The 144,179-nt window shown below is 50.6% G+C and overlaps 1 protein-coding gene across 2 annotated transcripts; it reads right to left on the minus strand.

The window, feature by feature from the left end:
• Nucleotides 1–15,873: 15,873 nt before the first annotated feature.
• cyp27a3 (cytochrome P450 family 27 subfamily A member 3) lies at nt 15,874–117,778 on the minus strand. Of its 2 annotated transcripts, none has more exons than XM_072469654.1 (9): nt 117,405–117,777; nt 82,928–83,118; nt 73,868–74,067; nt 56,192–56,389; nt 54,849–55,012; nt 43,097–43,263; nt 41,388–41,469; nt 35,940–36,143; nt 15,874–19,113 (listed from the first exon to the last, which is right to left on the minus strand). In XM_072469654.1, exons 1-9 carry the CDS (start codon nt 117,612–117,614, stop codon nt 18,997–18,999), a joined length of 1,533 nt encoding a protein of 510 aa, XP_072325755.1. In that variant the 5' UTR covers nt 117,615–117,777; the 3' UTR covers nt 15,874–18,996. The 2 variants fall into 2 exon arrangements, with proteins under 2 accessions (XP_072325755.1, XP_072325765.1); XM_072469664.1 differs by lacking the exon at nt 15,874–19,113 and adding an exon at nt 19,324–19,473 and having other exon boundaries at nt 117,405–117,778.
• Nucleotides 117,779–144,179: the final 26,401 nt, after the last annotated feature.

Here is a 144,179-nt window from a genome sequence, read left to right on the forward strand (position 1 = left end):
AGTCTGCACCAGCTCTTGGAAAGAGCACCCTACCCAAACTCAACACCTCCACCCAACACCAAGGGCAATTTGGACATTAAGGGCAATTTATCATTGGCCAATTCACCTAACCCGCACATCTTTGGACTGTGGGAGGAAACCGGAGCACCCGGAGGAAACCCACGCAGACACGGGGAGGACGTGCAGACTCCGCACAGACAATGACCCAAGCCGGAATCGAACCTGGGACCATGGATCTGTGAAGCAATTGTGCTATCCACAATGCTACCGTGCTGCCCTTAAGAACAAATAAATCTACACTATATCATTTTCCCGTAATCCATGTACCTATCCAACAGCTGCTTGAAGGTCCCTAATGTTTCCGACTCAACTACTTCCACAGGCAGTGCATTCCATGCCCCCACTACTCTCTGGGTAAAGAACCTACCTCTGATATCCCTCCTATATCTTCCACCTTTCACCTTAAATTTATGTCCCCTTGTAATGGTGTGTTCCACCTGGGGAAAAAGTCTCTGACTGTCTATTCTATCTATTCCCCTGATCATCTTATAAACCTCTATCAAGTCGCCCCTCATCCTTCTCCGCTCTAATGAGAAAAGGCCTAGCACCCTCAACCTTTCCTCGTAAGACCTACTCTCCATTCCAGGCAACATCCTGGTAAATCTTCTTTGCACCTTTTCCAGAGCTTCCACATCCTTCCTAAAATGAGGCGACCAGAACTGTACACAGTACTCCAAATGTGGCCTTACCAAAGTTTTGTACAGCTGCATCATCACCTCACGGCTCTTAAATTCAATCCCTCAAGATATGTGTCGTGAACACGTTCGATTGAGTCCGACAACGTTGAGGTTTTTGAAGCAACTTGTGCGAACAGTGGCATGCAGTGTGGAAAGACGACAGAGCTTTTTATTCAACTCGATTTTAGGCCCATGCGCAGAGCAGAGATCGTTCCCCTTCACATTGACGCCAAAGGTCATCGTCTGGTAAAATGCCTTGTTGGAGAATTCTTTCTGTTACCATTCGGGAGATTGTAAGACCTTGTCACTCCACAAACGCTACCTCCGTGACATTTACTCCCACCCACCAACAGTTTCTCACCTCCCCCACCATCCTCCGATTCTCTCCTCGCCACCTCCCCCGCTCCTCCGCCTGCCCTGGATGTCCATACTGACAATGTTCCCTCAATGCCGCATGAGACACAACCGTGCAGGGGACAAACCTGCCACGCACCAGTAGTGGTCCCTTTAAGGTGGGCAGCTCCGCGGAAATCTTAAAAGGGCTGCGTCTTGCAAGAAACAGACCACACACAACGAAGGAGATATGGACGGAGAATTGCCTCTGGGTGCTGGAGGGGCTTTTATATTGAGGTCACCTCATTATGTGAGATTGTACTTTGCAACCATCTCCAATTTGTGCGGGGAGGGCCCTCAATTAAAAGACCCAGTAATGAGTACCCCATCGTCTTGCTAATCAGGAGACAAGCTGTTGAAAATCCAGGAATTTGGTTAAAAAAATCATGAGCTGCTCATCATAAAACATAAACTAATATTTAGAATAACAGCTGGTTTATAAACATCAGTGGTTCATTTAATCGGCAACTGGTCGTATGAAGCTACACTTTAGTCCCACAGTTTATCTAAAAGTAGACTCTGTGAGATGTCAGGTCCGCTTTGTGGATGTGAAAGGTAGTTGTGAATATGCATAAGAAGTGTATAAACTCATTGGAGCTTTCAAGGGAACTGTCAAGCTGTTGAGGCATTCAAACTTGGCCTTAAATGTTTGAAAAAACTGCAGTGTTTTTTAAAAAATCAGTACTTGCTATTTCACTGTTTCTTGATGTCACCCAGAGGGCTCTCATTACAGGCTGTGTGCTGAATGACTGATTTCACAAACTATCATTATCACAGCGTGGTGCCTGTCAGTTCACAGCCTGACAGCTCCAAGTGCTCATACGTCTTTGAAGTGGTGCTGTGAATACTAATGCTTGTTTTACAAGGGATTAAGTAGTTGAACAAAGTTAAATATAGTGATTCTATTTCTTATCATTGTGAATGTTTTTTTAAAATACTGAACACAATCTTTTTTAAAGTATTTTTACTCAACAAATTTTCAACAGTTTTAGAATTCACAAAACCCCCACTCCCTCTCCCCCCTCAACAGTCAACTGTTACCAGCTCCCAGAAATGCATGATAAACAAACCCCAACAATTGTAGGACCATCACTCGCCCCTTAGTGCAAATTTCACCCTCTGCAGGGCTAAAATCTCTAGGAGGTCTCCCCGCCACACTGGCACTGGTTGGAGAAACTGACCTCCACCCCAACAAGACCAACCTACAAGCAATCAGCGAGGTGATGGCTGAAAAATCTGCCTCGCTCCGGCCGGTCCAACACCCCGAATATGGCTTCTAGGGGCCGGCCTCCACCTCCACATGTAAGACCCCCAAAATGGTGCTGAACACCGTCCTCTAAAACCTTTCCAGCTTCGGGCAGAACCAAAACATATGATTTGCCGGGGGCCTTCCACGCCACTCACAGATATCCTCAACCCCTTTGACCAACTGGCTCGTCTTAGACATTCTGAGGTGCGCCCTGTACACCACCTTCAGCTGTATCAGCCCCAGCCTTTTGCACAAAGTCGAGGCATTTAACCTCGCACCACAGACCCTTCTCCAGTGCCACCCCCAACTCTTCCGCCCACTTTGCCTTAAGCTCCTCCATGGACATCCCATCCTCCTCCAAAATCCACCTGGAAATCTCCGTGACGACCCTCTCTCTCCAACCCCCCCCCCCCCCCCCATTGACAGCACTGCCTCCAGCGACGAGGAGGCAGGCATTATCGGGAAGGTCAGGTAGACCTTCCTCGCAAAATCCCGCACCTACATATACCAGAGGCGTCGCCCCCACGCCAGCCCAAACTTCTCGCCCAACTCCTCCAAACTCGCCTTCCCAGAAACAAACCCTTCATTTCCGGGCAGCACGGTAGCACAGTGGTTAGCACTATGGCGTCACAGCAGCAGGGACCCAGGTTCGATTCCCGGCTTGGGTCACTGTCTGTGCGGAGTCTGCACGTTCTCCCCGTGTCTGCGTGGGTTCCCTCCGGGTACTCCGGTTTCCTCACAAGTCCATAAAGACGTGGGGCTGGAATGTGGCGACTAGGGGATTTTCACAGTAACGTCATGGCAGTGTTAATGTAAGCCTACTTGTGACAATAAAGATTATTATTATTAATCCCCCCTCTCTTCCCATCCCCAGAAACTTGCGTTCATCCTCCCTGGCTCAAAATCATGATTCCCCCGAATCGGCAATGCCCCTCGCCCCCCGCCCGACCCAGCTCCCAACCTAACATGCCGCCTACGCTGCCTCCAGATCTTCAACGTGGCCACCACCACCAGACCTGCCGAATACTTGTCTGGGGCCATCGGGAGCGGGGCTGTTGCCAGCGCCCGCAACCCTGACCCCCTGCAAGAGCCCAACTCCATCCTCCACCCACAAGCCCCCCCCCCCTCCCGCTCCCTGCTCCATCTCCGAATCTTTTCTGCATTTGGCGCCCAATAAGGGGCTGGTTTAGCACAGGGCTAAATAGCTGGCTTTGAAAGCAGAACAAGGCAGGCCAGCAGCATGGTTCAATTCCCGTACCAGCCTCCCCGAACAGGGCCAGAATGTGGCGACTAGGGGCTTTTCACTAACTTAATTGAAGCCTACTTGTGACAATAAGCGATTTTCATTTCATTTTTCATTTCATTCCATAGTAATACACCAAATTTGGAAGGCGTAACCCCTCCCACCTGCCACCTCCTCTGCAGTATCACCTTCCTAATCCTAGCCAACCCACCCCCCCCTAAAAAACACCTTGGGCAAAAGACCGGCAGGCATTGAAACAAGAACAAGAATTGTGGCAAGAGATTTACTGCCTGCACCCGGCCCGCACTCGACAGAGGGAGTTTGTCCCTCCGTCAGCGCTTCAGCCTTCTCCCTCCCCACCAAGCTAGTGAAATTAAACTTCCGAAGATCTGCCCAATCCCGGGTCACTTGCACCCCTAGATACCTAAAATGCCACGTCGCCAGAGGAAATGGCAGCCCCCCCCATTTCACACTCCTAGCGGGAGACCACGTTGGGCTAAATCGCTGGCTTTTAAAGCAGACCAAGCAGGCCAGCAGCACGGGTCAATTCCCGTACCAGCCTCCCCGAACAGGCGGCGGAATGTGGCGACTAGGGGCTTTTCACAGTAACTTCATTGAAGCCTACTTGTGACAATAAGCGATTTTCATTCATTTCATTTTCAATATTCACTTTTCCCCAAATTCAATTTGCACCCTGAAAACATCCCAAAGCAACCCCATTATACTCCCCACCGAAAAGCTCGGCTCCGAAATACACAGCAACATAGGACATAAGACCATAAGACATAGGAGCAGAATTAGGCCACTCGACCCATCGAGTCTGCTCCGCCATTCAATCATGGCTGATATTTTCTCATCCCCATTCTCCTGCCTTCTCCCCATAATCCCTGATCCCCTTATTAATCACGAACCTATCTATCTCTGTCTTAAAGACACTCAGTGATTTGGCCTCCACAGCCTTCTGCAGCAAAGAGTTCCACAGATTCACCACCCTCTGGCTGAAGACATTCCTCCTCATCTCTGTTTTAAACGATCATCCCTTTAGTCTGAGATTGTGCCCTCTGGTTCTAGTTTCTCCTACAAGTGGAAACATCCTCTCCACGTCCAGTCCATCCAGGCCTCGCAGTATCCTGTAAGTTTCAATAAGTTCCCCCCCCATCCTTCTAAGCTCCAAAAGTACAGACCCAAAGTCCTCAAACGTTCCTCATGCAACAAGCTCTTCATTCCATGGATCATTCTTGTGAACCCCCTTTGGATCCTTTCCAAGGCCAGCACATCCTTCCTTAGATACGGGGCCCAAAACTACTCACCCTATTCCAAATGGGTCTGACCAGAGCCTTATACAGCCTCAGAAGTACATCCCTGGTCTTGTATTATAGCCCTCTCGACATGAATGTTAACATTGCATTTGCCTTCCTAACTGCCGACTGAACCTGCACGTTAACCTTAAGAGAATCTTGAACTAGGCCTCCTAAGTCCTTCTGATATCCGAAGCATCTCCCCTTTTAGAAAAAAGTCCATGCCTCCATTCCTCCTTCCAAAGTGCATAATCTTACACTTTTCCACATTGTATTACATCTGCCACTTCTTTGGCCACTCTCCTAGCTTGTCCAAGTCCTTCTGCAGCCTCCCTGCTTTCTCAATACTACCTGTCCCTCTACAGATCTTTGTATCATCTGCAAACTTAGCAACAGTGCCTTCAGTTCCTTCCTCCAGATCATTAATGTATATTGTGAAAAGGTGTGGTCCCAGCACAGACCCCTGAGGCACACCACTAGTCACCGGCTGCCATCCTGAAAAAGACCCCTTTATCCCCACTCTCTGCCTTCTGCTAGTCAGCCAATCCTCTATCCATGCCAGGATCTTACCCTTAACACCATGGGCTCTTAACTTATTTAACAGCCTCCTATACGTCACCTTGTCAAAGCCCTTCTGGAAATGAATCACGTCCACTGTTTCTCCTTTGTCTAACTTCCTTGTTACCGTCTCAAAGTACCCTGAATTCATACTATTTATGCGCATGCTCACCATCGGCTCCTTACATAGCAACTGCACCTACGCCACAAACTTCAGCCCAATCCCAAATTTCTCCAGCACCACCATCAGATAACTCCACCCGATCAAACGCCTTCTCTGCATCCAACGCCACCACGACCTCCGTCTCCCTTCCCTCTGACGGAGAAAGCACCACATTCAACAGCCTCCTCACATTTGAGAACTGTCTTCCCTTTATGAACCCCCACTGGTCCTCCCAATCACCTTCGGAAGGCACCCCTCCAACCTCAACGGCAACACCTTTGCCAATATCTTGTCGTCTACATTCAGCAGAGATATGGGCATATACGACCCACAGTCCATCAGACCCTAGTCCTTCATAAACAACGACGAGATGGAGGCCTGCCCCATCGTCTGCAGCAAGTCACCCCTCAAACACTCGTCAAATGTTCCCACCATCAACGGCGCCAGCCTATCCTTAAATATTTTATAAAAGTCGAGCGGGAACCAGTCAGGCCCCATCGCCTTCCCTGTCTGCATCCTTCAAATCACCACCTTCACCTCCGCCACCCCAACCGGCTCCTCTAACCCTGCCCTCTCTTCCTCCCCCAACCTTGGGCCCTCTAACCTACCCCAAAACTCCCTCATCTCCCGCTCCTCCTCCAGTGGCTCTGACATATGTAGGTCCCCATCAAACTCTTTGAGCACCTCATTAATCTGTTCTGGAGCCGCCAATAACTCCCTCGCCTTGTCTCACACCCGAACTATCGCCCTCGCCATGGCCCCCCTACGGAGTTGACCGGCCAACCCGTCCTGATTTCTCCCCATACTCGTAGACAGCTCCCCCCCGCCCTTCGCAACTGACGCTCCGCTTTCCCCGGGAACAATAGGTCGAACCTCACCTGCAACTCCTTTCTCTTTACCAGGAGACCCAGGTCTGGGTCCCCCACATACCTCACATCCACCTCCAGAATCTCTTCTCTCAGTTGTTGGCACTTCTCCCTCTCCACCCTATCCACCCTAGCCTTAAACAAGATCATCTCCCCCCTCACCACTGCCTTCAGAGCCTCCCACCAATCATGAAACCTTCCCCCGTGCACTTCAACCCCACATACTCGTCAATCACCTTGCTTACCTTGTCACAGAAGCTCCGATCCGCCAATACCCCACATGTATTCTCCACCTCGGCCTCTGGTCTTCCTCCCTCTCCAATGCTACATCCATCCAATGCGGGATCCGAGATCACAATTGCTGAGTACTCCTACCTCTTAACTCCGGCCAACAGCGCCTTTCCCGCCAGAAAAAAGTCAATCCTCGAAAACACCTTGTGCACTGGGGAGAAAAATGAATGCTCTTGATTCCTTGGATGTAAAAGTCTCCTCGGGTCCACTCACTCCATCTCCCTGATAAGTCCTGTCAACGCATTCCCCCCCCCCGTTCATCGATTGGGTCAGCGAGCGTGGCTGGAACATGTCCAACCACGGCTCCAGCACTATGTTCAATCCACCCAACTATCAACTCATGGGTATCCAGATCCGGGATGGCACCCAGCGCCCTCTTCATGAACCTCGAATCGTCCCAATTGGGGCCATATACGTTTACCAACGGCCTCCTCTCCAATGCACCCGTCACTATCACATACCTGCACCCATGGTCAGCCACCACCTTCTCCATCTGAAACAGTGGCACGGTAGCACAGTGGGTAGCACTGTTGCTTCACAGCTCCAGCATCCCTGGTTCGATTCCCAGCTGGGTCACTGTCTGTGCGGCGTCTGCACATCCTCCCCGTGTCCGCGTGGGTTTCCTCCGGGTGCTCCAGTTTCCTCCCACAGTCCAAAGATGTGCAACTTAGGTGGATTGGCCATGATAAAATGCCCCCTAGTGTCCAAAAAGGTTAGGTGGGGTTACAGGGTTAGGGTGGAGGTGTAGGGTGCTCTTTCCAAGGGCCAGTGCAGACTTGATGGGCCGAATGGCCTCCTACTGCACTGTGAATTCTATGAAATCTATTCTATGAAATCTATGAAACCTCGCCCACTTGCCCACCAATACCGCTATCCCCAGAGCCCTATTATCAAACCCCGAATTAAGCTTCACCTGCAAATGGGTCTCCTGCAGCATTGCCACACCAGCTTTTAAAGTCTTCAAGTGCGCAAAAACTCACGCTCTTTTCACCAGTCTCCTAATCCCCTCACGTTCCATGTCACCATTCTGACCGAGTATGTCCGCCCCCCCTTCCCCTCCAATCCGCCATCAGCATTACCCTGGGCCCTACTCATCCGGCCAGGCCTCCCACTCCGGCAGCATGGGAGCACAGTGGTTAGCACTGTTGCTTCACAGCACCGGGGTCCCAGGTTCAATTCGGGCCTCGGTAGACTGTGCGGGATCTGCATGTTCTCCCCGTGTCTGCGTGGGTTTCCTCCGGGTGCTCCGGTTTCTTCCCACAGTCCAAAGATGTGCGCGTTAGGTGAATTGGCCGTGATAAATTGCCCCTTAGTGTCCAAAACAAAAGGTTAGATGGGGTTACGGGGAAGGGTGAAGGTGTGGGCTTAAGTAGGGTGCTCTTTCCAAGGGCTGGTGCAGACTCGATGGGCCGAGTGGCCTCCTTATGCATTGCAAATTCCATGGTTCTATGGTTTTTAACAGTAAAATGTCTTCCAAAAACACACTGGTGGAATTTTCTCACTCCCTACACGACAGTGGGCTTGGGTGGGGTGCTCTTCCCGAGGGCCAGTGCAGACTAGATGGGCCGAGTGGCCTCCTTCTGGACTGTAAATTCTTTGATTCTATCTTCTCCAACCCACCTCCCTCAAACCAAGAGACAATACTGAACTACACCCACAAGGAACAAAGAAAGCCAAAACCCAGAATGAAATGAAAATCGCTTATTGTCACGAGTAGGCTTCAATGAAGTTACTGTGAAAAGCCCCTTGTCGCCACATTCCGGCGCCTGTTCGGGGAGGCCGGTACGGGAATTGAACCGTGCTGCTGACCTGCCTTGGTCTGCTTTAAAAGCCAGCGATTTAGCCCAGTGTGCTAAACCAGCCCCTAACACTGGTAAACAAGCCCCCCACCCCCATTCAAGGGGCTGAAAACAAAACCCCAACAAATACAAAACCCTCCATCAGGAAAAAAACAGCCCCGTCCCCACCAACCAAGTCCAATCCCAACTCTCGTTTCAGTCCCAGTCCTTCAGCGTTAACAAACACCTCCACCGCCTCAAAATAAAAATCCCTCGAGTTGTCACTCTCAATTTCGCGGGGTGAGGCCACTCTGAACCTCACTCTGTTGCCGTGCAATGCCGCCTTCACCCGTCAAAGGCCACCCGCCTTCCCACCAGCTCTGCCATCGGATCTTGGTATATTCCCACTTCACCTATCGTCTCTGCTTCACCCAACTCAGGACCTTTTCCTTCACATGGCAGCTGTGGAATCAGACTATAACCACCCTTGGTGGCTCATTCGCTTTAGGCTCCGGCCTGAACGGCCAATGTGCCCTGTCCAACACGTAGCGGGTTCTTCCCCCTCCCCAGAAACTCTGCAAACATCTTCGAAAGTACTACACGGGCCCCGGGCTCTCCACCCCCTCAGGCAAGCCCACAATTCTTATATTTTCTCTCCTCGACCTGTTCTCCAGATCCTCCAACTTAGCTGTGAGCCCTTTTTTAAAATTCATTTACGGGATGTAGGTGTCGCTGGTTAGGCCAGCATTTGTTGCCCATCCCTAGTTGCCCTTCAGAAGATGGTGGTGAGTTGACTTCTTAAACCGCTGAAGTCCTTCAGGTGTAGGTACACCCACTGTGCTGTTAGGGAGGGAGTTCCAGGATATTGCCCCAGCGACAGTGAAGGAGCGGCGATGTATTTCCAAGTCAGGGTGGTGAGTGACTTGGTGGGGAACCTCCAGGTGGTGGGGTTCCCAGGCATCTGCTGCTCTTGTCCCTCTATACGGTAGTGGTCGTGGGTTTGGAAGGTGTTGTCTAAGGAACTTTGGTGAGTTACTGCAGTGCATCTTGTAGATGGTAATAATAATCTTTATTATTGTTACAAGTAGGTTTACATTAACATCTGGCGCCTGTTCGTGTACACAGAGAGAGAATTCAGAATGTCCAATTTAACCGACAAGCACGTCTTTCAGGACCTGTGGGAGGAAACCAGAGCACCCGGAGGAAACCCACGCAGACACGGGGAGAAAGTGCAGACTCCGCACAGACAGTCACCCAGCGGGGGAATCGAACCTGGGACTCTGGCGCTGTGAAGCAGCAGTGCTAGCCACTGTGTTACCATGCCTCCCTACTGCTGAATCTGATTGGATGTATTGCTGAATCACATGACCTTTCACTTCCAAAAAGCCTTTCTGGTCCTCCCATCTCCAATTTGTTTGGATTAATTAAAGTTTTCAACATCGGAGAACAAAAAAGAAATCCACAAGTTTTCGGCTTCTGGTTTTCTTCACCTCCTGGGTTCTCCCTCCAGCAGTGGCTGGGAAATTAACCTTGAGTTTCTGGTCTCTCTCTCGAGCAAGATTGGAGGCTTGGTAATTTACTGGAAGTTTATTGAGCCAGAGCCAGGCAGAGTTCTGCTAAACTACCCTCTGCTAGTCTGACGAAGACCGGTCTCCTCACTTGGGGCGTATACAAAGAACAAAGAACAAAGAAATGTACAGCACAGGAACAGGCCCTTCGGCCCTCCAAGCCCGTGCCGACCATACTGCCCGACTAAACTACAATCTTCTACACTTCCTGGGTCCGTATCCTTCTATTCCCATCCTATTCATATATTTGTCAAGATGCCCCTTAAATGTCCCTATCGTCCCTGCTTCCACTACCTCCTCCGGTAGTGAGTTCCAGGTACCCACTACCCTCTGCGTAAAAAACTTGCCTCGTACATCTACTCTAAACCTTGCCCCTCTCACCTTAAACCTATGCCCCCTAGTAATTGACCCCTCTACCCTGGGGAAAAGCCTCTGACTATCCACTCTGTCTATGCCCCTCATAATTTTGTATACCTCTATCAGGTCTCCCCTCAACCTCCTTCGTTCCAGTGAGAACAAACCGAGTTTATTCAATCGCTCCTCATAGCTTATGCCCTCCATACGAGGCAACATTCTGGTAAATCTCTTCTGCACCCTCTCTAAAGCCTCCACATCCTTCTGGTAGTGTGGCGACCAGAATTGAACACTATACTCCAAGTGTGGCCTAACTAAGGTTCTATACAGCTGCAACATGACTTGCCAATTCTTATACTCAATGCCCCGGCCAATGAAGGCAAGCATGCCGTATGCCTTCTTGACTACCTTCTCCACCTGTGTTGCCCCTTTCAATGACCTGTGGACCTGTACTCCTAGATCTCTTTGACTTTCAATACTCTTGAGGGTTCTACCATTCACTGTATATTCCCTACCTGCATTAGCCCTTCCAAAATGCATTACCTCACATTTGTCCGGATTAAACTCCATCTGCCATCTCTCCGCCCAAGTCTCCAGACAATCTAAATCCTGCTGTATCCTCCGACAGTCCTCATCGCTATCCGCAATTCCACCAACCTTTGTGTCGTCTGCAAACTTACTAATCAGACCAGTTACATTTTCCTCCAAATCATTTATATATACTACAAAGAGCAAAGGTCCCAGCACTGATCCCTGTGGAACACCACTGGTCACAGCCCTCCAATTAGAAAAGCATCCCTCCATTGCTACCCTCTGCCTTCTATGGCCTAGCCAGTTCTGTATCCACCTTGCCAGTTCACCCCTGATCCCGTGTGACTTCACCTTTTGTACTAGTCTACCATGAGGGACCTTGTCAAAGGCCTTACTGAAGTCCATATAGACAACATCTACTGCCCTACCTGCATCAATCATCTTAGTGGCCTCCTCGAAAAACTCTATCAAGTTAGTGAGACACGACCTCCCCTTGTATAGGTTGACAAATTACCTGGAGCTGAGCAGGAACATTTCTACCACCACCAACGACGGACCCCCTTCCTTCCTCCCTGAGCCTCAGACCCTTCATCCTGACCCACAATAAACTGGATGGATTGGTTCGGATTTTGTTTGTTGTCATGTGTGCCGAGGTACAGTGGAAAGTATTTTTCTGCGAGCGGCTCAACAGATGATTAAGAACATGAAAAGAAAAGGAAATAAAAGAAAATACATAATAGGGCAACACAAGGTACACAATGTACAACACCGGCATCGGGTGAAGCATACAGGGGTGCAGTGTTAATGAGGTCAGTCCATAAGAGGGTCATTTAGGAGTCTGGTAACAGTGGGGAAGAAGCTGTTTTTGCGTCTGTTCGTGCATGTTCTCAGACTTTTGTATCTCCTGAGCAAAGAACAAAGAAAAGTACAGCACAGGAACAGGCCCTTCGGCCCTCCAAGCCTGCGCCAACCATGCTGCCCGTCTAAACTAAAATCTTCAACGCTTCCGGGGTCCGTATCCCTCTTCCCATCCTATTCATGTATTTGTCAAGACGCCCCTTAAACGTCACCATCGTCCCTGCTTCCACCACCTCCTCCGGCAGCGAGTTCCAGGCACCCACTACCCTCTGCGTAAAAAACTTGCCTCGGACATCTCCTCTAAACCTTGCCCCTCGCACCTTAAACCTATGCCTCCTAGTAATTGACTCCTCTACCCTGGGAAAAAGTCTCTGGCTGTCCACTCTGTCTATGCCCCTCATAATTTTGTCGACCTCTATCAGGTCACCCCTCAACCTCCTTTGTTCCGTGAGAACAAACTTTATTCAACCTCTCCTCATAGCTAATGCCCTCCATACCAGGCAACATCCTGGTAATTCTCTTCTGCACCCTCTCTAAAGCCTCCACATCCTTCTGGTAGTGTGGCGACCAGAATTGAACACTATACTCCAAGTGTGGCCTAACTAAGGTTCTATACAGCTGCAACATGACTTGCCAATTCTTATACTCAATGCCCCAGCCAATGAAGGCAAGCATACCGTATGCCTTCTTGACTACCTTCTCCACCTGTGTTGCCCATTTCATTGACCTGTGGACCTGTACACCTAGATCTCTCTGACTGTCAATACTCTTTAGGGTTCTACCATTCACTGTATATTCCCTACCTGTACTAGACCTTCCAAAATGCATTACCTCATATTTGTCCGGATTAAACTCCATCTGCCATCTCTCCGCCCAAGCCTCCAAACAATCTAAATCCTGCTGTATCCTTTGACAGTCCGCATCACTATCCGCAATTCCACCAAACTTTGTGTCATCCATAAACTTACTAATCAGACCAGTTACATTTTCCTCCAAATCATTTATATATACTACGAACAGCAAAGGTTCTGAACACTGCAGATCACCACTAGTCACAGCCCTCCAATCAGAAAAGCACCCTTCCATTGCTACTCTCTGCCTTCTAATACCTAACCAGTTCTGTATCCATCTGCCAGCTCACCTCTGATCCCATGTGACTTCATCTTTTGGACCAGACTGCAATGAGGGACCTTGTCAAAGGCCTTACTGAAGTCCATATAGACAACATCCACTGCCCTACCTGCATCAATCATCTTTGTGACCTCCTCGAAAAACCTATCAAGCTCGTGAGACCTCCAGTAATTTCCCTACCACTGACGTGAGGCTCACTGGCCTGTAGTTCCTTGGATTATTCTTGCTACCCTTCTTAAATAAAGGAACAACATTGGCTATTTTCCAGTCTTCCGGGACATCACCTGAAGACAGAGATGGCCCAACGATTTCTGTCAAGGCCTCAGCAATTTTCTCTCTTGCCCCTTTCAGTATTCTGGGGTAGATCCACCTTAATATTTTTAAAGACGCCCAACACCTAGGGGCGAAATTCTCCATTATCGGCGCAAAGTCCGCCGATCGGCGCAAAAAACGGTGCAAATCCGACTTGCGTCACGCTGGAAAAATGGGTCAAAAGTCTCCGGCCCGAAATGTGCTAGCAGCGACGTGACGGGATCCGCGCTTGCGCACGTGGTTCACGCCGTGCAACGTCATACACGCCGCACGGCGTGACGGCTCATAAGGCTGCGCTGCTCCCCCCCACCCAACCGGAACACCCGACTGGATGGCTGGCCGCCGCTCAGCCCCGAGGTTCGAGTCACGGGATGTGGAGGCGCTCCTGGACGCGGTGGAGCAGAGGAGGGACGGCCTGTATCCCGGGCACGGCCGCAGAGCTGCCCCACGCCACAGCCGGCATCTGTGGAGGGAAGTGGCAGAGGCCGTCACCGCTGTGGCCCTGACACCACGGACAGGCACCCAGTGCCACAAGAAGGTGAACGACCTCGTCAGAGCAGGCAGGGTGAGCCTCCCCCATATCCCCCCTCCCCCATATCCCCCCTCCCCCATATCCCCCTCCCCATATCCACCCCTCCCCATATCCCCCCCTTCCCCATATCCCTCCTCCCCCCTCCCCCATATGCCCCCTCCCCATATGCCCCCTCCCCATATCCTCCCCTCCCCATATCCCCCTCTGCCATATCCCCCTCCCCCATATCCCCCCTCCCCATATCCCCCCTCCCCATATCCCCCCTCCCCCATATCCCCCCTCCCCATATCCACACTCCCCCATATACCGCCCTCCCCCATATCCCCCTCCCCCATATCCCCCCTCCCCATATCCCCCCCTCCCCCATATGCCCCCTCCCCCATATCCCCCCTCCCCCATATCCCCCCTCCCCATATCCCCCTCCCCATATCCCCCCTCCCCCATATCCCCCCCTCCCCCATATCCCCCCTCCCCCATATCCTCCCTCTCCCATATCCCCATATCCCCCCTCCCCCATATCCCCCCTCCCCCATATCCCCAAGTGAATCCAGCCCTAACCTTAACCTTAGCCCAGCCCACTCTAACCACCCCCCTGCCGCACACACACACACACAACCCGAGACACACCTCTCCCCACACATTCAGACTGCGGCCACGCCATCACCTGCCCAGAGCCAACCCCCCAGGCCGTCACTCACCCATCCTCCTCCCCGGCACGGACCCCCCCCCATACCCCTCCCCGGCACGGACCCCCATCCCCTTCCCCGGCACGGACCCCCATCCTCCTCCCCAGCACGGACCCCCCCATCCCTCTCCCCGGCACGGACCCCCCCATCCCTCTCCCCGGCACGGACCCCCCATCCCCCTCCCCGGCACGGACCCCCCCATCCCTCTCCCCGACACGGACCCCCCATCCCCCTCCCCGGCACGGACCCCCCATCCTCCTCCCCGGCACGGACCCCCCATCCTCCTCCCCGGCACGGACCCCCCCCCCACCTCGGCACGGACCCCCCATCCTCCTCCCCGGCACGGACCCCCCCCCACCCCCCTCCCCGGCACGGACCCCCCATCCTCCTCCCCGGCACGGACCCCAACCTCCTCCCCGGCACGGACCCCCCCCCCCCCCATCCTCCTCCCCGGCACGGACCCCCCCCCCCCAACCCCCTCCCCGGCACGGACCCCAACCTCCTCCCCGGCACGGACCCCCCTCCCGGCACTCCCCCGGAGCCCCGCCGCACACACACACACACAACCCGAGACACACCTCTCCCCACACATTCAGACTGCGGCCACGCCATCGCCTGCCCAGCGGCCAACCCCCCAGGCCGTCACTCACCTCCACGCTGGTCGGCGTGAACCTGGAGCACAGCTTCACGCCGATGAAAAGGAGGTTTGATTTACGTCGACGTGAACGGTCATCTCGTCGACGGGACTTCGGCCCATCCGGAAGGGAGAATATCGGCAGGCCGAAAATCGGCTGCCTTGCGCAGACCCGTGCCATTCTCCAACGTCAGCGGCGCCATTAACGCATTGTGGGAGTATGGAGGTGATGCGCTTCATGAACAACCTCTCAAAGCACTTCATTACGACTGGAGTCAGGGCCACCGGACGGTCGTCAATGAGGCACATTGCCTGGTTCTCCTTTGGCACCGGTATGATGGCAATATAATGAGCAAGCTAGGAACCAATCACAGGACATCTGACCGAAAATTGTTTCATTTTCAACATCTCCAGTCGCTGGTTAATCGCATGATCGAGCCAATTTGACCCCAAAGAGAGGCCACCTCTCGCTTACCTTCTCTCCTTGTTTCCACCTGCCTTGCCCCACCCACGAGGACAGCTGCCATTCTTTGACCCTGTGTCAAGGTGTCCCAGGCCCCCCCCCCCCCCCCCCCCGTGCATTTAGATTGTAACTGCAGCCGGTCGTGCTTTACCATTTTGAGCTACAGGCGAAGGGGCCGAATGGCCTCTGTTACGATCGCTTTGTTCTATTTCATGAAAGACAACAGTACAAAGGCAGCGTGTGTTTTTATTGAGTCAGAATAGCGTGTTAGCTCTGATATCTGCAATAAAATAGCAACCTCCAGATGGCAGCAGAGCTGTGGACACCCTTCAAATAAAATGCCACAAAAGAGGGAAGAAAGTGTACAGTAAATCTTGGGCTACATATACAAAACCTGGAGCAAATATTGAACTCATTCCATCATTTAAATCGGCAGAAACAAAATTGCATATTCAATGCCTTCTAATCACATGGTAAATAAGCCCTCCTGGTTTCGATCACTTAGCTGGAGCGGCATGGGTTCAATTCCTATATTGGCCGAGATTATTGCCCCTGGTGATCCCCAGGTTAAATCACCACCAATCAGCTCTCCCCCTCAAAGGAGAGAGCAGCCTATGGTCACCTGGGATTCTGGCGGCTTAACTTACTTGAAATCTCTGTGACGGTCCCACGGAATAACTCCCACCTCCACCTCAGATGGTTGTGAGGTCACAGCCTCACTTCAGCGACTCGAACGTCAGATCGAGGCTGACACTCCCCGTGCCAGCACTGAGAGGCTGCTGCAGTGCCTGAGGTACAAATGAAATTTAAGCCCAGGCTCTTTTCACGCTCTTGGGTGAGACATAAAATAATGCCAGGGCACTGTTTTGAAGAGCAAGGAGTTAATTCCCTTATCTGCTCTGAACAGTATTTATTCTTCAATCCAATACCTCTTAAAAAAAAACCAATTGTCTTGTCATTATTGTATTGATGTGGAATGTTGTTGTGTGGAAACCATCTGCTCAGTTCTCATTTGCCTCATGTCATTGGCTGTGAAGCGCTTTGGAATGTCTTAAAGTTACGAAAGGGTTCTACAAACAATGCAAATTCGCTCTTTCTCGGGTCAACAGCATTGCAGCCCAGTCCTGTGTTCTCCCTCACCCCCTAACCCAGTGCTTTTCAAACTTCTTTCCGACGACCCACTTTTACAAAATGGCCGACTCGCGACCCACGCCACGTTCATTGTTGGCACTTCCGTATTGTTGAGTGGAAAAAATAATTGTAAATAAAAATATATTTTCTGTTTTTTGTTGTTACTCAGAGAACCAACCAACAAGAAGAAATAACAGCAGAAATTCAGCCAACACTGACAACATCAATAGTAATATAAATTCAAGGTTCACTGACAAGGGTAACAGTGGCAGACATTAAACATGCATCCGATGCGGAACGTTAACCCTGAGGCCGGGCTCTTTGTGCGATCATCTCCATCTTCCTGCGAACTGTACTTGAACAGATGCATTCCCCCCCCCCACCGACTGCCGAATAGCTGCTGTAGAAACCGGAGTCGATGCCAGGGAGGCAAGAAAGTCCACGGCACCGGACTCTACAGCAGCCTCATGTGGCCACACACTGCACTGCAGCGAGAATTTACCCAGGGCGGAAATGGGAACCAGGACAGGTTGGTAGGATTCACCATCTGGCCTGCGAAATCCTACCAACTGTCCTGGCTTGATGCAATTCACACCTCTTTAACCTGGGGTTACCCCATCTCTGGATCTGTAAAGATTTAATCACCTGCTAATGGTCGCATTCCTAGCATTGTTTGGCATCTTTGAATTTGTCTATATATGTGTTTCTGGAACATACCTCTGCATTCACCCGAGGAAGGAGCAGCGCTCCGAAAGCTAGTGACATCGAAACAAACCTGTTAGACTTTAAACTGGTGTTGTAAGACTTCTTACGGTATTTAAAGAGAAAGAGAATAGCTAAAGTAAATGTTGGCTTTTTAAAGGCCGATACTGGTGAGGTAACAATGGGGAACACAGAGATGACGGAGGTACTGAACCAATATTATGCCTCTATCTTCACGGTAGAAGATAGTAAAAATTTTCCTCACGGCGTTGAGGTCCCAGGTTCGATCCCGGTCCCGGGTCACTGTGATAATAATAATCTCTTATTGTAACAAGTAGGCTTCAATGAAGTTACTGTGAAAAGCCCCTAGTCGCCACATTCTGCCACCTGTTCGGGGAGGCCGGTACTGGAATTGAACGTGTGGAGTTTGGACATTCTCCCCGTGTCTGCGTGGATCTCACCCCCACAACCCAAAGATGTGCAGGGTAGGTGGATTGGCCACGCTAAATTGCCCCTTAATTGGAAAAAAAAAGAATTGGGCACTCTAAATTTAAGAAAATAATTTCCAAAAACTACAGTTAATGCAGAGGAACTTGGTGCAATAATCATCACTAGGGACACGGTATTGAATAAATGAATGGGATTGGCGGCATGATGGCGCAGTAGTTAGCACTACTGCCTCACAGCGCCAGGTACCCAGGTTTAATTCCCATCTCGGGTGACTGTCTGTGTGGAGTTTGCACTTTCTCGCCGTGTCTGCGTTTCCTCCGGTTTCCTCCCACAGTCCAAAGATGTGCAGTTTAGGTGGATTGGACATGTTAAATTGCCCCTCAGGGTGCGATTACAAGGCGGTGGATAGGGCCTACATAGGGTGGCCTTTCAAAGGGTCGGTGCAGACTGGATGGGCCGAATAGCCTCTTTCTCCACTGTAGGGTTTCTATGATTCTATAAGTCTCCGGGATCTGGTGGTCTGCACACTAGGGAGGTGGCAGCAGAGACAGTGGATGATTTGGTTATGACATTTCAGAATTACCTGAATTCTGGAAGGGCCCTGGTGGATTGGAAGCACGCTAACGTGACGCCCCTACTCAAAAAGGGAGAGAGGCAAAAGGTAGGAAACCACTGAACGGTTAGCTTGACCTCTGTGGTGGGGAAGTTGCTGGAATCAATCATTGAGAAGGAGATAACTGAACATTTGGAAAGACAAAGCTCAATCCACCATTGTCAGCATGGTTTTATGAAGGGCAAGTCATGCTTGATGAACTTGCTTGAGTTCTTTGAGGATGTAACCCAGCAAAGTGGATAATGGGGAACCTGTGGATGTGGTATATCTAGACTTCCAGAAGGCATTTGACAAGGTGGCGCATAAAAGACTAATCCAGGAGGTGGGATCGCAGGGGATTGGGGAAGAGTACTGGATTGGATTGAGGGTTGGCTGACTGACAGAAAGAAGAGGGTCGGGATAAATGGGTAGTATTACAGGGGAAGGACAGGCCAGGCAGATGGTCGGTCATTTGTTCACTTCCTGTCGATGAACTCCAAGTTGATGGGGCTTGCCGGGCTAAGCAACGTCCTGGTTTTTGACATAACCGTCACTCCGGAAGGGTCTGGCCTGACTTCGAAATGTTTGATTAGCTGAATAGGAGAAAAGAAAAGAGATCGGAAGTAGTGGCACGAGCTTGGTAGAGATTTTTCAAAAGAAATTCAAACTCCCAGTAATTAACTGAAAGAACGACACCACACAATTTTACATTTTAAACAAAAAATGCAAGAGTTAAACAAAGCAAGCAATAATAACATTATATTTGTAAATACTGATACTTTATGTTGAACAATCTCAACAAAACATAAACACTGATACTTTGAATGCCTTTCTTATTTTCTTCCACTGGAGTGTTCCTCTGTACATCACATGACCTTGAGAATTCGTTCATTCCAAATCGAGGTATGCCCCAGCTCTCAGGAATTCACTTTGATTCTTAGTGTTCAACTATGCTGTAAGGTGTATATGATCTTTATTAGTGTCACAAGTAGGTTTACATTAACACTGCAATGAAGTTACTGTGAAAAGCCCCTCTTCACCACACTCCTGCGCCTGTTCAGGAACACAGAGGGAGAATTCAGAATGTTTAATTCACCTAACAAGCACGTCTTTCGGGACTTGTGGGAGGAAACGGGAGCAACCGGAGGAAACCCACGTAGACATGGGGGCAACGTGCAGACTCCGCACAGTGACCCAAGCCAGGAATCGAACTTGGGACCCTGGTGCTGTGAAGCAACAGTGCGAACCACTGCGCTACCGTGCTGCATCCGACAGACCACTCACAAACAGACACACACTTAAAGACACGCTCACACTAAGACACACACATGCTTGCTATATAAACTGGTTGGATTGTTACTCATCCTTCCCTAATCCAGAGACTGGTGATCACTTTTATGCCAGGGAGAATCTAACCATCACCCCTTGACATTCAATGGCATTACCATCACTGAATCCCCACCATCAACATCCTGGGGGTTACCATTGACCAGAAACTGAACTGGAGTAACCATATAAATATTGTGGTTAAAAGAGCAGATCCAAAGCTCCTGCAGCAATAACCCAGCCCCTGACTCCCCAAACCCAGTCTACCGTCTACAAGTAAAGAGTGCAATGGGATACTCTCCACTTGCCTGTGTAATGATATGCAGACATGCAACCAATGGGTAATCAGAACAAGACACAACCAATGGGTAATCAGAACACCCAGTGGTGGCATCACCACAAGAGGGCACTACACGACCACTATAAAAAGACAAGACACACAGGCCCTCTCCCCCTTCCGCCGGCAGAAACCTAGAGAGCAAGATGTGTGTGGTTAGCAGCACCGTCACACCACTACATGTGGTCTACAGCAAGTTCATAGTTAGTAGAGTGTACTGTGTTACTAGAGTCAGATCAGTGGAGTGTAGAACTCATTTAGAAGCTTTGTTAATTGCTCAATAAATACGTTCAACTTACCACGTGGTCTGGAGTATTCTTCAACAGCACCTACACCAAGTAGCGGCTTATGTTACTCAACAACACATGGCTACTGAACCTACCTAGTTAAACTCAGTAAGTTGAGAGACAAACTCAGATAGCTCTTTGGCAACAGAGCCAACGCAAGCATTGCCGCCGGAACAAAGCTACCGAATTCAGGCACGATGGACAAGCCACGGGCTCCTCGTCACCTCAGGACCACCGGTAATCTTAGTGCTAACTGGCGTTCGTTTGAACAAAAATTTAAACTATATGTAGAAGCATCCAGCTTGAACAGCGCGACCGATGCTCGGAAGATAGCTCTCCTACTGACCACTGCGGGTGACCACGTGTAGCGCACAATGACTTATGAGAGAGACGAGAAGTGATGAAGTCGATTCAGGCTTTATTAAGCGAGACTTGTCCCCAGCAGTTCAGCAACAGAATGAAGCGGCGGGGAGAAGCTCGGGTTCTTATACTCCACCTTCAGGGCAGAGCCAGGAGTCAGCAGCCAACCAGGACCCGGGATCTGTCAGCCAATAGCATCATGGCTTCACAGTCCCACATGACCCCTAATACATACCACCACATTCACCCCTTGTTAAAAAGGAACCCGGCGGAGTGGTGGTTCGCATGGTGGTAGGGGTTTACAAGGCTGGCCCTGGAAGGAAAATTTCGGACATGTTACTACAGTTTTAGCCCTACACTGGGCTATGTACAAGTTTGTGAAAACTATTTACAATATAGTATTACAGTACAACAACATTCTTGGTGTCACGCGGATGGTCTGGTCTTCCTCGTCGATAGCCTCAGCCCCGGTGGTGGTGCAGGTGCTTGTTCAGGTGTTGTCGTCTCCGGGAGCGTTTCGGTGTTTGTTCCTGGTTTACTCCTGGGCGGGCACGGGAGGAGGACCGATCCCCCCGGGAAGGGGGCAGTAGCGGGGTGCGCCGGTGGCAGGGAGGGGATGATCGGTGTCGGGGGGGTGTGAGTGTTGCCGGCGGACGCCAGGTCCCGCAGGGAAACCGTGTCCTGTCGGCCGTCGGTGTACGCCACGTAGGCGTACTGCGGGTTCGCGTGGAGAAGGTGAACCCTCTCGACCAACGGGTCCAATTTGTGCGCCCGCACATGTTTCCGGAGCAAGATGGGTCCTCGGGCCGCCAGCCAGGTCGGCAGCGACGTTCCGGAGGAGGACTTCCTGGGGAAGACAAGGAGGCGCTCATGAGGCGTTTGGTTAGTGGTGGTACACAGCAGCGACCGGATGGAGTGGAGAGCATCTGGGAGGACCTTCTGCCACTGGGAACTGGGAGATCCCTGGACCGTAGGGCCAGCAGGACGGTCTTCCAGGCCGTGCCGTTCTCCCTCTCTACTTGCCCGTTCCCCCGGGGGTTGTAGCTGGTCGTCCTGCTCGAGGCTATGCCCTTGCTGAGCAGGAACTGGCGCAGCTCGTCACTCATGAAGGAGGACCCCCTGTCGCTATGGATATACGCGGGGCAACCGAACAGTGTGAATATGGTGCCAAGGGCTTTAATGACTGTGGCCGCTGTCATGTCAGGGCAGGGGATGGCGAAGGGGAAACAAGAGTACTCGTCCACCACGTTCAGGAAGTATGCATTGCGGTCAGTGGAGGGGAGGGGCCCTTTGAAATCCAAACTGAGGCGTTCAAAGGGGCGGGAAGCCTTGATCAGGTGCGCTCTATCCGGCCTGAAAAAATGCGGTTTGCACTCTGCGCAGATGTGGCAGTTCCTGGTGACTGTACGGACCTCCTCCACAGAGTAGGGGAGGTTGCGGGACTTTACGAAAATGATAGAATCGAGTGACCCCCGGGTGGCAGAGGTCCTCGTGGAGGGCTTGGAGGCGGTCTATTTGTGCGTTGGCCCATGTGCCGCGGGATAGGGCATCGGACGGCTCGTTCAGCTTTCCGGGATGGTACAAGATCTCATAGTTGAAGGTGGAGAGCTCGATCCTCCACCTTAAGATCTTGTCATTTTTAATTTTGCCCCGCTGTGCATTATCGAACATGAAGGCTACCGACCGTTGGTCGGTGAGGAGAGTGAATCTCCTGCCGGCCAGGTAATGCCTCCAATGTCGCACAGCTTCCACTATGGCTTGGGCTTCCTTTTCCACTGAGAAGTGGCGGATTTCTGAGGCGTGGAGGGTCCGGGAGAAAAAGGCCACGGGTCTGCCCGCTTGGTTAAGGGTGGCCGCCAGAGCTACGTCGGATGCGTCGCTCTCGACCTGGAAGGGGAGGGACTCGTCGATGGCGCGCATCGTGGCCTTTGCGATATCCGCTTTGATGCGGCTGAAGGCCTGGCGAGCCTCTGTCGACAGGGGGAAGGTAGTGGACTGTATTAGCGGGCGGGCCTTGTCTGCATACTGGGGGACCCACTGGGCGTAATATGAAAAGAAACCCAGGCAACGTTTCAGGGCTTTGGAGCAGTGGGGGAGGGGAAATTCCATAAGGTGGCGCATGCGTTCGGGGTCGGGGCCTATTATCCCATTGCGCACTACGTATCCCAGGATGGCCAACCGGTTTGTGCTAAAAACGCACTTTTTCTCGTTGTATGTGAGGTTCAGGGCGTTAGCGGTCTGGAGGAATTTTTGGAGGTTGGCGTCGTGGTCCTGCTGATCGTGGCCGCAGATGGTTACGTTGTCGAGATACGGGAACGTGGCCTGCAACCCGTGCTGGTCAACCATTCGGTCCATCTCCCGTTGGAAGACCGAGATCCCGTTTGTGACACCAAATGGGACCCTTAGGAAGTGGTATAGACGCCCGTCTGCCTCGAAGGCTGTGTACTTGCGGTCACCTGGGCGGATGGGGAGCTGGTGGTAGGCGGACTTGAGGTCCACGGTGGAGAAAACCTTATACTGGGCAATCCGATTTACCATGTCGGATATGCGGGGGAGAGGGTACGCATCTAGCTGTGTGTACCTGTTGATGGTCTGACTATAGTCTACGACCATCCTTTGCTTCTCCCTGGTCTTTACTACTACCACCTGGGCTCTCCAGGGACTATTGCTGGCCTGGATTATGCCTTCCTTCAGCAACCGCTGGACTTCACTCCGAATAAATATCCGGTCCTGGGCGCTGTACCGTCTGCTCCTAGTGGCGACGGGTTTGCAATCCGGGGTGAGGTTTGCAAACAAGGACGGCGGTTCAACCTTGAGAGTTGCGAGGCCGCAGATAGTGAGTGGGGGTATTGGGCCGCCGAATTGAAATGTTAGGCTCTGCAGGTTACACTGGAAATCTAATCCCAGTAATGTGGGCGCGCAGAGTTGGGGAAGGACGTAGAGCCTGTAGTTCTTAAACTCCATCCCTTGCACCATTAGGTTCGCGATGCAGAACCCTTTGATCTCTACGGAGTGGGATCCTGCAGCTAGGGAAATCTTTTGCGTGCTTGGATGGATGGTCAGAAAACAGCGTCTTACCGTGTCTGGGTGAATAAAACTTTCAGTGCTCCCGGAGTCGATCAGGCATGGTGTCTCGTGTCCGTTGATCAGCACCGTTGTTGTCGTCGTCTGGACCATCCGGGGCCGTGATTGATCCAGTGTCACCGAAGCTAGTCGTGGTAGTAGTGTCACGGCGTCTTCTTCGGACCCCGTGGAGCCGTCGATGCTGGGGTCCTTTGTTGTCAGCCAAGATGGCCGCCTCCATGAATCGCATGCGGCCGGCGGTGGACAAAATGGCCGCCCCCATGGATCGCACGTGGTCGGGGGTGGACAAAATGGCCACCCCCATGAATCGCAGGTGGCTGGGGGGTCACAGGATGGCGGCGCCCATCCTCCCCTCGTGGTGCCCGGGACCCAAAATGGCGGCACCCGCGGCACATGGGGCGCTGGGGGGGTTGGGGAGCGTTTGGGATAAGCTGGGCTCGTTCTTCTCCGGGGATTGCGGCGACCCCCCGGGACCGGCACACTGCCGCGTAATGGCCCTTCTTGCCGCAGCTTTTACAAATAGCTGCGCGGGCCGGGCAGCGCAGACGGGGGTGTTTCGCTTGCCCGCAGAAATAGCAGCGGGCCCCCCCGGGATGGTCTGGTGCTTTAACCGCGCAAGCCTGCGAGGGGGGGGGGGGGTTTGTCGTGACGGGGGTCCACGGAGCCTAAGGGGCTGCCGCGCGGTCGGGGCCATAGGTGTGGGCGTTTTGCGAGGCCACATCTAGGGAAGCTGCAAGGGCCCGTGCCTCTGAGAGTCCTAGCGACTCTCTTTCTAAAAGTCTTTGGCAAATTTGGGGAGAGTTCATACCTGCCACAAATGCATCGCGAATTAGCATGTCCGTGTGTTCGATTGCGTTCACCGGCAGGCAGCTGCAGCCCCGTCCCAAAATTAGCAGCGCGGCGTAGAATTCTTCTCGCGATTCTCCGGGACTTTGCCGTCTCGTCGCGAGTTGGTGGCACGTGTAGACCTGGTTAACGGGCCGAACGTAGATGCCCTTCAGTAATGCGAGCGCCGTCGGGAAATCCTCTGCGTCTTATATGAGAGGGTACATTTCCGGGCTTACCCTCGAATGCAGGACCTGCATTTTCTGGTCTTCTGTGATCCGGCCGGGGGCCGTTCGGAGGTAGCCTTCAAAACATGTTTGCCAGTGTTTGAATACTGCTGCCGAGTTCGCTGCTTGGGGGCTGATCAGCAGGCATTCCGGGGCGATCTGGAGCTCCATAGTCTTTTAAGCTCGCATAATAAATTGTAGCGCACAATGACTTACGAGAGAGACGAGAAGTGATGAAGTCGATGAGGCTTTATTAAGCGAGACTTGTCCCCAGCAGTTCAGCAACAGAATGAAGCGGCGGGGAGAAGCTTGGGTTCTTATACTCTGCCTTCAGGGCGGAGCCAGGAGTCAGCAGCCAACCAGGACCCGGGATCTGTCAGCCAATAGCAACACGGCTTCACAGTCCCACATGACCCCTAATACATACCGCCACACCACGCGATAGAGATCTTCAACTCGTTCCAATACACAGACGGGCAGGACAAAACGAAATACAAAACTATCCTGGAAAAATTCTGCGAGGTTGACACAAACAAAATATTTGAGCGCTAGATCTTTAAACAAAGGATGCAAGGTAAAGATGAATCCTTCAATATTTATCTCACTAACCTTAGACTGCAAGCGCAATCCTGCAACTTCGGTGACATAACTGACTCCATGATCAGAGAAAATTAAACATATGACTTTAAGGATCGCTATCGAAACGTGCACTGTAAATGAACATTCAAAAAATTGCTACTTACAATACAGAAACGCTGAGAGTGAAAAACCAAACCTCCCACGAGGTGGAGAGCGTTCAGGCCACCTCCCGAATGCAGCGCCTCCACACCTCCCATGGCAGGCACCGCGTGTGCTCCTCCTTGGGCCCGGCGCATGCGCAGTACGACCGGAAACAAAAATTGGCCGAGAACCGTACTGCGCATGCGCACTACGAACAAAGGAATTAAACGACCGAGAACCGCACCGCGCATGCGTGACGACGCATGGAACGTCATGACGCCGCGTCATGACGTGTACAAACTGTGGAACCGCCCACTTTAGAAAAAAACGCCCTGCAAAAGACAATCAATATCTCCAATGTGGGAGACTCGACCACTATGCTGCCCAGAGCAGATCTGCACCACAATTCAGGAGTCAGCGACCACAGTTCAAACAGAACCGCACCAGGAGTGTGCAACACCAAACGCATGACTCTGATCAAGGTAGTGCAACAGATCCAGACAATGACTACCTGGATAAAACATTCCGAGTAGGCATCATCACAAAGTGCGAAAACGCCACACCGGGCACCTGGCAAATCCAATCGATCCTTGCCGTTGATTCCGAGGATGAATGGACCGCAGTGATGGATGTCAACCACCGCCCCATCCAGTTCAAACTGGACACAGGTGCCTCCGCCAACCTGATCTCGAAGTTTGACTTCACGAAAATCAAGAAGGCTCCCAAAATCCTTCCAGCTGCTTGCAAACTCCAGGACTACAATGGCGACGCAATCTCGGCACTGGAGTCATGCCATTTGACAGTGTCGTGTCCAACCGACACATCGAGACAAGCCTGAGATTCGAGCTTGTCCAACCAGACAGGGCGACCCTGCTAGATGCGCAAGCCTGCAAGCAACTGACCCTCATCCAAAGGGTCTACACCATGACACCGTCTCATCAGGATCTTCAGGCCAGCATCGATGATGTACTGACCCAATACCCAGATGTCTTCCGCGGAATGGGGACACTTCCATACGAGTCTACTACGGCCTGACGCAAAACCAGTGGTCCACCCACCAAGGAGAGTTCCTGCTCCACTGAGGGATCGACTGAAAGCAGAACTCGCAAGCCTACGGAAGAAAGGCATCATCTCTAAGGTCACTGAACCAACTGACTGGGTCAGCTCGATGGTGTGCGTCAAGAAGCCTTCGGGGGACCTACGAATCTGCATCGACCCCAAGGATCTAAACAAAAACATTATGCGGGAATATTACTCAATCCCAAACAGGGAAGAAATCACAAGCGCAAAGGTACTTCATGAAACTAGATGCATCCCAAGGATTCCGGCAAATCCAACTTGAAGAATCCAGCAGAAAGCTCTGCACCTTCAACACGCCTTTTGGCAGATTCTGCTACAACCGAATGCCATTTGGCATCATCTTGGCATCAGCGATTTTCCACCGCATCATGGAACAGATGATGGAGGGAATAGACGGAGTTCGTGTCTACGTTGACGATGTCATCATCTGGTCTTCAACTCCGGAGGAACATGTGTCGCGATTGAAGAGAGTATTCTGACGCATACATGAGCATGGCCTCAAGCTAAACAAATCCAAGTGTTGCTTTGGGATGTCCACGCTGAAGTTCCTGGGTGATCAGATATTGAAACATGGTGTCCGCCCGGACACGGACAAAATAAAAGCCATTGAGGCAATGAAAGTCCCCGAGGACAAGAAAGCAGTACTGTGCTTCCTTGGAGTGGTAAACTTCCTCAGCAAATTCATCCCGTATTTGGCCACACACAACGTCCCTAAGAAAATTGATAAAGAAATCAACCGCCTTCGAATGGACGATGGAAGACCAGATAGAGTGGTTGGAGCTGAAGGCCAAACTCACCACTGGACCCACCCTCGCGTTCTTTGACCCAGATCGCGAAACTAAAATCTCGACCGATGCGAGTCAGGATGGCATTGGAGCGGTACTGCTACAGAAAGACGACACATCATCATGGGTCCCAGTAGCATACGCATCACGGGCAATGACACCGACGGAGACCAGGTATGCGCAGATTGAAAAGAAGTGTTTAGGTCTTCTCACCGGCATCCTCAAATTCCATGACTACGTCTACGGACTGCCAACATTCACCGTTGAAACAGATCACCGACCTCTGGTCCACATCATCCAAAATAACCTGAACGACATGACGTGCCGATTGCAAAGAATTCTGCTCAAACTCCGGAGGTACGATTTCAATCTTGTGTACACGCCTGGCAAAGAGCTCATCAGTTCAGATGCATCGTCCCGCTTCGTCACCTCACCGAGTGAGCCACTGGAGATCATCCAGCACATTGAATCGCAGGTACAAATGTGCGCAAGCAACCTCCCGGCATTAGACAAAAAACTCATTCTCAACAGAGAAGAGATGGACACAGACCCCCTGCTGCATCGAGTCATCCACATCCTCAACAATGGGTGGCCAAAAGGGCAATGCCATCAATTCTACAACGTCAAAGACGACCTAATGCTGATCAACTGTCCTGCTAAAGATGGACAGAGTAGTGATCCCGCTGCGTCTCAAGCCCATGGTACTGCAGCAAATTCACGAGGGACACCTGGGCACAGAAAAATGCAGACGCAGGGCCCGACAAGTCTCTTGGCCTGGCATCAACCAGGACATCACGGATATGGTCCTGGACTGCGAGACCTGTCAGAAGTTCCAACCAACACAGGGTAAGGAGACGCTCCAACAACGCGATCTGGAAACCTCTCCGTGGTCCAAGGTCGGCACTGACCTATTCCACGCGAATGGTCGCGACTACATCCTACTCACTGACTACTTCTCAAACTATCCTGAGGTGCTGAAGCTGTCCGACCTCACCTCAAAGACCGTCATCAAAGCGTGCAAAGAGACGTTCTCGAGGCATGGCATCCCAAATACTGTCATGAGCGACAATGGACCGTGCTTCCACAGTGGAGAATAGGTCACGTTTGCTAAAGGCTACAACTTCAAGCACGTTACCTCCAGTCCGCACTATCCGCAGTCCAATGGCAAAGTTGAAAAGGGGGTGCACATCATCAAACAACTTATCCACAAAGCCTCAGACTCCGCCTTCGACATACACCTTGCACTACTATCGCACCGGGCGACTCCCTTATCAACTGGCATGTCACCAGCTCAACTGCTGATGAACAGGGACCTCAGAACAATGCTTCCAGCCCTACACCTGCCCAACCCAGATCACCTACCGGTACTAAAAAAAATACAACAGCTTTGTGACAGTCAGAAACAGCACTATGACGCACACGCCACCGATCTGGACGCGCAATCCCCAGCAGACACCGTCAGGATCAGAATACCTGATGGCGGGTGGTCTGCCCCAGCTGTCATCATTCGGCAGGCCGCGCCCAGATCCTACTTGACAAAAACGGCTGACGGCAACATCGTTCGACGAAATCGAAGGGCACTTCGGAAAATCATACGCCCACGACCAACTCCCCCTCCACTGCCGTCTGTTGAAGCGCCGCCTCAAGACACCACGAACCACGATTCCACCAGTCGTGACTCCCACACGGCTATCAAGACACCGGCATCCCCTCCGCCACCTCTCAGAAGGTCATCAAGGATGAGACGGTGACCCAAAAGACTGGACTTATGAACATTTTCCTTCTCATGTTTACTGTATATCCAAGTCATGCATACCATGTTATTATCTTTAGTACTGTCAACCATAGCTACCATCACCACATTAGAAATGCACAAAAAAAAAGGGGGAAGAGGTAATGATATGCAGACATGCAACCAATGGGTAATCAGAACACCCAGCGGTGGCATCACCACAAGAGGGCACCACACGACCACTATAAAAATACAAGACACACAGGCCCTCTCCCCCCTCCGCCGGCAGAAACCTAGAGAGTAAGACGTGTGTGGTTAGCAGCACCGTCACACCACTGCATGTGGCCTAGAGCAAGTTCATATAGTTAGTTGAGTGTACTGTGTTACTAGAGTCACATCAGTAGAGTGTAGAACTCATATAGGAGCTTTGTTAATTGCTCAATAAATACGTTCAACTTACCTCAAAGTCTGGAGTATTCTTCAACAGCGCCTACACCAAGTAGCGGCTTATGTAACATAACAACACAGCCTGCATGAGTGCAGCTTCAACAACACTCAAGAAGCTCGACACCAGCCAGGAAACAGCAGCCCAGTTGATTGCTCCCCCTTCCACTACTTTCAATACTCACTTAACTAGGGCAGCACGGGGGCACAGTGGGTTAGCCCTGCAGCCTCACGGAGCCGAGGTTCCCAGGTTCGATCCCGGCTCTGGATCACTGTCCGTGTGGCGTTTGCGCATCCCCCCCGTGTTTGCGTGGGTTTCGCCCCCACAACCCAAAGATGTGCAGGCTAGGTGGATTGGCCACGCTAAATTGCCCCTTAATTGGAAAAAATGAATTGGGTACTCTAAATTAAAAAAAAAACACTCACTTAACTTACCACCAATTTGCACTGCAGCAACTCACCAAGATTCCTTCAACAGCACCTTTGAACCCCACAACCTTTATCACCTTGAAGGACAAGGGCAGCAGACACATATGAACACTCAAACATACGAGCAGGAGTAGGCCACTCGGCCCCTCGAGCCTGCTCTGCCATTCAGTAAGAGGGTGGTTGATCTGATTGCAACTTCAACCCCGCTGTCCAGCCGACCCCGATAACCCCCTCGTTAATCAAGAATCTATCCAGCTCTGCCTTATAAACATTCAAAGATTCTGCCCACTGCCTTCTGAGGCAGAAAATTCCAGAGACTCACGGCCCTCCGAGAGAACAAAATTTTCCTCATCTCCATCTTAAATGGGTGACCCCTTATTTTTCCATGATGTGGAGATGCCGGCGTTGGGCTGGGGTGGGCAGTTCCTTCATCCTTCATTCACCTGAGGAAGGAGCAGGGCTCCGAAAGCTAGTGATTTGAAACAAACCTGTTGGACTTTAACCTGGTGTTGTAAGATTTCTTACTGTCCTTATTTTTTTTAAATATTTTTATTCGGGTATTTGCAAGTTTTTATAATAATAACAATAACAGCGACAGACACATGGTACAATAAGCATTTCCATCCCCATCCCAATCTTCACACTCCCCAACCATAAAACAACAATCCTCCAAGGCTTTCAAGCTGGGGAAGCTCCCGTCTATAAATAGATCCCCCATCTTCCTAATTCCTGGAAGATTCCTAATCTCCGGAACCCGCCATCCAGCCTACCCGGTACAAACCGATGATGATTATAAATCGGGGTCCAAACCGATGCTCCCTCCACTCTCTTATATGTCTTCCACTGCCCCCAGATTCTCAGAGCCGCCAGCACCACCGGACTTGTGGAGTAACGGGCCGGCGAGAACGGGAGAGGTGCCGTTATCAGTGCTCCCAAACTAGTGTCTTTACATGACGCCGCCTCCATCCGCTCCCACACCAACCCCTCCCCCACTACCCACTTCCTAATCATGGCTATATTCGCCTGCCAGTGGTAATTGCAAAAGTTTGGCAGCGCCAACCCCCCCCACCCCCGACTGCGCTCCAGCAATACTTTCTTCACTCGTGGGGTTTTACTCGCCCACACAAAGCCCAAAATGACCTTATTCACCCGCCTGAAAAAGACTCTCGGGATGAAGATGGGGAGGCACCGAAAGGCAAACAGGAATCTGGGGAGGACAGTCATTTTCACGGTCTGTACCCCCCCCCCCGCCAGTGATAGCGGGAGCATGTCCCATCTCTTAAAGTCCTCTTTCATTTGTTCTATGAGCCGGGATAGGTTTAACTTGTGCAGTGCCTCCCATTCCCGGACCACCTGGATTCCCAGATATCGATAACACCTTCCTACCATTCTAAACGGCTGCTCTCCCAGTCTCTTCTCCTGCCCTCTTGCCTGCATCACAAACATCTCGCTTTTCCCCATGTTCAATTTATACCCCAAAAAATTAGCAAATTCCCCGAGGATCCGCATAACTTGCCCCATCCCCTCCAACGGGTCTGAAATATACAAGAGCAGGTCATCTGCGTAGAGCGAGACCCGGTGCTCCACTCCCCCCCCCGAACCAGCCCTTTCCAGTTCCTAGAGGCTCTTAACGCCATGGTCAGTGCTCTATGGCCAGAGCAAACAGTAGCGGGGAGAGGGGGCACCCTTGCATCGTCCCTCGGTGTAGTTTAAAATACCTCAACCTCAACCGGTTTGTACGCACACTCGCTACTGGTGCCTGATAGAGCAACCGCACCCTGTCAATAAAGCCCTCACCAAACCCAAACCTTCCCAGCCCCTCCCACAGGTAATTCCACTCCACCTGATAAAAAGCCTTCTCCGCATCCATCGCTTCCACCACCTCCGCCTCCTCTCCTTCTGAGGGCATCATAATAACATTTAAAAGCCTTCGAACATTGGTTGTGTTGCCTGCCCTTAACAAATCCCGTCTGGTCTTCCCCTATCACCCTCAGGACACAATCCTCTATCCTTGTGGCCAGTACCTAGCCAGCAGTTTGGCGTCCACATTCAGTAGAGAAATTGGCCTGTATGACCTGCATTGCTCCGGATCCTTCTCCCGTTTCAGAATCAATGAAATCGAGGCCTGCGACATTGTTGGGGGGAGGACTCCCTTCTCTCTTGCTTCATTAAATGTCCTCACCAGCAGTGGGCTCAGTATCTCTGAGAACTTCTTATAGAATTCCACCGGGTAGCCGTCTGGCCCCGGGGCCTTGCCCGACTGCATGCCCTCCAGCTCCTCAATTATTTCCTCAATTTCAATTGGGGCTCCCAGCCGTTCCACCAGATCCTCATCCACCCTTGGAAACCTCAACTGACCCAAAAACTGCCTCATCCCTTCCACCCCAGCTGGGGGTTCCGACTCATATATTTTGCTGTAAAAGTCCTTAAACACCTCATTCACCTCCACTGGGTCCAGGACCGTAATCCCACCTCTACTCTTTACTCTCCCTATCTCCCTGGCCGCCTCCCTTTTCCTGAGCTGGTGTGCTAACATTCTGCTTGCCTTTTCCCCATACTCATAGATCGCCCTCTTGCCTTCCTCCGCTGTTCCACCGCTTTCCCTGTAGTCAACAGCCCGAACTCCACCTGTAACCTCCGCCGCTCCCTCAGTAGCCCCGCGTCCAGGGCCTCCGAGTATCTCCTGTCCACCTGGAGTATCTCCTCAACTAACCTGTCCCTCTCAGCCCGTTCCACCTTTTCTCTGTTGGCCTGTATCGAGATTAGTTTCCCTCTGACCACTGCCTTCAAAGCTTCCCACACCGTCGCTGCAGAGACCTCCCCCGTATCATTTGTTTCCAGGAAGTTTTGGATGGACTTGTTCACCCGGCCACAGACCGCTTCGTCCGCCAGCAACCGCACATCAAGCCTCCATAGCGGGCGATGCCCTCTCTCCACACTAACCCGTAGATCCACCCAGTGCGGGGCATGATCCGACACTGCGATTGCCAAGTACTCAGTATCCACCACCTTCGGTGTTAGAGCCCTGCTCAGAACAAAAAACTCGATGCGTGAGTATACCTTGTGGACATGGGAGAAAAAAGAAAACTCCTCCGCCCTTGGCCGTGCAAACCTCCATGGGTCTACTCTCCCCATCTGTTCCATAAACCCCTTCAATTCCTTTGCCGCGCCTGGCACCCTCCCTGTCCTGGATTTTGACCGGTCCAATTCCGGATCAATGACTGTGTTAAAATCTGCCCCCATGATTAAGTTATGTGACTCTAAGTTTGGGATCTTACCTAACACCCGCCTCATAAATTCCACATCGCCCCAATTTGGAGCATAAACATTCGCGACTACCACCCGCACCCCCTCCAGCTTCCCACTCACCATTATGTACCTGCCCCCCGTGTCTGACATGATTCTCCCTGCCTCTAATGCCACCCGTTTATTGATCAAGATCACCATCCCCCCCGGTCTTTGAGTCCAGCCCTGAGTGGAATACTTGGCCAACCCACCCCTTTCCCAATCTAGTCTGGTCTATAGCCTTTAGGTGTGTCTCTTGTAACATTGCCACGTCTGCCTTCAGCCCCCTCAAGTGCGCAAACACGCGAGCCCATTCAACCCTCTAACATTCCATGTAATCAGCCTGGTAAGGGGGCTTCCTGCCCCCCACCCCCCTGTTGACTAGTCATCACCCATTTTAGGCCAACCTCCAGCTCACATCCCCGGCTTCCTCGAACCCGCCCTCAGCATTCACCGTTCCCGACCTCCCATTTGTCCCCCAGTAACAGTTCCTCCCCTGTCAGCAAAGCAGCTCCCCCCCCCCCCACCACCCCCCCCCAATCCGGCTCCCTCCCCCCATGGTAATAGCACCGGAAATACCAAGCTCAAACTTAACACCTGCTCGCCCCGCCAAGGTGCTTCCGTGAGTCAGCTGACCTAGCTGACTTGATAGCTCCCTCCCATGGCACCAAACAGTCTGTCTCCTCATTGTTCTCTCACCTGTCCCCCCACTTGGACATACATACTCAAAGCATCACATTCCCCAGCAAACAAATATCAGTAAAAACAGTGGAAAAACAACCACAGAAAAAACAACCACAGAAACCACCACCCCCGCCCCCTCCACCCAGATCCCAGTAAGACAAAGTTAACTTCAGTCATCGAAACAGCCCCTTAATGCACATAACATTACTTATTCAAACCAGCACAAAAGTGATTGTCAACAAACCGCCATTGCAATACTCTCCCCAAGGATTCAGTGTCTTTAGTTCACATCTAGTCTTTATTCCCTGATGAAAGTCAATTCATCGTCTGGTGTTTCGAAGTAAAATTCCCGTTCTTCATATGTGACCCACAGACGGGCTGGGTACAACATCCCAAACTTTACCCCCTTCTTAAACCCAGCTCGCCTCTTGGCCTTATCCGCGCCCAGGTCTTGATGAATGCGCAGCTCACAATTCTCCCATTTGCTGCTCCGTTCTTTCTTGGCCCACCGCAGAACATGTTCCTTGTCCAGGAATTGGTGCAAACGTACCACCATTCGCTCATTCGCTCGGGGCTTCTTTGCGGGGGCTCTATCCACTTCCAGGGGCCAAGGGAACCCCTCAGCCCCCCTCAACCTCTCCAGCACGGTCGTCACATAAGCCCTCGCATCCGATCTCTCACTGCTCTCAGGGAGGCCAACGATTCTCAGGTTCTGCCTCCTGGACCTGTTCTCCAGGTCCTCCAGCTTCTCCTGCATTCTTTTTTGGCGGTCGTTCATCGTCTCCAGCTTGGTCTCCAGCACGGTTAAGTATTCCTTGCGCTCGGACACCTTTTTCTCCACCTCCTGGATCGCACGTCTGTGGGTTTCTTGATTCTGCACCACCTGATCAATTGAAGCTTTGATCGGGTCCAGCGTGTCTTTCTTAAGCGTGGCAAAGCAATCTTCAAAAAACCTCACCAGCTGCTCCGTCGACCACTGTGCCGTCTCCCCACGGCCCTGCTTCTCCGCCATGCTTTCCCGCGTTGCCAGCTCTGCTCGCGTCTTTCTTATAGAACTTTGTCTTCTCACACGGGCACTTCTGGTCCAATTCTCCATACACCGAGGGGGATTTCTCTCACTGTCTCACTCTCCACCAATTTATCCAATAAAATCCGGGAAAAACTGGGAGAAAAAGGTCCAAACGTCCGTCACAGGAGCTATCAAATGTACGACCTACTCCTCCATGACAGCCACCGGAAGTCCCTTATTTTTCAACAGTGACCCCTTGTCACTGTTGAACTTCCCGGAAGTGACTTCCCGTACCAGCCTCCCCAAAACAGGCGCCGGAATGTGGCGACGAGCGGCTTTTCACAGTAACTTCATTTGAAGCCTACAGGTGACAATAAGCGATTTTCATTTTCATTTCATTTCATTTCATTGTTCTAGATTATCCCCCAAGAGGAAACATTCTCCCCACGTTCACTCTGTCAACACCCCTCAGGATCTTAAAGGTTTCAATCAAGTTGCCTCTCACTCGTCTAAACTCCAGTGGATACAAACCCAACCTTTCCTCATAAGACAACCCGCCCAGTCCTGGTATTAGTCGAATAAACGTTCTCTGAATTCATAAGGCAAATAACTCACCAGCTACTCACCAAGCAGATCGTTCTGCTGCACAGGTGGAAGAAACAAAGGCTGAAGGGCGAAAAAGATAGAAAAAGAAACGAGTCCCTCCTTCCCCCTTTCATCGAATTCCCTGGCTTACCAGCTCCCAGCTTTCCGCTCAGTTCGAACTGCGCTGCACGCCGCCTGGCGCTGGCTCGCGGCGACTTACCCGTGTGACCACGCTGTACATTTCCAGCTCTGCCACCCTCTTCCCCAGGCAGATGCGGGTGCCAAAGCCAAACGGAATGGAGGCAAAGGGGTGGTGCTTTGTCTTCCCTCCACCGCGGAGCCAGCGGTGCGGCTGGAAGCTTTGGGGTTCAGCAAACTCGCTGTCGTCCTGACTCACGGCGTAGTGGCACAGGTGGAAGAGTGTCTGGAGAGGAGAGAGTTAGAATTAGTGTATTTTACCCAACGCCGAGAGAGAGAGGAGAAGAGAGAAAGAGGGATTAAAGAGCTAGGCATCACATCGCCCTTCACTTGTTACAAATTTATTTTAAAAAGGTTTCGCCTTTAAATAGCCTCAGAGTGTCACACAGCATTTCCCAACCAAGTAAGTACTTTTCAAATGTGGTCACTGGTGCAATGCAGGACACACGGCCGCTGATTTGTGCACAGGGGTTTTCCACATATAGCAAGCACGGGATAATCTATCTTTAAGTAATGCCGCTGAAGCCAGGCCACAGGGAGACCATCCACTGCACGTCTTCAAAACTGGAGCCAAATTAGTTTTTACACCCACCTGGGGGAACAGATGGAGCTCGGATTAACATCTTAACCAAAAGATGTCCCCTCCCACAGTGCAGCATTTCTTCAGTGAAGAGATTACAGTGTACAGATATCTCTGTGAATGAGAGGGATTGAGGGATTACAGTGTACAGATATCTCTGTGAATGAGAGGGATTGAGGGATTACAGTGTACAGATATCTCCCTGAATGAGAGGGATTGAGAGATTACAGTGTACTGATATCACCCTGAATGAGAGGGATTCAGGGATTACAGTGTACTGATATCACCCTGAATGAGAGGGATTCAGGGATTACAGTGTACAGATATGTTTGTGAATGAGAGGGATTGAGAGATTACAGAGTACAGATATCTCCCTGAATGAGAGGGACTGAGGGATTACAGTGTACAGATATCACCCTGAATGAGAGGGATTGAGGGATTACAGTGTACAGATATGTTTGTGAATGAGAGGGACTGAGGGATTACAGTGTACAGATATCTCTGTGAATGAGAGGGATTGAGAGATTACAGTGTACAGATATCTCTGTGAATGAGAGGGATTGAGGGATTACAGAGTCCAGATATCTCCCTGAATGAGAGGGATTGAGAGATTACAGTGTACAGATATCTCCCTGAATGAGAGGGATTGAGAGATTACAGTGTACAGATATCGCTGTGAATGAGAGGGATTGAGGGATTACAGAGTCCAGATATCTCCCTGAATGAGAGGGATTGAGAGGTTACAGTGTACAGATATCGCTGTGAATGAGAGGGGTTGAGGGATTACAGAGTCCAGATATCTCCCTGAATGAGAGGGATTGAGAGGTTACAGTGTACAGATATCGCTGTGAATGAGAGGGGTTGAGGGATTACAGAGTCCAGATATCTCCCTGAATGAGAGGGATTGAGAGGTTACAGTGTACAGATATCGCTGAGAATGAGAGGGATTGAGGGATTACAGAGTCCAGATATCTCCCTAAATGAGAGGGATTGAGGGATTACAGTGTACAGATATCACCCTGAATGAGAGGGATTGACAGATTACAGTGCACAGATATCACTCAGGGTGAGAGGGATTGAGGGATTACAGTGTATAGATATCTCCGTGAATGAGAGGGATTGAGACATTACAGTGTACAGATATCACCCTGCATGAGAGGGATTGAGGGGTTACAGTGTACAGATATCTCCCTGAATGAGGGGGATTGAGGGATTACAGTGTACAGATATCTCCCTGAATGAGAGGGATTGAGAGATTACAGTGTTCAGATATCTCTGTGAATGAGAGGGATTGAGAGATTACAGCGTACAGATATCACCCTGAATGAGAGGGATTGAGAGATTACAGCGTACAGATATCACCCTGAATGAGAGGGATTGAGAGATTACAGTGTACAGATATCTCCCTGAGTGAGGGGGATTGAGGGATTACAGTGTACAGATATCTCCCTGAATGAGAGGGATTGAGAGATTACAGTGTTCAGATATCTCTGTGAATGAGCGGGATTGAGGGATTACAGTGTACAGATATCACCCTGAATGAGAGGGATTGAGAGATTACAGTGTACAGATATCTCCATGAATGAGGGGGATTGAGGGATTACAGTGTACAGATATCTCCCTGAATGAGAGGGATTGAGAGATTACAGTGTTCAGATATCTCTGTGAATGAGCGGGATTGAGGGATTACAGTGTACAGATATCTCCCTGAATGAGAGGGATTGAGAGATTACAGTGTACAGATATCTCTGTGAATGAGAGTGGTTGAGAGATTACAGCGTACAGATATCTCCCTGAATGAGAGGGATTGAGAGTTAACAGTGTACAGATATCTCCCTGAATGAGAGTGATTGAGGGATTACAGTTTACAGATATCACCCTGAATGAGAGGGATTGAGGAATTACAGTGTACAGATATCTCCCTGAATTAGAGTGATTGAGGGATTACAGTGTACAGATATCTCCCTGAATGAGAGGGATTGAGAGATTACAGAGTACAGATATCTCCCTGTATGAGAGGGATTGAGAGATTACAGTGTTCAGATATCTCTGTGAATGAGCGGGATTGAGGGATTACAGTGTACAGATATCACCCTGAATGAGAGGGATTGAGGGATTACAGTGTACAGATATCTCCCTGAGTGAGAGGGATTGACAGATTACAGTGTACAGATATCACTCTGGGTGAGAGGGATTGAGGGATTACAGTGTATAGATATCTCCGTCAATGAGAGGGATTGAGACATTACAGTGTACAGATATCACCCCGAATGAGAGGGATTGAGGGATTACAGTGTACAGATATCTCCATGAATGAGGGGGATTGAGGGATTACAGTGTACAGATATCTCTGTGAATGAGAGGGATTGAGGAATTACAGTTTACAGATATCTCCCTGAATGAGAGGGATTGAGAGATTACAGTGTACAGATATCACCCTGAATGAGAGTGATTGAGAGATTACAGCGTACAGATATCACCCTGAATGAGAGGGATTGAGAGATTACAGTGTACAGATATCTCCCTGAATGAGAGTGATTGAGGGATTACAGTGTACAGATATCACCCTGAATGAGAGTGATTGAGGGATTACAGTGTACAGATATCACCCTGAATGAGAGGGGTTGAGGGATTACAGTGTACAGATATCTCCCTGAGTGAGAGGGATTGCGACATTACAGTGTACAGATATCACCCTGAATGAGAGGGATTGAGGGATTACAGTGTACAGATATCTCCCTGAGTGAGAGGTATTGAGGGATTACAGTGTACAGATCTCTCCCTGAATGAGAGGGGTTGAGGGATTACAGTGTACAGATATCTCCCTGAATGAGAGGGATTGACAGATTACAGCCTACAGATATCACTCTGGGTGAGAGGGATTAAGGGATTACAGTGTATAGATATCTCCGTGAATGAGAGGGATTGAGAGATTACAGAGTACAGATATCACCCTGAATGAGAGGGATTGAGAGATTACAGTGTACAGATATCTCCAGGAATGAGGGAGATTGAGGGATTACAGCGTACAGATATCACCCTGAATGAGAGGGATTGAGAGATTACAGTGTACAGATATCTCCCTGAATGAGAGGGATTGAGAGATTACAGTGTACAGATGTCTATGTGAATGAGAGGGATTGAGGGATTACAGTGTACAGATATCTCCCTGAATGAGAGGGATTGAGAGATTACAGTGTACAGATATCTCCCTGAATTAGAGTGATTGAGAGATTACAGTGTACAGATATCTCCCTGAATTAGAGTGATTGAGAGATTACAGTGTACAGATATCTCCCTGAATGAGAGGGATTGAGGGATTACAGTGTACAGATATCTCCCTGAGAGAGTTTGAGAGATTACAGTGAACAGATGTCTCCCTAAATGAGAGGGATTGAGGGATTACAGTGTACAGATATCTCCCTGAATGAGAGGGATTGAGAGATTACAGTGTACAGATATCTCCCTGAATTAGAGTGATTGAGAGATTACAGTGTACAGATATCTCCCTGAATGAGGGGGATTGAGGGATTACAGTGTACAGATATCTCCCTGAATGAGAGGGATTGAGAGATTACAGAGTACAGATATCTCCCTGTGTGAGAGGGATTGAGAGATTACAGTGTACAGATATCTCCCTGAATGAGAGAGATTGAGAGATTACAGTGTACAGATACCTCCCTGAATGAGAGGGATTGACAGATTACAGTGTACAGATTTCACCCTGAATGAGGTGGATTGAGGGATTACAGTGTACAGATATCTCCCTGAATAACCGGATTGAGATATTACATTGTACAGATATCTCCCTGAATGAGAGGGTTTGAGGGATTACAGAGTACAGATATCTCCCTAAATGAGAGGGATTGAGGGATTACAGTGTACAGATATCTCCCTGAATGAGAGGGATTGAGAGATTACAGAGTACAGATATCTCCCTGAATGAGAGGGATTGAGAGATTACAGTGTACAGATATCTCCCTGAATGAGAGGGATTGAGAGATTAGTGTACAGATATCTCCCTGCGTGAGAGGGATTGAGAGATTACAGTGTACAGATATCTCCCTGAATGAGAGGGATTGAGAGATTACAGTGTACAGATATCTCCCTGAATGAGAGTGATTGAGGGATTACAGCGTACAGATATCACCCTGAATGAGAGGGATTGAGAGATTACAGAGTACAGATATCACCCTGAATGAGAGGGATTGAGAGATTACAGTGTACAGATATCTCCCTGAATGAGAGGGATTGAGAGATTAGTGTACAGATATCTCCCTGGGTGAGAGGGATTGGGAGATTAGTGTACAGATATCTCCCTGGGTGAGAGGGATTGAGAGATTACAGTGTACAGATATCTCCCTGAATGAGAGGGATTGAGAGATTAGTGTACAGATATCTCCCTGGGTGAGAGGGATTGAGAGATTACAGAGTACAGATATCTCCCTGAATGAGAGGGATTGAGAGATTAGTGTACAGATATCTCCCTGAATGAGAGGAATTGAGAGATTACAGTGTACAGATATCACCCTGAATGAGAGGGATTGAGAGATTACAGTGTATAGGTACCCATCTCCCTGCCAAGAGTCACTGAGAAACACCCGTCTTTGTCAGATATCCCACTATGGGAAGGGAGGTGGGGGTCACTGATTACGTCCATTCAGTGATCACACGAGCAGCCAGAACCCCTCAGTTCCTGGGGAGACCCGAGGTGTTGATTTGTGGATTTGAAGATGGCTTGGGTGGCGTTGTGGTGGTGGTTGTGGTGAGTGGTGTGTGTGTGTGTGGGGGGGGGGGGCGATGGTGTGAATTGGGGCGTGGAAAATCCGTCGATAAATGGCAGACACTCTATAGCGGCACTTTCTCGTAGGTTTTAAAATCAGTACTAACGTTCTTCGGGAAATGGTATCCTCCAACCACCACGTCCTTCTCCACTATGAGCCGAGCATTACCAGTTACGACAGGGTACATCCTGCATCAGAAGGAAGGAGAGCGTTACTTCACAGTTGAGTTAACACGTTGATATATTTCATGTATGATGTGAAACAGGAGGGTTGAATAATAAGAAAAGACTGGGGCAGTTTGAGTACCAGGTGGAGGTATCTGAGAGTTAGAAATATAAAGATACTTTAAGGCCAAAGTTAACCCAGAATATTATTTCAAATGAAACCTGGGAGTGGAACTAAAGGACACGGGCCCAAATGTTAACTGCTGGAGCTCCGCAGAGATTTCCAGCAGCTTTCAACTGAGGCTGTAAAGGACCTGCCAAAGGCATTCTGAATGGGGCCCAGGACCACCCCAAGACTGTCCCAGAAAACCCCTTGATGTGGGCTGGGGGTACAGGTGTGGATAGGATAGAAAGCTACCCACCCAAATTTGCCGAAGACACAAAGATAGCTGGCACTGTGAGCAGTTCAAATAAAAGCATAAAATTGCAAAAGAGACAGTGACAGGTTCCATGAATGGTCAAATCTGTGGCAAATGGATCTCAGGCTGGAGGAAGGTTTGTCATGGAGATCCCCGGGGGTTAATGTTGGGACCCTTGTTTTTCCCGACATACATTAATGACGTAGACCTTGATGTCCAGAGCACAACATCCAAATCTGCAGATGATCCGACATGCGGAAGCATTGTGAACTGTGAAGAGGATAATGTAGAACAAAGAACAAAGAAAAGTACAGCACAGGAACAGGCCCTTCGGCCCTCCAAGCCTGCGCTGACCATGCTGCCCGTCTGAACTAAAATCTTCTACACTTCCGGGGTCCAAGTTCAGAAGGTCATCGACAAGTTGAGGGCGGCACGGTTTCGCAGTGGTTAGCACTGCTGCCTACGGCACTGAGGACCCGGGATCGATCCCGGCCTTGGGCCACTGTCTGTGTGGAGTTTGCATATTCTCCCCGTGCCTGCGTGGGTCTCACCCACACAACCCAAAAGATGCACAGGATAGGTGGATTGGCCACGCTAAATTGACCCTTAATTGGAAAAAAATTATTGGACACTCTAATTTCTATTTTTAAAAAAGACATTTGGCGGAATGATTCACTTTGGTAGGAAGAACATGGTGGGGGGGGGGGCGGGGGTGGTGCTGCGGGCGGGGGGGGGGGGAGGGATGTCCAGGACCAGGGGTTAAATCAGAACTGTCAGGAGTGAAATTAGCAAATACTTTTCCTCATAAAGGGTGGTAGAAACTTGGAACCCTTATGAAAACAGCAACTAGTTAGACATCAATTGTTGATTTTAAAATCCGATTCACAAACCTCTATCAATCTCAAAGGTATCTGGGGATATGGGGCTAGGGAGGATACACAGAGTTAGGCCCCAGATCAACCGTGATCTTAGTGAATGGCACGCAATGGGAGGGGGGAAGTGAGCTCCTCCTGTTTGTTGTCCTCCATTCCTTAACAGGAAGAAATCCGGGTAAAACTGTGTTCGATTCCACCCCCCCCCCCCCTTTCCAACCCCTCCCAACACTTCAATAAAAAACATTGTTTCCCTACATCCACATCCCAGTGACCTTGGGGTCGAAAACTCCAGAGAAGCCAGAAAATGGCTGCCGGAGGGGTAAAGCTGGAAACAGATGCTGTAAACCCAGAACCTACCGCAGAGTCTCTTTGGCCACCGCTTTTAACAGGGGCATGCGGGCAAAATCTTTCACTGCTGGGATTTGGTCTCCAGGGCAAGCGCTGTTCACTTCTTCGTAGAGCTCCTGTTGAATGGACGGCTCCCTGGCCAGATTGTACAGGATCCAAGATGTCGTGTTAGAGGTCTGAAAGACAAGGGGCTTCACTGTTTACCAGCAGAGCATGAGAGACATCCGGTGAATTACACAACGGAGTCAAGGTGAATGCTGTGAATCACCAGCAGTCTCTCAATGCGAGGAAGATGGGTGTTGCAGAGCACATATCCTGACAAGAGCTTGTGCTTTAACCTAGGGAGGCTGTTCTGCTGTAGCTACCACACAGTTCTGGCTGACCAAGAGACTCCACCACTCCTACTGCCTGTCATAGCCATAGTGGCCACTTATCGGCCATATCACGAACACACCGTGCATGGCCATTAAGTCCCAGAGTGGATCTCAAATCCAAACCTTCTGGCTTATATTCTAAATTCTTTTTTTTTTGGAATGTGGGCGATCTTCTTTATCAATTCCCCTTTCCCATCCTATTCCTTAAAACCCCCAAAAATCTCTCAATCCCAGTCTTGAGTGCACTCAATGATTGAGCTGCACAGTCTTTTAAAGCAGCGAATTCCAAAGGTCTACAACTCTCTGAGCGGAGACATTTCACCTCGCCTCACTGCTGAGTGGCTGAGTCCTCAACCTGACTGTGATCCCCTCATTCGTGACTCCCAGCCAGGGGAAAACATTCTCTCAGTCTCTGCCCTGTCAAGCCGGCAAAGAATTTTATACTGGCCCCTCGAGCCTGCTCCGCCATTCAATGAGATCATGGCTGATCTTTTGTGGACTCAGCTCCACTTTCCCGCCCGAACACCATAACCCTTAATCTCATTATTCTTCAAAAAACTATCTATCTTTATCTTAAAAACATTTAATGAAGGAGCCTCAACTGCTTCACTGGGCAAAGAATTCCATAAATTCACAACCCCTTGGGTGACGAAGTTCCTCCTAAACTCAGTCCTAAATCTACTTCCCCTTATTTTGAGGCTATGCCCCCTAGTTCTGCTTTCATCCGCCAGTGGAAACAACCTGCCCGCATCCATCCTATCTATTCCCTTCATAATTTTATATGTTTCTATAAGATCCCCCCCGCATACTTCTAAATTCCAACGAGTACAGTCCCAGTACTCAGCCTCTCCTCATAATCCAACCCCCTGAACTCTGGGATTAACCTAGTGAATCTCCTCTGCACACCCTCCAGCGCCAGTACGTCCTTTCTCAGGTAAGGAGACCAAAACTGAACACAATATTCCATAGAACATAGAACATTACAGCGCAGTACAGGCCCTTCAGCCCTCAATGTTGTGCCAACCTGTGAAACCACTCTAAAGCCCATCTACACTAATCCCTTATCGTCCATATGTCTATCCAATGACATATTGAAGCCTACTTGTGACAATAAGCGATTTTCATTTCATTTCATTTGAATGGCCTTAGTGTTGGCGAGTCCACGACTGTTGCAAGAAGGGCATTCCACGCCCTTACTACTCTCTGAGTAAAGAACCTACCTCTGACAGCTGTCTTTTATCTATCTCCCCTCAATTTAAAGCTATGTCCCCTCGTGCTAGACATCACCATCCGAGGAAAAAGGCTCTCACTGTCCACCCTATCCAATCCTCTGATCATCTTGTATGCCTCAATTAAGTCACCTCTTAACCTTCTTCTCTCTAACGAAAACAGCCTCAAGTCCCTCAGCCTTTCCTCATAAGGTCTTCCCTCCATACCAGGCAACATTCTGGTAAACCTCCTCTGCACCCTTTCCAATGCTTCCACATCCTTCCTATAATGCGACGACCAGAATTGCACGCAATACTCCAAATGCGGCCGCACCAGAGATTTGTACAGCTGCAACATGACCTCATGGCTCCGAAACTCAATCCCTCTACTAATAAAAGCCAACACACCGTACGCCTTCTTAACAACCCTCTCAACCTGGGTGGCAACTTTCAGGGATCTATGTACATGGACACCGAGATCTCTCTGCTCATCCACACTGCCAAGAATCTTGCCATTAGCCCAGTACTCTGTCTGCCTGTTATTCCTTCCAAAATGAATCACCTCACAGTTTTCTGCATTAAACTCCATTTGCCACCTCTCAGCCCAGCGCTGCAGCTTATCTATGTTCCTCTGTAACTTGTAACATCCTTCCGCACTGTCCACAACTACACCGACTTTAGTGTCATCTGCAAATGTACTCACTCATCCTTCTACGCCCTCCTCCAGGTCATTTATAAAAATGACAAACAGCAGTGGCCCCAAAACAGATCCTTGTGGTACACCACTGGTAACTGGACTCCAGTCTGAACATTTCCCATCAACCACTACCCTTTGTCTTCTTCCAGCTATTTCTGATCCAAACTGCTAAATCACCCTGAATCCCATGCCTCCATATTTTCTGCAGTAGCCTACCGTGGGGAACCTCATCAAACGCTTTACTGAAATCCATATACACCACATCAACTGCTTCACCCTCATCCACCTGTTTGGTCACCTTCTCAAAGAACTCAATAAGGTTTGTGAGGCACGACCTACCCATCACAAAACCGTGTTGACTATCTCTAATCAAATTATTCGTTTCCAGATGATTATACATCCTATCTCTTATAAACCTTTCCAAGATTTTGCCCACAACAGAACTAAGGCTCACTGGTCTATAGTTACCGGGGTTGTCTCTACTCCCCTTCTTGAACAAGGGGACAGCATTTGCTATCCTCCAGTCTTCTGGCACTATTCCTGTAGACAAAGATGACGTAAAGATCAAAGCCAAAGGCTCAGCAATCTCCTCTCTAGCTTCCCAGAGAATCTTAGGATAAATCCCATCCGGCCCAGGGGAGTTATCTATTTTCACACTTTCCAGAATTGCTAACACCTCCTCCTTATGAATCTCAAGCCCTTCTAGTCTAGTAGCCTGAATCTCAGTATTCTCCTCGACAACATTGTCTTTTTCCTGTGCGAATACTGATGAAAAATATTCATTTAGCACCTTCCCACTACTGCCTTTGACTGGGCCTACTCTTACCCTAGTCATTCTTTTATTCCTGACATATCTATAGAAAGCTTTAGGGTTATCCTTGATCCTGACTGCCAAAGACTTCTCATGTCCCCTCCTGGCTCTTCTTAGCTCTCTCTTTTGGTCCTTCCTAGCTAACTTGTAACTCCCGAGCGCCCTAACTGAACCTTCATGTCTCATCTTTACATAAGCCTCCTTCTTGACAAGTGTTTCGACTGCTTTAGTAAAACACGGTTCCCTTGCTCGACCATTTCCTCTCTGCCTGACAGGTACATACTTCTCAAGGACACACAGTAGCTGTTCCTTGAACAAGCTCCACATTTCCATTGTGCCCATCCCCTGCAGTTTTCCTCTCCATCCGATGCATCCTAAGTCATGCCTCATCGCATCATAATTGCCTTTCCCCCAGATATAACTCTTGCCCTGCGGTATATACCTATCCCTTTCCATCACTAAAGTAAACATAATCGAATTGTGGTCACTATCACCAAAGTGCTCACCTACCTCCAAATCTAACACCTGTCTCGTTTCATTACCCAGTACCAAATCCAAAATAGCCTTGCCTCTCATTGGCCTATCTACATACTGTGTCAGGAAACCCTCCTGCACACAATGGACAAAAACGGACCCATCTAAAGTACTTGAACTATAGCGTTTCCAGTCAATATTTGGAAAGTTAAAGTCCCCCATAACAACTACCCTGTTGCTATCCAGAATCATCTTTGCAATCCTTTCCTCTACATCTCTGGAACTTTTCGGAGGCCTCACTAACACCTTATACAATTGCAGCATAACCTCCCTAGTCTTAAACTCCTTCCCTCTAGCAATGAAGGACAAAACTCCATTTGCCTTCTTAATCACTTGTTGCACCTGTAAACCAACGTTTTGCGACTCATGCACTAGCACACCCAGGTCTCTCTGCACAGAAGCATGTTTTAATATTTTATCATTTAAATAATAATCCCTTTTGCTGATATTCCTACCAAAATGGATAACCTCACATTTGTCAACATTGTATTCCATCTGCCAGAGCCTCGCCCATTCACTTAACCTACCCAAATCCCTCTGCAGACTTCCGGTATCCTCTGCACTTTTTGCTTTACCACTCATCTTAGTCTCGTCTGCAAACTTGGACACATTGCTTTTGGTCCCCAACTCCAAATCATCGATGTAAATTGTGAACAATTGTGGGCCCAACACTGATCCCTGAGGGACACCACTAGCTACTGATTGCCAACCAGAGAAACACCCATTAATCCCCACTCTTTGCCTTCTATTAATTAACCAATCCTCTATCCATGCTTCTACTTAACCCTTAATGCCATGCACCTTTATCTTCTGCAGCAAACTTTTGTGTGGCACCTTGTCAAAAGCTTCCTGGAAATCCAGACATACCACATCCATTGGCTCCCCATTATCTACCGCACTGGTAATGTCCTCAACAAATTCCACTAAATTAGTTAGGCACAACCTGCCCTTTATGAACCCATGCTGCATCTGCCCAATGGGACAATTTCCATCCAGATGCCTCGCTATTTCTTCCTTGATGATAGATTCCAGCATCTTCCCGACTATCGAAGTTAAGCTAACTGGCCTATAATTACTCGCTTTCTGCCTACCTCCTTTTTTAAACAGTGGTGTCATGTTTGCTAATTTCCAATCTGCCAGGACCACCCCAGAGTCTCGTGAATTTTGGTAAATTATCACAAGTGCATTTGCAATTTCCCTAGCCATCTCTTTTAGTACTCTGATGCATTCCATCAGGGCCAGGGGACTTGTCTACCTTTAGCCCCATTAGCTTGCCCATCACTACCTCTTTAGTGATAACAATCATCTCAAGGTCCTCACCTGTCATAGCCTCATTTCCATCAGTCACTGGCATGTTATTTGTGTCTTCCACTGTGAAGACCGACCCAAAAAACCTGTTCAGTTCCTCAGCCATTTCCTCATCTCCCATTATTAAATCTCCCTTCTCATCCTCTAAAGGACCAATATTTACCTTAGCCACTCTTTTATGTTTTATATATTTGTAGAAACTTTTACTATCTGTTTTTATATTCTGAGCAAGTTTACTCTCATAATCTATCTTACTCTTCTTTATAGCTTTTTTAGTAGCTTTCTGTTGCCCCATAAAGATTTCCCAGTCCTCTAGTCTCCCACTAATCCTTGCCACTTTGTATGCTTTTTCCTTCAATTTGATACTCTCCCTTATTTCCGTAGATATCCACGGTCGATTTTCCCTCTTTCTACCGTCCTTCCTTTTTGTTGGTATAAACCTTTGCTGGGCACTGTGAAAAATCGCTTGGAAGGTCCTCCACTGTTCCTCAACTGTTTCACATAAATTCTTTGCTCCCAGTCTACCTTAGCTAGTTCTTCTCTCATCCCATTGTAATCTCCTTTGTTTAAGCACAAAACACTAGTGTTTGATTTTACCTTCTCACCCTCCATCTGCATTTTAAATTCCACCACATTGCTGGTCCTTGAGCACTTTTCATTCTTCTAAACCCCAGAGAATATCGACCCACTCAACTCCATCTCGCCTTGCAAGACAACCGCATCATCCCAGGAATCAATCCTGTGAACCTCTGTTGCACTCCTTCTTAGGGGTTGGTTTAGCACAGGGCTAAATCACTGGCTTTGAAAGCAGCCCAAGGCAGGCCAGCAGCACGGTTCAATTCCCGTATCAGCCTCCCTGAACAGGGGCCGGAATGTGGCGACTAGGGGCTTTTCACAGTAACTTATTTGAAGCCTACTTGTGACAATAAGCGATGTTCATTTCATTTCATTTTATAACAATATGTAAGGAATACAAAGGGTTGACAATTTGATGTTCATACTTCTCACCACCAGATGGAGATAGGCAGCAGTCATATAAATATCAGGTGACTCCTGGGATACTGGGAGAAGGAGTTTAGGCATGAGCTAGATTAGTTTTTTTAATATAAATATAAATTTAGAACACCCAATTCATTTTTTCCAATTAAGGGGCAATTTAGCGTGGCCAATCCACCTACCCTGCACATCTTTGTGTTGTGGTGCCGAAACCCACGCAGACACGGGTGAAATAGGTTAGTTGCATAGCTGGTCTGATTAGTAAGTTCGCGGATGACGCCAAGGTTGGTGGAGTGGCAGATAGTGCTGAGGATTGTCAGAGGATACAGCAGGACATAGATAGGTTGTAGACTTGGGCAGAGAAATGGCAAATGGAGTTTAATCCAGACAAATGTGAGGTAATGCATTTTGGTAGGTCTAACATTAAGGGGAACTATACCGTAAATTGCAAAACACTTAGGAAAATAGAAAGTCAGAGAGATCTGGACGTGCAGGTCCACAGACCTTTGAAAGTGGTAATACAAGTGGACACAGCAGTCAAAAAAGCATACGGGCTTCCAGTGGCGTTTGCAAGCGGGTCGGCCGCATCGAGAGGAGCTCCCGACGGTGGCCACTATTTGCAGTGCTTTCGGGGATTTCCCCGATTCTTCGCTCTCCCCCCCGATTGTTGTCGGCCTCTGGGCCGTCCCGGGCGTCAAGCGGGGCCGGTTTGAAAACCGGCGAGGAACCGCGCGCGGGTGTCGGGCGGCTGGAGCTGAGGCGTTGGGCCCAGCGCGAGCGGCGGTCAGAGCAGCGGGGGGGCGGAGCCAAACGGAGGATGAGGCGGAAGGCCCGAAGCCAGGGCATGATGTACTGGAGATGTTCCATACCGGGTGGCTCTTGCCTAGAATGTTGTAAGAAGACTGAAGTCTGGCCCCAGGGGAAATCTTGAGAAATACAAAAAAGATGTGAAAGAAGTTTTGAAGAAACTTTGTAAAAGTTTTTCTTTGAAGGAAGAATTTCTTGTTTTTCTATAAAAAAAGATTGAAGAAGTAAAGAAGGAGAAAGAGGAAAAAAAGGACAAATAATAAGTCGTTAAAGGATGTGAAAAGCAGCGTCGAAGGAGGAAACGCGGGCTCGCCGTTGAATGAGGGGACCAGCAAAAGCGCTGACAAGATGGCAGATGCCGGACCGCATGGTGGGGCCGCACTACTTACGGCAGAGAAGATGACCGAGGTGATGGCTATGGAGCTGGAAAAGCAGTTTGCGAGGCACATGGAGGCTTTGAGGAAGGAGATAGTCGCATTGAAGGCATTGGTGAAGGAGGCAATTGGCCCGGTGAGGGTGGCGGTGGCAAAGGCATCGGCCGAGGTGAAAGAGCAGGGCAAGAGGATGAAGGAAGTGGAGGAGGCCATGTCGCAGCACAGCGACCAGTTCACCTCGATGGGGGACAAGCTGCGGAGGGTGGTGGAGGTCAACAGAGGACTTGGAGTACCGCTCGAGGCGGCACAATCTGAGAATTGTGGGCTTGCCCGAAGGGACAGAGGGCCCAAGGCCAACAGAGTACTTTGTTAAGAAGTTGGCGGAGTTGATGGGGGAGGGTGAGAACCCCTCCCGGTACGAGCTGGACCGAGCTCATCGGTCATTAAGGCCGAAGCCCAAAGTGAATGAGCCGTCAAGAGCAGTAACTATCTGCTTCCATAAGTACTGCATGAAGGAGAAGGTGTTAAGCTGGGCGAAGCAGAAGCGCGAGGTGGGATGGTGCTGGAGTTCGGATCTACCAGGACTTGACGGTGGAGTTGGCAAAAAGACGAGCGGCATTCGGGCGAGTGAAGGCAGCACTGTACAACAAGGGGGTGCGATTTGGTATGATATACCCGGCGAAGCTGAGGGTGACATATAATGCCAGAGACTAGTGGAGGCGGCTGAGGCGTTCGTGTGGGCGGGAGGCTTGGGACAGACGTGAGGAGCGGAGCTGGAAGAGAGACTGTGGACTGTGATTGGGGAGCTGGAAAATGTATAAATGCTATAACTTTCTTTTTACTGACGTGTATTGTAATTTACTTCTCTTCACATTGTTACAGAGTTCAAGTTATTGGTTGGGTTGATTGGCATTCTGTGTTGCGATGGTTATATCTTATTTTAGTGAATTGTATGGGTTGGATTGTTGTTTTTGTTTTTTCTTTCTCTGGGACTGGGTGGGAGGGGACCGTATATCTTGGCGGGGGGAGCCACCCGCGCTAGCTAACTAAAGTCAGCTAGTAAACGGAGGTGAGGTGAGAGGAGGACTGCAGACATTGGAGCCTGGTTAGCAGGTTTTGATGGGCCTACGAGGTGAGTGAGGGGGGGGAAGGGCTTGATGTTGGGAGATGTTTTTTCAAGAGGAAATGTAGGGGGGGATTTTGGGAGGGGGGGAAGGGGTTTGATGTTGACAATGGATAGGGGCAGGTCAGGCTCATGGGGCAGGGCCCGGTGGTATGATGATGGTGGATAAGAAGGGCGGGGGGGGGCATGAGAGACCTCCAGTTAGGATAGTCACGTGGACCGTGAGGGGGTTAGGAGGCCCGGTCAAGAGGTCAAGGGTGCTTGCGCATCTTTAAAGTTTGAAAGCCTTAAGGTGCTGCACAGGGCACACATGGCCGGGACAAGGATGAGCCGGTTCTTTGGGGGTGAGGACAGGTGTGTTAGGTGCATGGGGAGTCCAGGCAATCACACCCATATGTTCTGGGCATGCCCACGCTGGAGGAATTTTGGAGGGGCGTAGCGAGGACGGTGTCGAGGGTGGTAGGTTCCAGGGTCAAGCCGGGCTGGGGGCTTGCAATATTTGGGTTGGCAGAGGAGCCGGGAGTACAGGAGGCGAAAGAGGCCGGTATTCTGGCCTTTGCATCCCTGGTAGCCCGGCGGAGGATTCTTCTCCAGTGGAAGGATGTGAGGCCCCCAAGCGTGGAATCCTGGATCAGCGATATGGCGGGGTTTATTAAGTTGGAGAGGGTGAAATTCGCCTTGAGAGGGTTGGTACAAGGGTTCTTTAGGCGGTGGCAACCGTTCTTAGACTTCCTGGCAGAACGGTAGACATTGGTCAATGGCAGCAGCAACTCGGAGGGGGGGGGGGGTTTACTTTATTTTTGTTTTTGTTATTTACACTGGGGGGTCCGAGGGGGTGTATATATTTGTTGTGCTAAGTCGGGGTGTTAATGTTAATTTATTATTTATGTACAGCGGGGAGGGGGGTATGGAGGGTTGCTTTTTTGGACCGGGGGGGGGGGCAAAGGCGTTGGCTTGGCTAATGGTGGAAATGGGAGGGGTGGAACTTAGGAGGTTTCTGCACCCGAGGGAACGGGAGTACTCGTTTTTCTCAGCAGTCCATAAGATATACTCGCGGATCGACTTTTTCGTGGTGGGGAAGGCTTTGCTGGCTGGGGCTAAGGGGTCGGAATACTCGGCAATTGCAGTGTCAGATCATGCTCCGCATTGGGTGGATATGGTACTGGAGAAGGGGGCAGCGCAGAGGCCAGGGTGGAAATTAGATGTGGGGCTTTTGGGGGACCAAGGGTTCTGTGACAAAGCTGAAAAGGAAATTGAGGAATATGTAGGTTTCAACTGTGCGGGTGAGGTGTCGAAGGCAGTTGTCTGGGAGGCTCTAAAGGCGGTGTGAGGGGTGAGGTGATCTCGTTTAAGGCCAGGGTGGACAAAGCGGAGAGGTTGGAGCGGCAGAGGGTAATAGATGAGATGCTGGAGGTAGATAGGAGTTATGCAGAGAATGGGGACCCAGCAAAGCTGGAAAAGAGGAAGGAACTACAGGCGAGCTTTGACCATCTACCAGGAAGGCGGTGCGCCAACTGAGACGAGCCAGGGGTGCAGTTTTCGAGCATGGAGATAAGGCGGGGTATGTTAGCAGGTCAGCTGCGGAGGGAGGCAGCGGTAAGGGAAATTGTTCAGGTGAGGGACAGGGCAGGGTAATTGGTGGTGGCTCCGGATCTGATTAACAAGGTCTTTGAGGAATTTTATGAGAGGTTGTACAGGTCAGAGCCACCTGGGGGAGACTGGGAGATACATAAGCTCATATCACTTCTGGATGTGGACGCAAAAGTATTGGCGAAGGTACTGGCGGGTAGGCTGGAGGAGTGCCTCCCGAAGGTGATAGGTGAGGATCGGACGGGATTCGTGAGAGGGAGGCAGCTCTTTTCAAACGTTAGAAGGGTTTTGAACGTCGTTATGGCACCGGCGGAGTTAAGGAAGCAGAGGTGGTTGTGGCATTGGATGCTGAGGAAGGCGTTTGACCGGGTAGAATGGGGGTACTTGGATTGGATTGGATTTGTTTATTGTCCCGTGTACCGAGTGAAAAGTATTTTTCTGCGAGCAGCTCACCAAATCATTAAATACATGAAAAGGAAATAAAAGAAAATACATAATAGGGCAACACAACATATACAATGTAACTACATAAGCACTGGCATCGGGTGAAGCATACAGGGTGTAGTGTTAATGAGGTCAGTCCATAAGAGGGTCATTTAGGAGTCTGGTGACAGTGGGGAAGAAGCTGTTTTTGAGTCTGTTCGTGCGTGTTCTCAGACTTTTGTATCTCCTGCCCGATGGAAGAAGTTGGAAGAGTGAGTAAGCCGGGTGGGAGGGATCTTTGATTATGCTGCCCGCTTTCCCCAGGCAGCGGGAGGTGTAGATGGAGTCAATGGATGGGAGGCAGGTTTGTGTGATGGACTGGGCGGTGTTCACGACTCTCTGAAGTTTCTTGCGGTCCTGGGCCGAGCAGTTGCCATACCAGGCTGTGATGCAGCCCGATAGGATGCTTTCTATGGTGCATCTGTAAAAGTTGGTAAGGGTTAATGTGGACATGCCGAATTTCATTACTTGATGGCAATTCTGGAGTGGTTTGGCATTGAACCAAGATTTGTGAACTGGGTATTATGTAAGGAGCCGAGGGCGAGTGTCTGCACAAACAACAAATACTTGGATAGGATGAGTATAGAGGGATATGACACAAGGATGTGCTGAGGGCTTTGGCCAAGGGTGGTATCATGACCGGTACAGGCTTAGAGGGCCGAAGGGCCTGTTCCTGTGCTGTATTGTTTTTTGTTCATAGTGTGGAGTTCTGTAGTTAGAGACATCGTATAGTTTAATTCAATAACTTATACCTTGTGACTTATTCAAATCTTATTTAAGTAGTATATATAAATCAGCTTTATTCATTTACTTAGCTTGATGTTCTTTGTTCAACACTACGTTCTCAAGACATCCTGATTTACAAAACAAAGAACACCACACCTCGAAGGGAAATACATCCTTCCTTAGGTAACAAGTACAAAACTGTACACAGTGCCCCAGGTATGGTCTCACCAAATCCGATATGGTTTCAACAAGACTTCTTTGCATTGAAGATGAACATACTATTTGTCTTCCTGATTGCTGGCTGTACCTGACTGTTAACTCTGTGGTTTCTATAAAAAGACACCGAAATCCCTCTGAACACCAATATTTGCTCGTCACTCTCCTCTTAAAAAGAATTCTCCTTTCCTAGGCATTGCTTGAGTTATCCCGTGACAACGCACTTGATTCCATAAAGGCGCAACTTCACCCGGTAAGTAGGTCTCCTCAGTGGGATCGAGTTTGTTGCGATTAGCGTAACGCACATTTAGCTGTTTAGCACAGAGCTAAATCGCTGGCTTTGAAAGCAGACCAGGCCAGCAGCATGGTTCAATTCCCATAACAGCCTCCCCGAACAGGCGCCAGAATATGGCGACTAGGGGCTTTTCACAGTAACTTCATTTGAAGCCTACTTGTGCCAATAAGCGATTTTCATTTCATTTCATTTCATTTATTAATATCATGTTGTCCTTACGGTGTCCACTGCAGCTAGCAGCAGCTCACACAGACTGCCATAGATATCCACAGGAGTCATCTTGGTACTGGTCAGCAGGTAGGTGAGGTACTCCCCTTCCACTGAACATCCTTTCTCAATCCTCTCGTTCGTCTCTTTGATTTTCTTGTTCACCAGCTTCTCAGCTAGAAGTTAAAGAAACACAACTGGCAATTAAAGTAGTTGGTAGAGAGGATCAGAGAGGCAAGCAGAATGGAAAGTGAGTGGTCTGCTCACACGCATCCCCTTGACTGGGCGAATCAAGTGTCAGATGACTAATGGGATGGGGCCAATTAACAGTGCAAATGGGGGCTCCGCACCCAATCAGGAGTCTAGGCCGGGATGTCAGAGGGCAGAGGGGGTGTGACATGAAGTGGAAATCGGAAACGGTTACGCACTTAATGGTCCCTTGCTCTCTCAATCACTCGTTTCCCCTAGTGCAGGCTCAAAGTGCACAAATTAGGTCCAAAAGCATACAAGTTTTCCAGCAGAAACTGCTGCTCACATGCAGCCAAGGCCCTAGTGCCGGACCTTTCCCTCCACCCGTGTTCTACCTCGTCATATCGGCTGCAAAGCACTCCCAGACCTTTCCCTGCCCGATGGCCAAGAAATGCAGCGGGCGACAAAATGGTACAGGGAAGCGACTCTTTCACAAGCCCAATCGCTAAGTTAATTGGTTATTTCAAAATGGTGGGTGGCCTTCTGATTTCCACAGCTGCTCGCCTTGCGTAACACTGGAGACTGGCCCGATGAGCTCAATGGTTAGCACTGTTGCTTGACAGCGCCAGGGTCCCGGGTTCGAGTCCCGGCTTGGGTCACTGTCTGTGCGGAGTCTGCACGTTCTCCCCGTGTCTGCGTGGGTTTCCTCCGGGTGCTCCGGTTTCCTCCCACCAGTCCCGAAAGATATGCTTATTAGGTGAATTGGACATTCTGAATTCTCCCTCTGTGTACCCGAACAGGCGGCCGAGTGTGGCAGTGTTCATGGAAGCCTACTTGTGACAATGATAAAGATCATTATTACTATTACTATTCATCCCAACATGTTTAAACTTCAAAATAAAAACAGGAAATGCTGGATAAAGGTCTGACAGCATCTGTGGAGAGAGACATGGGGCTAACGGCTCAGCTTTGAAGAAGAGACTTATGGTCTCGGGGGCAGGGTGGGATGCCGGGCGGGGTGGGATGCCGTGGCGGGGGCCGGGGGGGGGGGGGGTATCTGACTTTGTTAACATTGCCAGGGGCTTTCCTGGACATATTCTTGCTCATTTTTAACGTAAATAAGAAGAACCTCACTAAATATCCCACTGTTAATAATGTAATCTTACTGATGTAAAAGAGATAGTCCCACGCTGCTACAAATTGCTTCCACTGGGACAGGAATGGCCACATTGCCTTGGGGAAGAAGATAACGATGGCAGAGAGGCGGAACACCTCGAACACGGCCTCGATGAACCTCTGCGTTTCCTCGGGAATGTCGTCCTCCAGGCATCCCATCCTCGTTTCGAACAGTATGGTGCAGATCGCTGAGAGAAGAAAGGCACACAAAAGAGAAAGACATTGACAGCTTGCTGGCACAACCGGTGACAATCAAATGAAAGAAAGGGCCTGTTAGAAAATCCTTGTGCAACTTTAAACTTGAATAACTTTTGAGGGACAAACGTTCGGAACAAAGGGTCATTCAGGTTTGGTTTTAATGTTGCACTCAGCAACATTCCTCCGTTTTACTTCAGCGAGAATGTGCTCCGATTTGGAAAGTAGAGTTGAACAATGTATCACAGAAGTCCGGAAACTTTAATTATATGGTGTCAAAAACTTCGACCTCTGCCACTGCTGGTAGGTGGAGGTAACCTTCTCATCCCTGCTTGGTTATCTGCCTGTCTCTAAACAATATATCTCACAAACAAATAATGGCATGGATTTCAGTAAACACTGGTACACAGATAGGGTTCGGCCCAAGGCAGGACTGATCAGATTTGGCCAAAGATGTGGAACAGGGGGCAGGATTCTCCGAGCGTCTGCGCCGAAATCGCGCTCGGCGCGGGGGCGCAGAATAAACGTCAGACTCGGGATCGTCCCCAACGCTGCTCCCGTAATTCTCCAGTCCCCCCCGGCGGTTCTCACAGTGCAGCTGGCCAAGTTCCCGCCAGCGTGGTTCTCTCATGGTTCCACCCGGCTGGCACTCGGCATGGCGGCTGCGGACTCAGTCCGCGGCCACCCTGGTGGGTGGCGGGGGGGATCATTCACCGGCGGGGGGGGGGGGGGGGGGGGGGGGGCACTTCCAGGACAGCCAGGCTATTGATCGGGGGCTATCTGGGGGGGGGGGTCTATCTTCTTGTTGCCGGTCCGCGGTGTGGGTCGACCCCTGCAAATCGCAGAATCACCCTGGACTTACTCCAGGTAAATCCAGTGTGATTCACGCGCATTATTTTGCGGGTGTGGGGACATGGCCCCATTATTGGAGAATCCCGCCCAGGGTCTTGGCATTTCTTTTTTTTTCAGCCATGGGGTGTGGGCTCGGCTGGCTAGGCCAGCATTCATTGCCCATCCCGAACTTAAATCCCTGAAACGATCCATTCGCATTGCAGGATAGGCAAATTGACTTTCTCTGTTAGTAGGTTGCAAGCCGTTTTAATTAAGTCACTGCTTATTATCTTAAAACGTTGTGGATTGTCTCATCTGCTGTGGTGCCATTTCTCGTGGCTGTTAAGCTATGAGCTGAGTTTTCAGAGCAGGCTGATGGATGTGGGAGTGGGCTGAAGCCTGCTAAGTGAGATGGAAGCTCTCAATGAAAAGAATCCTTTTATCAGCTTTGTCGTTACGGAACATCAGCCAGAGAGGGAACAGCCTCAAGGGAGAGCTACGTGACTGTAATAACATTGAGTTAACCCAGATTGGCGGAGCTACGCCTCTACTGAATGCCGTCTTCACTTGTTGAATTAGGTTCTCAGGTGCAATTTCTAGTTTGCTTCTTTTGTATGCATGTCCAAGGTTGTTAAAGTTTAATATTGAACAAGGACTTTATAAAAATATATAGTATATCACTCAACCACAGAATGTCCCAAATAAATTAATACTTTTTTTTAAGTGTAATGTGGAAAATATAGAAGCCATTTTCACACAACTCCCCACTAATAGTTTTTTAAAAAGCATTTAAGGGGATGTGAGCCTCGCTGCCTGGGCCAGCAGCTATTTCCCTTTCCTAATTGCCCTTGAAGTGAATGTTCTGCCAAGCCATTTCAGAGTCAACCACAAAGCTGTGGATCTGGAGTAACATGTAGGCCAAACCGGGTAAGGATGGCAGATTTCCTTCCCTAAGGTGCGGAGATGCCGGCGTTGGACTGAGGTGGGTACAGTAAGAGGTCTTACGAGACCAGGTTAAAGTCCAATAGGTTTGTTTGGAAGCACTAGCTTTCGGAGGGCAGCTCCTTCCTCAGGTGAGTGAAGCGGTAAGTTACACAAACAGCATATATAGACAAAGTCCATGATGCAAGATGATACTTTGAATACGAGTCTTTGCAGGTAATTAAGTCTTTACAGGTCCAGACAGTGTGACTGGAGAGAGGGATAATCACAGGTTAAATGGTAAATGTAGTGAGACATGATTCCAAGGTGTGGTTGAGGCCGTACCCATGCGTGCGGAACTTGGCTATCAGTCTCTGCTCGGCGATTCTGCGTTGTCTATGGGGCAGATGGGTTTTTACAACAATCGTGGTCATGGAAACAAAGAAAATAGGAGCAGGAGGAGGCCATTCGGCCCTTCGCACCTGCTCCGTCATCCATTATGATCCTGGCTGATCATCCAACTCATCAGTCGTCTTTTAATTCCAGATTTTTATTGGATTCAAATTTCACCAACTGTTGGGAGAAACCTGGGCCCCCAAAGCATTACCCCTGGTCTCTGGATTTCTAGTCCAGTGAAAATACCACTAAGCACCACCTCCCTGTGTAATGTGCAAAGATCATATGATCATCATAAGATGATACAAAGTAGGAGTAGGTCATTTAGCCCACTGAGCCTGCTCCGCCATTCAATACGTTTATTCAATACAGGGACGGCACGGTAGCACAGTGGGTAACACTGTGGCTTCACAGCGCCCGGGTCCCAGGTTCGATTCCCGGCTTGGGTCACTGTCTGTGTGGGGTCTGCACGTTCTCCCCGTGTCTGCGTGGGTTTCCTCCGGTTTCCTCCCACAAGTCCCGATAGACGTGCAGGTTAGGTGAATTGGACATTCTGAATTCTCCCTCTGTGTACCCGAATAGGCGGCGGACTGTGGCGACTAGGGGCTTTTCACATTATCTTCATAGCTGTGTTAATGTAAACCTACTTGTGACACTAATAAAGATTATTATGGTTGATCTGATTGTGACTTTAACTCCACTTGCCTGCCTTACCTAGAACATAGAACATCCAGTGTGCAAGGAGGCATTCGGCCCATCGAGTCTGCACCGATCTTGAGCCTATCCACCCGATCTCTGTGACCCAATAGCCCCTCCTAATCTTTTGGACACTAAGGGCAATTTATCATGGCCAATCCACCTAACCTGCACGTCTTTGGACTGTGCGAGGAAACCGGAGCACCCGGAGGAAACCCACGCAGACACGGGGAGAATGTGCAGACTCCGCACAGACAGTGACCCAGCAGGGAATCGAACCTGGGACCCTGGCGCTGTGAAGTTGCAGTGCTATCCACTGTGCTACCCTGCTGCCCGAAGCCTTGTAAGCCTTGACTTCCTTGTAGAACAAAACCCTGTCTAAATCAACATTGACTATATTCAATGACTCAACCTCCACTGTTCGCTGTGGATGAGAATTCCAAAGATTAGCAATCCCCTGAGAGAAGAAATTACACCCCAGATCAGTTTCAAATCCTTGAGATGCCTGGTTGATGCTCTGTAACTACAAAGCTGTAAAAATAAATCTTTTTATTAAGAGCACCCATCTCACCGAGGAGACTTCAGGCCAACCCACACCCAACAATCTGCCCTGAAAACTCTGCTCACATTTTCACAGCTGTGAAATTCTACCATGTTCTGATCAATGTTAGCAGTGTAGGCCCCTTTAAGCGTAAACAAGATTTTGCTGCAGAGTGAACTGAGGGCAGGGGATGCTCATTGAAACTTGTACTTAAGAGCTGGGTAGGGATACTTCTGGACAAGGGGAGGATCCAAAAGGGAAGAATGGAAATCAGTATTTGTACTGAACTATAGTATCCTCAGATAATCAAGCAGTCCATGTCCAAATGCAGCAAGACCTGGGCAATATCCAGGCTCGGGCTGACAAATGGCAAGTTACGTTCGCGTCACACAAGTGCCAGGCAATGGCCATCTCCTACAAGAGAGAATCTAACCACTGCCCCTTGACATTCAAAGGCATTACCATCGCTGAATCGCCCACAATCAATATCCTGGTGTTACCATTGATCAGAAACTAAACTGGACTAGCCACATTAAAACTGTGGCTACCAGGGCAGGTCAAAGGCTAGGAAACCTACAGTGACTCACCTCCTGACCCCCCTCAAAGCCTGTTCACCATCTACAAGGCTCAAGTCAGGAGTGTAATGGAATATTCTACAGTTGACTGGATGAGTGCAGCTCCAACAACACTCAAGAAGCTCGACACCATCCAGGCCAAAACAGTCCATTTGATTGCTCCTCCTTCCACAAACCTTCCACCATCACCGAACAGTGACAACCGTGTGCACCGTCTACAAGATGCACTGCAGTAACTCACCAAGGTTCCTTAGACAGCACCTTCCAGACCCAAGACCACTACCATCTAGAAGGACAAGAGGGTCACCACACCTCAGGCGCAGGGAGCAAGGTTGAGAAAGCAGGGCCTTCATGAATAACCTCAGTTGATACAGGAATTGAACCCACGCTAACGGCATCACTCCGGATCATGAACTAGCCGTCCAGCCAACCGTCCAGGCATCTCAAGCCAATTGCAAACACAGGAATTTCAGTAAGCATTAGTGCTGTTTGCTGGAGAATAGTTTGGGAAAATTGAGTGGCTGAACAGTTCGCAGTTGGAACGCTGATTCGCAGCAGGAATGGGACAAGGCACAACAAGTCATAGAATAATGTGATGTGACAACACGGCACAGGAGGAGTCCATTTGGTCCATCGTCCCCTTGGCGGCATAGTAAAAGTGTCTGGCACTTATAAGATTAATGTGAGACTGAGTACAGAGCCACACAGTGATGTGAGAGAGCACCCACCCAGGATCAGCCTAGTGTTGGACAGAGACGTGTGTACCAGTGTTATGGGCCAGGGTTTAGAGAACCCCAAAGTGTATCATGGAGTTCACCTGACCCACAACTTTTACTAGATTGTGGTATGGGGAGCACATGGCCCACTCTACAGGTGTGGTACAGCAGAAATGGAAAAGTATTTTTTTAAGCAAAACAATGTTTATTCTAGGAACTCAAGTTAACCTTTTTAAAACATACAGTGAACATCTTAGCAACCATCAATTCAAATACAACCCCCAAAGAATACAACACTAAGTAATCCTTACTTTCCTTTTAACATCCATAAGACTTTAAAAAAAAACTTTTAACAGAAGCACATCAGGTTTAAATTCACTACTGAGAACAGTTATAACTCTGAATTCACCAAATGATCAAGAGATAGTCTTTACATGGCAGAGAGAACAGCAGTACACATTCTTTGGCTGGCTGCAGCTCCACCACTGAAATGAAACCAAAAAAACAGACACACCCAAGCTTTTTTTTCCATAGAATTTACAGTGCAGGAGGCCAGTCAGCCCATCGAGTCTGCATCAGCTCTTGGAAAGAGCACCCTACCCAACCGCACACCTCCACCCTATCCCCATAACCCAGTTACCCCACCCAACACTAAGGGCAAATTTTGGACACTAAGGGCAATTTAGCATGGCCAGTCCACCTAACCTGCATATCTTTGGACTGTGGGAGGAAACCGGAGCACCCGGAGGAAACCCACGCACACACGGGGAGAACGTGCAGACTCCGCACAGACAGTGACCCAAGCCGGGAATCGAACCTGGGACCCTGGAGCTGTGAAGCAATTGTACTCATCACTATGCTACTGTGCTGCCCAAAGTGAAACTAAAAGCTGACACAGCCCAGCTCCACCTACACTCTGACATCACTGCAGTAATAAACACCCATTTCTTAAAGGTACACCCACTACAGTTATTCTATAAAAAACACCCATTTCTTAAAGGTGCTCTCACGTGACACCAGCAAGCATGGAGACAGGTCCTAGCTTGTACCCTTTACCGTATATTTGTAAATGGTTCTCAGAGTCAATAATGACTTACAGTTGACCTGTGCATGATTACAAAGACTCCTTCAGACCTCCCGAGCTGTAACCAACACCCTACAACTCAGCGTGTCCCACACCCGGGCCATTTCCTCATAACTCTGCAATGATTTTCTCCTCAGGCGATTAACCAATTCTCTTTCGAAAATCACAATTGAATCTGTCTCCGCCACATTCGCAGATCCTAACCACTCGCTGCAGAAAAAAAAGTTTGTCCTCGTGTTGCTTCCTGTTCTTTTACCAATCACTTTAACTCAGAATGCTCCGGTTTATGATCTCCCCACCAATGGGAACAGTATCTACTATGTCCAGACCCTTTATCTCAACCTCCTCTTCTCATACGTTCATAAGATATAGGAGAAGAATTAGGCCTTTTGGACCATCGAATCTGCTCCGCCATTCGATCACGGCTGATCTCATCCTGGCCTTAACTCCACTGGGACAGAATAATCCACTTTAGACCATAATTGAGGGTTGACCACAGCATTCTTGTATTTGTGCTCTACGGCCTCTATTTATACAGTCCGTGTGAGCTTTTAACTACCTGACCTGCCACGTTCAATGATTTATGCACATATAACCTCAGGTCCCTCTGCTCTTGCACCCCTTCAGAATTGTATCCTTTATTTTCCATAATTTCTCCTCATTTCATCCTTCCGACAGCAAGTTTACCCCTTCCTGCATTCAAATTTGCCCCTAACAATAAAATAAGGGGAAAATATGTTACAATAAAGGGAAATAAAGAACGGGGAGGGTGACGGGATGGAGATCGCTCGTTAGATTCTACAGAATCCCTACAGTGCAGAAGGAGGCCATTCGGCCCATCGAGTCTGCACCGACTCTCTGAAAGAGCACCCCACCTAGATCATAGATCATAGAATTTACAGTGCAGAAAGAGGCCACTCGGCCCATCTAGTCTGCACCAGCCCTTGGTAAGAGCACCTCCACCTTAACCCCGTAATCCCATCGAACGCTTTTGGACAGGAAGGGCAATTTTCACGTGTTCAATCCACCTAACCTGCGCATCTTTGGACTGTGGGAGGAAACCGGAGCACGCGGAGGAAACACGGGGAGAATGTGCAGACTCCACACAGACAGTCACTCGAGGTTGGAATTGAGCCTGGGACCCTGGCGCTGTGAAGCAACTGTGCTAACCACTGTGCCACCGGGCCATCCCTAGGCTGCAGCATATGAGAAACTGAGGGACAGTTAATTATTATCAGAGTGCATTGCCTTTGCAGACAACATTCCAACCCAGGTCAGGGTCCAGTCAGCTGCCGTAAAAAGGTTGCTCAGTCTTTGGCCTGTGCTCTCGTTGACATGTGGTCCTTCATGAATCTGACACTGGTTTCTCTAGCGTGTCACAGCAGGCTCTTTTGAGATATCGGACCTGGTCCAGCGGGAGCAATCCTGTCTTTGAGTCAGAAGGTTGTGTGTTCAAGCCCCACTCCAGTCGACTGCGGGCCGCAATCCTGGCTGGCCCTGCGATCGTACTGAGGGAGTGAGTGCCATACAGGCAGAGGTGCCGTCCTTAATGTGTAATGTTAGGTACTTTGAAGAGCAGCAGCCAAATGTTACATCAATCGAACCGGTTATTTGGTCATTAGCACAAATGCATTTTGTGGGATCTTTCTGGACACAAATTTGCTGCTGCGTTTCCTACACTACAAAAATGATATGGTACCTTTCACAACCTTGGGACATCCCAAAACTATGTGCAGTCACTGCTGGCATGTTGGAAACATGACACAAAGGGGTGGGATTCTCTGATCCTGGGGCTAAGTGTTGACGCCGTCGTAAACGCCGTCGCGTTTATCGATGGCGCAACATGCCCTCAGGAGCAGGGATTCTGACACCTACAGGGGGCCAGCACGGCACTGGAGTGACCCACGCCGCTCCAGCTGCCGATCCTGGCTTCAGATGGGCGCCGCGGGTCTGCACATGCGCAGTGGGGCCGGCGCGATTGCGTGCACGCGCAGTGCGACCAATGCGATTGCGTGCACGCGCAGTGCGACCAATGCGATTGCACACATGCGCAGTGGGTCCCTTCTCCGCGCCGGCCCTGACGCAACATGGCGTAGGGCTACAGGGGCCGGCGCGGAACAAAAGAGGCCCCCAGCCCGAGAGGCCGGCCCGCCGATCAGTAGGCCCCGATCGCAGGCCAGGCCACAGCGGAGGACCCCCGGGGTCGGACCCCCCTCCCCCACCTCTCCCCACCAGGCCTCCCCCGGATGGATGCACGTCGATGTCCCGCCAGGTAAGAGCAGGTGTGGAAAGCGCCGGCGGGACTCGGATTTTTTTACGGCCCAACCTGGGAGGAGAATCGCCGGGGAGGCCGTGTAGAGCGGCCACCGACCGGCGCCGTGCCGACCACGCCGGCGCCAGTGGCACCGATTCTCCGCTCTCCAACAATCCGCGTACCGGCGTCGGGGCGGCATCGCGCGATTCGCGTCCGGCACTGCGATTCTGCGGCTCGGCCTGGGCAGAGGGAATCCCGCCCCCCTAGTTTGCACACAGCAAGATCCCACAAACAACAAGATGACAAAGACCAGATAATCTGTTTCCGTGATTAAGCCGAGGGGCAAATCCTAACCGAGGACACAGGGGCTCTTCACGTAATGCCGCAGGGCCTGTCACATCCAGCCCAAAGGTTCAACATCTCATTGGGAAAACTGCACCTCAGCCAGCGCCACACTGGAAGGATGTGGTGTATTGGGACTGTCACTAGACCAGTAATCCAGAGACCCAAGGTAATGCTGTTGGGGTCCTGGGTTCGAATCCCACCACGGCAGATGATGAAATTTGAATTCAATTAAAAGTCTAATGATGACCATGAAACCATTGCCGATTGTTGTAAAAACCCATCAGGTTGACTAATGTCCTTCAGGGAAGGAAATCTGCCGTTCGTACCCGGTCTGGCCTACATGTGACTGCGCAGAGTGATGTGATTGACTCTTAACAGTCCCCCATTGAAATGGTCTGGCACGTCACTCAGTGTGGTGGTATGTATTAGGGGTAGTACAGTACCTTTGATGCCGAGAGGCTATTGGTAGACAGACACTGGGTCCTGGTTGGATCTGCCGCCTGCTGGCTCCACCCAGTAAGGCGGAGTATAAGAGCCCGGGTTCTCCCAGCAGCCGCATTCTGTAACTGAGCTGCTGGGGAACAAGTCTTGCTTAATAAAGCCTCGATTGACTTCATCACTTCTCGACTCGTGAGTAATTGGTTGCGCCACACTCAGTTTAAGGGCAATTAGGGATGTACAACAAATGCTGGCCCAGCCATCGACCCCCACATCCCAAGAACGGATTTCTTTAAAAAAACTCCCTCAATAATGGCGCGGGAGCGTCGGTCTGGAATGTTGTGCTAACGTCTCTGGAATGGAGCTCAAATCCACCACCCTCCGACTGCATGAGCCACAGAGGACACAGGAAAGGTAAGATGAGGAACATGCTACCGAGCCTGTTTATTCTTTATCTTTTGCGGTTCAAACAGACCTAACTCTCATTTAAACTTCAGTGACCCGACTTGACCACATTTCCCCAGTGACCTTTGAACCTTTATTTTCCACAGCTTTGAACGGAGATGGTGGGGTGAAAGGTCAAGGAACCCTGACAACAACAGTCTGCAGCTGAGCGAGGCCTTGTTTGGGTTTAAAATGCCTGACGGCCGCAGAAGGAAAGTGAAAAAAAGACTTGCAGCGATGCAGTGTCGTTCGTGACCTCAGGGTGATTCAAAGCGCATCGCAGCCAATGGCGTTGTAGCAACATGACTCCACCAGTCAGGAATAAACATGTGTTTATTTACACAACGTTCTGTTTACAGAGTGGTGCAGCCGCGATGCTGCCTGTCTGCCTCCTGGATTGAACTCAGCAAAAGCCCGGGCTCTAGAGACCGATTGCACCGTGCCAAACCCCCCCACCGCCCGCCCGAAGACCACCCCTTCAAAGAGGTCAGCCACGACATCACTCCCCCTCTAAATTCCTTACGCTACAGAATGATAGTCAACGCATACGGTTCCCCATAATTTACAATTAATATTTTTAATCAATCGGCCAAAAACTCAGGGTGCAAATATACGTGCAAAACTGAGTCCTGTTTAGGGCATGAATAGCGGAGCCTTTCTCGCCGCCTGCAGTGGACTCTGTCGCTTTTTTCCGACCTCAATCAGGAACACCCGGCGAGGCCATACTTACCTCACATTTTTAAATGCCCCCCTGATCTCTTGACCTCCCCGGACACTCCACCGTGGCCTCCAGATCCCCCCAACGTATCTCTTAGGGGTCATTGAACCCTCTCCCCCTCCCCCCCCAATCCCACCTCTTAAGGGCAGGCACCCCTGGACCCAAACCCTGGCATGGGTAATCTAGCACCTGGGCAGCTTGGCCCTGCCAGATTGGCAAGACCAAGGTGCCCAGGTGCCAGCGGGAGTGCCAAGGTACTGCCCGGCCCAGAGCCCGACCACCCAAGGGGTCTCTGATGGCCCGGGAGACCCCTAGGATGCCGTTACGCCTGGTCTACGCTCGAATGGACCACTTTTAAACGGTGCCACGGGGAGGGCTCCCAGGTGTGGGCATTCCTTCCTGGGCATCTGGCGTGACGAGGCCGTTCGGTCGCGCCTTCAGTCGATCTGGTGGTTTCCACTTCCTCCGAGAGCAGCGCAACTCCACCGACATGGATACTTCCTGAAGAAACTGTCACACTGGGTCCCTGGTATTGATGCTTCAACCTCCTCTCTTTCAGTCGGAGCAATACTCCGATTGGGTGGCTGTTGTCTTATTTTTTGTGTGGGTGGGGGGGGGAGGGGGCGTGCCAAAGATTGGAAAAGGGAGGCGGGTGCCCGAGTGATCGCGAGCTGAGCGGAGGGTGTTGGTTGGGGGAGGCGCAGGGAGGGTGGGGCTTGTTACCTGTTGCCGCGTTTGGCTTTTGTATGTTTGAGATTGTGGTAAATATTTAAAAGCCTTCAATAAAATGTTTTTCGAAAACAAACACGCCCGGCTATAACACTGGCTCCTGGGATGCCTCTCGCCCGAGCAGATGTTCCACACGTTACTGTCCTGCCCACTCACCTCGTACAGTAACCGTCCTGTCTTGGCCGCAACAATTCCTGGAACACAGCTGGGGCCACTCCCGAAATTCCTCACATAAACTGGGTCATCTATTTCGAATGATCTGTCACCTTTAGTCGAGTCACAGTTCCTCTTTTGTGTAACTGTCTTGCCTCTGTCCTCCCCGCTGAATTTGGGAACACCCAGACGACAGCTCATCAATAGCTCAGCCTGAGATACACCTGCGGTCGAGTGCGGGGTGGTCCTGTGCACCAAGAGGAACCGAGCTACGTTTGATTCCAAAGATGCACGAATGTTTCTCGAAGCCGGCCTTGGATGACTGGATTGCCCGCGAAGCCAGCCCACTGGATGAGAGATGATACAGTGCAGTCCTGATGTGCTTTATCCCACTGGAAGACATAATCGGCCATCGGGCAGAGAATCGGCTCCGACGCCCCAACGGGGGCCGGCGCCGGTTTGACACCGGTCAGCCATGCTCCGTCTCCTCTGAAACGGCATCATCGAGTCGCGCGCCGTTGCAACGCCGTTGGCGCGTCATCGGCCAGCCCTCCCGCGATGCTCCATCCCCGATGGGCCAAGATCCCGACCTCGCAGGACACGTGTGGCCTCGGTGGTCGGGAACCCGGCTTGGCGCCTGCGGACTGTGTCCAGCGAGGGGGGGCTTCCTCGAGGGCTGGGGGGGGGGGCGTGACAGGTGGGGGGGTGGCCTGTGAGGTCACGAGTGGCGGGTCAGGTCCGTGCATGGCCGGCGCCATGTTGTACGGCGCGACCGCTGCAGGTCATCAGCCCCGCGCATGCGCGGCCAGGGGCCCGGCCATTCTCCGACCGTTTTTTCGGCGCGGGAGGCGGGGGTTTCATCCGGCGCTGCTGCCGCTGCTGCCCCCTCACCGGTCCCGGAACGGGTGAGGTGCCGGCATTGATTTTTTTTTTTTTTGCGTGAAGTTCCCACGGATTCTCCGTTCGAGCCGGCACTTAGCCGCAGAAACAGAGAATCCAGCCCGTTGAACTTTGAACTTCGGTGCTTGTAAAAACCGTTCCGTTATCTGAACCGAGCACTTGGAGCGCGAAACACTGGTGAAGCTGTAGTATGTGCATTTGGGGATCTCATCTCAAATACTTCCAACCATTTGGACTGGATGTCTACCAATAAGAGAAACATTGTGCCCCAAAACAGTCCAACATAATCTACATGGACTCGTACCCATGGCCGACCCAGCCGTTTCCCAGGGTGCACAGGGGGTATGGCAGGTGACGTCTGCCGTAACTGGCTCTGATTGCAGTGCTTCAGGAGGGGGAAGGCGGGGGAGGGGAGTGGGGGGTGTACTCTCTAGCAGTGAAAGGTGACTCAGGGCATCAGTGTTGTCTGTGCTGTTGGTCGGTGTTCGAATGTGTAGTCATAGGCTGACAAGATCAGTGCCCAGCGCTAAATCCGGGCCGATGCTCTGGGCAGAATAGCCTTGTCCCCCTTGAAAAGACCCACCAGTGGCTTGTGATCCGCGGCGGTACGGTGGCACAGTGGTTAGCACTACTGCCTCACAGCTCCAGGGTCCTGGGTTCAATTCCGACCTTGGGTCACGGTCTGTGCTGAGTCCGCACGTCCTCCCCGTGTCTGCGTGGGTTTCCTCCGGGTGCTCCGGTTTCCTCCCACAGTTCAAAGATGTGCGGGTTAGGTGGATTGGCCATGATCAATTGCCCCTTAGTCCAAAATTGTCCAAAAGGTGAGTTGGGGGTTACTGAGTTACGGGGATAGGGTGGGGCCGTGGCCCAAGTAGGGTGCTCTTTCCAAGGGCCGGTGCAGACTCGATGGGCCGAATGGCCTCCTCCTGCACTGTAAATTCTGTGATTCTATGGTTCTATGAGAGTAAAATGTCTCCCTTGGACATACTGGTGGAATATTTTCACTCCGTTATCAACAGGCAATCCTTCCTTTTCGAATTGCAAATAATCTTTCTCAGCTTCTGAAAGGATTCTTGACACGTAGGCCTCTCAGACCCATCATCCCCCACTGCCCCAACGCCATACGGAGAGGCGTCGCACGTCAGCACGAACTTCTTGGACGGGTCAACATATACCAGTGGGCAAGATGAATGAAGTAGTTGCCTGACCTTATTAAATGCTTCTCTCTGTGGAGCTTCCCAGAACCACCTCTGGTGTTTCTTCAGTGACACGTGTCAAGGAGCTGATGGTGTTGACGGATTTGGAAGGAAATGCCCTAATAATTAACCATCCCCAGGAATGTAAGCTCTGGGGTGTTCCTGGGGGCCGCATGCCTGCTTTATTGCCCTTCTTTAAAAGGTGGTGGAAGCAGAGTCTTTAAATATTTTTAAGGCAGAGGTGGATAGATTATTGGTAAGCAAGGGGGGGCGGTGAAAGGTTATCGAGGGTAAAGACGTTGCAGATTTGAGGTCTCCATCAGATCGGCCATGATCTTATTTAATGGTGGAGCAGGCTCGAGTGGCTGAATGGCCTCCTCCTGCTCCTTGATCGTGTGTTAAATAGGTGTGGCACTGGACCATTCGCAACCCCCTGGGATTGAGAATTCCAACGGTCGACAGCCCTTTGAATGAAGTTATTCCTCCTCGTCCCTTTCCGAAATCGACCCCCCCCCCCACAAACAAATTCCCTCAGGATCTTATATATTCCAATAAGGTCACCTCTCATTCCTCAAAACTCCAATGGGTAAAGGCTCGACCGACTCAACTTTGCCTCAGAAGACAAGTCCTTCATCCCACAAGTGTGTCAAGTGAAACTTTGCTTCAAATACAATTATATATATTTTCCTAAATAATAAGATCAAAACCACACAAAGTATGGTCAGGAATAAAAGAATGACTAGGGTAAGAGTAGGGCCAGTCAAGGACAGTAGTGGGAAGTTGTGCTTGGAGTCCGAGGAGATAGGAGAGGTGCTAAATGAATATTTTTCGTCAGTATTCACACAGGAAAAAGACAATGTTGTCGAGGAGAATACTGAGATTCAGGCTACTAGACTAGAAGGGCTTGAGGTTCATAAGGAGGAGGTGTTAGCAATTCTGGAAAGTGTGAAAATAGATAAGTCACCTGGGCCGGATGGGATTTATCCTAGGATTCTCTGGGAAGCTAGGGAGGAGATTGCTGAGCCTTTGGCCTTGATCTTTAAGTCATCTTTGTCTACAGGAATAGTGCCAGAAGACTGGAGGATAGCAAATGTTGTCCGCTTGTTCAAGAAGGGGAGTAGAGACACCCACGGTAACTATAGACCAGTGAGCCTTACTTCTGTTGTGGGAAAAATCTTGGAAAGGTTTATAAGAGATAGGATGTATAATCATCTGGAAAGGAATAATTTGATTAGAGATAGTCAACACGGTTTTGTGAAGGGTAGGTCGTGCCTCACAAACCTGATAGAGTTCTTTGAGAAGGTGACCAAACAGGTGGATGAGGGTAAAGCAGTTGATGTGGTGTATATGGATTTCAGTAAAGCATTTGATAAGGTTCCCCATGGTAGGCTACTGCAGAAAATACAGAGGCATGGGATTCAGGGTGATTTAGCAGTTTGGATCAGGAATTGGCTAGGTGGAAGAAGACAAAGGGTGGTGGTTGATGGGAAATGTTCAGACTGGAGTCCAATTAGTGGTGCACCACAAGGATCTGTTTTGGGGCCACTGCTGTTTGTCATTTTTATAAATGACCTGGAGGAGGGCGTAGAAGGATGGGTAAGTAAATTTGCAGATGACACTAAAGTCAGTGGAGTTGTGGACAGTGCGGAAGGATGTTACAAGTTACAGAGGGACATAGATAAGCTGCAGCGCTGGGCTGAGAGGTGGCAAATGGAGTTTAATGCAGAAAAGTGTGAGGTGATTCATTTTGGAAGGAATAACAGGAAGACTGAGTACTGGGCTAATGGTAAGATTCTTGGCAGTGTGGATGAGCAGAGAGATCTCGGTGTCCATGTACATAGATCCCTGAAAGTTGCCACCCAGGTTGAGAGGGTTGTTAAGAAGGCGTACGGTGTGTTAGCTTTTATTGGTAGAGGGATTGAGTTTCGGAGCCATGAGGTCATGTTGCAGCTGTACAAAACTCTGGTGCGGCCGCATTTGGAGTATTGCGTGCAATTCTGGTCGCTGCATTATAGGAAGGATGTGGAAGCATTGGAAAGGGTGCAGAGGAGATTTACCAGAATGTTGCCTGGTATGGAGGGAAGATCTTATGAGGAAAGGCTGAGGGACTTGAGGCTGTTTTCGTTAGAGAGAAGGTGGTTAAGAGGTGACTTAATTGAGGCATACAAGATGATCAGAGGATTGGATAGGGTGGACAGTGAGAGCCTTTTTCCTCAGATGGTGATGTCTAGCACGAGGGGATATAGCTTTAAATCGAGGGGAGATAGATATAAGACAGATGTCAGAGGTAGGTTCTTTACTCAGAGAGTAGTAAGGGCGTGGAATGCCCTGCCTGCAACAGTAGTGGACTCGCCAACACTAAGGACATTCAAATGGTCATTGGATAGACATATGGACGATAAGGGAATAGTGTAGATGGGCTTTAGAGTGGTTTCACAGGTCGGCGCAACATCGAGGGCCGAAGGGCCTGTACTGCGCTGTAATGTTCTATGTTCTATATATCCCAGATGTGGTCTCCCCCAGGCCCTGTACAGCTGCAGCAAAACATCACTACTTTTATGTAAATATAGAAAATAGGTGCAGGGGTAGGCCATTCGGCCCTTCGAGCCTGCATCAACATTCAATATGATCATGGCTGATCATCCATTTTCAGTATCCCATTCCCGCTTTCTCTCCATATCCCTTGATCCCTTTAGCCGCAAGGGCCACGTCCAGCTCCCTCTCGAATATATCCAACGATATATATTCCAATCCTCGGGCAATATAAACCAACATTCAATTTGCCTTCCTAATCTCTGGCCGCACCTGCTGACTAACGTTGAGCAATTCATGTTCCAGGACGCCCTCCGACCCGTGAATCACAAGATTTACTCGAACGTACCAGGGACGAGTGATTTCAGTTTTATCGAGAGACCGGAGAAGCCGGGGTCGTCAGCAGAGGAACTGAGGGGAGATTGAATGAAGGTGATCAAAATCATCAGTGGTTTCGATAAGAGGGCAGAGGGCGAAACTGGTTCCGCTGCCAGGAGGGTCAGTGAGCAGTGGCAACAACCTGCTTGGGCGTAGTGTCTTTAACGTAGCAATACGTCCCCAAATCAAAACAAGAGCAACATTTTTACGCATAAGCACGGATGACCAAAACCTTCGTCAAAGAGGTAGGTTTTGAGGGGAATGGGGTTTCTCGAGTTAGGTGGAGAGGTTGCTTCGTAAAGAAGGGCAATGGGCGATTTAGCAGCAGCCTTTGTTTATATTCATTCAAGGGATTTGGCCGCCGCTGACTAGGCCAATGTTTATTGCCCATCCCTAATTACCCTTGGGTAGGTAGTGCTGCCTTCTTGAACCGTTCCAACCCATGTGGTGTAGGAAGACCCACAGGCAAACCTGTGGAAGAGTAGATGCTGAGAAAGCAATGGGCAGGCCGGTGAGCAAAGGATCCAGATATAACGTTATTGGCAAAAGATGTGAGACCGAGGAGATGTGCTTCTCGCAGCCCCCTCACCGCCACCACCCCCACCCCTACAGGAAAGACAGCCTTGTGCCCGCTGACTCAGAACCTGGATACCCACTTGCAAGTGGCCTTCATTAATCCAGAGCCCAACCTCAGTTACTGTAGCCACGTAAAATGGCTGCGTTCCGATTAATCTGGCCAAAACCCAGTTTAAAATGGCTAACCCGAAAGACTGCTGGGAAAAGCAGCTAAGAAGACACAAGCAGGCAGCTGCAGACAGTATTGCATATTCGGCTCTGGGGAAGTTAGCCCAGATCGATACTCAGGGCTATCAACAGCCCATCAACCCAGGTATTTGCAGTTACATTCAGGACTGTTTGCAGCCCATCTATCCAGACATCTGCAGTTTAAGCGGCTATCCCCGGGAACAATTGCAACATATTAGCAATTGAATACCGGGCCAGACCTGTCGGCGCCTGCAGTGGCCGAAATAAAGACAGGTGAACGACCACCCCCCGATCGAGGAATCGCCTCACCATTGGACACATCGACCCCAGAGATTGGGGACAAATCCAATCACTTGGGACTCAGGGTCAAGGGCCGCCCAGGGAGGCGGGAAGCCCCTGGGCCCTATAAATGTGAGGGGCCAAGTTCAGATCTCTCTCTCTCTCCTCTTCGCCTGCTCGAGACCTTCGCAAGAACAGCAACCGGCAACTGTAAGTTTGAATCCAGCGATCGCTACCCGGTAGAGACACCTAGCCACCGACCTGTAGCAGCCTTTTGAATCCCGCGGGCCAGATCCGATTGGACAAGCCATTTGTTTCCCTGACCTGGTGGGCTCTTCCTAAGTTAAGTATTGGCCAGTAGTGATAGGTTTATTATTTAGAAAGTAGTATTAGGGTATTAATAGTGCTTGTTGTATATAATAAATGACCGTTGTTTTAATCCTTACTAAGCGGTGTGCTGTGTTATTAATCATAACCTGAACTTGAACCACGTGGCGGTATCATAAAGATACCTGGCGACTCGTGAGCAAAGGTGACGTAATCAGAGCAAATATACTAAGGTTAAAAAGAGCAACAATACCTTCAAATGCGAATTTGTAGAGTTCACCGCACACATCGTTGACCATCACCCCTCCCCCGTGGTTTTCTCTCAGCAACCGGACCTTCTTCACAAAGTCAGTCACCACCTCGCTGATGGCGGGGGAATAATTGGCCACCTCCTTCGGCTTCAGCATCTTGGGATTCAAAATGCTCCGCATATGGTGCCATTCTTTACCGTACCTGAAACAGAAAGCACGAGAGGAAAGAGGGTTAAGCGACCGCCTTGGCTGGATTTTACCGGGACGCGCAGTCCTCGCACCCCCATCACCGCCGTCATCGCCCCCTCCCACCCTACGGAAAAGACAGTCTTGAGCCCGCTGATTCAGAATCTGACTACCCACAGCGATGTTACACTGCAAATGGCCTTCATTAATTCAGAGCCCGAACTCCGCCCAGGGGAGTGTTGTGGACAGGGGAGGGAGAAACTGAACTTCCTTATCCTCTCCCTGATTGCCCAAAAGCAGAGGTGTTCTTGAATTATTATTAAAGTCGGCTGTGGCGTGATTCCCCTGTTCCTTTAATTTACTAATAACTCACAGAAAACTTGCGTTATGCATAACTCAGAAGGTTAGCTTATTCACATTCAACCCTGGGGGAGTGTACATACACGTATATACACACACACACATACACACACACACACGTATACGTGTACACACACACTACACCTACACACGCACACTTGTTCTCACATGTGCATGCATGCATACAGTAATGGGGATAGAAAAGATGAATATTTACAACTATGGGCAACAACAGTAAAAGAACTGAAAGACCTAATATTAGTTTGTTTAGCAATTTCCAAAATTCAAGAACCTCGGATTATATCGTGTGCAGAACAGAAACAGGTCATTCAGCCCAACTGGTTAATGTCTGTGCTCAGGATCACCCTCCTATCTCTCTTCATCGCCCCTATCAGCAGACCCTCGGGTCTCTCTTCTGGGGGGCTTTCTGACAGAGGTCTCTCTTCTGGGGGGCTTATTGACAAGAGTCACTTTTCTGTCAGGTCTGTTGGGGGGGGGATCTCTTTATTTAGGGGGTCTCTGTGGGGGCCTCTTTATTTCAGAGGTCTCGGAGGGGGTTCCCTCCTTAAGGAGTCTGAGGGGGGTCTCTGCGAAGGGGTCTCTTTATTTAGGGTGTCTCTGTGGGGGGGGGGTCTCTTTATTTAGTCTTGGGGAGGGGGCGGGGCGGTCGGGTCACCCCTGCACTGGGGATGAGGTGGGGGGGCGGGGGCCAAGAAAATGCAGGGGTGGGGGGCTGAATTGCGCTGCGGGGGGGGAGGGGGGCGCAGAATTGTGATGCGGGGGATGCGGTGGCTAGCCGCGGGACTTCGCTATCGGACAGCCGCACAACATGGTGTCCCGATAGCGGGATTCCTTAGGGAACCCCTTGCAATCCTCGCTCTGCATAAATTTCCAGGGCAAAGGATTGGGAATTGCTTCCTGGAATGCAGATCAGGTGCAATTCAGCTCCGGCGGGAGAACATTTCGTCACCCAAATTGAGAATTACGCCCCCTATTGCATTTACCAGTGACGAGCTTAAGTTTATAGCCCATGGTTTTGACAGTTTTGTGCTCCTCGGGGTGGAGAAGGTTAAAGGGAGGTTTAATAGAAGCGTCTGAAATTATTCAGGGTTTTGAGAGAGTAGCTGGCAGTAAATTGTTTCCACTGTCAGGAGAACCAGTAGCCAGGGGAGACAAATGTCAATGAGGTGGGACATGAGGAGAATTTTAATTTTGCACAGCATGTTCAGCTGATCTAGAAGGCACTGCCTGAAAAGGCAGGGAAAGCAGATTCAACAGGAAGTTCCAACAGGAAATTGGATAAATACTTGAGAAAGGAAAACACTTGCTTTGGGGAAAGAGGATTGGTGGTGAGGCTAATTTGATAGTTCTTTCAAAGAGCCAGCTCTGGCCTAGAGGGTCTCTTTCCAATACTCTACGAATCGACAAAGCCTCCCAATTTTCGCTGTGAAAGCCAAAACCTGGGCAAATGTAAGGCGTTGGGAAACAGCAGCCACCAGATCTCCGACACTGCAGCCAGTCATTGCGTGTCAGCCTAAACGGCAAGTCAGAAAGGTATTCTACCGGGGAATGCGTCACGTTTGTATCCCCGACACCAAACTCCTGAAGCAACCACTCTACTCTGAACATGGTCACAGCAGGAGACTCCCAGGACAGTGGAAGCACTTGAGGGATGTCCTCAAATAGCCCATGAAGAGGTTAAATAACCCCTGCTGACTTACAGGCGGCTCCGGCCTATGACCAGCCAAAATCACAATAATAATCTTTATTGTCACAAGAAGGCTTACATTAACACTGCAATGAAGTTACTGTGAAAATCCCCTCGTCGCCACACTCCGGCGCCTGTTCGGGTACACAGAGGGAGAATCCAGAATGTCCAATTCACCTAACAGCACGTCTTTCGGGACTTGTGGGAGGAAACCGGAACACCCGGAGGAAACCCACGCAGGCACGGGGAGAACGTGCAGACTCCACGCAGACAGTGACCCAAGCCGGGAATCGAACCTGGGACCCTGGCGTTGTGAAGCAACAGTGCTAACCACTGTGCCACCGTGCATTCAGGAGGCTCATTCAGGAAGGCAGCGAACCCGCCGAGATACTTCACCAGAAACGTGTAGAGGCAAAGTTGGGGCTTCCAAACCTCCAAGAACCCACCTACCCAACCGGTGAAGCCTGCCCCACGTATGGCGGACTCTGCAGATCACACACTGGGTTAATCACCCTTCTCAGAACCCATTAAACTGAATGTGGTAGATCACTGTATTGTATTGTATTGTTGTACATGCCCGGGATTGTCCCTGCTGGCTCCGCCTGTGGCTCCTCCCCCCGGGCTCATGTATAAAGGTGGGCAGCCTCCAGCCCTGCCCTCATTCTGGGACCGGCTGCCAGCAGGTGTCTTTAAGCTGATTAAAGCCACAGTTTTTCTCCCGACTCCTGGTCTGTCGTCTGTTTGTGGGGCAAACCATCCTCAGTCCCGGGGGATTGCCAGAGAATCATAGAATTTACAGTGCAGAAGGCCATTCACCTGAGGAAGGAGCAGTGCTCCGAAAGCTAATGATTCGAAACAAACCTGTTGGGCTTTAAACCGGTGTTGTAAGACTTCTTACCAAACCTTTTTGGACACCAAGGACAATTTAGCACGGCCAATCCACCTAATCTGCACATCTTTGGACTGTGGGAGGAAACCGGAGCACCCGGAGGAAACCCACGCACACACGGGGAGAACGTGCAGACTCCGCACAGACAGTGACCCAAGCCGGGAATCGAACCTGGGACCCTGGCGCTGTGAAGCAACAGTGCTAACCGCGATGCTACCAATGCCGAAGAAGAGGCATCGCAATGGAAACCTGTTGTGTCTTACGAAAGAAAGAACCCAGACTTACATAGTGACTTTCACAACCTCAGGGTGTTCCGAAGCAAATTACAGTCAATGAAGTACTTCTGAAGTGTGGTCAACGTTGCCATGTAGGAAATATGTCAGACAACGTTTACACAGCAAGCTTGCACAAACAATAGCAATAAAATAACAATTAGATAATTGGATTCCATAATGTTGGTTGAGGGAAAAATACTGGGTGAACGCCCCAGATCTTCTTCCAGTTGATCTTGGTGGAATGTTTCATCTGAGGAGTGACACTCCCTCAGTACTGCTCCATCAGCAATGATTATGTGCTGGTGTCTCTGGTGTGGAGGTTGAACCCATAACTTCCTAATCCGACGCAGGAGAGGGTGAGGCAGAGACAGAGGTAACAGATATTTAGCGGGCCTGGGAAAGGGGTAAGGTCAGCCCCAGGAGGGGGGCCACCACACTTGCGGGGAAAGCTAGTGCAGGAAGTATGAAAGGAAAGCGGACCGCGGCGCACTTCCTGGCAGGGAGGGGGCATCTGGCGGGGGGTGCGGGGGGACCACAGGGGCAGGGATAGGGAATGTAACGGGGCAAATGGGGAGGGGGGGACACAGAGGGGAGGGTGTAGCAGGCAGGGCAGAGGAGGGAAGAGGGAACACAAGAAAAAGAAAGGGTTGAGTCTCAGACTGGTTTCAGCAGGTAAGGTGCAGTTTGAAGGAACAAGATGGCGCCACAAGCAGCCACTTTGGAGGGTCCCTGAACAAAGGGAAACCCTGGAGTGCAGGGGCTCACCCACGTGGCGTACACACAGTTGGCAGCCATGTTGGGTGTCCCCTGGATAAAGGGAAACCCTCCGGAGTGCAAGGGCCCAGCCTCATGGTGAGAACGGCCACCGGGGCGATTTTGAACGGTGCCCTAACAAAGGGAAACCCCCGAGTTCAGGGGCGCGTCCGTCAGGTAAGCATGGTTGATCCCGCAGGAAGGTGGGACAAAACCCCCCCCCCCCCACCAGGATTACCACCTGGAACGTTAAGGGACTTAACAGCCCAGTGAGAAGAACCAGAGTCTTCGCCCATTTGAGAAGTTTCAAAGCCGACATTGTCTTCCTTCAAGAGACGCACCTGAGGGAGGAGGACTGACTGCGGATAAGGAAGGGCTGGGTGGGACAGACGGATCACTCATGTGACGGGACGACGACCAGGGGGGTAGCCATACTGCTCAGTCAGAAAAAGACAGTTACGGACCCAGGGGGACGGTACATCATGGTCAGCGGTGGCCTGGATGGGGCACCGGTAGTCCTGGTAAACATGTATGTGCCCAACTGGGACAAAACGGATTTCATAAAGAAGACCATGGCGGGTCCTGGGGCTGTGGGAGGACAGAGAATGCAGAGTTAAACTGTCTGACGCGTGCAGCCCAGGGTAGCTGGTGCTTTCGGTGGCCAGGGCACACGGCCAGGGTGGCAGGCATGGGTGCTGGCATGTCGTGCAGAGTGAGGATTTGCCTGCGCTATGCGTTGGGGGGGGGGGGGTGATTATGGGTGTGTGGGACGGGGTTGGCGCCAGGGGCATAGCGCTGTCTACTCATCCTGGCCACCCTGAGGAGGTCATGCGGTTTCACCCAGCACTTCAAGCCGGTTTGGACTGTGTTGCTGGCATCGCTGACGGCCTTTGCCACCTGCGCACAGGCAAGGCGAACGGCAAGGGCTGGCAGCCGCCTTCCTGGGCCGGGGTTCAGGGTTGCCCATGTCATTACTAAAGGTGGCACCCTGGCACTGCTAGTGCCACCTGGGCACCTTGGCACTGCCACGCTGCCCAGGTGGCACTGCCAAGGTGGCAGGGGCACTGTCAGGATGCCACTGGCAGTGTGAGGTATCAAGTTGGCATTTTGCCCGCGGGGGGGTGTCCTGCTCACGTGAGGTGGGGTGTAGGGTCTCGTGGACCCCAACAGGTGAGGTGGGGGGTTGGAGATCGGGTGCCATTTTTAACTGAGGTTCTCCGCTCCTCAGTGCGGGAAATGACACAAAGTGCGGCCTTGGCGGGGCATTCCCCACTGCAGCCTGAAATAGCAACAAAGTGCCGTTAGATAGCGGGGTCGTTCCAGGCGCCTTAATGGACTCTGATTTTTTTTTATTAAATCGCGCACAATCTATAAAAAACATTCATGATTTTGAACACCTCGACCTGTCTCGGCCTTTTCTGCTTGAAGGAGAACAATCCTCCTTTCTCTGGTCTGTCCATGTAACTGTGACCCCTCAGGGCTCTTCAAGTCAATCTCTTCTCCAAAGCCCTAATATCCCCCCGAGTGAGTGGTGCCCAGAACTGGACAAAACACTGAAGCTGATTATTCGGCCCTTCAAGCCTGTTCTGCCATTGGATAAGATCATGGCTGATCCGATTCTGTCTCCCTGCCTTTTTGAATGAAGGAGTTATGTCAGCAATTTTCCAATCGAATGGAACCGTCCCCAAACCTAGTCGGCGGGATTCTCCGTTGGCCGACGTCGAAATCAGGGAGCGCGATTGGGCGGAGAATCGGTTCTGACGTCGGAATCGCAGAGGGCACCGATTTGATGCCAATTCGCGACTCTCCGTCACCTCGACAGCGGCGTCAATGCGTTCCGGAACGCAGGTACAGTAAACACTGTTTGTATATCATTAGCGGGCCTGACCCGGTATTCTCCGGGGCCTCCGGAATTCTCATTCCCCGATGGGCCGAGGTCCCGACAGCACGGCGCACTTGTGCTTTTAAAAATCGTGAAACCGGCGATGGCGGCTGCTGAGGGAGCGAGAGGGGGTACGGAAAGTGTCCAACATCGTCGTAGTTTGCTGGCAGTCGTGCCGCTGGCCGGAGAGGGGCTTCTGTCAGGGCCGGGAGGAGTAGTGGGGGGGGCCAGAGGGTGCGCTCTGGGGTTGGGGTGGATGGACATGGAACACCATTGCCGCAGCCGGCAAGGCAGCCATGCAGCTGCACTCGCTGCTGCCAGCCCATTGTGATCTCAGTGCCACGGGTCGTATAGGTGTGTCCCCCCAGGGCACCCCTCTGGATGCCCTCTGGCTCCAGCCGACCCATCAGCTGTATGGGCGCTCCCACACGACCAGTGCCACCTTGTTGGCTGGGATGGTGTATGTGGGGAGTGTCATGTGTGTATGTGCGGCTGCAGCTTGTCAGCCTCCCGAGTGTCAATCCCGGCGAATCCCGCGCCGTTTTTCATTGGAATCGATTGTGTTCCACGTGGCGCCGGTGCCAGCCCCTCCACGGTAACGGAATCGTTCTGGGTGCGGCGTCGGGTTTGCGGTCGTGAAAGTCCACAAACTCTGTGTTGGAGAACCCCGCCCAGTGAATCTTGGAAAGTTCAAATCAATGCATCAACTACCTCACTGGACACGTCCTTGAAGAACGTATGATGCAATCCATCAGGGATCTGGCAGCCCCGTAGCTCCACCAATCTGCTCAGTACTGCTTCTCTGGTGACTGTATTTTGTTTGAGTTCCTCCCTCCCTTTTGTTTCCTGACTTCCAGCTCTTCCTGGGATGTTACTGGTTTCCTCTGCAGGGACGGCTGATATCAACACAATTCGTCTGCCGTCTCCTTATTTTCCATTATTAATTCCACAGATTCACTTTCCATCTACCCAAAGCTCCCACTGTTAATTCTTAGCTGTAGAAACTGTATCTGCCTTGATATTTCTCGCTAACTTTCTCCTATATTCGAACTTTCCCCTCCTTTTTTGTCTTTCTTTGCTGTTTTTATATTCTGTCCAATCCCCTGGCCCACCCACCCTTGCAGAGTCATTTGCCTTTTCTTTTAAGTCTGATACTGGCCGGGATTCTCCGGCCGTTGGGATTCGCTGTTCCCGCCGGCAGCGCGCAACCCACCAGAAGGTTTCCCGGCCGCCTGGGGTGGTGGCTTCAATGGACAACCCATTCCCATTGAATTGGATTGGACCGGGGAGTAGCGGGGGGAGGGCTGGGGAAATGGAGAAACCAGCCCGCTATCTTTAACTTTTTTGGGTCAAAAATGGGCAGCACGGTAGCACAAGTGGATAGCACTGTGGCTTCACAGCGCCAGGGTCCCAGGTTCGATTCCCGGCTTGGGTCACTGTCTGTGCGGAGTCTGCACGTTCTCCCCATGTGTGCGTGAATTTCCTCCGGGTGCCCCGGTTTCCTCCCACAGTCCAAAGACGTGAAGGTTAGGTGGATTGGCCATGATAAATTGCCCTTAGTGACCAAAAGAAAAGGTTAGGAGGGGTTATTGGGTTACGGGGATAGGGTGGAAGTGAGGGCTTAAGTGGGTGGGTGCAGACTCGATGGGCTGAATGGCCTCCTTCTGCACTGTATGTTCTATGTAAAAACAGATGGCGGGTTCTCCCCTGCGAATCTTTCTTTCCCGTTGGAATGTGCCCACTCTGTGTGAAGACATCCTTAAACCCGCCGAGCGGGTTGTCTTACGAGGAGAGGTTGGACAAGCTGGATTTGTTTCCACTGGAGTTTTGAGGAGTGAGGGAGTGACTGCATTAAAGTTCATAAGATCCTCAACAGACTCGACAGGGTGGCCGTGGAAAGGATGTTTCCTCCTGTGGGGGAATCCAGAACCAGGAGGCACTGTTTTAAAGTTAAGGGTCGCCCTTTTAGGACAGGGATGAGGAGAAACTTTTTCTGAGGGCTGTGCAACTTTGGAACTCTCTGCCTCGGAAGGCGGTAAAGGCCGGGGTCACTGAATATTTTTAAGGTGAAAGTAAATAAATTCTTGTTAGGCAAGGGAATCAAAGGTTAGCAGCGGTAGATGGGATTGTGGAATAGGAAATAGGAGCAGGAGGGGGCGATTCAGCCCTTCGAGCCTGGTCCACCATTCATTACAATCATGGCTGATCATCCAAATCAGTAACCTATTCCCCATATCCTTTGATCCCCTTTGCCCAAGAGCTATATTTAACTTCTTCTTGAACATGTACAATGTTTTGGCTTCAACTACTTCCTGCGGCAACGAATTCCCCAGGCTCATCACTCACTGGGTGAAGATATTTCTCCTCATCTCTGTCCTAAATAGTCTACCTCGTATCCTCAGACTGTGCCCCCTGGTTCTGGACTCCCCCATTATCAGGAGCATCCTTCCTGCATCTTCCCTGACTAGTCGTGTTAGAATTGTACAGGTTTCTCGGAGATCCGTGCTCATTCCTTTAAACTCCAGCAAATATAATCCTAACCGACTCAATATCTCCTCAAATGTCAGTCCCGCAATCCCATGAATCAGTCTGGGAAACCTTCGCTGCACTCCCTCGAGAGCAAGAACATCCTTCCTCAGAGAAGGAGACCAAAACTGCACACAATACTCCAGGTGTGGCCTCACCAAGGCCCTGTATAATCACAGCAGCACATCCCTGCTCCTGTACTCAAATCCTCTCGCTATGAAGGCCAACATAGCATTTAACCTTTTCAAAACAGAAACAGATCAGCCAGGGATCAGGCTCAAGGGGCCGAATGGCCAACATCTGCGCCTATTTTATATGTTTTGAAATGTCTACCATGACATCTCCATAGACCTATCCCTAAATTGCCAGTTCACATCAGCTAGCTCTGCTTTCATGTCCTCATATTGGTCCTTGTTTAAGTTTAAAAATATTAGTGATAAACGTTTAAACAAATGGGCTCTCAATGGTTCCCACAATACTCACTCACAAAGTGGTCCGTAAGCGTGCCCTCTCAGCTCTCTGTACGCCCGCCAGTGTGGCATGTAGGCTCGCACGGGGTATTTACCCTCCTGTCTCAAAATCTGCTCAATCAAATCAGCACTGGCGACATTGACGACCGTGAGGGGGCCGAATCGGATCTTCCAAATGGGACCAAACATCTTCTTCTGCAAAATCTACAAAAGGGACAACAACAACAACAAAAATCAGACAGGAGAAAGTCATTCGTTCAGTTAGTCCTCACAAAGGTTGTGGCGGGCGTCGCCGTAACACTGACAGGAATGTGACAATGTCCTCACAGAGTCTCGTGTGTGTCAGTGAGATCAACCCTCATTCTTCCAAACTTCAGAGAAGATGGCAGCATCGGCAATGTAGCTCTCCATGTCATGGCGGAGCGGGGGGGGGGGAGGCGGGGAGAGGAACCGTGCGACGCATCAAAGGGGAAACAACATTTTATGACAAGACCCATCACAACGCATCGTCATTGAAATCAGGAGAGGGGTGAGGAGATTTTTTTTCAAACGTAGCATGGTTATGATCATTGCCTGCCGGGAGAAGATTCAATGGTGACTTTCTAAAGAATTTGGATTATGATGGACGGTGGGTTCCGAATATGGCGGAGAGCGGGGATTGAGAGGATGGGGGACTTGTTTATAGAGGGGAGCTTTCCGAATAGGAGGGCGTTGGAGGAGAAGTTTGCATTGGCGGATATCTGCAGGTGCAGGACTTTCTGCGTAAACCAACCTTCCCGCTCCTGCCGCTAAGGGGGATTCGGGACAGGGTAGTTTCCAGAGGATGGGTAGGAGAAGGGAGCGTCTCGGACATTTATAAGGAACTTATGGGATCAGAGGAGACGCAGACTGAGGAGCTGAAGCGAAAGTGGGAGGAGGTGCTGGGGGGAGAGATAGAGGAGGGCCTATGGGCGGACGGGTTGAGCAGAGTCAACGTGACCACGACGTGTGCCAGGCTCACCCTGATACAATTCAAGGTCGTTCATTGGGCTCACATGACAGTGGCCTGGATGAGCAGATTCTTTGGGGTGGAGGACAGGTGTGCGAAATGTGCGGGGGCGGGCCAGCGAACCATGTCCACATGTTCTGGGCATGTCCAAAGCTGAGGGGATTTTGGCAGGGGTTAGCCGATGTCATGTCCAAAGTATTAAATACAAGGGTGGCATTGAGTCCAGAGGTGGCGATTTCCGGGGTGTCGCAGGATCCGGCAGTCCAGGAGGAGAAAGAGGCAGACGTTCTGGCCTTTGCTTCCCTGGTAGCCCGGAGGCGGATATTACTAGCATGGAGGGATTCAAAGCCCCCAAAGTCGGAGACCTGGCTATCGGACATGGCTGGCTTTCTCTGTCTGGAGAAAATTAAGTTCGCCATGAGAGGGTCACTGTTAGGGTTCGCCCGGAGGTGGCAACCATTCATCGACTTCTTCGCGGAGAATTAATCGTCAGCGGGGGGGCGGGGGGGGGGGGTTAGGTTAGCATAGATTAGGGGGTTAATTAATGGTGGGACCTGTTGGGGAGGGAGGTGGTATTTGCACTATGGTTATATTTTCATGTACATTGTTTATATTGCTGCTGTTACAATGCCAAAAAATACCTCAATAAAATGTTTATTTAAAAAAATTTAAATTTTAAAATATGAAAAATAAAAAATAAAAGAATTTGGATGACCAAGAATTGGAAAAGGAAACATTTAAGAGCGATAGGGGTAAAGCATAAAGGATCGGCCTAATCGGATCGCTCAAAGGGCCAACACGACGCAATGGGCCCAATGGCCTCCTGCTGTTAATGCAAGATTCCATGGCTCTGCGGTATCGGAAATATGGACACGTGCAATATCGGTCCATCAAAAATAAACACTGGGTCTGCACAGCAAGTCTGGCGGTGTCTGGGGAGAGAGAAGCAGAATTGAAGTTTCAGGTCATGACCGGTTTGCCTGATGAAAATTCACTGATGGGCACCTTTCATTTTGCCCCTGAGCTATAGCTGCCTCAATAAACATCCCCTCCTCCATCACACAATCTGACAAACATAGCAGATGCTGTCACTCCCTCACCAAATCCAAATGGTCAGACACAAACAAACAAACATCAGAGATAATGTTATGCAACGGATTGGATTGGATTTGTTTACTGTCACGTATCCAAGGTACGCTGAAAAGTATTTTTCTGCATGCAGCTCAAATAGTACAAGAAAAGAAAATACGTAAAAGGGCAACACCAGGTCCACAATGTCAGTACATAGACACCGGCATCGGATGAAGCATACAGGGTGTAGTGATAATGAGGTCAGTCTATAAGAGGGTCGTTTAGGAGTCTGGTAACAGCGGGGAAGAAGCTGTTTTTGAATCTGTTAGTGCGTGTTCTCAGACTTTTGTATCTCCTGTCTGATGGGAGAAGTTGGAAGAGTGATTTAGCCGGGTGGGGGGGGTCTTTGATTATGCTGCCCGCTCCCAGACAGCGGGAGGTCTAGATGGAGTCAACGGATGGGAGGCAGGATTGTGTGATGGACTGGGCGGTGTTCACGACTCTCTGAAGTTTCTTGCGGTCCTGGGCCGAGCAGTTGCCATATCAGGCTGTGATGTAGCCAGATAGGATGCTTTCTATGGTTCATCTGTAAAAGTTGATGAGAGTCAGTGTGGACGAGACTTCCGGTGGCGGCATGTAGGAGGAGGTCGCACGTTGGATGGCTCCTGCAGGAGGCTTGATTTTTTAGAATTGAATGCCCGGTCCCAGGGCAATTTTTGGTTAAATAAGTGCAGGAAGACATAAGGAAGAAAGGTGTCAAAAACCCAAAGAAAAGCTGCCATGGAGAAGGGGGTGAATGAAAGTCCGCCGTCGAGTGGAAGAGTCAGCTCAGCAACTGGAAGTTTGGCGGGTCGCTGGGTGGGGCCGCACTGCTCACGGCAGAAAAGATGGCCGAGGTGATGGCTGTGGAACTTGAAAAACAGTTCACAAAGCACATGCAGGTGATGAGGTAGGAGATGGTGGCAGCATTGAAGGTGCTGGTGGAGGAGGCGATTGCCCCGGAGAAGGCGGCGGTGTCGAGGACATCGGCCGAGGTGCGGGAGCAGGGTGAGAAACTGAAGGGAATGGAAGAGGCCTTGTCGCAACAGTGATCAACTCGCCTCGATGGATGAGGAGCTTCAGAGGGTGGTGGAGGCCAATAAGCGTCTGCGAGCCAAAGTGGAGGGCCTGGAAAACAGAGCTTGGCGGCAAAATCTGAGGATCGTGGGCCTGCCCGTAGGGGTGGAGGGCCCGAGGCTGAAGGAGTATTTTGCCAGGATGTTGGCGGAGCTGTTGGGGGAGGGGGAAGGTCCCTCTCGGTACGAACTGGATCGGGCTCATAGGGTGTGGAGGCCTAAACCAAAGGCGAGTGAGCTGCCAAGAGCAGTGACTATACATTTGGGTTTTTTTAAACGCATTTTATTCAAACTTGTATCAAAGTAGGTTAGAGCAAATAAACACCCCGGGAAACATTCTCCCCAACAATCAACTATACAATTTGTACAGGTTGTCCTCCTTTTTCACCCCCCCTCCCCATCACCTCCCCCCCGCCCCGCCCCCCCCCCCACCCCCCCACCCCCTGTGACGAACAGCTCCTCAAACACGGTCACAAACATCCCCCACCTTTTTTCAAACTCCCCTGAAGAGCCCCTTAACTCACACTTTATCTTCTCTAACCGCAGGAAGTCGTACAGGTCACCCAACCATGCTGCTGCCCCCGGTGGCGATGCCGACCGCCACTCCAGCAAAATTCATCACTGTGCAATCAGAGAGGCAAAGGCCACGACATCGGCCTTCCTCCTCTCCATGAGCTCCGGCTTCTCTGAAACCCCAAATATCGTCGCCAAAGGGTCCGGGTCCACCTCCTCCTCCACTATCCTGGCTAAGACCGCAAACACACTCGCCCAGAATTTTCCCAATTTTTCACAACCCCAAAACATGTGCGCATGATTCACTGACCCCGCCCACACCTCTCACACTCACCTGCTACCCCCTGGAAGAACCCACTCATTCTCGCCTGAGTCATATGCACCCTGTGCACCATCTTAAACTGTATCAGGCTCATCCTTGCACAAGAGGAGGTCCTGTTTACCCTTCGCAGTGCCTCACTCCATATTCCCCAATTGATCTCCATTCCCATCTCTGCTTCCCATTTAGCAGTGACTGTACATATATACCTGGACTTTACTGCGGAGTTGGCAAGGAAGTGGGCGGCCTTCGGCCGAGTGAAGACGCCACTGTATAACAGCAGTGTGCATTCGGCATAGTGTACCCAGCGAAATTGAGGGTGAACAATGAGTTGGTGCGGGCCAAGCCCAGTGGGCAGGGTCTGGAGTTATGAGGATGGTTGATAGCAGCGATGGGGGGGAGGGGGGGGGGAGGTGAGAGACCCCCGGTTAGGATAGTTACATAGAATGTGAGGGGTTTGTTGGAGGGAGGTTTTTCAGGATTATCTCGGGAGTAGAGCTCGTGAACTTGGAACCAGGGCACCGAGAAGCCTTTTCCAGGGGGTCGGACCGGCTCGGACAGCAAGCGGGGGCAGATGTTAACCTTTGCCTTGCTGATGGCCCGGAGGCGGGTCCTGTTGGGTGGAGGTCAGCTTCACCCGGCTTGGCGCGGGGAGGGGGGGGGGGGGGGGGGGGGGGGGGCGACTTGAATTTCTCTGACCCTGGGGAAGGTGAAGTGTCAGCTGAAGGGGATGAAGGAAGGGTTTCACAATTCATGGGGGACGTTTATTATGCACTTGCGAGAATTGGGCCACCATTGAACATTAGGGAGGGAGAAGGGGGGGGGTGGTGGTGGGGGGGGGTTGGCGGTATTGTTGTCTTTGGTTAGACTGTTTATGGATTGATTGTTAATTTGTTTTTTTTACCTGGAATGTACGGGTGGAGTTTTGGTCTGTATATTGAGCGGGGTGCAGTTTGCGTAAGGGGGATTGTTATTGTATTTGGTTGTTTTTTCTTCGGTTGTTTATTGATGAAACGTTGGAAATGAGGAGAATAAAAAGATTTTTTTTTAAAAAGAGTCGATGTGGACATGTCGAATTTCCTTAGTTTCCTGAGGAAGTGTAGGCGCTGCTGTGCGTTCTTGGTCGTAGCGTCGACGTGGGTGGACCAGGACAGATTTTTGGCGATGTGTACCCTGAGGAATTTGAAGCTGTCGACCATCTCCACCTTGGGCCCGTTGATGCAGACAGGGGTGTGCACAATACTTTGCTTCCTGAAGTCAATGACCTGTTCTTTAGTTTTGCTGGCATTGAGGGAGAGATTGTTGTCGCTACACCACTCCACTAGGTTCTCTATCTTCCTCCTGTGTCCTGACTCATCGTTGTTCGAGATCTGACCCACTATGGTCGTGTCGTCAGCAAACCTGTGGATGGAATTGGAGCTACATTTTGCCAAGCAGTCGTGTGTGTATAGGGAGTATAGTCGGGGACTAGGTACGCAGCCTTGCAGGGCCCCAGTATTGAGTACCATTGTGGAGGAGGTGGTGTCGTTTATTCTTACTGATTGTGGTCTGTGGGTCAGAAAGTCGAGGATCCAGTTGCAGAGTGAGGAGCCAAGTCCTAGGTTTTGGAACTTTGATATGAGCTTGACTGGGATTATGGTGTTGAAGGCGGAGCTATAGTCAATAAATAGGAGTCTGATGTAGGACTGATGTAGTTGTTATGGGGGACTATAACTTTCCAAATATTGACTGGAAACGCTATAGTTCGAGTACATTAGATGAGTCCGTTTTTGTCCAATGTGTGCAGGAGGGTTTCCTGACACAGTATGTAGATAGGCCAACGAGAGGCGAGGCTATATTGGATTTGGTACTGGGTAATGAACCAGGACAGGTGTTAGATTTGGAGGTAGGTGAGCACTTTGGTGATAGTGACCACAATTCGATTATGTTTACTTTAGTGATGGAAAGGGATAGGTATATACCACAGGGGAAGAGTTATATCTGGGGGAAAGGCAATTATGATGCGCTGAGGCAAGACTTAGGATACATCGGATGGAGAGGAAAACTGCAGGGGATGGGCACAATAGAAATATGGAGCTTGTTCAAGGAACAGCTACTGCGTGTCCTTGATAAGTATGTACCTGTCAGGCAGGGAGGAAGTGGTCGAGTGAGGGAACTGTGGTTTACTAAAGCAGTCGAAACACTTGTCAAGAGGAAGAAGGAGACTTATGTAAAGATGAGACATGAAGGTTCAGTTAGGGCGCTCGAGAGTTACAAGTTAGCTAGGAAGGACCTAAAGAGATAGCTAAGAAGAGCCATGAGGGGACATGAGAAGTCTTTGGCAGGTAGGATCAAGGATAACCCTAAAGCTTTCTATAGCTATGTCAGGAATAAAAGAATGACTAGGGTAAGAGTAGGGCCAGTCAAGGATAGTAGTGGGAAGTTGTGCATGGAGTCCGAGGAGATAGGAGAGGTGCTGAATGAATATTTTTCGTCAGTATTCACACAGTAAAAAGACAATGTTGTCGAGGAGAATACTGAGATTCAGGTTACTAGACTAGAAGGGCTTGAGGTTCATAAGGAGGAGGTGTTAGCAATTCTGGAAAGTGTGAAAATAGATAAGTCACCTAGGCCAGATGGGATTTATCCTAGGATTCTCTGGGAAGCTAGGGAGGAGATTGCTGAGCCTTTGGCCTTGATCTTTAAGTCATCTTTGTCTACAGGAATAGTGCCAGAAGACTGGTGGATAGCAAATGTTGTCCCCTTGTTCAAGAAGGGGAGTAGAGATAACTCTGGTAACTATAGACCAGTGAGCCTTACTTCTGTTGTGGGAAAAATCTTAGAAAGGTTTATAAGATGTATAATCATCTGGAAAGGAATAATTTGATTAGAGATAGTCAACATGGTTTTGTGAAGGGTAGGTCGTGCCTCACAAACCTTATAGAGTTCTTTGAGAAGGTGACCAAACAGGTGGATGAGGGTAAAGCAGTTGATGTGGTGTATTTGGATTTCAGTAAAGCGTTTGATAAGGTTCCCCATGGTACGCTACTGCAGAAAATACGGAGGCATGGGATTCAGGGTGATTTAGCAGTTTGGATCAGAAATTGGCTAGCTGGAAGAAGACAAAGGGTGGTGGTTGATGGGAAATGTTCAGACTGGAGTCCAGTTACTAGTGGTGTACCACAAGGATCTGTTTTGGGGCCACTGCTGTTTGTCATTTTTATAAATGACCTGGAGGAGGGCGTAGAAGGATGGGTGAGTAAATTTGCAGATGACACTAAAGTCGGTGGAGTTCTGGACAGTGTGGAAGGATGTTACAAGTTACAGAGGGACATAGATAAGCTGCAGCGCTGGGCTGAGAGGTGGCAAATGGAGTTTAATGCAGAAAAGTGTGAGGTGATTCATTTTGGAAGGAATAACAGGAAGACAGAGTACTGGGCTAATGGTAAGATTCTTGGCAGTGTGGATGAGCAGAGAGATCTCGGTGTCCATGTACATAGATCCCTGAAAGTTGCCACCCAGGTTGAGAGGGTTGTTAAGAAGGCGTACGGTGTGTTAGCTTTTATTGGTAGAGGGATTGAGTTTAGGAGCCATGAAGTCATGTTGCAGCTATACAACACTCTGGTGCGGCCGCATTTGGAGTATTGCGTGCAATTCTGGTCGCCGCATTATAGGAAGGATGTGGAAGCATTGGAAAGAGTGCAGAGGAGATTTACCAGAATGTGCCTGGTATGGAGGGAAGATCTTATGAGGAAAGGCTGAGGGACTTGAGGCTGTTTTCGTTAGAGAGAAGAAGGTTAAGAGGTGACTTCATTGAGGCATACAAGATGATCAGAGGATTGGATAGGGTGGACAGTGAGAGCCCTTTTCCTCGGATGGTGATGTCTAGCACGAGGGGACATAACTTTAAATTGAGGGGAGATAGATATAAGACAGCTGTCAGAGGTAGGTTGTTTACTCAGAGAGTAGTAAGGGCATGGAATGCCCTGCCTGCAACAGTAGTGGACTCGCCAACACTAAGGACATTCAAATGGTCATTGGATAGAATGAAATGAAATGAAAATCGCTTATTGTCACAAGTAGGCTTCAATATGTCATTGGATAGACATATGGACGATAAGGGAATAGTGTAGATGGGCTTTAGAGTGGTTTCACAGGTCGGCGCAACATCGAGTGCCGAAGGGCCTGTACTGCGCTGTAATGTTCTATGTTCTATGTTCTAGGAGTCCTTGTTGTTGAGATGCTCCAGGGATGAGTGTAGGGCCAGGGTGATGGCGTCTGCTGTGGACTGGTGGTGGTGGTATGCGAATTGCAGTGGATCTAGGCATTCTGGGAGTATGGAGGTGATACGCTTCATTACCAATCTCTCGAAGCACTTCATTACAACTGATGTCAGGGCCACCGGACGGTAGTCATTGAGGCACATTGCCTGGTTCTTCTTTGGCACTGGTATGCTGGTGGTCTTCTTAAAGCAGATGGGGACCTCAGAACGGAGTAGGGAGAGATTGAAGGTGTCCGGGAACTCACCCGCCAGTTGGTCCGCAGTGGCGTAGCGACATTGTCGCTGGACTAGAACTCCAGAGACCCAGGGTAATGATCCAGGGGCCCAGGTTCAAACCCCGCCGTGACAGATGGCAAAATTAGAATTCAATTTTAAAAATCTGGAATTACAAGTCTAATGATGGCCATTAAACATTGTCAATTGTCGTAAAAACCCATCTGGTGCACTAATGTCCTTTCGGGAGGAAATCTGTCATCTTTACCCGGTCTGGCCTACACGTGACTCCAGACCCACAGCAATGTGGTTGACTCTTAAATGCCGCTCAGGGATGGGCAATAAATGTTGACCAAGCCAGCGACACCCACATCCCATTAACTAATAAAATAAGAGGGTAAATTACAGGCAACTACACTTCGAAAGTATTTCATTGACTGTAAAGTCCAATGGTCATGAAAACCACGATACAAATGGAAGTTTCTTTTTCTTTTTTGTTGTTGACCCAGAGAAGAGACTACCCACACTGGCTGAGAAAAGCAGCAGGATGTACGTTCTCCTGATGGGAACAGGTCAATACATATCGCAGTTTTTATTTTTAAACCCCCCAAATCCTTAGTTAATTGGTGAAATCAGCACCATACAGCTCTGATATTGGCCTTGCAGAATTGAAATTGCAAGCACAAGAACAGTTATGAATCACCCTTCCTGTCCCCCTCTCCCTCCCCACCACCTCCTCTCCCCCTCCCCACCACCTCCTCCGACAATAGTCAATATTTGGGATAGATTCCCCAGAAAAATATACAAGAACGTTTAATAATAGAACCATCCTGTGGCTGGGTCAGAATTTGCTGTGGAATATACATGCCTATAAAACTTTCAGGGTACTGTGGGAAGGTTGCTGTGGCGGCAGCGGGGGCGGAGGGAGCAGGAATGTAATGTGAATTATATTACAGAACAACAGATTCAGGACTTAAACAGAGGTGTGATCCAAACAAACTCTCTCCGCATTGAGGGATGGAATAACAAGAGGTGGAAAGGACAAAATCAAAGGAGAAAGAGATGGCATTAAAGGCTGGTGTTCCATGGATGAATAAGAAGATTGGACAAAATAAGTCTTTCGCAATTACAGGACATATAAACAATAAATACATATAAAAAAGGAGAGCTACAAAACATAAGAGAAAGCACTAAAAAGCTACCAAATATATAAAGTGCAATAAAAAATACTTTTCGTAGAAATATTGAGTCATGATCGAAGAAGGCCTATCAGATCTATGCTGACTCTTGGAGCATTATTTGGAAGAGGATAATCATTAATCATTGACTTCAGGAAGCACCCTGCCGTACACACCCCTGTCTGCATCAAGGGGACCGAGGTGGAGATGGTTAGCAGTTTCAAATTCCTAGGGGTGCACATCTCCAAAAATCTGTCCTGGCCCACCCACGTCGACGCTACAACCAAGAAAGCACAACAGCACCTATACTTCCTCAGGAAACTAAGGAAATTCGGCATGTCCACATCTTACCAACTTTTACAGATGCACCATAGAAAGTATCCCATCCGGTTGCATCACAGCCTGGTATGGCAACTGCTCGGCCCAAGACCGTAAGAAACTATAGAGTCGTGAAAAGCCAAGGGCGATAATCGCCAAGTTACACGGGTAGCAGGATCAGGCGAGGGTCCTGCTTTGGGATCGGCAGACCAAAGGGAGCAGTTGGGAAGGACACAGAATACGGGTGTCCCAAGACGTTGGGACAGACCTGGCAAAGCGCAGGGCCATGGTTAACCAAGCAGAATCAGTCCTGAACAAGAAAGGTATAAAACTTGGGATGTTTTCCCCAGCCAGGCTCTGGGTGACAGTCCAGAACGAAGAACATTATTTCACAAAGAACGTTATTTCACCACCCTATCGTGAGCACCGCCCAGTCCATCACGGGAACCCGCTTCCTATCCATTGACTCTGTCTACACCTCCCGCTGCCTTGGGAAAGCAGGCAGCATAATCAAAGACCCCTCCCACCCGGCTGACTCACTCTTCCAACATCTTCCATCGGGCAGGAGATACAAAAGTCTGGGAACACACACGAACAGGTTCAAAAACAGCCTCTTCCCCACTGTCACCAGACTCCTGAATAGAACAATGAACAAAGAAAATTACAGCACAGGAACAGGCCCTTCGGCCCTCCCAGCCTGGGCCGATCCAGATCCTTTATCTAAACCTGTCTTCTATTTCCCAAGGATCTACTTCCCTCTGTTCCCCGCCTCTTATGACCCTCTTATGGACTGAATGGATTTCTCCACACATCTTCTCTACAGAGTAGCACTACACTCCGTGTGCTCCACCCGATGTCTATGTATTTACACTGTGTATTTATCGTATGTCCAATGTTTTTCACGAATGGAACGATCTGCCTGGACTGTACAAAGGACAATACTTATTACTGTACCTCGGTACACGTGACAATAAATCTAAATCTACTGACCAAGCTGGCCGAGTCCTCAAGGACATGGCAGCTAGATTGCAGTTGTATATCATACTATAATGCAGGAAAACAGCCTTAAGCTCCTCACTGAGTTTTAATTCAATAAAATGAACGCTGCAAAGAAGGAGATTGTTAGAAGGTGTGACCAAACACTAGCTAAAGAAGGGGCATTTAAGAAGGATTTAAAAGAGATATCAGATGTGTCGTGTAAACGGGTTTAGGTTTAGGGAAGGAATTCCAAAGTGTGCAGCCCAGATGGCTAAGGCCACAGCCAACAATTGTAGCCAACAAAGTTCGAGGGACTTCCGGTGATGGGGATGTGCTGAGCAGTCACACAATAGGTGGCTCTCCTCCATATGATCAGAATATAGTAAAATAGGCACGTTTGGGCAAATTTAGCCTGAACATCTAGACTTATTCTACCCTTAAACGGAAAAGGAAAAGAAAAAGAACACTATTCCGGTAAGCAGTAGGTCAATATGCAGCAGGGCAGCCAGAAGCAGTGGAAAAGGACAGGATCAGTGAGCGAGTGGGAGGACCTTCGAGAGAGGGAGACCAATGACCTATACAAATGGACCAACTCCGTATGCACACAGAGAAAAGGCCTGTTGGCTCACCAGCTGAGAAAGCAGGCAGCCACGAGGGAAATAGTCTAAGTAAAGGATGATGTGGAGATACAAGTAAAGGATAGCAGAGGGGGGCTGTTAGCTGAAACAAAATAGTTCAACAAAGCATTTGAGGCCTTCTACCGGGGGCTGTACACATCTGAGCCCCCCCAACGGGGACTCGGGGATGAAACGGTTCCTCCCTGGACTGGACATGGCAGACATGGGGGACAATAGGCAAGGGGGAGCTGGAAACACCAATAGAACTGCGAGAAATCATGGAGAGCATCAGCTCCATGCTGGCGGGGAAGGCGCCGGGATCTGACGGGTCCCAGTGGACGTCTCCAAAAGATTTGCACCGGCCCTCGCCCCGCACCTACGGGAGGCGATCATAGCGAACAAAGATCCAAACACTGCGATTTTCATCCTGGTTTTCAAACCAAGCTCACTGTCTCCCTGTCTCTGTAATCTCCTTCAGCCTTACAATGCTTCCAGACATCTGTGTTCCTCCAACTCTGGCCTCTTTAGAAACGCCGATTGTAATCACTCCATTTTTCATTTCATTTCATTTCCCTGCTGGATGTTCCTTCAGTTGCCTGGGCTGTTATTAAGTCCTGGAATCTCCTTCCTAAACCTCTCCACTTTTAAGACACCCCCTTCAAACCTACCTGTTTGACCAAACTTTTGATCATGTGCTCCACCAGGTTCAGTGTCCATTGTTTTTACCAATGCTCTGTGAAAGGCTCTTGGAACCTTTTAGTGCAGTAAAGGCGTTATATAAATGCAGGTTGTTGTAACATGGCAGCCAATCTGTGCACAGGAAATTTCCCAAAAACGGCAGGGTGATAATGACTAAATATTCTGTTTTGAAATTGGTCAGAGGGAAAATAATAGCTTATTGTCACAAGTAGGCTTCAATGAAGTTACTGTGAAAAGCCCCTAGTCGCCACATTCTGGCCCCTGTTCGGGGAGGCCGGTACGGGAATTGAACCCGAGCTGCTGGCCTTGTTCTGCATTACAAACCAGCTGTTTAGCCCACTGTGCTAAACCAGCCCCAGGATGTCCTGGCGACATCAGCCAGGACATCCACAAATGTAATTGAAGTAGTTTGCAGCGATTGAGTCAAACGCCCCAGTTCTCCTCAAAAGTAAACCAGTCTGAAACCTGTTCCTGAACTGTGTGTTTTATTAGCAGCTGGATACAGAATGAAGTCGTCCAGAATGTTTCAGGCAGAACCAGGCACTGTAACAGAATGTGAAACTACAGGCACTGTTTTGTGAGGGCCACAAAGAATCCAGCACGAGTTTGACGAAGAGAAAGAAATAACATTTATTTACAATTGCATATATATACAACAGCAGCAGCAGCAACTCCCTTGCTGCTCACTCCTCTAACTGGTTCCATACTGGCCAGCTCGATTTATGCAGGGACTCTGCTAATGATTTCTCCGCCCCCCTCATTGGGGAAACTCATACACACTAAGGATTGTGGCATTGCCATTAGTCCCCAGCCAGTGGTAAGCAGGCAGGTTATAAGAACCCTCCCCCCCAAAGTCCAAGGAATCCACCGAAGACCCTGGCGAAGGAGGCGTCGTATCTGTTTTGCCGCGGGCCGGACATCATTTGCATGAGGTGCTGGATCGGGCGGCGTGTAACAAGACGGAGAACAGTGCTTCCGTGATGAACGGCATAACGGTTGTACATCCACGGCCCATGGGCCCGAGGATTCCCCCTCTGAGGCGTCCTGTGTATCCATCTCGGAGTGGGAGTCCACTGCCTCTGTCAACAAGGCGTCCCTATCTCCAAGCGGTTCTGCAACGACCTGCACAGGCTTTGAGTGCGGCGCCAGAGGAAGATCGTGAGGAATACTCTCCACTGTGTCTGGTCTCTGCGGCTGTAGACGTGAGCTCCGGGGGCGGGGAATCTTTGGAAGAAACGGTCTTCTGGACCGAACGTGGTCTACGAGCTTGCACTGGAGACGACCCTGGGATTGCACCTGGTAAGAGATAGGGCCCGTTCGGCGAAAAATAACGGCAGGGCCCCACTGGGCACCACCAGCAAAATTTCGAACGAACACTGGGTCACCGGGCGCAAACTGCCGAATTGGCCGATGCTGAGAAAGGCCATGTCCCTGCCGTTCTTGAGTGCGACGTACTTTTGCGCCAATGTCCGGGAAAACCATGCTAAGGCGGGTGCAAAGTCTCCGGCCCATTAGGAGTTCTGCGGGGGCTACCCCAGTCACCGCATGTGGAGTGGTCCTGTATGGGAACAAAACGAGCCAGTCTCGTGTCCATAGACCTGGAAGACTGCTTCTTTAGGCCCCGTTTGAATGTCTGTACTGCGCGTTCCGCCAACCCATTGGAAGTCGGGTGGTATGGAGTGGTGCGGATATGGCGTATGCCGTTCATCTTCGTGAACCTCGCAAACTCCTCACTTGTGAACGGAGTACCGTTGTCCGCGACCAGCACCTCGGGGAGACCATGCATACTGAAAGACAAACGCATCTTCTCGATTGTTGCGCAGGACGTTGCGCCTACCATCTTATGCACCTCTGACCATTAAGGCTGGGCATCGATTAATAGAAGGAACATGGATCCTTGAAAAGGGCCGGCGAATTCCACATGCAAGCGTGCCCTGGCCATTCCCAGTGATGTAGGGGCGCGGCCGGCAGAAGCTTCTGATGCTCCTGGCAAATGGAGCAGTTTTGGGCCACCTTTTCAATGTCGGTGTCGAGGCCTGGCCACCAGACATAACACCGGGCCAACATTTTCATTTTGGTCACACCCAGATGCCCATTGTGCAAGTCCTTCAGTATCAGCTCCTGTCCTTTTTCCGGGACAATCACACGTGTCCCCCACAAGAGGAATAGTCTACAGGAATAGTGCCAGAAGACTGGAGGATAGCAAATGTTGTCCCCTTGTTCAAGAAAGGGAGTAGAGACAACCCCGGTAACTATAGACCAGTGAGTCTTACTTCTGTTGTGGGCAAAATCTTGGAAAGGTTTATAAGGGATCGGATGTATAATCATCTGGAAAGGAATAATTTGACGAGAGATAGTCAACACGGTTTTGTGAAGGGTAGGTCGTGCCTCACAAACCTTATTGAGTTCTTTGAGAAGGTGACCAAACAGGTGGATGAGGGTAAAGCAGTTGATGTGGTGTATATGGATTTCAGTAAAGCATTTGATAAGGTTCCCCATGGTACGCTACTGCAGAAAATACGGAGGCATGGGATTCAGGGTGATTTAGCAGTTTGGATCAGAAATTGGCTAGCTGAAAGAAGGGTGGTGGTTGATGGGAAATGTTCAGACTGGAGTCCAGTTACTAGTGGTGTACCACAAGGATCTGTTTTGGGGCCACTGCTGTTTGTCATTTTTATAAATGACCTGGAGAAGGGCGTAGAAGGATGGGTGAGTAAATTTTCAGATGACACTAAAGTCGGTGGAATTGTGGACAGTGCGGAAGGATGTTACAAGTTACAGAGGGACATAGATAAGCTGCAGCACTGGGCTGAGAGGTGGCAAATGGAGTTTAATGCAGAAAAGTGTGAGGTGATTCATTTTGGAAGGAATAAAAGGAAGACAGAGTACTGGGCTAATGGTAAGATTCTTGGCAGTGTGGATGAGCAGAGAGATCTCGGTGTCCATGTACATAGATCCCTGAAAGTTGCCACCCAGGTTGAGAGGGTTGTTAAGAAGGCAGACGGTGTGTTAGCTTTTATTGGTAGAGGGATTGAGTTTCGGAGCCATGAGGTCATGTTGCAGCTGTACAAAACTCTGGTGCGGCCGCATTTGGAGTATTGCGTGCAATTCTGGTCGCCACATTATAGGAAGGATGTGGAAGCATTGGAAAGGGTGCAGAGGAGATTTACCAGAATGTTGCCTGGTATGGAGGGAAGATCTTATGAGGGAAGGCTGAGGGACTTGAGGCTGTTTTCGTTAGAGAGGAGAAGGTTAAGAGGTGACTTAATTGAGGCATACAAGATGATCAGAAGATTAGATAGGGTGGACAGTGAGAGCCCTTTTCCTCGGATGGTGATGTCTAGCATGAGGGGACATATCTTTAAATTGAGGGGAGATAAATATAGGACAGATGTCAGAGGTAGATTCTTTACTAAGAGAGTAGTAAGGGCGTGGAATGCCCTGCCTGCAACAGTAGTGGATTCGCCAACACTAAGGGCATTCAAATGGTCATTGGATAGACATATGGACGATAAGGGAATAGTGTAGATGGGCTTTAGAGTGGTTTCACTGGTCGGCGCAACATCGAGGGCTGAAGGGCCTGTTCTGTGCTGTAATGTTCTATGTTCTATGATACCGTCTTCCACGCTAAATTCTGACAGCTTGGAAGAAAATGAACGCAACTCGCCTGGGAGCTGTCTATGTTGCCCACCATACAGGACTATGTGCTGAACCTTTGACAGGACTGGCTCCGTCTGGGTCCACTCACGGATCTGTGATGCCGTGACAGGCAAGGAGTCCATAACATTTAGGGTTGAAACCACCTCACCGGTCGTGATGGTCGACATGGGGCTGGTCGACAAAGGCCATCGGCTCAGTGCGCCGGCATTCCCTATCTGGGTTCCTGGTTTGAGCTCCAGAGAATACTCATAGGCAGTGAGCAACAAAGCTCATCCTCTCGGAAAAGTCCCAGCAGAGGCTTATGATCAGTCACGATAGTGAAGTGGCGGCCATACACGTACTGGTGGAAGCGTTTCACCGCAAAGACGACCGCCAGGTCCTCCTTGTCAATTTCATAGAATTTACAGTGCAGAAGGAGGCCATTCGGCCCATCGAGTCTGCACCAGCTCCTGGAAAGAGCACCATACCCAAGGTCAACACCTCCACCCCATCACCCAGTAACCCCACCCAGCACTAAGGGCAATTTTGAACACTCAGGGCAATTTATCATGGCCAATCCACCTAACCTGCACATCTTTGGACTGTGGGAGGAAACCGGAGCACCCGGAGGAAACCCACGCACACACGGGGAGGATGTGCAGACTCCGCACAGACAGTGACCCAAGCCGGAATCGAACCTGGGACCCTGGAGCTGTGAAGCAATTGTGCTATCCACAAGGCTACCGTGCTGCCCTCGATCTGTGCGTACTTTTTTTCCGCTACAGTCAATGTGCGGGAGGCGAAAGCTATCGGCCGCTCGGCCCCGTTCTCCATCTTGTGGGACAGGACGGCCCCAATACCATACGGGAATGCATCATATGTGATGAGCAAAGGCTTTCCAGGATCATAGTGGGTTAGTAACCCAGACGACGATAATTGCTGTTTTAGCCGCCGGAAAGCGGTTTCTTGCGGCTGACCCCAAACCCAGGTGTGATTCGTCTTTCGCAGAAGGTGCAACGGGGCCAGCGTAGTTGCCAGATTGGGGAGGAACTTCCCGTAATAGTTTACGAAGCCGAGGAAAGAACAAAGATGCAAAGTGTCAGTCGGGCCGGGGGCCTGTTGAATTGCGCGGTCCACCCGATAACCCAGGTGGACTACTTCCTTTGCCTGAAAGACACACTTTGTACGACGTAAACGGACTCCAGCCTCTGAAAAGCGTCTAAGGACAGCCTCCAAATTTTCCAAATGTTCCTGCTTCGATGTCCCTGTAATCAAAACGTTGTCTAAGTGGACAGCGACACGCGGTAAACCTCTGAAGATGCCATGCATGACGCGTTGAAAAATAGCGCAGGCAGAGGATATTCCAAAGGGCAACCGTGTATATTCATACAGGCCCCGGTGTGTATTAATCGTTACATATGGCTGGGAGGCAGGGTCCAGCTCCAACTGTAGGTAGGTGTGACTCATCTAATTTCGTGAACGAGAGTCCATCTGCAAGCTTCGCGTAGAGGTCTTCTATGCGAGGTATTGGATATCGGTCAAGCCGGGAAGCTGTATTCACTGTAAGTTTATAGTCGCCACACAAGCAAACTGTGGCATCTGGCTTCATTACAGGTACAATTGGCACTGCCCAGTCAGCGAAATGGACGGGCCTGATAATACCCAGTGACTCCAAACGAGTGAGCTCCCTTTCTACCTTCTCGAGCAAGGCATAAGGCACTGGACGTGCCCGGAAATAGCGCGACGTGGCTCCTGGTTCGACTTCGATATGGGCTACAGCCCTTTTTACTTTCCCCAAACCGAGCTGGAATACATCTGGGTACCGTCCTAGTACCTCCGTCAGCCTTCCAGAACCTGTTTGGAGGATGTGCTGTCACTGCAGCGGCAAATGGCGCAACCAATCCCGACCCAAATGGCTGGGCCCCTGGCCACGCACCACGATGAATGGGAAACGCCCCTCCTGGCGTCCATAAACAACACGGGTCATCGTAGTTCCTGCAATGTCCAATAGTTCCCCCGTGTAAATGGCCAACCTGGCCTGTGAGTCGGTTAATGTAAGGGTCTGTATACCCTTCTTGATGTGGTCGAATGTCCTCTGGGCATTCACGGAGATCGCTGCGCCAGTGTCCAACTCCATCTCAAGCGGGTGACCATTGAACTGTACTGTTCCCTTAATGGGGGCCACACCGGGAGCTGCCACACAATGCAACTGCAGGCAGTCGTCCTCCGTCTCCACGTCCTCAGGAGTAGTCGCCGCAGGTTCATCCAAATGAAAGGTACAGCCCCTGCGCTGGCCCCAGTTTCTGCCGGAACGGCGGCGCCTCTGGCGCCCTCAGGAACGGCTTCCGTGATGGGGTCCGACACTGACATGGCTCCTCATCCATTGGTTCTGGAGAAGGCTCCCTTCAGGGAGGAACATCCGATGGCCACTGGCGTCGATCGGATGCCGTCCCAACAAGGTACCGCAGGGGTGCGGGGAGAATCTTTTGAACGGAAGGGGTTGCGCCCCAAGGCATGCACCTCCATTCCCTGTAGCTCCTGCACTCCCCCTTCTGCGCTCTCTCGGGAAAATACTATTTGAATGGCCTGTTGAAAAGTCAATGTTGGCTCAGCTAACAACTTTCTCTGGGTGGCCGCGTTGTTAATACCGCAAACCAACGGTCGAGTAACATTTCTGCTAAGGTCTCACCATACGCACAGTAGTCCGCAATCCTGCGTAGCCTGGATAGGAACTATGCAAAGGATTCTCCTGGGGTCCTCTCAGCGGTATTAAACCGGTAACGCTGGACTATCGTGGACGGAGTTGGGGTAAAATATTGCCCCTCGAATGTCACAAGTTCATCAAACGTCTTGGTGTCTGGCGCAGCTGGGTACGTAAGGCTCCTAATCACCCCACACGTATGCGGGCCGCAGGCGGTGAGCAAAGTGACCACCTGGCGCTCGTTTCCAGTGATGTTGTTTGCCTGGAAATAGTAAAGCATCCGTTGTGCGTACAGGTTCCAACTTTCCAGCGCAGCATCAAAGACATCCAAACGTCCATACAGAGGCATGGTATAATAGAAAACAACTTCCAACCTGTATCCAACAAAAATCCAGGGAGGTGGCTTCAGCAGCGTAAACAGCTATTCACTTTAACCCTCGTCGCCAGTTTTGTAAGGGCCACGAAGAATCCAGCACGAGTTTGTAGAATAGAAAGAAATAACATTTATTTACAATTACATATATATATACAACAGCAGCAGCAGCAACTCCCTTGCTGCTCACTCCTCTCTAGCTGGTTCCATACTGGCCAGCTCAATTTATGCAGGGACTCTGCTAATGATTTCTGCGCCTCCCTCATTGGGGAAGCTCGTACTCACTAAGGATTGTGGGATTGCCATTAGTCCCCAGCCAGTGGTAAGCAGGCAGGTTGTAACACACTGGATTGAATTCCAGACGCAGATTGGGGACAGGCAAGTATCATTCCTGTGAGGGGTTGAGATAGGACAAACAAAACCACAGCTCCCTGGATGATGATGCAACCGGGACTTGATGGTCTGAGTTATAAGGAGAGGGTGGATAGACTGGGACTTTTTTCCCTGGCGCGTAGGAGGCTTAGGGGTGATCTTATAGAGGTCTACAAAATAATAGGGAGCATAGATAAAGTAGATAGTCAACATCTTTTCCCAAAGGTAGAGGAGTCTAGAACTAGAGAGCATAGGTTTAAGGTGAGAGGGGGGAGACAAAAGAGACCAGAGGGGAAATTGTTTTCACACAGAAGGTGGTGAGCATCAGTCACCTTGCCTGGAAACTAAAGAGCAATTCAGGTAGAAAGAGTGAAAAATCACTGCCTTTTCACTTTCCTGTCCCTTACACCTGCTGCCTCAGACAGAAATGCAGAAAGCAGCAGCTGCTACTTCATAAAATGTCAAAACCACATCACAAAGCTTTGCACCACACACCCCTCTCCACCCAGACATTTTGATTTGCGAGGTTTCCATTCACTTTCAAAGCGAAATAGCTTTTAGAAGGCTGTAATTGGCAAGGCAATAGCGTCCTGACAGCCAGGTGTTTGGATTGTTTATTGTCATCTCCCTTCATGCTTGAAAGCATCTTAAGTACCCTGCTGTGAACCTAACTACAATGTTTATCAACATCCAGCTGTGATTGACAGGTTGTGACCACATCAAAAGCAGTTAAGTGATTGCTGCTGTAGAAAAGAGGAACTGAAAGCAGTTATCTCCTGGATGTTTCTGCCAGGACTGCTCTTTAGCTGTCTGTGCGGAGTCTGCACGTTCTCCCCGTGTCTGCATGGGTTTCCTCCGGGTGCTCCGGTTTCCTCCCACAGTCCAAAGACGTGCAGGTAGGTGGATTGGCCATGCTAAATTGCCCTTAGTGTCCAAAAGGGTTTGGAGGGGTTACTCGATGGGCCGAATGGCTTCCTCCTGCACTGTATGTTCTATGTTCCAGGGAGGGGTGACTGATAGGGGGGGTCTCTGATATGGGGGTCTCTCCAATGGGGGGTCTCTGACATGGGGGGTGGTTCACTGATTTAGGAGGTCTATGGTATGGGGGGGTCTCCGACATGGGGGTCTCTGTTGGGGCAGAGTCAGGTCACCCTCATGGATGCGTGCAGTGGGGACAGGGGTTGACCCAGAAATCCTGTGGTGGCAGTGGGGGGGAGGGGGGGGGGAGGGAGGGGGGGATTTGCATTGTCGGGGGAGAGGGGGCCAGCTGCCAGACCTCAGCATCGGGCCGCCCTCTCAAAATGGCGAGCCAATAGCGGGATTCAGAATGGAACCCCAGGAGCATGGATAGGGAGAGTCAATTGCTACTGGGCGCCACTCCCACTGCAGACCAGGAGCGATTCTACTCCGGCGGGGGAACATAGACTCTCAAAAGGAGAATCCTGCCCTGTGCTTCCTGATTCTAGATTCTCCACCAGGGAAAACATCCTCCCTGCATCCAGTCTGTCCAGCCCTGTTAGAATTTTATACATTCAATCAGATCTCCTCATCCTTCTAAACTCTAGTGAATGCAGGCCATGTCGAACCAATCTCCCCTCATAGGGGAGTCCCACCAACCCCAGTATCAACGTAGTGAACCTCGGCTGCACTCCCCCCATGGCAAATATATCCTTTCTTAGGTAGGGAGACGAAAACGGCACACAATACTCCAGGTGTGGTCTCACCAAGGCCCTGTATAACTGCAGTAAGACATCCCTACTTCTGAACTTTTTCATAGTACCTTTATAATAATATTAATAACCTTTATTGTCACAAGTAGGCTTACATTGACACTGCAATGAAGTTACCGTGAAAAGCCCCTAGTCGCCACACAGAGGGAGAATTCAGAATGTCCAATTCACCTAACAAGCACGTCTTTCGGGATTTGTGGGAGGAGACCGGAGCAGCCGGAGGAAACCCACGCAGACACGGGGAGAACGTGCAGTCTCCGCACAGACAGTGACCCAAGCCGGGGAATCGAACCCGGGACCCTGTGCTGTGAAACACAAGTGCTAACCACTGTGCTACCATGCTGCCCTGGGAGCACAGTTAGTCTCATGCAGCTTCCCGAGACTCCCGCGCATGAGTAGCTCTGCCTTAAAAATATTCAAACATTCTGCTTCCACTGCCTATTGAGGGAGAGAGTTCTAGAGACTGACAGACCTCTGAGAGAAAAGATTTCTCCTCATCTCCATCTTAAATGAACAACCCTAAACAGAGCCCCCCCCCCTCGTTCTACTTCAGTACAATGTCATTTAATGTGATTGATAATAAATGTACTTCCTGCTGTGTCTGCCGTAAATACATCATAATGATTGATCCTTCAGCGCAAGTATTGTCCTCAATGGCGGCTGCATTGACAGCTATTGCCAATCAAGAGCAGGGTAAGCCTCACGCTGAACTGAAGGAGCACCCAGGTGGTTAGGAAATAACTCCCCTCGGAGTGATGCTTGCAATGCACAACAGACAAGGACAACTCCTGCTGGCGTGCCTGGAATTGAGGCACTGATAAAATCTCAGATATGAGCTGTTGTAGCCAATAGGTGATGCCTTTACATTTTACTTCAAATGACATTCCTCGGTGATTATGAAGCACAGCATTGTTTTAACATGTTGCTGAATAACCTCAGGGTCCTTCCGCACAGTTTCGTAACATTTGGCATGAAAGAGCTTGCAAAATCACTCTGCTCGAATTCAAAAGAAAGGATAAAAAGTTTAGACCTCAAGAGGTAGGAGCAGGAGTAGGCCATTCAGCCCATCGTGTCTCCTCTGCCATTCCAGGAGATCGTGGCTGATCTGACGCATACCTCAACTCCACTTTCCCGCTTTCCTCCCATAACCCTTGATTCCTTGACTGATTATAAATGTATTTCAACCTTGAGCATACTTAAAGACCCAGCCATTACAGCTCTCTGCCGTAAAGAATTCCAGAGATTCACTACCCTCTGGGAGAAGAGCATCCTCCTCATCTTAAATGGTGACCCCCACCCCTTACTCTGCGATTATTCCCTCTGGTGCTTGGTGTTTCTCACCTCCCTCCGTACAGATTCCATGTCATGATTTTCCGAGCCAATTTCTTTCCTCGCTATTGCATTGATTTCCTCCTTTTCTAACAACGCTATCGGACCTCATTTCCCTTTTTGTATGTCCTTCCTAAATAATGAATACCCCTCGATGTTCAATTCACAACCTTGGTAACCCTGCAGCCGGGTCTCTGTAATTGCAACTATATCTTAACCATTTATACTCATTTGCGCTGCTAATTCATTTACTTTATTGTGAATGCTCCACGCATTAAGACACAAAGCATTTAGACTTATCTTTTTAACCTCGTTAGTTATCTTAGCTTCATTCTGAATTCATTTTATAGGGGCTTGTCTAGCACAGTGGGCTAAACAGCTGGCTTGCAAAGCAGAACAAGGCCAGCAACACAGGTTCAATTCCCATACCAGCCTTCCTGAACAGGAGCCGGAATGTGGCGACTAGGGGCTTGTATCTCCCTCCTCTGTCTCCGAGTTCAGGTTCCCAACCCCACTGCTGTGGTGTTCCAGGGAAAGGGTTGCAGGCAGCCTCCATCTTGAACTCCGGAGGCAGCCCCCAGGCATTGTCGAGTCCTGACATCTGCACGCCACTTTGTTCCAAACGTGTTACGCACCGGTGTGGTGTGTTTTCGCGCTGGCACCGCGGAGAATCGGGTCCCATTAGCCGGGATGGGCATGAGTTGCACGCCGAGTTTACTTTTGTTTGAAGGTGGCATGCAACAGTTGCTTTTGTGTAATCGTGTCTGACCTCAACGGCTTTCTTCTTGAGCTCTGCAGCAGAAGGGAGGATGTCAGGAGGAGGGCAGCTTGCACAGAGGCTCAGGGCCAGTCGTGGCGTGTCTAAAGGGTGGGGGGAGGGGGGGCAGTTATCAGGACCATGGAGAAGTGCAAGAGGGATGCAAAAGAGGACAGAGAGTGGGGTCAGGGACATAGAGGAGCGAAAGAGGAAAGAACACTGATGCACCCATCAATTCACTCGAGACAAGAGTAGAAATAAACTGTGGCTTTAATCAACTAGAACAGTGCCTGCCTGCGACTGATCCAATACTGAGAGACGCCTACAGGTCGACTGCTCTTTATACCTCCCTGCAAGGGGAGGAGCCATGGGCAGAGCCCATACAGGCCCCAACATATTACCTTATGGATAATGCCATACAATGGCCCATAGGTGGAGCCCACAAGGGCAACAGCATAGCACAGATACAAATACAAGGGCAACAACATAGCACAGATACAAATACAAGGGCAACAGCATAGCACAGATACAATGGTGGATTATTAATACATTCACCACAAACACAACGGAAGAAATAGCGGGTCAGCGAATTCCAGACATTCACCACCCTCTGCGAGAAGACATTTCTACGCACCTCAGTTTTAAATGACCGACCTTTTATCTTGTAGCTCTGTCCTCTTATTCGAATCTCTCCCACTGGTGAAAACATCTCACCATCTACCCTGTCAAGCCTCCTCAGGATGTGATATGTTCGAATGAGGTCACCCCTCACTCTTCTAAACTCCAAGGAATACAGCCCCAGGCTATTTAGTCTCTCTTGATAGGACAACCCTGTCATCCCAGGAATTAGCCTGGTGACTCTCCTATGGACTTCCTCCAATGTTCCTATATCAGCTTTTAGGCAAGGGGACCAAAACTGTATGCAGCATTCCACGTGAGGCCTCACCAGCACCCTCTACTATTGTAACAAAGCCACCTATTCCGACCCCTTCGTATTAAAGGCCAAAATGCCGTTTGCCTTCTCAACTACTTGTTGGACCAGCCTGCTAGTTTTTTATGATTCATGCACTAAAACACCTAGATCCCTCTGTACTTCACTCACCTGCAAACTCTCGCCACTTAATTAATAATCTGCCTTTTGATTCCTCCTACCGAAGTGCACAACCTCACACTTCTCCACATTAAACTCCATTTGCCAGGTTTTCGCCCAGTCATCCAATCTATCTATATCCCGTTGCACAATCACAATATCCTCATCACAATATGCCTTTCCACCTATTTTTATATCAGATGCAAATTTGGAAAGGTTACATTCTGCTCCTACTACAGGCCATTCATGTAAATAGTGAACAATTGTGGGCCAATTGATCCCTGCGGTACTTCACTAGTTACATCTTTACACTCTGAAAAGGACCCATTTATTCCAACTCTGTTTTCTATGTGACAGCCAGTTTTCAATCCATGCTAACATACTTCCTCCAATTCCACGGGATTTTATGTTATGTGGCACCTTGTCTGGAAATCTAAATACACTACATCTACAGGTTCCCCTCTATCGACTTTCCCTATTATATCCTCAAGCTAATTTGTCAAACATGATTGGTTTACCTTTGATAAACCCATGTTCACTAGGTTCCGAAATGATTAGTTGTTTCCTCTTTCATTATTGATTCCAGCGTCTTGTCAATAATAGAGGTTGAACTAACTGACCTGTTCCCTGCCTTGCTTCCTTTTTGAATGAGGGAGTCACATTGGTTGTTTTCCAATCTTCTGGGACCCTCCCAGAATTTAGCGTGTTACGAAAAATTTCAACCAATGGGTTCACTAGGCGGGATTCTCCGACCCCCCCCCCCCGCCGGGTCGCAGAATCGCCGGGGGCTGGTGTGGATCCCGCCCCGCCGGCACCGGATATTCGGCGGGGGTGGGAATCGCGCCATGCCGGTCGGCGAGCCTCCCCCCCCCCAGGCGATTCTCCGGCCCGCAATGGGCTGAAGTCCCGCTGCTGGAATGCCTGTCCCGCCGGCGAGGATCAAACCACCTCTCTTCCCGGCAGGACAAGGCGACGCGGGCAGGCTCCGGGGTCCCGGGGGGGGGCGGAGCGATCTGGCCCTGGCGGGTGCCCCCACGGTGGCCCGGCCCGCGATCGGGGCCCACCGATCCGCGGGTGGGCCTGTGCCATGGGGGGGCACTCTTTTCCCTCCACCTCGGCCACAGTCTTCACCATGGCCGACGCGGAAGAGACCCCCCCCCCCCCCCGCGCATGCGCGGGGATGACGTCAGCTGCTGCTGACGCTCCCGCGCATGCGCGGACTGCCGCCACCCGGCGAAGTCCTTTCGGCCCCGGCTGGCTGTCCTTTCCCGGCAGCTGGCGGTGCGCCAACCACTCCGGCGCGGGGCTAGCCTCTCACCTTTGGGGCGGCCCAACGCCGGAGTGGTTCACGCCACTCCATCCCGCCGGGACACCCCGCCCCGCCGGGTAGGGGAGAATCCCGCCCACTATCTCTGCAGCCACTTCCTTTCAAATCCTAGGGTGCTAAGGCAGCACGGTGAACATTCTGGACCAGCTGCTTGAAAATCTGCCATTGCTCATCCACTAAGCTGCATCTTAGCTTTGTTATCCAGTTCCCTTAGACAAAGCCTACCTCATCAGACCAGAAGACCAGAAGACATAGGAGCAGAATTAGGCCACTCGGCCCATCGGGTCTGCTCCGCCATTCAATCATGGCTGATATTTTCTCATCCCCATTCTCCTGCCTTCTCCCCATAACCCCTGATCCCCATATTAATCTAGAACCTATCCATCTGTCTTAAAAACACTCAGTGAAGTCTGCACTGACTGCTTCCGGTTGCGGCGATGCGGAGCTAAGCCGCACGATTCGGCAGCTCCCGCGATCACGGACTTTCGGGCTCTCTAAATAAAGTGGAATGTGGGCCGGAGCTGCAAGAGTTCATTAAGCGCTGTTTCGAGGAGCTGCGGAAGGAGATGCTGGCGCCTATGCTGTCGCCGATTAAAGGATTAGGGATGACCCAGAAGGCCCACGAGGTAAAGATCCAGGAGGAGCAGAAAAAAGTTAATCAGAACGAGGATGAGACCTTGGGCCTGGCGGTGAGGGTGGAGGCGCACGAGGCGCTGCACAAGAGGTGGGCGGGAAGATTCGAAGACCTGGAGAACAGGGCGAGGAGAAAGAATCTTCGGATCCTGGGACTCCCTGAAGGAGCGGAGGGGGCCGATGCCGGGGCATATGCGAGCACGATGCTCGAGTCGATGATGGGCGCGGAGGCCCCTTCGGGGCCTTTGGAGTTGGATGGGGCACACCGGGTGCTGGCAAGGAGGCCCAAGGCTAATGAGCCGCCAAGGGCGATTGTGGTGAGGTTTCACCGTTTCACGGACAGAGAGAGGGTCTTGAAATGGGCCAAGAAAGAGCGGAGCAGCAGCTGGGAGAATGTGGAGATCCGAATATACCCGGACTGGAGCACGGAGGTAGCAAAGAGGAGAGCGGGTTTCAACCGGGCCAAGGCGGTGCTGTACCGGAAAGGAGTGAGATTCGGAATTCTGCAGCCAGCGCGACTGTGGGTCACATACAAGGATCAACATCACTATTTTGAAATGCCTGAGGAGGCGTGGACCTTTATTCAAACCGAAAAGTTGGACTCAAACTGAGGGTTTGTGAGGGTGGGGGGTGCTGTTTGATGTTTGTTGTACATAGGATGTTAATCACGCGCAGGAAATGTTCCACGGGCTGGGAGATGGACGGGGATGGGGAAAGGGACCAGGTGAGAAGACCGTACGAGACGGTGGGCGCTGGCGCTGGAGGGAGAGGAGGCTCGGGGATGGGGGAAATGAGACAAGGCCGCGACAGGAGCTGCGCCAGAGGGGGCGGGGCAGGCTTAGGAAAGCGCAGGCTTTTTCCCGCGCCAGGGAAGGACGGAGTGAGGGGGGAACGGAGGAGCGAACACTGATTGGGAGATTCCCACACGGGGGGGGTCAATGGGACGGCGGGGGAAGCCGGGGTCAGCAGATTTACTTGAGTGCTATGGGGGGAGCAAAAGAGCTAGACACGGGTCTAGCGGGAGGGGGGGGGGGGGAGGAAATAGGGTTGCTGCTGCGCTCGCCTAAGGGGAATGGGACACAGAAGAGGTGGTTGGGGCGGGGGTCTCCCGTCTGGGGGACTGGAGGGTGAGGGCGGCGCGTGCACGGGACTGGCCTAGAAAAGCAGATGGCTAGTCGCCGGGGGGGGGGGGGGGGGGGGGGGGGGGGGGGGGGGGGGGGGTGGAGGGGGGGAGGCCCCCCAATCCGGCTCATAACGTGGAATGTGAGGGGCCTGAATGGGCCGGTAAAGAGGGCCCGAGCATTCGCGCACTTAAAGGGACTGAAGGCAGACGTGGTCATGCTCCAGGAGACACATTTGAAGGTGGCAGATCAGGTCAGGTTAAGAAAGGGATGGGTAGGACAGGTATTCCATTCAGGGCTGGATGCAAAGAACAGAGGGGTGGCAATACTGGTGGGGAAGCGGGTGTCGTTTGAGGCCAAGAATATCGTAGTGGACAATGGAGGTCGATACGTGATGGTGAGCGGTAAGTTGCAGGGGACGTGGGTGGTATTGGTAAATGTTTACGCCCCGAACTGGGACGATGCCGGATTCATGAAGCCAATGTTAGGGTACATTCCGGACCTGGAGGTAGGAAGCTTGATAATGGGTGGGGATTTTAATACGGTGTTGGACCCAGCACTGGATCGCTCCAGATCTAGGACCGGAAAGAGGCCAGCTGCGGCAAAGGTGCTTAGGGGGTTTATGGATCAGATGGGGGGAGTGGACCCGTGGAGGTTTGCCAGGCCGCAGGCCAGGGAATTTTCTTTTTTCTCCCACGTGCACAAAGCCTACTCCCCGATAGATTTTTTTTGTTCTGGGCAGGGCACTGATCCCGAAAGTGGAGGGAATGGAGTACTCGGCCATATCCATTTCAGATCATGCCCCGCACTGGGTGGAACTGGAGTTGGGAGAGGAGAGGGACCAACGCCCGTTGTGGCGGTTGGATGTGGGACTGCTGGCAGATGAGGCGGTGTGTGGGAGGGTGAGGGGGTGTATTGAAAGGTACTTGGAGGCCAACGACAACGGGGAGGTGCAGGTGGGGGTGGTATGGGAGACGCTGAAGGCGGTGATCAGGGGAGAGCCAATCTCCATCAGGGCTCATAGGGAGAAGATAGAGGGCATGGAAAGGGAGAGGTTAGTGGGGGAGATTTTAAGAGTGGACAGGAGATACGCAGAGGTCCCTGAAGAGTGATTACGTAGGGAAAGGCGACGTCTCCAGATGGAGTTTGACCTGTTGACCACAGGGAAGACAGAGGCACAGTGGAGGAAAGCGCAGGGGGCGACGTATGAGTATAGGGAGAAGGCGAGTCGGATGCTGGCACACCAGCTCCGTAAGAGGATGGCAGCGAGGGAAATAGGTGGAGTCAAGGATGGAAGGGGAGCTACGGTGCAGAGTGCGACGAAAGTAAATGAGGCATTCAAGGCTTTCTATGAGGAGCTGTACAGATCTCAGCCCCCAGCGGCGGAAGAGGGGATGAGATGATTCTTGGATCAACTGAGGTTCCCGAGGGTGGAGGAGCAGGAGGTGGCTGGTTTGGGGGCACCAATTGGGTTGGAGGAGCTGAGCAAAGGTCTGGGGAGTATGCAGGCAGGGAAGGCCCCGGGACCGGACGGGTTCCCGGTTGAGTTCTATAGGAAGTACGTAGACCTGTTGGCCCCGTTGCTAGTGAGGAGTTTTAATGAGGCAAGGGAGGGAGGGACCCTGTCCCCAACAATGTCGGAGGCGACGATCTCTTTTATCCTAAAGCGGGACAAGGACCCACTGCAATGTGGGTCGTACAGGCCGATCTCGCTCCTCAATGTGGATGCAAAGTTGCTGGCAAAAATGCTGGCCACGAGGATCAAGAACTGTGTCCCGAGGGTGATTCACGAGGACCAGACGGGATTTGTAAAGGGTAGGCAGCTAAACACCAATGTGCGGCGGCTCTTAAACGTGATAATGATGCCATCGGTGGAGGGAGAGTCGGAGATAGTGGCAGCTATGGACGCGGAGAAGGCCTTTGACCGAGTAGAGTGGGAGTACCTCTGGGAAGTGCTGCGTAGGTTTGGGTTCGGGGGAGGATTTATTAGTTGGGTTAAGCTCCTTTACAGAGCCCCGGTGGCGAGTGTGGTTATGAATCGGCGGAGGTCGGAGTATTTTCGGCTGTATCGTTGAACGAGGCAGGGGTGCCCCCTGTCCCCCCTGTTGTTTGCACTAGCAATTGAACCCTTGGCCATGTCATTAAGGGAGTCTAGGAAATGGAGGGGGGTGGTCCGAGGGGGAGAGGAGCATCGAGTGTCGCTTTATGCAGACGACCTGTTGCTGTATGTGGCGGATCCAGTGGAGGGGATGGTGGAGGTCATGCAGACTCTAAGGGAGTTTGGGGATTTTTCTGGCTATAAGCTTAATGTAGGGAAGAGGGAGCTTTTTGTAGTACAGTCAGGAGACCAGGAAAGGGGGATAGACAACTTACCGCTGAGGAGGGCGGAAAGGAGCTTTCGGTACCTGGGGATCCAAATAGCTGGGAATTGGGGGGGCCCTACGTAAACTGAATCTGACGAGGCTGGTGGGGCAGATGGAGGAGGACTTCAAACGATGGGACATGTTGCCGCTCTCGCTAGCGGGTAGAGTGCAGTCGGTCAAAATGGTGGTCCTCCCGAGGTTTCTTTTTGTGTTCCAGTGCCTTCCAATTGTAATCACCAAGGCCTTTTTTAAGAGGGTAGGCGATGGGTAGTATGGTGGGTTTTGTGTGGGCGAATAAGACCCCGAGGGTAAGGAGAGGGTTTCTGGAGCCAGTCGGGACCAAGGAGGGTTGGCGCTGCCGAATCTGGGTGGCTACTACTGGGCAGCAAATGTGGCAATGATCCGTAAGTGGGTGATGGAGGGAGAGGGGGCGGCATGGAAGAGGCTGGAGATGGCGTCCTGCAAGGAAACGAGCCTGGGGGCGCTGGTAACGGCACCGCTGCCGCTCTCGCCGACAAGGTACACCACGAGTCCGGTGGTGGCGGCAACGCTAAAGATCTGGGGCCAGTGGAGACGGCACAGGGGTGCAATGGGGGCCTCGGTGTGGTCCCCGATCAGGGGTAACCATCGGTTTGTCCCAGGGAGGGTGGACGGGGGGGGTTTCAGAGCTGGCATCGAGCAGGGATTAGAAGAATGGGGGACCTGTTCATTGATGGGACGTTTCCGAGCCTAGGGGCACTGGAGAAGAAGTTTGGGCTACCCCCAGGAAATGCATTAGATACATGCAGGTGAGGGCGTTTGTGAGGCGACCAGTGAGGGAATTCCCATTGCTCCCGGCACAGGAGATTCAAGACAGGGTGATCTCGAGTGTATGGGTCGGAGAGGGCAAGGTGTCGGTGATATACCAGGAGATGAAAGAAGAGGAGGAGGCGTTGGTAGAGGAGCTGAAGGGTAAATGGGAGGAGGAACTGAGTGAGGAGATTGAGGAGGGGCTATGGGCTGATGCCCTAAGTAGGGTTAATTCCTCTTCTTCGTGTGCCAGGCTTAGCCTGATACAATTTAAGGTGGTCCATAGAGCGCACATGACGGGGCGAGGCTGAGTAGGTTCTTTGGGGTGGAGGACAGATGTGGGAGGTGCTCAGGAAGTCCGGCAAACCATGTCCATATGTTTTGGTCATGCCCGGCACTGGAGGGGTTCTGGAGAGGAGTGGCGGGAGCAATATCTCAGGTGGTGAAAGACCGGGTCAAGCCAACCTGGGGGCTAGCAATATTTGGAGTAGTGGACGAGCCGGGAGTGCAGGAGGCGAAAGAGGCCGGCATTCTGGCCTTTGCGTCCCTAGTAGCCCAGCGAAGGATCTTGCTAATGTGGAAGGAGGCGAAGCCCCCCAGCGTGGAGGCCTGGATAAATGATATGGCAGGGTTTATCAAGTTGGAGAGGATAAAGTTTGCCTTGCGAGGGTCTGCGCAGGGGTTCTACAGGCGGTGGCAACTATTCCTAGAGTATCTCGCGGAGCGTTAGATGAAGGTCGGTTAGCAGCAGCAGCAACCCAGGTTGGGGGGGGATGTCTTGCGTGTGTGTGTGGGGGGGGGGGGGGGTTGTCTGGGGGGTATTTGAGCAAGAAAATGCATGAAGGATCTGGAAAACTGACATGTACGGGAGAAATCCAATGTACAAAGCTCTGTAACATATCATTTTGCCTTGTTCATGTCTTGCTATGTGCACTTTCTTTCTTTTTGTTACCGGGGGGGGGTTTGTTTGTAAGGGTGAAAAATTGTGTTAAAAAACTTAATAAATATATATTTTTTTAAAAGACACTCAGTGATTTGGCCTCTGCAGCCTTCTGCAGCAAAGAGTTCCACAGATTCACCACCCTCCGGCTGAAGAAACTCCTCCTCATCTCTGTTTTAAAGGATCGTCCCTTTAGTCTGGGGCACTGTCCTCTGGTCCTAGTTTTTTCCTACAAGTGGAAACATGCTCTCCACGTCCTCTCTATCCAAGCCTCGCAGGCCTCATACCATTCTAATTGCCCTTATTTAAGTTGAAGATACTGGTTACGGACTTATGGCGTTCACCCTCTAACTGCATCCAGAATTCTATTATATTGTGGTCACTACCCCCTAGGGAAACCTTAACCGCAAGAGTCCTTATTAATCCTTCTTCATTACACAAAGCCAAATCAAAAATAATCTATAGACTACTCCCACCCTTGTCCTCCTTCCCCTGCTATTCATGACCAGTTCTACGTCACTATCCATTGCCTTTATAACATGACTGCTCTGAAACGTTCACTGATTTACAACGCTGCCCCAACTCCTTACATTGTATACCCTGGAATGTTGAGCACCCAATTCTGCAACCACGTTTCTATAATAGCTAATACATCATACTTATATGCTGCTATCTGTGCTATCAGTTCATATATCGTGTTACAAATGCCTTATGCTTTCTGATAAAGAACATTTAGCTGTTATTTTTTAATAGTTGTTTACAACTCTGGTTTGGCTCTGTGTTGCATTTTTTAAAAATGTTTCCTACCCCAGCCTGTCACACATAGAATCATAGAATTTACAGTGCAGAAGGAGGCAATTCGGCCTATCACGTTTGCACCGGCCCTTGCAACCCGTCTAAGCCCACGCCTCCACCCTATCCCACACCTCTACCCTTTCCCCGTAGCCCCACCTATCCTGGACATTAAGGGCAATTTAGCATAGCCAATCCACCTAACCTGCACATCTTTGGACTATGTGAGGAAACCGGAGCACCCGGAGGAAACCCACGCAGACACGGGGAGAACGTGCAGACTCCGAACAGACAGTGACCCAGGCCGGGAATCGAACCTGGGACCCTGGAGCTGTGAAGCAACTGTGCTACCACTGTGCTACCATGCTGCCCGTGACAGTCAGGTCCCCTCCCCCTGCCCCCCACAATCCTGTGCCACCACTCCCTCATGTACCCCTGATTTTTTAAAGCTTCCATCTTGGAACCCCCTCCTAGCTAGGGCTCCTGTATGAGTTCTTGGTGTAATATAATGTTCACATGATCTGCCCCTACCTGGTTTTCTGTTGACACTCAGGCTGATCATTAACCTGCACTCCTACCTTTGACTTTGACTTCCTAATTTTCCGAGCACCTGAACCCTCGCCCCCACTCTTTAGTTTAAAGACCTCTCTCTACTTCATAGTTAAACGGTCCACAAGAACACTGGTCCCAGCACAGCTCAGATGTCGGCCGTCCGAACAGTACAACCCCACTTACCCCAGTACTGACACCAATGTCCCACAAACCGGTACCCACTACTCCCACACCAGCCTTTGAGCTACGTATTCATCTCTCTGATTTTACGTAACTGTTGCCAATTTGAACGTGGCTCAGGTAATAATCCAGAGATTATAACCTTGGACGTTCTGTTCTTTAATTTGGTGCTTAACTCCTCAAACTGCCTGCACAAAACCCCCTTCCTCGTTCTACCATGTCGTTGTTGCCTACATGGACCATGACGACAGGATCCTCTTCCTCCCAAGCACGTTCCTCTCCAGCCCCGAGCAGATGTCCTGAACCCTGGCACCAGGCCTGCAACACAACCTTTGAGACTTCAATCTTGTCTCCAGAGAACAGTGTCCATTCCCCTGACTATACTATCCCCAACTATGACTGCATTTGTCTTTACTTCCCCACTTGAACGGCTCCCTGAACCACGTGCCATGATCGGTTTGCTCATCCTCCCTACAGTCCCCTCTCTCAGCCACACAAAGGGCAAGACTCTCACACCTGTTGGACAGGGACAAGGGCTCCTGCAGTCCTCTCCCTTGGACCCTTCTACTTGCCTCACTTTCAGTCACAGCCTCCTGTCCCTGACTCGTGATAACATTTAATGCAGTTAATCTAAGAGGTGTGACTGCCTCCTGAAACTCTGTATCCAGGGAACTCACCCCCTCCCTGATGTGTCACAATGTCTGAAGCTCAGACTCCAGCTCACTAACTCTGAGCCAAAGTTCCTCGAGCAACCAACACTTACTACAGACGTAACCGCAATGAAGCACAATAGGGTCCACCAATTCCCACATGGTACAGCTACAACACATCGCCTGGCCCCGCATCCCCATTTTATTTAATTAGAATTTGGTGAATTTAGAATTTCAATTTGTTTTTATTTATACCACAAATCTTTACTTCCCGCAATTTCTGTTTTCCTACCTAGCCTTCACTTCCAAAGTCAGAAAGGTAGGACAATTTTTATTATTGTCACAAGTAGGCTTACATTAACTCTGCAATGAAGTTACTGTGAAAAGCCCCTAGTCGCCACACTCCGGTGCCTGTTCAGGTACACAGAGGGAGAATTCAGAATGTCCAATTCACCTAACAAGCACGTCTTTCGGGACTTGTGGGAGGAAACCGGAGCGCCCGGAGGAAACCCACGCAGACACCCGGGAGAATGTGCTGTCTGAAGCAATTGTGCTAACCACCATGCTACCGTGCATCCCATTATTCCTCTGCTAATATCTGATATGGTATTAACTCCTTAACTTCCTGCTGTCCAACACTCACTCCCTGCACCCTCTTCTCCTTTAAACTGAACTAACACGCCCCTGCCACTTTATAATCGCACTCCCCCCAAACAAATTCTCAATGTGCCATGGTAGAAGTGTTTGCTGGGTTATCGTCCAGACCTCTCCGCATTACATAAACACTGGTCTCTTAATCTGCACTGTACAGAGTACATGCAGCTCTGTTCAAACACTTTGCTGTTGTGACAATCTGAAATGTTTGGCCATACCCCCCCTTACCTGAAGCTCGTGCGTCTTCTCGCTGTATCCTTTCACGAAGTGATAGTAGATGTTGGAGAGCAGTCCTTGCACGGGGAGATCCCGACCGCTTTTTAGCCCGCCGGCCGGCTCAGCCTGCGCCGCCCTGCCGCGGGCGGGCGGGGGCAGCGCCTGAATCCCGCGGGGCAGCCGCCGCTGCCCGGGCACCGGGAGGCGCAGCCAGAGGGGCATGTCCCCGATTCTGCCCCCTCTCCCCCTGCCCCCCAAAACTAGAGCCTGACCCAGCCCCCAGCAGCTGCAGTGTTGGTCCTTTGCAAACCGCACCGAGTTTGACACAACACTTTGCTCAACAATCTCTGGGACTGAGCCAGAATACTTGTGAGATGCCAACTGGTAAATGCTACAGCGCAAAGCAGTACTTTGGCGTGGGGGAGGGGAATGGGGAGTCAGAGGAGGGATTTTTTGTGTGGGGGGGGGGGGGGGGGGCGGGGCTTGTGGTACATGGATGGGTGAGGGGGTGATTTTACTTTGGGTCAAAGGACTGAGCACCCAGGGCAACTTTTTAAACACCCAAGAAAAAATGCTTGAACATCTTAGCAGGTCTGGCAGCATCTGTAGGGAGAGAAAAGAATCATAGAATTTGCAGTGCCGAAGGAGGCCATTCAGCCCATCAAGTCCCTTGGAAAGACCACCCTACCCAAGCCCACACCTCCACCCCTATCCCCGTAACCCAGTAACCCCACCTAATCTTTTTTGGACACGAAGGGCAATTTAGAATGGCCAATTCACCTAACCTGCACATCTTTGGACTAAGATATGGAGTCCAGGTGACCCTTTGTCAGAGCTAAAAGGTTTAGAAAGTGGGAAATATTTATACTGTGGAGGTGAGAGATTGAAAGATGACTCATAGCCACAGAAACCAAGGGAAGAGAGTGCTAATGGCAGTCCCCAGAGAGAACAAAAGGTGTGAAAGGCCTTAAAGCTCACCGTTTTAAGTTTAGACCCGTCGGTAGCAGCAGCCCTTCCCGACCCACAGAATGTAGGAGGAGGCACCCTTGCAGAAATGCATACTGCGGACTGTTGGGACACTTCGCAAGAGAGTGCAATGCCCCTAAAAAGCCACAGAGAGCCCAGCAGATGGGCACTCTGAGAAAGAAAAAGACAGAGCCCATTCATAGCGTTAGCGCCCGTTCAGATCAGACGGACTTGAGCGGGACGGACTGATGGTGTACGGGCTCCTCCAGTTGGGTCTGCGACACCCTTTGGGATAGGTCCGGACGACCGGTAGTTGCAGCAAAAATTCGGGGACAGCCCATCGAATTTCTATGGGACACAGGAGGGTCCCGCCCCACAATAAATTCCTCCACCCTGTTTCATAAAGACACGTGGCCCACTACAGCCACTATCACCCTCAGCGGCTTCACAGGCCACTCACAGCAGGGACACATCACAACCTTGCAGAAATGCATACCGCGATCCTGGATGCGATCGGGTATAACCGGGGTGACCCCGTAGATGGCCTCAACAAATGTAGGCAAAAGAAATCCGAGCACCCCACAGCGTTTGCTGGACGCCTGTGGATCCACTTTGCAGCAGTCTTTGGAGACTTAGACCGTGCCCATTTGTCCCCAGACAACATGGCCAAATGGACCCGCACCCTTATCTCCCATGCCACAGAAACAGGACAGAAAGCCTGCGCGAGTTATGACCCCTCAGAGGAGGCCCATAACGAGAAGTGGGTAGTGAAAAGATTGTCCCGCGCTTGGGAGCAATCTGTTCAAAGTAAACCCACAGTTAAGAATAGCGAGGAAAAGCAGGCCGCCGCAGATATGCAAGCAGTAAAAACAACACACCACAACCCCGCATGGGTAAATGAGGGAAAGAACAGCCCCCCACCCAAGTCACAAGAGTGTTACAACTGCGGACTGTTGGGACACTTCGCAAGAGAGTGCAATGCCCCTAAAAAGCCACAGAGAGCCCAGCAGACGGGCACTCTGAGAAAGAAAAAGACAGAGCCCATTCATAGCGTTAGCGCCCGTTCAGATCAGACGGACTTGACCGGAATGGACTGACGGTGTACGGGCTCCCCCAGTTGGGTCTGCAACACCCTTTGGGATAGGTCCGGACGACCGGTAGTTGCAGCAAAAATTCGGGGACAGCCCATCAAATTTCTATGGGACACAGGAGGGTCCCGCACCACAATAAATTCCTCCACCATGTTTCAAAAAGACACGTGGCCCACTACAGCCACAATCACCCTCAGGGGCTTTACAGGCCACTCACAGCAGGGACACATCACAGCCCCTGTACCCATTCAAATCGGTACCATCACCACCAAGCACCCCATGGTTTTAGTTGACCTGCCCCACACAGCAGAACACATTCTGGGAATTGATTTAATGAATTCCCATAATCTTTCATTTGATCCAGTCAACCAGTGTGTCTGGAAGATGGCAAAATCCGCAAGAGCCCCCGCAACGCTCAACATAGGAGAATACATGAACAAAATTAGCGCAGTAGGCGAATTTTGGTTCAACCCGACCACGCTTAGTATGGACAAGCAGGTTAGGGCAGTTCTGCAAAAGAACAGGGCAGCATTCGCTACCCACAAGCACGACTGTGGACGGATGACTGGCTCCGTACAAGTAACAAGACCTGACCCTAGACCCCAAAAACAGTACGGATTTCCCCAAGAGGCAGAGGGAGAAATCTCCAAGGTAATAGAAAGCTTATTAGAGCAGGGTGTACTTAGATCAGTAGCCTCCACTAATAATGCCCCGATTTGGCCAGAGAGAAAGCCCGATGGATCATGGCGACTGACCATCGATTACCGGGAACTCAACAAATTCACCCCCGCAGCAGCCCCCACAGTAGCAACAAGTCCCGAGACCATGCTCAAGCAGGGCCTCAATTCCCGATTCTTTACGGTTTTGGATGTCAGTAATGGATTCTGGTCCATTCCATTGGCAAAGGCGTGCCAGTATAAATTTGCCTTCACCTTTAAAGCACAGCAGTACACGTGGACATGCCTGCCACAAGGATTCCACAACTCCCCCTCCATTTTCCACCGACAGCTGGCAAATGGTTCAGCCAAATTCTCTCGCCCCGAATGTCTGGTACAGTACGTAGATGACCTACTATTGCAGACAGACACCAAGGGAGAGCACATTGAGCTTCTGTCCGAACTCCTGGAACTCTTACACTCAATCGGTTGTAAAGTCAACCCCAAAAAGGCCCAGATTTTGGAAGAAAAGGTGATATATTTGGGAACAATTATCACGCACGGTAAACGCAAGATCGAGCATAAAAGGATTGACTCGATTGCTAAATTGCCCCTTCCCCAGAACGTTTCAGCCCTCCAGTCATTTTTAGGACTGGTTGGCTACTGCCGAAACCACATTGACGGTTTCGCCAGCAATGCAGCGCCCCTCTCAGACCTCCTAAAGAAAGGAGCCCCCTGGGAATGGCTTCCGCAGCATACAGATGTTGTGGACTCTTTAAAACAGGCACTCATAGCAGCCCCCGCACTACAAGTTCCAGACCCGCTTTCCCCTTACGCCATAGAGGTAGCGACCACAGACCGCACCCTTTCGGCCGTGCTCCTCCAGGAACGGCACGACCAGTTAAGGCCCGTAGTTTAGACCTCCAGACTTTTAGATGCTGTGGAGCAGGGATTTTCAGCCTGTGAGAGGCACCTGCTCGCAGTATTCTGGGCAGTCCAGTATTTTTCATATATTACCGGACTGAACCCCATCACAATTCTCACCGAACACACCCCCACCCAACTTTTACTGGACGGATGACTCAAGGACGGTACCGTTAAGAGCAGCGAGATGGACCCTTCTCTTGCAGGGACGGGACATCACCGTTAAAAGGACAAAGACACACACCTATTTAGCCGACAACTTACAGTACCCCAGAACCCCCCATGAATGCGAAATTATCTCTCCACACCACAACACAGGCCCCTTTATCGCTAAAACACCCCCCAGAAAGACAGATAGTTCAACCCAGAGCCCCCAGCACACGGACACGTGGGAGCCCATAAAGATCTATGTGGATGGATCTTCCACAGTCTTGGATGGGAAACGCATAACAGGTTGCGGTATCTATGTCGAGGACGCGCAGGGACACGCCCTCGAGGAAATAGCGTTAAAACTACCCAGACACTTAGGCGCGCAGGCAGCAGAGCTCGCGGCCGTCACATATATAGTTGAGCACCCAGATTCCTTCCCAGCCCGGCAAACATATACTCGGACAGCCTCTATATCTGCAACAGCCTCACGGAATTTCTGCCCCTGTGGAAAGCAAGAGGGTTTGTTTCCGCAGACGGAAAACCCCTCCCCTCAGGCCCATTGCTCCGTCATATTTTAGAAAGAGCCCAGAACAGGACTTATGGGATAATCAAAGTCCGCAGTCACCATCGTTCCTCCCCCCCCCCTGGAAATGTGAAAGCCGACGCACTGGCTAAAGCAGGTTCCAGGCATGGATACCTCTGGACACCCCCCGAAAGCGCACCAGTGAGTGCAGTTCAGGTCTCACAGACAAAGATCGAGGATCTAGTGGAGGCCCAGAAGCAGGACAGCAATCTCAGGGAGATTGTAAAGGGGAACTATCCATCTCCCTATGAGAGATTTAGAAATGCTCTGACCACACATGACGGTGTGGTGTTAAAAGACACCCTTTATGTGGTTCCTGAACAGGACAGGAATCAACTGATTTGTTTGTTCCATGACGGTCATGGACATCAGGGAATTGATCCCACTACAGCCCATCTCAAGCAGCTTTGTTGGTGGCCGAATTTGAAGGAAGGTGTAAACCATTACATTGAGAATTGTCTTATCTGCGCCCAGAATAATCCGGACAGATATGCCAAAAAGGCCCAACTCAGCCACACCCGACCCGTTAATGGCCCTTGGACTAACCTCCAGATCGATTTTATAGGACCATTGCCCCCTTGCAGGAATGGCTATAAATATGTACTTGTGGTAATTGGCACATTGACAAAATGGGTGGAAGCATTCCCAGCCCGCACAAACGCGGCAAAAACCACAGCCAAGATTTTGACCCACCACATCTTTACAAGATGGGGACACCCTCGCAGCATTGAATCAGACCAAGGCTCCCATTTTACGGGACGTGTCATGCAGAACGTCCTCACGATATTTGGCATCACCCAAAAATTCCACATAGCATACCACCCACAGTCGAGTGGTATCGTGGAGCGCATGAATCGGACCCTAAAATCCACCCGCAGCAGAACAACACCACTTGGGACTCAGTCCTCCCTTTTGCGCTGATGTTCATACGTAACACAATTTCTACTTCCACAGGTTACACCCCACACATCCTCATGACCGGACACCCCATGAAAGGCACAGAATATTTGTTAGGTTTGGACTTGACCAGCCCCGAAGTGACGGTCCTCACACACGAGAAAGCAGTACAACAATTAGTGGAAGATGTTAAAACGGCTCAGCTAGCAGCCGCAGTAAAATTGGGCACCAGAAGGAAACAGAGCGAGGCTTGTTTCGACAAGACAGTGCATGCGACTGAGTACAGTATCGGACAGCAAGTGATGCTCTCTGTATATAACCCCAGCACATTCCTGTCACCAAAATGCTCGGGTCCGTACTCCCTTGCGGACAAAGTAAGCCCTTCCGTTTATAAAATAAAGTACCCCAATGGTAAGACTGTGTGGTTTCATATTAACCAGCTGAAGGCATATGGAGCACAGTCGAACCACGCACACCACGTCATGCTTGACGCAGCACACCACACCCCGCCCACAGCCAACGTAACCCTACCAACCCCCACCACATCCAGCCCAGCCACGGACTCGACCTCGACTCCACCCCCAAAATATACACTCCGCCCCGGAACGCCCACAGACTGCAGCAGCAGAGACAGCAACTGTGACTCGGACGATAGCCACAGCACGCCTCCCTACTATCCCCATGCAACAGGACCCACACCCAGCGATTCCGACTACGATCCAAGTGATCCCTTCATGATCACTTTCCTAAATAAACCCCACCACTGACCACCGAACCACACTGACGACCCCGATTTTGTCCCCACACAACTAGATACCAATTACTGGCACCAAGACAACTCATTCCGACTCGTCCGCAACGACGAGAGCGACCCCCCCCCATCGATCAAGGAATCGCTCCAGCATTGGAGAATATCGAACCAAGTGATTGGGACAAAGTCCAATCACTTGGAACCAGGTACAGGGTCCACCCCGAAAGGCGGGAAGCCCCTGGGGGCTATAAGAATAGAGTCCAAGTTCAAATCGACCCTTCTGCTACCCCTTCTGCCACCCTTCCACACCCTGCTGCTTCTTCTTCTGACCGGGTCACTCAGCCACGCAGACCAACCCTTGACAGTGACCGGTCCAGCCATCGCGAAACATCCAGTAAGTCTTACTTCAACGCTCGCAACGAGATAGGCGCTCCTAGCTATCAATCTGTACCAGCTTCGAATCCCGCAGGCTCAGAACCCGAACGAAAGGCCATTTGTTTCCCTGACCTGGTGGGCCAGTTCCAAGTTAAGTATTGGCCTGTTAGTTGTAGGAAGGAGCTTAGACGTAGAATTTATGCATAAGCATTGATTACTGTATATAATAAATGTGCTTTGATTTAACTCTTACTAAGCGGTGTATTGGATTATTGATCATTACTCGGACTTGAACCATGTGGCGGTATCAGAAAGATACCTGGCGACTCAAGAGCAAAGGTGATAAAACAGAACAATTAAACTAAGGCAAAAGTTAGCAACATTTATTTTTTTTTTAAATATGTTTTATTGAAACTTTTTTCCCAAACAACAATTTTTCCCCTCTTACAAAGCAAACGCAACAATAACAATACAGAAATTTTTAACAATACACAAGTAACAAGACCCCTTTATCTTTGGCCTAAACTAAACTAAACCCCCCCCCCCTCCCCCCCCCACCCCCCCCCCTCCCTTCCCCCTGGGTTGCTGCTGCTGGTCATCTGTCTTCCCTCTAACGTTCCCCTAGGTAATCGAGAAATGGCTGCCACCGCCTGGTGAACCCTTGAGCCGATCCTCTCAGGGCAAACTTTATCTGCTCCAGTTTAATGAACGCCGCCATATCGTTTACCCAGGCCTCCAGTCCGGGGGGTTTCGCCTCCTTCCACATGAGTAGGATCCTGCGCCGGGCTACTAGGGACGCAAAGGCCACAACGTCGGCCTCTTTCGCCTCCTGCACTCCCGGCTCTTACGCAACTCCAAATAGAGCTAACCCCCAGCCTGGTTTGACCCGGGCCTTCACCACCCGCGAAATCACTCCTGTCACTCCCTTCCAATACCCTTCCAGTGCCGGGCACGCCCAAAACATATGTGCGTGGTTTGCCGGGCTCCCGCCACACCTCCCACATTTGTCCTCCACTCCAAAGAACCTGCTCAATCTTGCCCCCGTTATGTGTGCTCTATGTAGCACCTTAAATTGAATCAGGCTAAGCCTGGCACATGAGGAAGAGGAATTTACCCTGATTAGGGCATCAGCCCACATACCCTCCTCTATCTCCTCCCCTAGTTCTTCTTCCCACTTTCCTTTTAGTTCGCCCACCGACTCCTCCCCCTCTTCCCTCATCTCTCGGTAAATCTCTGACACCTTGCCCTCTCCGACCCACACCCCTGAAAGCACCCTGTCCTGTATCCCCTGTGTCGGGAGCAACGGAAATTCCCTCACCTGTTGTCTAGTAAACGCCCTCACCTGCATATATCTCAAGAAATTTCCCCGGGGTAACTTATACTTTTCCTCCAATGCTCCCAAGCTCGCAAAAGTCCCATCTATAAATAAATCTCCCACCCTCCTAATTCCCAACTGGTACCAGCTCTGAAATCCTCCATCCATTCTTCCTGGGGCGGACCTATGGTTGTTCCTGATTGGGGACCCCACCAGGGCTCCCCGCACCCCTCTCTGTCGCCTCCACTGTCCCCAGATATTCAATGTTGCCGCCACCACCGGGTTCGTGGTAAACTTTTTAGGTGAGATCGGTAGCGGCGCCGTCACCAGCACCTCTAAACTCGTCCCTTTACAGGACTTTCTCTCCAGTCTTTCCCACGCCACTCCCTCACCCTCCATCATCCATTTACGTATCATTGCCACAGTGGCGGCCCAATAGTAATCGCCCAAGTTCGGTAGTGCCAATCCTCCTCCGTCCCTACTACGCTGAAGGAACCCCCTCCTTACTCTCGGAACCCTCCCTGCCCACACGAAGCTCGCGATGCTCCTGTCTATTTTATTAAAAAAGGTCTTGGTGATTAGTATAGGGAGACATTGAAATACAAATAAGAACCTTGGGAGGACCATCATCTTAATTGCTTGCACCCTGCCCGCCAGCGATAGAGGCTGCATGTCCCACCTCTTGAAGTCCTCCTCCATTTGTTCCACCAACCGTGTCAGATTAAGTCTGTGCAAGGTTCCCCAGCTCCTAGCGATCTGAATCCCCAGGTATCGGAAGTTTCTTTCCACTTTCCTTAGAGGCAAGCCTTCTATCTCTCTACTCTGGTGCCCTGGATGTATCACAAATAATTCACTCTTCCCCATGTTTAGCCTATACCCCGAGAAATCCCCGAACCCCCTCAAAATTCGCATAACCTCTATCATCCCCCCCGCTGGGTCCGACACGTACAACAATAGGTCATCCGCGTATAACGAGACTCGGTGTTCTTCTCCCCCTCTAATCACCCCTCTCCATTTCCTGGAGTCTCTCAACGCCATGGCCAGAGGTTCAATTGCCAACGCGAACAACAATGGAGACAGCGGGCATCCCTGTCTTGTTCCCCTATATAGTCGGAAATACCCCGATCTATGTCGACCTGTAACTACGCTTGCCATTGGAGCCCCATAAAGAAGTCTAACCCAGCTAATAAACCCGTTCCCAAACCCAAACCTCCTTAACACTTCCCATAAATACTCCACTCTATCAAATGCCTTCTCTGCGTCCATTGCCGCCACTATCTCTGCCTCCCCCTCCACTGGGGGCGATTCCGGCTTGGGTCACTGACTGTGCGGAGTCTGCACGTCCTCCCCGTGTCTGCGTGGGTTTCCTCCGGGTGCTCCGGTTTCCTCCCACAATCCAAAGATGTGCAGGTTAGGTGAATTGGCCAATGATAAATTGCCCTTAATGTCCAAATTGACCTTGGTGTTGGGTGAAGGTGTTGAGTTTGGGTAGGGTGCTCTTTCCAAGAGCCGGTGCAGACTCAAAGGGCCGAATGGCCTCCTTCTGCACTGTAAATTCAATGATAATCTATGATTAATCTAGGACAAAGGTTCGGCACAACATCGTGGGCCGAAGGGCCTGTTCTGTGCTGTATTTTCTATGTTCTATGTTCTAATAGTCGTCGCACGTTAACATTCAGTTGTCTCCCTTTTACGAACCCTGTCTGGTCTTCGTGCACCACCCCCGGGACACAGTCCTCTATCCTCGATGCAAGTACCTTTGCCAACAATTTGGCGTCCACGTTCAATAATGAAATAGGTCTATAGGACCCGCACTGCAACGGATCTTTATCCCTCTTCAAAATTAACGATATCGTCGCCTCCGACATCGTCGGGGGTAGAGTCCCCCCTTTCCTGGCCTCATTGAATGTCCTCACCATCAACGGGGCCAACAAGTCCACATATTTTCTGTAATACTCCACCGGGAACCCGTCTGGTCCTGGGGCCTTCCCTGCTTGCATGCTTCCCAGTCCCTTAATAACCTCGTCCACCCCAATCGGTGCCCCCAGGCCTACCACCCCCCGCTCCTCCACTTTCGGGAACCTCAATTGGTCCAGGAACTGCCACATCCCCTCCTCTCCCTCTGGGGGTTGAGACCTATACAGTTCCTCATAGAAGGTCTTGATTACCTCATTTATCTTTCCTGCCCTTCGCACCGTGTCTCCCCTTTCGTCTCTAATTCCTCCTATCTCCCTCGCTGCTGCCCTCTTTCGCAATTGATGAGCCAACAGGCGACTAGCCTTTTCCCCATATTCATACCTCCTCCCCTGTGCCTTCCTCCACAGTACCTCCGCCTTTCTGGTGGTCAGAAGGTCAAATTCCGTCTGGAGTCGTCTCCTCTCCCTGTACAATTCCTCCTCCGGGGTCTCTGCAAATTCCCTATCCACCCTTAAAATCTCCCCCAGTAATCTTTCCCTTTCCTTGGCCTCTGTTTTCCTTTTGTGGGCCCCAATGGAGATCAGCTCTCCTCTGACCACCGCTTTTAGTGCTTCCCATACCACTCCCACAGGGACCTCGCCGTCGTCATTGACCTCCAGGTATCTCTCAATACACCCCCGCACTCTTGCACACACTCCCTCATCCGCCATCAGTCCCACATCTAATCGCCAGAGTGTTCTCTGCTCCCTTTCCTCTCCTAATTCCAGGTCCACCCAATGTGGGGCATGATCCGAAACCGCTATGGCTGAGTACTCAGCTTCTTCCACCCTAGAGATCAACGACCTTCCCAAAACAAAAAAATCTATCCGGGAGTACACTTTATGGACATGGGAGAAGAAGGAAAACTCCCTAGCCCTAGGTCTAAGAAATCGCCATGGATCCACTCCCCCCATTTGGTCCATAAACCCCTTAAGTACCTTGGCCGCTGCCGGCCTTCTTCCGGTCCTTGAGCTGGATCTATCTAGCCCCGGGTCCAGCACCGTATTAAAGTCCCCTCCTAAAATCAAGTTTCCTACCTCCAGGTCCGGTATACGCCCCAGCATCCGTCTCATAAATCCCGCATCGTCCCAGTTTGGGGCATACACATTAACCAACATGACCTCCATTCCCTCCAGCCTGCCACTCACCATTACATATCTACCTCCGCTATCTGCTACGATGTTCTTTGCTTCAAATGCTACCCGTTTCCCCACCAAAATGGCCACCCCTCTATTCTTTGCGTCCAGTCCTGAGTGGAACACCTGTCCCACCCATCCTTTCCTTAGCCTAACTTGGTCCGCCACCTTTAGGTGCGTCTCTTGGAGCATAACCACGTCTGCCCTTAGTCCTTTCAAATGCGCGAGCACTCGGGCCCTTTTTATCGGTCCGTTCAGGCCTCTCACGTTCCACGTGATCAGCCTCACTAGGGGGCTACCTGCCCCCCTCCCGTGTCGACTAGCCATTACCTTCTCTAGGCCAGTCCCATATCCCGCCTCCGCGCTCCCGCTCGCTCCCCCAGCGTCGCATACCATCCCCGCCCACCCACTCTTTAGCCATTTCCTTTTGGATTTCCGCAGCAGCAACCCAGTTGTCCCCCCCCCCCTCCCTCCCCCCTCCCCGCTAGATCTCTTTCTAGCATGATTGCTCCCCCCATATTACTTCCGTAAGTCAGCTGACTTCAACTGACCCCGGCTACTCCTGCTCACTCCTCGACCCCCCCGTGTGGGGAACTCCCATCCGCCTTGCGCCTGTCTTCCCGCCTTATTCTTTCTGGCGCGGGAACATCCCTTTACCTGACCCGCCTCTTATGGCGCAGCTCCCTTTCCCCTCCCCCTCCCCTTCCCCATTCTCCAACTATGTCCCGTCTTTCCCCCCTCACCGGCGCCCACATTTCCCCAATGTCTCCCCCCTTCCCAATTTACTTCTCAATTAACTTCAACCATAACATTAACAATAACATTTCCTGCAGCATCAGTCCCTCAGTTCCGATCCAATTTCTCTTCTTTGATGAAGGTCCATGCTTCCTCCGCCGTCTCGAAATAATGATGTCTCTCCTGATACGTGACCCATAGTCTTGCCGGCTGCAGCATCCCGAACTTCACCTTCCTTTTATGCAACACCTCTTTGGCTCGGTTGAAGCTCGCCCTCCTTCTCGCCACCTCCGCACTCCAATCCTGGTATACCCGTACCACTGCATTCTCCCATCTGCTACTCCGCACCTTTTTAGCCCATCTCAGGACCTCTTCTCTATCCTTAAGGCGGTAAAATCGCACGATTAACGCCCTGGGTGGTTCTCCCGCTTTTGGTCTTCTCGCCGGAATCCGATTTGCCCACTCCACCTCCAAGGGGCCCGTAGGGGCCTCAGCACCCATCAGTGAGCTCAGCATCGTACTTGCGTACGCTCCACAGTCCACTCCTTCCACACCCTCAGGGAGACCCAGTATCCGAAGGTTCTTCCTTCGCGCTCCATTTTCTAGGGCTTCGATCCTTTCAGTACACTTTTTATGAAGTGCCTCGTGCGTCTGTGTCTTAACCGCCAGGCGCAGGATCTCGTCCTCAATATCTGTCACCTTCTGCTCCACCACGCGGAGCTCTGTCTCCTGGGTCTTTAATGTCTCCTTGAGCCCCTCAATTGCCTGTAGCAACGGGGTCAGCACCTCCCTCTTCAGCAGCTCCACGCACCGTCTCACAATTTCATCCTGCTCAGGCCCCCATGTCGCCTGCGCTTTCTCCGCCGCCATCTTGTACTTCTCTCTTTCTGACCCTTTGGTCGACGATTCCTCGCACTGCAGCCGCCGCCGCCGGTTTTTTCCTCCTTCGTTTGGGGGGGACTCCCTTCTCACACACCCCACACCGGGTTGCGTCGTCGAAAAATTCCCCGTTGGGGCTCTTAAAAGAGCCCGAAGGTCCGTCAGAGCTGGAGCCGCCGAAGCGTGCGGCTAGCTAGGCATCACCACAACCGGAAGTCCCTTCAGTGGCCTTGATGAGGTCTTTTCACAGTTGTTCCCTCTGCTGCTAGAATTCACCTTTGATACAGGCCCTCAGGTCAGCTTGCAGCTTTAAGCTTGCCCTTCCCCCGCCTGCATGCTGGAAGAGGCCCTGTTTATCCTGCAGTTGCAGCCAAATGTTTTACTGTTTCTGCCGTGTCTGGCAACCCAGAGACATACCCTTCCTGGGGGACACTGTCGGGGGAATATTGCAGCCTTCTTCCCACACCGGGAAATGTCAAACAAATGCCGTGGGGGCCCTGTAAAAGAGCCCAAAAGTCCGTTCCAAGCGGGAGCTGCCGAATATGCGACCAAGCTCTGCATAGCCGCACCCGGAAGTCTGCAACATTTATTTTTGAGACTGGAAGCTGCTTAAGTCCGCCAGACAAGACTGGTGAGCCCTTTTGGCGTCATCCACCTCTACATCTTTTGCTGCCAATTTCCTTCTCAAGTCTAAATTCTCCGTTTCTACCTCGCTTACATCGACCTTACTCATCCGATGTATGCCTTCTACTTCTTTCTGGAGCGTCCTAACGACCTCCTCTGTGCCTCGCAATTGTGCCAAGCAGGACACGATTGCCATCGGCTTGCGAGCTTTCCCGAGGCTCTTTTTGTGGATCTCGCTCAGGGTCTCCCACCAAGTATGTCCTATACTCCCGGGACCTGATTCCTCGTTATCAAAGAAATCATTCCAAAGGGGCCATCCTTTCCCCTTGAGATATTTCCTGATCTCTTCCTCCCAAATGGGACATTGTCCCACTCTACTGCTGCTGGTCGCTGCGACCGCAAATTCCTCGGGGTTCATTAGACGCTGCATTGCCATCTTTCCTATCCGAATGCTTCTTTTAAATTTGGAACAGGGGAGCTAAGGCGGTACTGTAAATACGGGTACGGCTTTCGCTACTTTCCGATATACAAACTTCCGACAGTTTTGACGCAACAAAAATCTATCAGTTTTACCTTATAGCCCTGTTAGTTACGCATGCATACACACACTTCCGAATTATGAGTATTGATCAGAACTGCTTGAACACTTGTGGTTTTCTGTTTCCAATTGGATCTCTAATTCAAATTCTGGGTTCTCCCGGAGAGGTTTTCCACTTCTAGATCGGGTCCCGTCAGGATGTCGCCAAATAAATGTTGCTAACTTTTGCCTTAGTTTAATTGCTCTGTTTTATCACCTTTGCTCTTGAGTCGCCAGGTATCTTTCTGATACCGCCACGTGGTTCAAGTCCGAGTAATGATCAATAATCCAATACACCGCTTAGTAAGAGTTAAATCAAAGCACATTTATTATATACAGTAATCAATGCTTATGCATAAATTCTACGTCTAAGCTACTTCCTACAACTAACAGGCCAATACTTAACTTGGAAATGGCCCACCAGGTCAGGGAAACAAATGGCCTTTCGTTCGGGTTCTGAGCCTGCGGGATTCGAAGCTGGTACAGATTGATAGCTAGGAGTGCCTATCTCGTTGCGAGCGTTGAAGTAAGACTTACTGGATGTTTCGCGATGGCTGGACCGGTCACTGTCAAGGGTTGGTCTGCGTTGCTGAGTGACCCGGTCAGAAGAAGAAGCAGCAGGGTGTGGAAGGGTGGCAGAAGGGGTAACAGAAGGGTCGATTTGAACTTGGACTCTATTCTTATAGTCCCCAGGGACTTCCCGCCTTTCGGGGCGGACCCTGTACCTGGTTCAAAGTGATTGGACTTTGTCCCAATCACATGGTTCGATATTCTCCAATGCTGGAGCGATTCCTTGGAAAGAGCACCCTACCCAAGGTCAACACCTCCACCCTATCCCCACAACCCAGCAACCCCACCCAACACTAAGGGCAATTTTGGACACTAAGGGCAATTTATCATGGCCAACCCACCTAACCTGCACATCTTTGGATTGTGGGAGGAAACCGGAGCACCCGGAGGAAACCCACGCACACACGGGGAGGATGTGCAGACTCCGCACAGACAGTGACCCAAACCGGAATCGAACCTGGGACCCTGGAGCTGTGAAGCAATTGTGCTATCCACAATGCTACCGTGCTGCCCACTGTATGTTACATTGTATACCGTGTGTTGCCCTATTATGTATTTTCTTTTCTTCCCATGTACTTAATGATCTGTTGAGCTGTTCGCAGAAAAATACTTTTCACTGTACCTTGGTACACGTGACAATAAACAAATCCAATCCCATCAAATGAAATGGAATGAAAACAAAGTGGTCGAGGTAGGGTAGAGCTAATCATCTGAAGTTGTTGAATTCGATGTTGAGACCGGAAGGTCTTACCGGAAGATGAGATGTTGCTCCTCCAGTTTGCGTTGAGCTTCACTGGAACATTGCAGCAGGCCAAGGACAGACATGCGGACGTGGGAGCAGAGTCTTGTATTAAAATGGCAAGCAACGGGAAGGTCAGGGTCCTGAATGCGCACAGACCGAAACTTTTTAATCAGCTGCCCATGACCCTCGACCTCTTTCCTGGGTTGGCTGAATGGGCTCCGGGCCTGCACCCTCCCCGTATTGAACACCCCCCACTCTTGTGGTCACCCTCTGCCGTGGCCAGCAGGACACAATCGCAGCATTTGTTATGGTGCAGAAGGAAGCGATAGACATAGAACATAGAAAAATACAGCACAGAACAGGCCCTTCGGCCCACGATGTTGTGCCGAACCTTTGTCCTAGATTAATCATAGATTATCATTGAATTTACAGTGCAGAAGGAGGCCACTCGGCCCCTCGAGTCCGCACCGGCTCCTGGAAAGAGCACCATACCCAAACTCAACACCTCCACCCAACACCAAGGGCAATTTGGACATCAAGGGCAATTTATCATTGGCCAATTCACCCAACCCGCACATCTCTGGACTGTGGGAGGAAACCGGAGCACCCGGAGGAAACCCACGCAGACACGGGGAGGACATGCAGACTCCGCACAGACAATGACCCAAGCCGGAATCGAACTTGGGACCATGGAGCTGTGAAGCAATTGCACTATCCACAATGCTACCGTGCTGCCCTTAAGAACAAATAAATCTACACTATATCATTTTACCGTCATCCATGTGCCTATCCAATAGCTGCTTGAAGGTCCCTAATGTTTCCGACTCAACTACTTCCACAGGCAGTGCATTCCATGCCCCCACTACTCTCTGGGTAAAGAACCTACCTCTGATATCCCTCCTATATCTTCCACCTTTCACCTTAAATTTATGTCCCCTTGTAATGGTGTGTTCCACCCGGGGAAAAAGTCTCTGACTGTCTACTCTATCTATTCCCCTGATCATCTTATAAACCTCTATCAAGTCGCCCCTCATCCTTCTCCGCTCTAATGAGAAAAGGCCTAGCACCCTCAACCTTTCCTCGTAAGACCTACTCTCCATTCCAGGCAACATCCTGGTAAATCTTCTTTGCACCTTTTCCAGAGCTTCCACATCCTTCCTAAAATGAGGCGACCAGAACTGTACACAGTACTCCAAATGTGGCCTTACCAAAGTTTTGTACAGCTGCATCATCACCTCACGGCTCTTAAATTCAATCCCTCTGTTAATGAACGCGAGCACACCATAGGCCTTCTTCACAGCTCTATCCACTTGAGTGGCAACTTTCAAAGATGTATGAACATAGACCCCAAGATCTCTCTGCTCCTCCACATTGCCAAGAACTCTACCGTTAACCCTATATTCCGCATTCATATTTGTCCTTCCAAAATGGACAACCTCACACTTTTCAGGGTTAAACTCCATCTGCCACTTCTCAGCCCAGCTCTGCATCCTATCTATGTCTCTTTGCAGCCAACAACAGCCCTCCTTACTATCCACAACTCCACCAATCTTCGTATCGTCTGCAAATTTACTGACCCACCCTTCAACTCCCTCATCCAAGTCATTAATGAAAATCACAAACAGCAGAGGACCCAGAACTGATCCCTGCGGTACGCCACTGGTAACTGGGATCCAGGCTGAATATTTGCCATCCACCACCACTCTCTGACTTCTATCGGTTAGCCAGTTCGTTATCCAACTGGCCAAATTTCCCACTATCCCATGCCTCCTTACTTTCGGCATAAGCCTACCATGGGGAACTTTATCAAATGCCTTACTAAAATCCATGTACACTACATCCACTGCTTTACCTTCATCCACATGCTTGGTCACCTCCTCAAAGAATTCAATAAGATTTGTAAGGCAAGACCTACCCCTCACAAATCCGTGCTGACTATCCCTAATCAAGCAGTGTCTTTCCAGATGCTCAGAAATCCTATCCTTCAGTACCCTTTCCATTACTTTGCCTACCACCGAAGTAAGACTAACTGGCCTGTAATTCCCAGGGTTATCCCTAGTTCCTTTTTTGAACAGGGGCACGACATTCGCCACTCTCCAATCCCCTGGTACCACCCCTGTTGACAGTGAGGACGAAAAGATCATTGCCAACGGCTCTGCAATTTCATCTCTTGCTTCCCATAGAATCCTTGGATATATCCCGTCAGGCCCGGGGGACTTGTCTATCCTCAAGTTTTTCAAAATGCCCAACACATCTTCCTTCCTGACAAGTATTTCCTCGAGCTTACCAATCTGTTTCACACTGTCCTCTCCAACAATATCGCCCCTCTCATTTGTAAATACAGAAGAAAAATACTCATTCAAGGCCTCTCCTATCTCTTCAGACTCAATACACAATCTCCCGCCACTGTCCTTGATCGGACCTATGGGTGGCCCAGTGGAGTTGCTTTTGGATGATCATGGCCTCGATCCTAGTGCTATTGACTCCTTCAAGGACACTAATGCCTGTCCTCCCAGCTGATTCAAAACTAAAGAATATTTGGATTTTGCAATCCATTTTAAGCTGCGTTTGGTACGAGTCTCCCTCATGTAATGTTCATCCTTAGAAGCATCAGTGACTACTTCAAATGCTTTAACAAAGTTGAATGCCTTAGTTGATATATGCCAGCCTCCCGTGAGCTAATGGAACTATCTGTCTGACAGGTATTGCAGCGAATCAATCACCCACCCTTAAGAGTGTACCATCAAAGGACACCCCAAAATGATGTCAGAAGAGATGTGTGCCAGGACACTTCGCTTCAGCAGCTGCTACTTTTGGATGTTGAGCTTGTCAATTAACGATTGTCAAAACCCTCCCCGTCCCCATGGCCTCTTCCCTCCCGCCTCTTTCCCCTTCCCTCCCGCCTCTTTACAAACCAGATGGATCCATTGTGTTTAAGTGAGAAAAGATAATTTATTGCAAGAAATTTGTAAACGTTGAGGCAGCTTTCTGTCATTGTTCAGCTGATAAAGGTAAATGTTAAGTTAAATATTAACTGGCACAGTGGTTGGCACTGCTGCCTCACAACTCCAAGGACCTTGGTTCAATTCCAGCCTGGGGTGACTATCTGTGTGGAGTTTGGACTCTCTCCCCGTCTCTGCATGGGTTGCCTCCGGATGCTCCAGTTTCCTCCCACAGTCCAAAGATGCGCAGGTTAGGTGGATTGGCCATGGTCAAGTGCACCTTAGTGTCCAGCGATGTACAAGTTAGGTGGGGTTACGGGGATAGGGTGGGGTCCTGACCCTAGGTAGGGTGCTCTTTCAGAGGGTTGGTGCACGGCGGCACATTAGTTAGCACTGCTGCCTCACAACACCAGGGACTTGGGTTCAATTCAGACCTTGGGTAACTGTGTGGTTTTTTGGGTAACTGCAGTTTCCAGGAACCATGCAATAGGACCATAGAATTTCTACAGCACAAAAGGAGGTCATTCAGCCCATCAAGTCTGCACCCACCCTTTCAATGAGTACCCTACCTGGGTCCACTCCCCCACCCCAGGACACCCAGATCCCTCTGTACCACCAGGTTCTGCAATCTCTATCAATTTAAACAATATGGTGCTTTTTATATTCTTCCCCCAAACTGGACAAGTTTGCACTTTCCCACATTATACTTCAATACCATTTTTTTGCCCACCTAATCAATCAGTCTATAATCCATTTGCAGGCTCTTTATCATTTTTTTGGCAAGTTATTGTCATACCTACCTTGGTAATTGGCAAATTAAACTACCATACATTTAGTCTCTTCATCGTCATTGAATTAAATTGTAAACAGTTGAGGTCTCAGCACTAATGCCTGTAGTTTTCCACTAGTTATATCTTGCCAACCTAAAAAAGATGCACTTATCCATACTCTCTGCTTTCTGTTAGCTAACCAATCCTGTATCCATGCTAAAAAGTTGCCTTTTAAACCATGTGCTTTTATTTTTTGTCGTAACTTTTGATGTGGCATCTTTAGGGTGCTTTTTGGAAGTCTAAGTACACCACATCAACATGTTCCCCTTTATCCACCTTCCTTGTAATTTCCTCAAAAAATTCTAAAGGATGAATTGAACACTATTTCCCTTTCACAAATCAATGCTGACTCTGCCAGAACCCATTATGATTTTCTAGGTGCCCTGTAATAACCTCCTTAATATGGATTCTAGCAATTTCCCTAGGACAGTTGTTGGGCTAACTGACCAGGGTCAGGGGTGACTCATGTCCTGCTTTCTGTCTCACTCCATTTCTATCTGTACTCCCTATACACACATGACTGTGTGGCTAGATTTAACCCCAACTCAATCTATAAGTTTGTGGATGATACGACTGTGGTGGGCCGTATCTCAAACAACGACGAATCAGACTACAGGAGGGAGATAAATCACTTGGTTGCATGGTGCACCAAAAACAACCTCTCTATAAATGTTGGAAAGACTAAGGAACTGATCATCGACTTCAGGAAGCGCAGCACAACACACACTCCCATCAGCATCAATGGCTCCGAAGTGGAGATGGTCGATAGCTTTAAGTTTCTGGGGGTCAACATCACCAACAGTCTGTCCTGGTCCTCTCACGCTGATGCAACAGTCAAGAAAGCCCAAGAACGTCTCTACTTCCGACGGAAGCTGAAGAAATTTGGCATGTCTGCATCGACTCTCACAAACTTCTACAGATGTGCGATAGAGAGCATCCTATCCGGCTCCATCACAGCTTGGTATGGCAACTGCTCAGTCCAAGATCGCAATAAACTGCAGAGTGTGGTGAACTCAGCCCAACACATTACACAAGCTTGCCACCCTCCCATTGATTCTGTATACACCTCCCGCTGCCTCAGGAAGGCAGGCAGCATTATCAGAGACCCCTCCCACCCAGGCATTGCCTTCTTCCAGACCCTTCCATCAGGCACAAAATACAGACGTCTGAAGTGCCGCACATCCAGACATAGGAACAACTTCTTCTCCACAGCTACAAGACTCCTCAACGACTCCCCCTCGGACTGATCTGTTCCCTGTAAGAACACTATTCAGGATGCCCTATGCTGCTCTTGTTCATGTATTTGCTTTGTGTGGCCCCTTGTTCCGCACTGTAACCAATCACTGTTTGTCGATGTACCATTTGTCAATGTTCTCTGTTGATTATTCTTTTGTCTACTATGTACGTACTGTGTACGTCCCCTCGGCCGCAGAAAAATACTTTTCACTGTACTTCGGTACATGTGACAAAAAATCAAATCCATCTCTCTCTGCTCCAGAATAAAGGTATTATATTTGCTGTTTTCCAATCCACTGAGACCCTTCCAGAATCTAAGGAATTTTGGAAAAGTATAACCCAGTGTTTTTCAAACTTTTTTACCCAGGACCCATTTTTAACAACTGGATATCCTTCAGGACCGACACTGGCCAAACGTTGCGACGTCCGCTGGTCGGACTTCGCAACCCATTAGTTTCACTTATCTTTAATGTGACAGCTGAGCCTGCTCAGTCATCATAGAACATACAGTGCAGAAGGAGGCCATTCGGCCCATCGTGTCTGCACCGACTCCCTTAAGCCCTCACTTCCACCCTATCCCCGTAACCCCTCCTAATCTTTTTGGACACTCAGGGCAATTTATCACGGCCAATCCACCTAACCTGCACGTCTTTGGACTGTGGAGGAAACCGGAGCACCCGGAGGAAACCCACGCACACACGGGGAGAACGTGCAGACTCCGCACAGACAGTGACCCAGCAGGGAATCGAACCTGGGGCCCTGGCGCTGTGAAGCCATGGTGCTAGTCACGTGTTCTACCGTGCTGCCCAAAGGATCTCATTTCATAGAATTGTAGAATTCCTGCAGTACAGAAGGAGGCCATTCATCCCATCGAGTCTGCACCGGCCCTCTGAAAGAGCCCAATATTTTACCCTATCCTCGTAAGCCCACCTAGGGGCAATTTAGCATGATCAGTTCATCTAACCTGTAGATCGTTGGACTGTGGGAGGAAACCAGAGCACCCGGAGAAAACCCACGCAGACACGGTGAGAAGGTGCAAACTCCATTGTGTTATTCAATGTTACATTTCTGATAATGACTTTAGCTGATGAGTTAAGATCCGTTAAGTAACTGCATCTGTTGAAAAAAATCAAGAGGCTTGTCCTCCAACCCGCCATGTTTATTCTTCAAATGTCTTTGAAGTTTTGAGGGTTTTAAACTTTAATTTGCCAGTGCTTCAATGCATATAACGCACATGAACTTTGAATCCTGATTTATAGTGGCATTTAATAGACCCGCAACTCAAGAAATCATCTTTATGCTGGGTTCTTCCTGATTTAAGCTGCTTTCATCATGGGTTGTGTTATATTACCATTCGTGGTAATGTGTTATATTCTTTGTCCTTTGTTCCAGAATGATCCGATGTGTTGTTGACAAAGAATTCACCGACTTCCGGGTGCGGCTATGCAGAGCTAGGTCGCATATTCGGCAGCTCCCGCTTGGAACGGACTTTTGGGCTCCTTTACAGGGCCCCCACGGCATTTGTTTGACATTTCCCGGTGTGGGAAGAAGACTGCAGCATTCCCCTGACAGTGTCCCCCAGGAATGTTTTGTCTTTTGGCTACCAGACCCGGCAGAAACAGTGAAGGATTTGGCTTGATCTGCAGCAATAGACAAGAGGCCTCTTCCAGCATGCAGGCGGGGGAAGGGCAAACTTAAAGCTGCAATCTGACTTGACTCTGTCAAAGGTGAGTTCTAGCAGCAGAGGGAACAACTGTGAAAGGATCTACCAAGGCCATTGAAGAGGCGGGGACGAGGTTTCTGGTGGCGGCCATGGAGGAGTAGGTCGCGCATTCGGCAGCTCCCGTCTGGAAAGGACTCTTAGACCTTTTTCAGGAGTTTCCATAGACATTTTGGGGCAGACTGGTGAAGCAAACACTGCCAAAAGGATTCCCTCTCGACTTCCGGTCCCCCTCCAACTTCTATGAAACGGACCAGAAGTGTAACGGCCAAAGGAGCGGCACTGGAGCAACGGGAGAAGCGAGGGAAAGAAAACAAAATGGCGGCGGCCAGGGACAAAGGGGAGCTGCAGGAGTTCATCAAGCGCTGCTTCGAGGAGCAGTGCAAGGAGATGCGCAAAGAGATGTTGGCGCCTATGCTTTCGGCAATTGAAGGACTTGGGATCACGCAGAAGGCCCACGAAGCTAAGATCCAGGAGGTACAGAAAAGAGTCAGTCAGAACGAGGATGAGCTTGTGGACCTGGCGGTGAGAGTGGAGCAGAACGAGGCGCTACACAAGAGGTGGGCGGGAGGACCCGAAGACCTGGAGAACAGGTCGAGGAGAAAGAATCTGCGAATCCTGGGTCTCCCTGAGGGAGTGGAGGGGGCTGATGCCGGGGCATACGCGAGCACGATGCTCGAGGCGATGATGGGCACGAAGGCCCCTTCGAGGCCGCTGGAGTTGGACGGGGCACATCGGGTGCTGGCGAAGAAGCCCCAGGCAAATGAGCAGCCAAGGGCGATGGTGGTGAGGTTCCACCGGTTCACGGACAGAGAGTGGGTCCTGAGATGGGCCAAGAAGGAGCGGAGCAGTAAGTGGGACAATGCAGAGATCCGAATATACCCGGACTGGAGCACGGAGGTTGCAAAGCGGAGAGCGGGTTTCAACCGGGCCAAAGCGGCGTTGTACCGGAAAGAAGTGAAATTCGGAATGCTGCAGCCAGCGCGACTGTGGGTCACATACAAGGGCCAACACTATTACTTTGAAACGCCTGAGGAGGCGTGGACCTTTGTACAAGCCGAAAAGTTGGACTCTAACTGAGGGTTTGTGAGGGTGGGGGGGATGTTTTGGGGTTTGATGTGTGATGGTTGGTGTATGTAGGGGGTCAATTACGCGCAGGAAATGTTACATGGGCTGGGGGAGAGAGACAAGGCCGCGACAGGAGCTGCGCCAGAGGGGGCGGAGCGGGCTTTGGAAAGCACGGGGTTTTCTCCCGCGCGCGGGAAGAAAGGCGGGAAGGGGAACGAAGGAATGCATATGGATTGGGAGACTCCCACGCGGGGAGGTCAATGGGACGGCGGGAAGCCGGGGTCAGCAGGCGTCAGCTGACTTACGGGAGTGACGTGTGGGGAGCAAAAAAGCTAGATAGGGGTCTAGCGGGGGGAGGGGAGGGGGGGAAGGGGGGGGGGGGGAAGGGTTGCTGCTGCACTGGCCGAAAGGGAATGGGACACAGAAGAGGTGGGAGGGACGGGGGTCCCCCCTCTGGGGGACTGGAGGGTGAGGGAGGCGTGGACACGGGACTGGCCCAGAAAAGGAGATGGCTAGTCGGCGGGGCGTGGGGGGGGTGAGAGCCCCTCCAATCCGGCTGATAACGTGGAATGTGAGGGGCCTGAATGGGCCGGTGAAGAGGGCTCGAGTGTTCGCGCACTTAAAGGGACTGAAGGCGGACGTGGCCATGCTCCAAGAGACACACCTGAAGGTGGCGGACCAGGTCAGGTTAAGAAAGGGATGGGTAGGACAGGTATTCCACTCGGGACTGGACGCGAAGAATAGAGGGGTGGCAATATTGGTGGGAAAGCGGGTGTCATTTGAGGCCAAGACTATTGTAGCGGACAATGGAGGGCGATATGTAATGGTGAGCGGGAGGCTGCAAGGGACGTGGGTGGTGTTGGTAAACGTATACGCCCCGAACTGGGATGATGCAGGATTCATGAAGCGCATGTTGGGGCGCTTTCCGGACCTGGAGATAGGAGGCCTGATAATGGGAGGGGACTTCAATACAGTGTTGGATCCAGCACTGGACCGCTCCAAATCAAGGACTGGAAAGAGGCCGGCGGCGGCCAAGGTACTTAGGGGGTTTATGGATCAGATGGGGGGAGTGGACCCATGGCGGTTTGCAAGGCCGCAGGCCAGGGAATTTTCTTTCTTCTCCCATGTACACAAAGCCTACTCCCGGATAGATTTCTTTGTTCTGGGTAGGGCGTTCATCCCGAGGGTGGAGGGGACGGAGTATTCGGCTATAGCCGTTTCGGACCATGCCCCGCACTAGGTGGAACTGGAGCTGGGAGAGGAGAGGGACCAACGCCCGTTGTGGCGGCTGGATGTGGGACTGCTGGCGGACGAGGTGGTGTGTGGGAAGGTGAGGGGGTGTATCGAAAGGTACTTGGAGGCCAACGACAACGGGGAGGTGCGGGTGGGGGTGGTATGGGAGGCGTTGAAGGCGGTGATCAGGGGAGAGCTAATTTCCATTAGGGCTCATAGGGAGAAGACAGAGGGTATGGAAAGGGAGAGGTTAGTGGGGGAGATTTTGAGAGTGGACAGGAGATACGCAGAGGCCCCGGAGGAAAGATTACTTGGGGAAAGACGACGGCTCCAGGCGGAGTTTGACCTGTTGACCACAGGGAAGGCGGAGGCACAGTGGAGGAAAGCGCAGGGGGCGACCTACGAGTATGGGGAAAAGGCTAGTCGGATGCTGGCACACCAGCTCCGTAAGAGGATGGCAGCGAGGGAAATAGGGGGAGTCAAAGATGGAAGGGGAGCCACGGTTCGGAGTGCGACGAAAGTAAACGAGGTATTCAAGGCCTTTTATGAAGAGCTGTACAGATCCCAGCCCCCAGCGGGGGAAGAGGGGATGAGACTATTCCTAGATCAGCTGAGATTCCCGAGGGTGGAGGAGCAAGAGGTGGCTGGTTTGGGGGCACCAATTGGGTTGGAGGAGCTGAGCAAGGGTTTGGGGAGCATGCAGGTGGGGAAGGCCCCGGGACTGGACGGATTCCCGGTGGAGTTCTACAGGAAGTACGCAGACCTGTTGGCCCCGCTACTGGTGAGGACCTTTAATGAGGCAAGAGAGGAGTGGACCCTGCCCCCGACAATGTCGGAAGCGACAATTTCTTTGATCCTAAAGCGGGACAAGGACCCACTGCAATGTGGATCGTACAGGCCGATCTCGCTCCTCAATGTGGATGCAAAGTTGCTGGCAAAAGTGCTGGCCACGAGGATCGATGACTATGTCCCGGGGGTAATCCACGAGGACCAGACGGGATTTGTAAAGGGCAGGCAACTAAACACCAATGTGCGGCGGCTCTTAAACGTGATAATGATGCCATCGGAGGAGGGAGAGGCGGAGATAGTGGCAGCTATGGACGCGAAGAAGGCCTTTGACCGAGTAGAGTGGGAGTACCTCTGGGAGGTGCTGCGTAGGTTTGGGTTCGGGGTAGGGTTTATCAATTGGGTTAAGCTCCTTTACAGAGCCCCGATGGCGAATGTAGTGATGAACCGGCGGAGGTCGGAGTACTTTCGACTGTACCGAGGGGCGAGGTAGGGGTGCCCCCTGTCCCCCCTGTTGTTCGCATTGGCGAGCGAACCATTGGCCATGTCATTGAGGGAGTCTAATAAATGAAGGGGGGTGGTCCGAGGGGGAGAAGAGCATCGGGTGTCGCTATATGCGGATGACCTGTTGCTGTACGTGGCGGATCCAATGGAGGGGATGGTGGAGGTCTAGCAGACTCTGAGGGAGTTTGGGGAGTTTTTGGGCTATAAGCTCAATGTAGAGAAGAGTGAGCTCTTTGTATTACAGGCGGGGGACCAAGAAAGAGGGATAGGGGACCTACCGCTGAGGAGGGCGGAGGGGAGCTTTCGGTATCTGGGTATCCAGATAGCCAGGAGTTGGGGGACCCTACATAAACTGAATCTGACGAGGTTGGTGGAGCAAATGGAGGAGGATTTCAAAAGATGGGACATGTTACCGCTCTCGCTGGCGGGTAGAGTGCAGTTGGTCAAAATGGTGGTCCTTCCGAGGTTTCTGTTTGTGTTTCAGTGCCTTCCCATCGTGATCACGAAGGCCTTTTTTAAGAGAGTAGGCAGGAGTATTATGGGGTTTGTGTGGGCGAATAAGACCCCGAGAGTAAGGAGAGGGTTCCTGGAACGCAGTAGGGACCGAGGAAGTGTAGAAGATTGTAGTTTAGTCGGGCAGCAGGGGATTGCGAGGATGGGGGATATGTTTATAGAGGGGTGCTTTCCGAGTATGAGGGCGTTGGAGGAAAACTGTGGGTTGGCGAGGGGAAACAAATTCAGGCATCTGCAGGTGCGGGTCAGCCACACGGACAGTGACCCAGAGCCGGGATCGAACCTGGGACCTCGGCGCCGTGAGGCAGCAGTGCTACCACTGCGCCACCGTGCTGCCCTTTTCACCGGACTCACATGACAGTGGCCCGGATGAGCAGATTCTTTGGGATGGAGGACAGGTGCACAAAATGTGTGGGAGGACCGACGAACCATGTCCACAGCTGAGGGGATTTTGGCAGGGGTTAGCGGACGTCATGTCCACGGTGTTAAAAACAAGGGTGGCGCTGAGTCCAGAGGTGGCGATTTTCGGGGTGTCGGAACACCCGGGAATCCAGGAGGAGAAAGAGGCAGATATTCTGACCTTTATTCCCTGGTAGCCCGAAGATGGATACTATTAGCATGGAGGGACTCAAAGCCCCCGAAGTCGGAGACCTGGCTATCGGACATGGCTAGCTTTCTCTGTCTGGAGAAAATCAAGTTTGCCTTGAGAGGGTCATTGTTAGGGTTCGCCCGGAGGTGGCAACCGTTCGTCGACTTCTTTGCAGGAAATTAATCGTCAGCAGATGGGGGGGAGGGGGGGAAGTAGCTGTCCAATGTCAGCTCCTGTACACAGTAAAAGTCGCCCCCCCCACTTCATGTATTGGTGGGTGTTTAAGTCCGGCATTCGGCCTTCGTTTTTTTGACAAATTCTGCATCGTCCCAGTTCGGGGCATATATATTTACTAAGAACACCGGGGCCACTTCCAGGGTCCCGCTGATTAGCACGTATCGCACCAACCCCCCCCCCCCCCCCCCCCCCCCCCCCCCCG

The sequence above is a fragment of the Scyliorhinus torazame genome, chromosome 2 (genome assembly GCF_047496885.1).
Source record: "Scyliorhinus torazame isolate Kashiwa2021f chromosome 2, sScyTor2.1, whole genome shotgun sequence".
Taxonomy (NCBI): domain Eukaryota; kingdom Metazoa; phylum Chordata; class Chondrichthyes; order Carcharhiniformes; family Scyliorhinidae; genus Scyliorhinus; species Scyliorhinus torazame.

Coding starts and splice junctions, on each gene's coding strand:
- cyp27a3 (XM_072469654.1), bottom strand. CDS start 117,614: ATGCCCCTCTGGCTGCGCCTCCCGGTGCCCGGGCAGCGGCGGCTGCCC. Junction 83,119..117,404: donor AGAAGACGCACGAGCTTCAG/GTAAGGGGGGGT, acceptor TCCCTTTTGTAG/ATTTTGCAGAAGAAGATGTT. Junction 56,390..73,867: donor CTACAAATTCGCATTTGAAG/GTATTGTTGCTC, acceptor TTCTTCTCTCAG/CGATCTGCACCATACTGTTC.